Genomic DNA, 131,365 nt, shown 5'->3' with positions numbered 1-131,365 from the left:
ACCCCGCCCGGCGCCGAGCTCAGCTTTTCATTCCTCCCCTAAAAAAGTCGGATTCAGTCCCCTTAGCTGAGCCGAGAGCCGCTCTCTAGGAGGACGACCGGCACCAGGAGGGAGGTCCCCATGCTGGGGGTGGCCACCAGCCACCCCTCAGCCAGACAATAGAGCAGGCAGGTGCCGCTGCACAGCGTCCGGGGGCTTGGGCGGGGGGTGAACCCAAGACATTTTTCCTTTGCTTTGCAGCAATCGGTCTTTAAACTAGCAGCACTTTGTGGCTTTCTTGCGGATTTACACCCGCTGAGGGATGAAAAAGGAAAAACGGGGGGGAGGAAGGTTGATGTGCACCCCGGGAATGCTCTCCCCAGTGTATTTCCAGCAGTCCGGTATGGTACCGCGGGCATGACAAGGGCAGGGCATATGCCCACTGAGGAGGAGCACGTTGAGAGGAGGAAGAGCCCTCCGATGCGGTCAGCTTGGCGTGTTGGCTCCTCCTCGGTATCGTCTGTTCCACATCGGGATTTATGTGAGCCTGTGTCGCGATGGGAGGGTGCGGCTGTCCCGGGAGAGTGCCCAGAAAGCCGGCAAGGGCAGGCACCCACCCAACCCGATCATTGACTCTCTGAATGAATACTACAGCGATTCTGGAAGGGCAGACTCGAGTCCATCAGTTTCCAACCCACATTTCTTCAATATATTCTTTCCTTCGTTCTATTCATGTGCTGAACCCCCTCATCTGTCTAAGCTGGTTTCTGCCACGCTGCCTGTGGAACACCCCAGGTACGGTTTTACGTCCTTCCAAAGCAGTCTGCAGGACAACTCGGCTTCCTCTGATTGACATGCTGAAGCATCCACACCTTTCTTTTGTTCTCTTTACAGGGAGAAGGCATCCTAGTTCCAAAAAGGGGAGGTGGAAAATGCACTCCCAGGTTTGTCTCTTCAGTAGTGATTTTGGTTTAAACAAATACAATCACTCCTCCTCCCCCCCCCCCCCCCCCCCCCCCCCCCCGAGATGTTAGTCCTGGTGTAAAGCCAGGAGCGATTTAATTATTTGGTTGACTACGCTTGGCGAACAATGAGGAGCTTTAATTCCGAATGAACAATTTCGGTGGCATGCTAACTGCATAATCAACACCCACATCTAGAATGGCTCCGTTAAAAATAACTTGCAGATTAGCAGCTCCAGCAGACCACTGACTGCTTCAGGTAATTGTTCAGAGCAATTCCAGCCTTCCCATGGCTGCGGTGGGTGTGATCCTGGAGCAGCAAGGCTCAGTTACAGTCGGGCTGGTGCGAAATGCAGGTAATGGGACAGCTCATTACTATGATTCCCAAGTATTCTGTGTATCATAATCAGTTATTTACTAGAAGGACTGTTGACATTTCAGCCTGAAAGATGGTTTTACGCATCCTCCACACCTATGCTAAGCTCTTTCCTGACAGCTTGAGGCTTCAAAGGAAGCCATTTTAAAATCCAATTCAGGGAAAAGAAATTATTAGCACTGGAGGAAAGAAACCCACCCCAAAGGCTTGATCTTAAAGAAACTCACCCCAACTGCTTGATCTTAGCATAAATTAATTCACATTTTTAATGGTGGGGGAGAATTCAAGTAGATCTTCTGTGTAGAACTTGTTGAGGCTGGAAGAGAAAAACAACATGAAATGGTTATTTTTGGAATAAACAGCTGCATTTCAGAGGGATGAGGGAGGAAACCCACGTCTGGATTTTCTGCAGCCCCTAGGCAAGAGGCAAAGAGCAGACCTCAGACATGATCCAGCTTAATTTGAAGGTGAATATTTGCCACAGAGGGTTTCCCAAAGGTTCAGCATAGCTTGTTGGGAATTACTTGCAGGGAAATGAGCTTCTCAGCTGCTGGTGCCCCTCTCTCCCCTCTCTGTATTTGCCTCACATCGGTGCGTCTGTCAGCTCAGCCCCTGCTCCAGCCCCAGGGCTGGCCCTGGCTGGATTCCTCCATCCCCAGTCTCCCCGGCAACCACCCTCCCACCCCAGCAGAAAGGAGCTGCACAAAAAAGAATGGAACAAAAACAACAACAAAAAAGTCTACAACATTTTCCCTCGCCGGGCTCATTTCCCAGGGAGGAAAAGCAGCAGGGCGGGTGACATTCTGCCTCACAAGGTTGTTTCTCAGCCATCCTCACTGGACGTGACAGACAAATAGCATGACCTCAGTTAAGAGTTTGTTTAATGAAGCTCAGAGGATCAACCCAGTTTTATCCAATGTATCCTCTCTGCAACCCTGGATTTCATGGTTCCCATCCTACCAGCAGCAGGGTTGGGTGTGATCACTGTCAGAGCCTCCGTCTTAAGCCACTGAAGGGGTCACCAGTGAAGTCCCCATTCCCTTGCAGGGTGCAGGAGGTAGTAAAAGACAGCTATATAAAGCCCAAGGAGGTGACTCAATCATTTAATTTCATGATAGGAAATATGTGTGTTTGTCTAATGTCCTGCAGCACAATTTGTAGGTCATGAAGAGTTTTTTCCCTGAAGAAAAACTCACTTTTCCTGTCACAGATTGCACTGGGTTGGAAGGGACCCTCAAAGGTCATCTTGTCATCAGGGACACCTCCATCTAGATCAGGCTGTCCAGGACCACATCGAGTCTGACTTTTAATGTGTCCAGAGTTGGGGTGTCCACCACATCCTTGGATAACCTGTTCCAGTGTCTCACCACCCTCATCGTGAAGAACTTCCTTCTGATGTCCCACCCAAATCTCCCCTGCCCCAGTTTCAAACCATTGCCCCTCATCCTATCACTACAAGCCTTTGGAAACAGTCCCTCCCCAGCTCTCCTATAGGTCCCCTTGAAACACTGAAAAGTGGTTATAAGGAATTTGCACTTCCACACAATTTATCAAATCCAGACCTATCAGCAGCTCTAACACATGCAGCCATCCCATGGCTCACCATCACATTGTATGGGTCATGTCCTCAGCTGTGGCTCCTCTCCTAAGGATGTGAATGACTTAAAGATCTCGAAGCCATACTTGAACATCCAAAAGTGGCACTGAAGCTTGCCATATCTTAACGATTGGGATGCTGTATTGTACCAAAATGAGGAAGGAGTTTGGACTCTTGAAACCACAGGGAGGTGGTTGAACCCCCACCCCTGGAGGTGTTGAAAAGACACAGAGATGTGATGCCAAGAGATGTGGTTTAGCACCCAGCTTGGTAGACTTAGATAATGGTTGGACTTGATGATCTTAAAGGCCTTTTCCAGCTGAAGCAATTCTAGATTCTTTTCTAAGTTGCAGTCCTACACCACAGCCCAGTCTAGACAGCAGATGACCTGCATCTAGGACATCATTAGGTCATGTAGGGCAAACCTCCTCTGCATGTGTCATTATAACTTGGAGGAGGGGCAGGCTGGGAGGACCCTGGGTACATTGGAGAGGCATTCAGCATGTTGCTTATGGAGAGGGAACATTTTGTATCTGTTCAAATACATTTTTTGTTTGGGATCTTGCCTTATTGTTTTTATTACAGGCTACACCAGTGACTGGACCCACCTGGGCTAGCTGGTGGGAAAGGATAAAAGGCAGGACAAAGCTGGTAGCACCCGTAGCTGTGTGCTAAGCATGACCTTTGCTATTCTTGCCCCCATCAAAAGCACTGGCTATAAGATGGCCTGGCTGCACAGCCTTGGTCCAGGCTCTCCAATGAGTTGAGCTATGGGCAAGCCATCAGTGCAGCACCATGCCTGAGGAGAAAATGTGTAGACACAGGTGGAGGTAGGATGATAGGAATACAATCATTAGTAGGTCAAGGACTGAGGAGAATCAACACCAGCATGGAAAGCTGTGAGCCTCTCATTACAGGGAGGACATTGAGGTGCTGTAGCAGGTCCAGGGAAGGACAACAAAGCTGTTGAAAGTTCTAGAGCACAAGTTTTGTGAAGAGTGGCTGAGGGACCTGGGATTGTTTCATCTGGAAAAAAAGGAAGGCTGAGGGGAGAAATTCTTGCCCTCTACAACTCCCTTAAAGGACATAGTGGCTCTGTGGGGGTCATTCTCTTCTCCCAGATAACAAGTGATAGGAGGAGAGCCCTCAAGTTGTGCCAGGAGAGGTTTAGGTTGGACATGAGGAATAATTTCTTTCCCCAAAAGATTGTCAGGTCCTGCAACAGGCTGCCCAGGGTAATGGTAGACTCACTGTCCCTGGAGGGATTAAAAACCCATGTAGATGAGGGGCTAAGGGATGCGGTTTAGTGGTGACCTAGCACCTGGTTTCTTCCACCCAATTCAATTCTGTTAAATCCTAAAAGAAAATGGGAAAGTGACAGAAAACTGCAGCACATCAACACAGAGGCCATGCTCATAGGAGCAGCAAAGGCCAACTCTCCTCCCTTCACCCATACCTGTCCATCCAGTACACCAGTAGCTGCCTCTGGTACTGCCCATTTTGGGATGTCCCTGGCCCTAGGAAGGATGAAACTGGGGGCTGCTACACACCCCACTCACAACCAGATCATGGGATTATTGTATTCTTTTTTACTGCTGCTTCAAGCTACTCTTTCTCTCAAATAGGTAAACATTCTTTTCAGGCAACCACCTTTCTGCTCACCAGTAACTCCTCATTAGCCAAGATAAGGATTGATCCCACAAAACAAAAGCTGGAGGAAGGCTATGGGCCAGAATCCTGCTCAGCATGCTCTGAAAAGAAAACTCCCAGTCTCAGATTAAGGACCCGAGCTGTGGCACCTTGTCAGCAAAAGTTAAGCAGGAAGAAGCCCCAGAGCAGGCTCTAAGGATCACACCAGCCACCTTTCATGTGCATAGTGCTATATGCTGTGAACTCAGCACATGCTGGATCTGCCACAATGCTGTTTCTTCTTTCATCCCATTCATACTGAGGCTTACAGGTATGCCCTTGTGTAAGAAGCAAACAACTCAAGCATCTAATAACACCTCCAGCCGCATAGGCTAGACAAGAAGACAAACCACAGAAGTGTAAGAAGACAGATGAAAGGTGGTCCCCCTGATTAGAAAATCATTGAATGAGGAGAAGCAAAGAGCAGGCAGGAGGCAAAGGGCAGTTCTCCTGCAGTGGGGTGAGAGTGCTGATGAGAAATTGATCCTCTCTCTAATCAATCTGCTTGCTTGACTACCAAACACGGCAAGGTGCTGCATGGATGCCGGCATCCCCGAACCGACGTTGGGAAGGCATTTTGATTCCTCTGTGCTCAGCTTTCCAGGCATAAATATTAATAAGGTTCCAGCCCCAGTGCTGGTGCTGATGCAGCTGTTTCTACATTCATGTGGAACAAATTCAGTGAATGCAAAAGAGCGAGGCATGAAAGAAAAGAGCCACTTGCTTGTCCCAGTTACTCTTGAAATCTGCTCTTGGCCCTTTCTTTCCTAAGCAGGATTTTTTATGTGTGTGTGTGTGCCATTGTGTGTCTGGGCTGAACTGAGACCGGGCTAATTTGCATCACTTGAGGATCTGGTTGCAAATGACAGTGTCAGAGAGTAAAACCACTGTTGGACCCTTGTGTTTCCTGCTATCAGATCAGGAGCTGGAAGTGCCGCAACACAGAAGCCACATGCGCAGCAAACGTTCCTTCTTTCTTTCATCCTTGAGCATTATTGCTCTCCGCCCTAAAGACTCACTCCTGAAACCCCGACAGCAACATGCTGCCCTGCATCCTTACCAAGCTGAGTTTCTACCAAACCCACTGCTAGGATTTGTTCTGTTAAGGAAGCAGGAGTCTTTGTGAGCTGCTTGAACAAAGCATTCATCTTTTTTTCCCCAAGGTCTTCTGCCACCATCCTGCTCACTCCTCCCTGTAGTAATATTGCGGCTGGCAGCACTGTTTGCCGTAACACAGAGTCTGCTGTCAACTTGTTAACACTTTCTGGTTTCCCCCTGCAAAAGGTGTGGTTGTGCAAAAGAATGTTAAAGATCATATTAAGCTGCTCTCGGGTGCCTCTGAAATGTATCTTTCAGAAGCCTGCAAAGAGAATAAATATCATTCTGAAGACTTAAAGATCAATCAATCAATCAATCAATCAATCAAATAAAAGGCCTCCCCCCAGATCACTCATATGTGTAATAAATCTCAGGCTTAGTGGAAAAGAATATTACTGTTTGGAAAGATTTCTTTCTTCCCAGAATCAGTTGTCCTCCCTTTTGGAGCTGGAGGGAGATGGGCTGGGTACCGTGAGCCTGCAGAACAAAAAAGCAGCATTTAGGGCAGCGGAGGGGAAGTGTAGGGCTTCGGTGTGCTGCCAGTGCAGCAGTACAGCCTCTCTGCTGATGGCAGAAGACAAAGGCTTTGATCATCTGCTGTATTAAAGTTGGGAGCGTCCTTGCCAAGCTGGAATCTGCGGCAGAGATGAAAACAGCTTCCAGCCCTTCCTTCTTCTGGTCCTTGAAGGAATTTCTGCCACTGGGATTGCAGCAATGTGGGAAAGGGGGCAAAATTGTGATGTGGTGGCACAGGGCTGCTGTGACAGCGCTGATACACAGGGTAAGCAGGGGAAGGAGTTGACCTGTGCCTATGGAGCTGCAGGGGTTTTACAGGCTGAAGGCTTTTCTTTGCAGGGGTAGGGACGCAAGTATGTGACCATGCTATCCAGCGGCAAAGAAAGCTAAACTTTTGCATTTTGGACAGCTGCTTAGCAAAGTTCATTGTTACAAGGTTTCTCTCTCACCACTAGAAAGACATTGCTCAAATAGGTTCCAGAAAAGGGCAATGAAGCTGGTGAACGGTCTGCAGAACAGGTGGTGTGAGAAGCAGATCAGGGAACTGGGGTTGTTCAGCCTGGAGGAAAGGAGGCTGAGTCAAGACCTTCTCCCTCTCTACAACTACCTGAAAAGAGGTTGGAGCAGCGTGGGGGTTGGTCTCCCAACGAACAAGCAACAGGACTAGATGAAATAGCCTCAAGTTGCATCAGGGGAGGTTTAGATTGGATATTAGAAGAAAGGTCTTCACTGAAAGGGTTGTCAAGCCCTGGAACAGGCTTCCTAAGGAGGTGGTTGAATCCCCATCCCTGGAGGGCTTTTTAAACTGTGTAGATGTGATGTTGAGGGACATGGTTTAGCAGCAGACTTAGTAGCATTGGGTTCCTGGTTGGACTCTCTAATCTTAAAGGTCTATTCCAGCTTAAACAATTCTATGACTTTTCCTGCTCGCTGAAAGGAAAGGATGCTTCTGAATATGAAAATGTGTTCTCCTCTGCAGAAAGACTGAAAGAACTGGGTCTGTTTATTCTTGAGAAGAGAAGGCTGAGAGGGGATCTAACTGACATCTATGAATATCTGAGGGGCATATGTCAAGATGAAGGTGCCAGGCTCTTTTAGGTGGTGCCCAGTGATAGGACAAGGAACAATAGGTACAAGCTAGAACACAGGAGGTTCCACCTCACACAAGGAGACATTTCTGTATGGTAAGAGTGATGCAGCACTGGAACAAGCTGCCTGGAGAGGTTGTGGAGGCTTTCAAAACCAGTCTGGATGTATTCCTGTGTGGTCTGCTCTGGGTGATACTGCTTTGGCAGGGGAGTTGGATTTGATGATCTCTGGAGGTCCCTTCCAACCCCTAACTTTCTGTGGTTGTGTGATTTCTCATGCTTTCTGAGAAAAAAAGGATATTTCTGAGCAGGGAAGAATATTTTTCAGTTGCTGTTCAAGGGCAGGACACAGACATTGAAGATGCAGCTCCAGCCTGTTGGGATCCTATCTGTCCTTGAAAATACAGCAAAGGAACTCTGATAACATTTTCCTGTGTTCTGACAACATGACTGCTCTCTTAGGCAAACAGGCAACACTCCCATCTTTGGATACTAGTGCAAAGCATAATGTTTTGTTTGTTTGTTTGAATTCCTGGAACTGGAGATAGGTCAATGAAGCCATTATTTGTGAACGTTATATTCTATGCAACCATCAATAGCTTCAGATACACTGATTAGGAGACAGCTGTAGCTGTTTGATGTATTCCTGCTAGGAAATCACATACATCCATGATCTAAATGATGTTGTTCAAGAGCTGTACTATAAACTGTGTCCAGTTCTGGGCCCCTCAGTTTAGGAAGGAGGTTGGCTTGCTGGAACGAGTCCAGAGAAGGGCAACAAAGTTGGTGAGGGGTTTGGAGCACAAGCCCTATGAGGAGAGGCTGAGGGAGCTGGGGTTGCTTAGCCTGGAGAGGAGGAGACTAGGGGTGACCTTATTGCTCTCTACAACTACCTGAAGGGAGGTTGTAGACAGGCAGAGGTTGGTCTCTTCTCCCAGGCAGCCAGCACCAGAACAAAAGGACACAGTCTCAGGCTGCACCAGGGGAGGTTCAGGCTGGAGGTCAGGAGGAAGTTTTACACAGAGAGTGATTGCCCATTGGAATGGGCTACCTGAGGAGGTGGTGGAGTCACCATCACTGGTTCAGGAGGAGACTTGACAGGGTGCTTGGTTGCATGGGTTAGTTGATTAGGTGGTGTTGGATGATAGGTTGGACGCAATGATCTTGAAGGTCTCTTCCAACCTGGTTTATTCTATTCTATTCTAAACTTGGAAAACCTGAGCTGAACAGCCCTATCCTTAATGGATCAGACAACATCAGGCTACTCTCCAGCAATGTACAGGTATTAAGCTACTGCTTTGGATATGCACTCATCCTGCTAAACCACTGTATTTGACAAAGCAGAAATGAAAAAAAGAAGAGAAAAGACTGGTTTGAGTGAAGCTACCTGTGAGGGAACACTTGAGGGCTGCTAAGGGACAATGCCAGGCCTTTTATGCTCTGCTCCTTTTTCTGGGAGGAGGAAGCAGAATAATCAAAGATGATTTTGTCCAGGTAGTTTTGCTTGCAAAATGCAAAATTAAAAAGCCATGGCATTACTTTAAAAAGTAATGAAAGAACATGGCTCCCTGGAGAACCAGACTGAGAGGCAGACACTTGCTGACATGCTTGAGGAAGGGAGAAGCTGTGTGCAGGCATGTTCTGTGGGCTAAGGCATGCAGTGACACAGTCTGTTAAGTCCAAGGCCCAGTTTAAGAAGGAAGAGATTCACAGAAATTCTGGCAGCAGCAAAGGGAACGTGCCCAGAGGGATGGGGAAGAGACCAGAAGTGCAAGTCTCATAACCATGACAACAGCAAATTACATTTAGGAAGAGTAAGTTTCATTCAGCTTCCAAAGCAGCCTGAATCTTGGTCAGTCCTGGTTTGAGACTCAAACCTTTATGTGGCTGCCAGCACTGCATGTTGGACCAGTGATTTCCATGGCTAAGGACACAACTCTTTGGGACCTAAGCAGATGAGTCAGGCCTTAAGTCAGTAGCAGCTCAGCATTCCCTCTGTTTCAAGCATACTTTGTGTGCCTCAGCCTTGCATCCCACAAGGTGGCTCAAGGACAGAAGAACAGCAGGAGCCATAAGGTGTGTTGTGTGAGATATAGGCAGTGAACTGAACAATACAAGGGAAAATATTCAATATAATATCATAATTTTTTTCCTTCCATTCTATGTTTAGCCTATCCTGGGGCTAAATTACTGCAGTTGCTCTATCACCCAATGACTCCTACCCATCAGAGAAGGAGGCTCATAAAAAAGGAGAGAAGACCTGTGGGGTATGTTGAAAACAGATTGCCATTATAAAGCATAAAAAGTTATTCCCAGCCCAGAGAATGTCCCAGGATTACAATAAATGGGAAAGCATCCTCAGGAGAAGAATGGTGAGCAAGACCCTTCAGGGATGTGGAGAAGCAGGAGGAGAAGGAAGAGGAGGAACAGAATCAGGAAACCCCCCCCCACCCTCAGCAAACTTCCCCCTTTGTACTCAGTGTATTTTTACTGCTCTGGAACACACTTGTGGGCAACTCAGGTCAGCTGCTCTGGCTGAATCCAAGCTGCTAACAGCCTGCAGCTTGTGGCTGGCCCAGGATTCCATCACAGGACACCATCTCAGCCTTTCAAAAGCTCAGTTCCATCAGACCTTCATGCCTTTCACCTCTTCCCTATCAGGTCACAGGTATATAACAGCCCAATTCACCTGAAAGTCTCATTACACCTGCTGGCTTCTACACACTGGAGCTGGTGTTTGGGAGATGCTTTGGGATGCTCCTCTGCAAAGTGGTCTATTTGCATGTAAAATGTGATTCCTAGTCAAATGTGTAAACCTCTTCTTGTCCCTGGGGGGAACAATGAGTCTCTCTATGTTAGTGCCTCCCATTCAGCAACTATGGACCCACATGTCTCAAATGCTCTGATGGATCTAAGACAAGTTCCTCCTATGACTCATATAATAAGAGAAGGAAAATGTCTCATCAGATAACAGTAGACATTTAGTCTGGGCACAGAAAGGTCTTTACAAGTTGTGTGTTACACAGACTTACTCAGGTGCAAGGAGATAGGCAGCAGACATTGTACTCCTCCAGTCTGCAGAGGGGTGCAATGAAGAGTTCCACAAGGCCACTATGCCAGTGGGGCACAGATCCTAAGAGCCCCGGTTTCTAGTATCAGGTCCAGTTTTGGAGCCTTCACTACAAGAAGGACATTGAAGTGCTGGAGCAGGTCCAGAGAAGGGCACTGAAGCTGGTGAAGGGTATGGAGAACAAGACTTGTGAGGAGCAGTTAAGGGAACTAGGGTTGTTCAGCCTGGAGGAAATGAGGCTGAGGCAAGACCTTCTTACACTCTACAACTACCTGAGACCAACAAGGGGGCTGGTCTCTTCTCCCAAGGAACAAGTGATAGGATAGTGCATGAGGACTGGAAGAGGGCCAGTGTCACTCCAGTATCCAAAAAGGGCAAGAAGGAAGACCTGGGCAACTACACACCAGTCAGCCTTACCTCCATCCCTGGAAAGGTGTTAGAGCAGCTCATTTTGGAGGCCATCTCTAACCACATGAAAGAAAAGGCTATCAGCAGTAGCCAACATGGATTTACTAAGGGGAAATTGGGCTTGATTAGTCTGATAGCCTTCTATGAAGACATGACCAAATGGACGGATGAAGGGAGAGCAGCAGATATCATCTATCTTGACTTCCCCCAAAACATCCTCACAGGTGAACTCAAGAAAAGTGGGTTAGATGATTGGACCATGAGTGGGTTGGTAACTGAGTTCAGAGCATACAGAGAGTTCTGATCAGCCGTGCTGTGTTCAGGGGGAGGCCTGTGGCCAGTGTGATCCCTGGGGATAGGTACTAGGTCCAGTTTTGTTCAATACCTTCATCAATGACTGGGATGAGGGGATTGAGTGTACCATCACCAAGTTCACTGATGATACAAAACTGGAAGGGGTGGCTGACACATAGTCAGGCTGTGCTGCCATCCAACGAGATCTGGTCAGGCTGGAGAGTTGGACAAAGGTGAACCTCATGGTGTTCAATAAGGATTAGTGCTGGAGGAGGTCTTCTGGGGAGAAATAACACAAGGCACCAGTACAGACTAGTGGTCGTCCTGCTGGAAAGCAGCTCCATGGAGAAAGACCTTGGACTCCTGGTGGACAGCAAGTTATCCACGGAACAGCAATGTGCCCTTGTGGCCAAGAGAGCCAATGGCATCCTGGGCTGCATCAGGAAAAATGTGTCCAGCAGGTCTAGGGAGGTTCTTCTCCCTCTCTACTCTGCCCAGGTGAGACCACACCTGGAATACTGAGTCCAGTTTTGGGGGCCCTGGTTCAAGAGAGACAGGGATCTGCTGGAGAGAGTCCAATGGAGAGCTACAAGGATGACTGCAGGACTTGCACATCTCTCCTATGAAGAGAGACTGAGAGACCTGGGGCTGTTTAGTCTTGAGAAGAGAAGCTGAAAGGGGATCTTATCAGTGTTTATAAATAGCTGAGGGATGGGTGTTAAGATGAAGGTAATGGTCTCTTTTGGGTAGTGCCTAGTGATAGGACAAAGAACAATAGGCACAAGCTGGAACACAAGGGGTTCCACCTCAACATAAGGAGACACTTTGCAGTGAGGGTGATGGAGCATTGGAACAGGCTGGCTGGAGAGGTTGTAGAGTCTCTTTCTCTGGAGGGTTTCAAAACCAGCCTGGATGTATTCCTGTGCTGTCTGTCCCAGCTGATCCTGCTTTGGCAAGGATGCTGGACTAGATCTCTAGAGGTGCCTTCCAACCCCCAATATTCGATGATTCTGTCCAGAGGCAATAGCCTCAAGTGGTACTCTGAAGAACAGCTCATATGTACTGGTCTCTAAAAATGCCTGCTTCTCTCTGCTGATGAAATGAGCTTGAGGCAAATCTCCTCCATTACCTCTCCTGAATCATCTGCAGATGTCACCAGGATCTCACTATCACTATCACTGCCACCATGGTCACAGCAGATCTTTTATATCCCAAATGAAAAGCCAGGGTTTTTTATTTCTGCAGTGCTTGTGCCCTGTGGTTGTTTCCCCTGGTTTAGCTGGTGATCTTTGCTCCTTGCTGAGGTCTGAGTGAGCAAGCAGAGAGATGAACGCATTGCAGAGGGAAGCATTTGGTGCATGCAGCCAGCACTTGCTCCCTTACAAGGGGAATTTTTTCACCGATTTATCTGTCTGATGTCACAGGGTAAATGTCATTTAGCAACAAGCTGTAGGGATAGAGAAAGGCTGCTTTTCAAGCCCCAGTCTCTGCATATACCTTGGAGCAGGTGACACAGGGACATGTGAGAGATCTGAAGACCAGCACAAGCCTGCTGCAGCCCCAGCAGTGAGGTGGGGAAAGGCATAGCTGGAATCTGCCATCATCCATACCATAATGCTTTGTGGGAGCAGCAAGTGACAAATGTAGGGCAGAGGATGTAGCCTGCAACACCCACACCTCCCCCCCCTTTCCCTCCAAGTTGATCCTGTGCCATGGGATGCTGGGCTATGGCAGCTGAGCTGGGCTGAGCTGCCTCCCGGGATTTAGCATGGATGCGGCAGCACAGGCAGAAATGAGCAGAGCTGAGGAGTGTGTCTTCTGGCAGATGTCAGAGGAACCAGAGCAGCTTAGGGAGGAGCAGTGAGGGACAGAAGCTCCCTTTCTTTCACCATTTCTTCAATATGAAAGCGATGTTTCAGGATTTGAAAGTGGAAATCTTGATTTCCAGACACAGGTACAAAATGGGAAGTGGAGGGAATGCTGATAAAAAAGGCACACCTTGAGTGCTGGATTCAGTTTTGGAGCCCTTAGTACAAAAAGGCTTTGAGGTACTTGTATGAGTACAGAGAAGGGCAATGACACTGGTGAAGGGTTTGTAAACAGGTCTCGAGTGGACCAGCTGAGGAAACCGAGCTTGTTCAGCTTGGAGAAGAGGAGGTTGATGCAAGACGTTCACACTCTCTACTACTACCTGAAAAGATGTTGGAGCAATGTGGGGGTTGGTCTCTTCTCCCAAGGAACAAGCGAGAGGACTAGAGGAAATAGTCTCAAGTTGCATCAGGAGAGGTTTAGGTTGGGTGTTAGAAGAAAGGTCTTCCCTGAAGAGGTTGTCAAACACCAGACCAGGCTTCCTAGGGAGGTGGTTGAAGCCCCATCCCTGGAGGTGTTTAAGAGGCATAGAGATGGTGTTACAGGACATGGGTTAGCACCAGACTTTGTAGAGTTAGGTCATGGTTTGACTTCATGATCCTGAAGGTCTTTTTCCAACCAAAATGATTCTATGATTCACCTGTTTTTCTTTGAGGAATCACCCTGCCTGCAGTGTGAAGATGGTTCCGACCGTGCAGGGCTCCTAACTGTCACTGTGCCATCTGTATTTGCATCAGCAAGAGGCAGTACAGTTAAGGGAAATCCTTTTCAGTGATCTCAGCATGGTGGGGGTTCAAAGGAACCTCTGGAGATTATATAGCATAAAGCAGGGTCACTGAGAGCAGGCTACCCAGAATCACAACGTCCAGACAGATTTACAGTCTCTCCAAAGGTGACACCACAACCTCTCTAGGCAGCCTGCTCCAGCTCTCTGACACCCTCACGGCAAAGAATGTGTGATGGGCACATCCATACCCAAATTAGGGCCTTTCATCTCTCTTGGTCCCATATTCTCCTGAGCTCAGCCAATCTGAGTCGGTGGCTTTGTAGGATCCCTAAAGCCCTCAAGAGCCGAATAAAGCCAAGGCTGCTAAGATCTTCCTCTTTCTCCTCTTCCCCCGGAAGGCTGTGCAGCGTCACTGCAGACCCTGAAACCCCCGAGGATCCTGCCGGGTGGCGCCCGGCAGCCGCTGGCACGCTTTTTCCGGCGGTGCGTCCGCAGCCAGCGCTTCCCCTGCCATCTAGTGGGGTTTCTGCAGCCCTGCAGCCCTACCAATCTGTGCTGCTGTGGAGCCCACACCGGGCGGGGCGCGGACATGGACCAGGAGGAGTATGCATCGCCCAGGGCGGGGCGGAGCCCCGTGGAAGCGGCAGTGTGCAACGGGAAGAGGCTGAAGGCTGGGGTCGGGGGAAGACCACAGCGGGGGCGTGCACCGGGATTGTGCACACACGGAGTGTTGTGCACCGGCGAGACGGTGTAGGCGCCGGGGAGAGGCTGCGTCGTCCAGGGAGAGGGCGATGTAAGGTGTGTGCACCGATCAGGGGTAGTGTACCAGTGTACCCTTCGGTGGGTAGTATTACGGCCGGGGAGGTCTGTGCGCGGAGGGGTGCCCCGGGAGCGAGCCGTGGGCGGTGCGGGCGGCCGCGGCGCGGGGGGGGGGGGGGGGGGAGGCATTCACCGGGGGAAGAACAGACTGAGGGAAACCCGCCCTGGGAAACACGCTCCCATCCCACCACCCGGTAACTACCGGACGTGGCGTGACCGGGGCGGGCACAGCGGGGCGGAGCGGAGCGGAGATCCGCCTCCCCGGGCAGCGGGCAGAGCGGGCTGCCCGGTCGGGCCTTGCTTGCCGCGGGCCTGGCCGCAGCGGGAAGAGAGGCCGATGGAGGAGACGGCGGCGGGCGACGGGGCAGCGGCGGGGTCGGGGGCAGCGGCGGGCGGCATCGCCCTGCACGACTTCAGCGGGTGGCTAGGCGAGCAGCGGGTGCATTTCCACGCCATGAGGCTGCAGGATTCGCTCTTTCTCTGGGTGGGAGCCGCGCCCGCCCTCGCCAGTCTGGCCGTCGCCATGTGCAGTCCCCGGGTGAGTGTCCCCGCAGCATCTCCCGGGATGCTACCGGGGTGCGGTGCAGGGATGGAGGGTGGCCGGCGGGGTCCCCCGCGCAGCTCCTGGCCGTGGACCGATCCGTGCTCTCCTCTGTGCTCCTTTCGCAGGACAGCATCCCGGTGGCTGCCTCGCTGCTGGGGGACCCGTCCGATACCACCTCCGCCTGCCTCGCCCGACGCTTGGGTAGGTGCTGGGGTGGCGGCTGGGCGCTCCCATGGTGTGCGGGGAGCGGAGCCCGCCCGCGCCGAGGCGGGGGGACAGGTCATAGAGCCAGAGAATCGTTTTTGTTGGAAGAGTCCTTTCAGATCATCAAGTCCATCAAGACCACTAAACCGTGTCCCTCAGCACCACAGCTAGATGGCTTTTAAATCTCTTCAGGCATGGGGACTCCCCCACTTCCTTCGGCAGCCTGTTCCAGGGCTTGACAACCCTTTTGGTGAAGAAATTGTTCATGTCCAACCTAAATGATTCCTGGCACGACGTGAAGCCGTTTCCTCTCTTCCTGTCACTTGTTCTTTGGGAGAAGAGACTAGCCCCTACCTTGCTCCAACCTCCGTTCAGTTAGTTGTAGAGGGTGAGGCGGTCTCCCTTGAACCTCCTTTTCTCCAGACTAAACAACCCCAGCTCCTTCAGCCACCTCTCACAAGACATTCTCCAGACCCTTCATCAGGTTTTTTGCCCTTCTCTGGACCCACTCCAGTACCTCAATGTCTTTCTAATAGTGAGGGCCAGAAAACCTAACCCAGTATTCGAGGTGCAGCCTCACCAGTGCCCAGTGTAGAGGGATGATCCGTGCTCTGGTCCTGCCACCCACACCACTGCATATAGAGCATGTAGGCTGGGCCTGGGCAGAACCATTTGTGGTGGCTTCTGGCCCATTCACGCTGGCGTGGATTTCACTTTGAAACTTAGTTCAGAAGCATCCAAAATCCACCAGAAGCACTGACATGCTTTCCAGTGGCTAATGGCATTTTGCATCAGGCCAAAACTGACAGTCACCAGGCTTGTACTGCTGATTTCAGTAAGGTAGAGAGTTTTGCTTAATGCACCAGTACTCAGGTCCTTGTTCTCCTCTTCCTTTATGGCTGCATCCAGCACAGCAGGAGTGGAGAACATTGTGTTGGAAATCTGCATGGTACAGGTTTTTAAAAGCTTGCTTGATCACCATCATCATCACCTTTATATAACAGCAAACTGGAGCTGAAAACTCTGTTCTGTGTTTCAGCCAGCAAGACCAAAAAACAGATCTTCGTCAGCTACAATCTTCAGAACACTGACAGCAATTTCACCTTGCTCATAGAAAACAGGATCAAAGAAGAGATGATGGCATTCCCAGAGAAGTTTTGACTTTGCACTGCTGTGAAACAACCTCAGGTTTTTGTTTTAGAAAAACTGGTTGCAAGTTCCAGGCTGCTGTCGAGTTGGTGTATTTGGGTTGTACTATTTTAACTGAATTTGCAATTATTAAATACAGGTAGATGTAAATAGAGCTGGACCTGCAATTGGTTATTCCTCCCCCCACTCTGCCGTGCCAGTTTGCTGCCCTGTGAGTGAGCAGAGTAGAAAATAGGCTGCAGTGTGTGAACATCATTATAGAAGTGCCTGGCTTCCGTTCAGTATTGGGATCTGGTGGAAAATCATTCCAAATTCTATCTGTACAACTGATCTGCCATAGACTAGGATTGAACATAGTATATCAGCTTTTAGTGGTCTGGTAAAAAATCCTCACACTTCCATGCTGTAAAGCTGTGTCATACAACAAATGTTACTTTGCTCCTTTCAGCCCTGCCGCCGCCATCACAAAGCATCCTGCTGCTCTCTGGACCTGCTTTGAGGTAGAATGGGTTTCTGTTCAAAAGCAGATCCATGGGCTCTTGTATCCAATGAGAAGTGTAGCTACAAGGTAACTCTTACAACCCTCAAATCAGCTGTGGAGACAACAGCATGGCGAGCATTGGCAGATGTCAATGCATGCTGTGGCGCACCGTGGCAATTTGGAGGAACCTGATGAGTTGCAGGTTCTCTCTTTTTCATTGCCAGTTGAGCCCTGACTCGGCCATGAACTTCTGACACAAAACTGGTGCTGCTGTTCCGAAGAAACACAATGAACTTACCCTGCTGTGGTGCCAAAATGGGCAACCAAAAACTGTTAACTGAGGCTGCTGATGTAGAAGGTACAGCCCCTAGATGAGTCTCATCCGAAGGGGCCTGAACACCCAGAAGGCTTCGAAATTGCAGGTTTGAATGTGGGTGTAGAGGGTCCTTCATTCCCTGGTGAGATCAGGTCCTTGGCTGCAATTCAACATCAGAACAGCAGAAGCAACTGCTGGAGATTATTTTTAATTTACACCACCCAGGAAACAGTCAACTGTTCTGTGATTGACTGTAAAGGATAATTAGTTGCAAATCGCCGTGCTGATTTAATTTGCCTGATTTACAGTCAGCTCACGCTGTTTGGAAAGGAAGGTAGGACTGTTTGATGAGGCATCACCAACCCGTGACAATTAGTTAGCTGCTGCTGGGCTGTTCCAGAAGTGACTGTAAGGGAGCCAGACCATGGAGAGCAAACTGATGGGACGACGTCATTTTATTCTGTACATTTACATACAAAGTTCTTCTCAGTAGGTACAACGGATGTAACATCATGCAGACATTTAGCTTGTAAGACTTTGTTTTCAGTACTTGATTTAAGCTTGTGCTATGAGGAAGCACCACCAGACTAATTCATGGTCAGAAACATACAGTAACACGATTCTTTAGAACTTCATCAGAAACTGAAATGGGGAGGGAGGTCTCGCCCCGCTGGACAGAACACACCGCACTCCTTTCCCGAGACGCTTTACACAACACATTTAAAATGAGGTTTGTCATTTTTCTTAAAAGAACAACAAAAAAAGGCAAGAACCAACAAAACAGAAGGGGAAAAAAAAAAATAGAGTGAGAGGGGAGATCATCCACCCCCCCCCTCCACTTCATAGTGTTGTTGTCTTATGTGCTGGCTATAGGCGCAACTCGACTTGACATTCACAGAGTTCAGTTAATGGCACTTCTGCTTCCAATTTGGTGACCTTTACTGTTTAGCTCCAGGAAGTGACAACAGCTGAGTAAAAAAAAAATATATATATATATTTTCATTAAAAATAAAAAAGGAGAGAAACAAACAAATGTCTGCTGAAGGAAAGCTAAAAAGTAAATCACAGAACTGCCTCTTCTGAGTGGCCACACACCACCCGCAAACAGGCTGACTGTTGTTAGCTATTTGCAGCATCTGGCCACTGAAAAAAAAACCTTAAAAAGGGGACAACCGCCCCAGGATCAAGCATAGTGTCACATTCACATTTTTGTTTAAGCTCACAAAGATAGGAAAAAGCCCTTAAATGGTAAACCCAAAGAAAAATGCGCTGATGGGCTGAGAGATTACTGAAGGTTCACAAGGCCAAAATGGACAGGACCGCTTTGACTTTGTGGTGGCCAGAAAGAGCCACCGGAGAAAAGCCTTTTCCTGGTGCTGGCTGTGGAGGAGATGCAGCTGAGGAGCCAATTGTGGAGCAGACTGGGACTCCAGCAGAGCCCTGTCCTGCCATGGGACCGGGCAGAGCAGCGTAAGCATCTCCTTTGTGCCCTGCTGCATCCATCACCTGGTACCCAGCTCCTCCGCACAAGACACGCTTAAGCCAAAGCTTTCCAACCCTGTGAGTGTGTGTGGAAAAAAGAATATGATCACAGAAATGTTCATCTTTCCAGGAAAAGGAGCAAAACTGGAGCTGCCAAGACAGGAAATTAGTTTGTGGTTTGTTGTCATGACAGAGGCAGAGGGCCAGACGAACTTGAGAAGCTGGGGCTCCCCACGCTGCAGAAGATCAGTACCAACTACCTGTTTTCAGCCCCAAAACCCCCCACCCCAAAAAGCAGCAAATCAAGTCAATTTCATAAAGATTTTACACAAAAAAAAAAACCTATATAATTGCTGCATGTTCCTGTCACCTTGCTTGTTTACTGTATAAACGTTGGTATGTTTAAACAGCCATTCTCTTCCCTGGGCCTGTCTGCCATCAGAGAGCAACTACTGGAATGGGAAATGATAAAGTGCTGTGGCCAACAGCAGGCAGCACACCAGGACCACCGACCATGCCAGCAGCAGCTTTGGGGATGGTCTACAAGAGCTGAACTGCAGTTTGAGCACCTGGATGCAGAGCCAATGGAGGAGGGAACCGCTGGCCCTGCAGCAGGGTGGATGGCAGGATGCTGCTCTCTGCACTGCTACCTTTGCCACTTTCAGGCCCTTTTTCTCCTTTCTTGTTTTGCTTCTTGAGTTTTGGTTGTTGGGTTTTTTTTGTGGTGAGCCCCCTTTCCCCTCACCTCACTCCACGTTCTCCAGTGTGTGGGGCTTGCTACAAGCATCTTGCGTCAAAGGCAAAAAGTATTGCACAAATTTGGCACATGAATACTGCACAGAGGAGTAAGGGCTGGGATTTCTCCTGTATGTGAATACAGACTGCAGAGGTCTCAGCACAGAATGAAGAGAGAGAAGCAGCCGTGCCCACACTCAACAATAACACTGGAGCGTAAGGAAGGTCAGGCTCTTGGTGTCCCAGCAAGTCTAGCGAAGGTGAAAAAAATCCCAGCAGGGTAACTTTGGGCAAAAGTACCATCAACTGGTCCAGTGTTTCTTACCAGGCTCAAGAAGAACCTGAATGTCCACATCTGTAGAAAAATTAGCAGCTTTAGGACAACATTGTTACTCTGAAGGCAACAATCTCTGCTGCTTCTGCAGGTTTACCTGTCTCCTTGCCCTTGTCAGCAACTGAGGCTGCTACTCTCCAATTTACTGGGGATTTAAGAGGGCAGCCTAATGGAGGATGGAAACTGTTAAGTACAGTAGTTAATCAACAATATACACAGCAAAGGAGAAAAGGGGGAGGGGAGGGAGAGGAGGAAAGTGCAACCGGGTGCTTTCCATGCGTCGGAGCATGAGATGTACACCAAACCAAGTGGCAATCGTATGGACACTCAACACAACATCAACATCCCGCTGCTCTGCTTAGCTCAGTGTCTGTGCTAGTGAGCAATCACAAATGGATGGCCTGCGTGGGAGAGGAGGGGAGGGAGAGCAAGGAGGGTGACTGCAATGCAAGAAGCTCTTTGTATAGAAAGTCCTTGCATTGAATGGGATCCTCACCATATTCACGCAGGGTATAGGGGCTAGAGAAGTCAGGTGGCCACTATCAGAGTGCCACCTACACAGTAGGAGACAAATTGGATGCTCACTTTGTTCATCCCATAGTAGGATCAGGGAAATTTGAGTTGAGTGATGTTGTGGGGTTTTGGGGTTTTGTTCTGAATGAAAATTCTACAGGAGCAGTTGGGGACTGGGGGGAAATCGGAGTAAGTTCACTGGACATTGAGTAAGAACAAGAAAACATCTCCCATGACAGCCAATAGCAGGCTGTAAATCATTATTCACAGGCTATCAATTCATTCCTTTCCAGTGGTCATTTTGTCCACCTACATTGTAGTCAAAGTCAGGCTTCATGCGGCTCTGAGCAACCTGCTCTAATTAAAGACGTCCCTGCTCACCGCAGGGGCATTGGACTAGCTGACCTTTAAAGGTCTCTTCCAACCCAATGCATTCTATTACTCTACGGCTGAAAATTCAAACCTTGGTTCTAAATCCAGGTAAGGCAATGCCAGCACACTTATTTCTCAGGAGCAGGAATCCCACCTCTGCTGCCTTTTGGAATAAAAGTGCAGGTTGTAGCCCGTGCTCCTTTCTTTTTATCCTTGCTGGTCCATTCTCTTCTCCTGGAGCAGTTATCTGAGGGTTTGGGCCTCCCAGTAACTAAAGCCATTCTGGGCAACCCAAATCTTTACCTCATTGGTCAGATCATTTACATAATCCACACTTACAAGCAAGAACTGTTTAAAATCGATTAATGGACACTAAAAATGCAGAAGGTTGGTTCTGACTGAAAAACCAGCATGTTTGGGCAGGGTCTTCTTCACTGCATTCACTGGAAAGAAAACCCCAACTGATTTAGAAAGTAACTTTTAAGTGCACATGGGCTAGGAAAACAAAGAGAAGCTGCCTAAAATGCAGTCAGAGTTTGAGTCACAACAGGTTTTGCTTATTGGTTGTTTGTGGGTTTTGTTTGTTGGGTTTTATTTCTTCTTCCTCTTTCGGGTGTCGTTTGGTTTGGGGTTTTTTTTTTGGTGTATACAAACACAGCAGGCAACCTGGGCGCTTGGACTTCCTAGACAGGCAGAAGAATGTCACACAGGTCTGAATTTCAGTCAGTTCAACTTTGCAGTGGATCCCTCTTTTCCTTTAAAGAAACACAAAAAAACAAAACAGAAAACAATCCCCTCCCCCTGTGGTTTCTCTCTTGGAATGGCTGCACCAATCGTAACAAGATGGCTTCACTTTTGTTATCTATGACAGGCAAAGGAAATAAAGTGCTTCTTGAGAATAAATCAAAATAAATATACTTATTTAATGGGAGGGGGGGGAAAAAAGAAAGAGTTCTGAAGGGCTACCTCCAGCCAAGTCTTTTCTCAGGTGAGTCTTTTTCCCCATCATGCTTTGTTTTTTCTCCAAGAGTAATCTGCACAACAGTTGAAGATGCCAAATGTTGCTTTAGCAGCAGAGTTGAATTCCCCCAAGTCTGTGTCTGCTCTGTCACTGGTCTGTAAATTTTGTGCAAAACACCTTTGCCCAAAGTGCTGCTCCTCCTGCACAACAGCATCAAACAAAATACAAAAGAAAGAGGAGATGGGGCGGGGGGGGGGAACCCCCAAAACCACAAGGAAACAAACTAAAACCAACCCAGCTGAAAACAAAACAGAACAAAAAACCCAACCCAACCCCCAAAAAGAAACCTAAGGAGGGAAAAGAAAGCATCCACCCGGTTACATGGACTTCATTCCGTTGGCAGTGGTGTTCTCCGAGATGCCGTCGCTGACGGCTACCGAGTCGTGGAGGCCGGAGTAATCCTTGAGTTCAGAGTTTGTCAGGAGCAGGGGCTGCTCGCCCTTCTTGTGCGGCAGCAGGGGCTGCCGGGTGTAATGTTCCCCGTCCGGGATGTTCTCGGGGAGGTTCTGGTTCTTGCTCTCCGGCAGCAGCAGGATGCAGATGATGCAGATGAGCGTACAGCAGGCAAAGATGACGTGGTGGAGGAAGTAGCCTTTCTGGTTGTGCAGCTCCATGATGGGGGCGGTCAAGCGTCCAAAGCCCGCGCTGGCCAGGACCAGCCCCAGGCCACCTCCTCTGCAATGACAGCAAAGATGAGAGCCTGGCCCTGCGACCGGCTCCTGCCAACACAGCCCCAATAGTACTGCAGCCTTAATGCGTCCCTGAGGTTAATCAACCCCCTGTCTGCCATCACTCCAGCATCCCACATCTCTCTCTGGATTACTCACACTGCAGTTACTCCAGTCAGGAGTTGCTTTGCTGCAGCAGATTGCTGTTGCCTAATTGCCTCAGTGTGAGGAAACAGAATCCCAGAATCCCAGCCTGGTGGAATTCTGAAGAACCTCTGGAGACATTCCAGACCTGCCTTGGACAACCTGCTTTGGGTGACCCTGCTTTAGCAGGACAGTCGGACTAGATGGTCTCCAAAGGTGCCTTCCAACCCCCATCATGCTGGGATTCTGTAATGCCATCTATTCACCCACTCACTGCTGATCAGATGGGCTCAGGTGCTTCGGTCCCTGGCCCAAAAGCAGAGACAAAATTATTAGCAGTAACTGGACCTTACAGAAGACAAATGAATGGCTTTACATCAACTACTTGGAAAAAACCATCTCACCAGCTATCAAGTGTACCAGAAATCACAGCACTATAAACCTGCAAATGCCAAATTCACTCAGCCAAGAACAGTATTAAGGCTGATCCTCACCAAATCCTTTCCAAAATCTACTGCTGCTCACTTGACAGCTACAGGGCAACAAGCATAGGACTCAGTGAGGGTGGTGAGACCTTGGCACAGGTTGCCCAGAGAGGTGCATCCCTGGAAACATTCCAGGTTGCATTGTTTGGGGCTCTGAGCAACCTGCTGTCATTGAAGGTGCTCCTGCTCACTGCAAGGGGGTGGGGGGCTGGACTAGATAACTTGAAAGGGTCCCTTTCAACCCAAAGCAGGATTCTTGGGACACTAATTGGATCAAAACTTCATGTATGGACCTTCTGATTCTCCAGCCTAAGCAGAGCATCTTTCACAGCTACCAGCCCTTTTCCCAAAGGCTGCTAAGGCCCCTATGAAACACTTGCCAGCTTCCTGATGGAAATTTGGAAGGCCAGCTGAATGCAGCCATTGTGCTGCTGGCTTCCCTACAGCTTCATTAATACACTCACACGAGTAATCGACACAACCAGCTTGGAACGCATGGAAAATCACCCTTCAAGCTGGCTCTGGAGCAACAAAAGCCCAGCTCATTTACATCAGGGCTTGCTATGGCTAAATTGTATCTCAACCCCTGAGAAGGACCTGAGGTGAGTTTTAAAAGCTGCTGAAGGAGGACATCAAGCAAGCTGAAAGGAAACGGGAAAAGGCAACAACAAAGATGTCTCTGTCAGTACAGGTCAAGTGGCTTCAGATTTGGAGGAGGGAAAAGGAAGAAGAAAAAACTTTTTTCCATATGATGTCAGTAATTAGAGCAAGCATTAATTTGTCCAGTGCCATCAAAACCTGGAAGAAGGTGGCTTGAAAATATTTCAGGGTCTGTGTCCCAGAAGAGTTTTTTTTTAATGTGTGATTCTGCTGCAAACACAAAAATGGGAGGAAAAAAAAAACCAACCAACCAAACCAAAAGTGGAAATACTGCCAGGGGAGCAGAGAGATGTTAATCCTGCCTTCAGATGACTATTTGTCTGTCCTGAGCAAATGGGCTGACATGGCATGGCTCAGAGTACAGAAGAAAAAGAACGCTGCTCGAGCTGGAAAAGACTCTGTGAGTACCTACTGCAGCTGCCTGCACAAAGCAGGGCTGATGCTGAATTCAGACCTGAACTGGGACATGAACCAGCACTGGCTTTCAAAGGTGTTCTGCTGTTACTGTGATCCTCTCTGATGAGGAAAGGCTGTTTAACCTGGAAAAGAGCAGGCTGAGACAGGATCTTCTCAATGCTGATCAACAGCTGAAGGGTGGGGGGCAAGAAGTTCCACCTGAACTTCTTTGCTGTGAGGGTTCTGGAGCCCTGGAGTAGGCTGCCCGGAAAGGTTGTGGAGTCTCTTTGTCTGTAGAGATTCCAAAACTGCCTGGGCACTGCAATCCTGAGCAATCTGCTCTGATTAACCCTGCTTTAACAGGGGGTTGAACTAGATGATCACCAGAGGCTCCTTCTAACCCTCACCAGTCTGGGATTCGGTGAAACTGTCCTGGTTTTATCTCGCCCAGCAGCTGAGCTCTAACAGTCCGCTCAGTTTCCCAGTTAGGGAACCAAACCCTTGTCTGTATAGCAGGCAAGCATTCCACCACTGAACCACTACTGCAATGCTCTAGGTGGGCAAGGAGAAAAAGGACCTGGGAGGCAGAGTTGAGATAAGGGAGAGTTACTGGTACCAGGCAATACAAAGGAAAATGCTGGTGTATGTAGCAGCAGGGGAACACTTCTTTTTGTTGAGTTGGGAGATTGTAGTCTTGATCACCTTAATCTGTGTATCCAGTGCATGTCCAACAGGGGTGTGTCTAGTGATGGGGCCTGATTTGCATGAGCAGCCCCATCCAGGGAAAGCAGAGGCAATGTGGGTTTAGGTCACTTGAAGCGCTGTGATAGGCTGCGTGGCTTGTCCTGATGGGTAAGCTAATGCCAAGGGGATAATACACTTGTCTGAAGTTTGAATCCTGGATCTGAAGTGGGCAGTGAGACTATCTGAACTCTTTGAATGATTTGCCTGCAGCCCCTTGGTGGGGGAATAAGAGATGCCCTCTGCTATCAGAGATGTGCAAATAGCATGTGCTTGTGAATGTCAGGTCTGCCACCCCAGAATGTGAAAGGTGACAGAAGCAAAGGGTGTGGCCTGAAATTGTGCCGGGGAGGTTAGATTGGATATTAGGACAAATTTCCTTCCTGAAAGAGTGGTCAGGCATTGGAACAGGCTGCCCAGGGAAGTGGGGGAGTCACCATCCCTGAAGATGTTCAAAGAACATGTGGACAAGGCACTTTGAGACATGGTTTAGTGCCATAGTGGTGTTATGTTGATGTCTGGACTTATGATCTTGGAAGTCTTTTCCAACTAAAACAATTCTATGTTTCTACTACTGACCAGGATGAAAGTGCTGCTCTTCACAAGAACACTGAGCCTCTGCTAAGACAGATCTGATGACTTGATCTGCAATAAAGGCAGACTTGCAGAGCACTTATGTGCACCAAAAGCATTTAACGCTTGACATTGCAACACCTCCTTTCTACTGCAGCACGCCAGACCTGGCCTGATTAACCTGCCTGATGATTACATGCACCTACTTGTCCCCCTGTACTCAGCACTGTTGAAACCATACCTTGAATACTGGGTTCAGTTTTGGACTTCTCACTACAAGAAGGCCATTGAGGTGCTAAGAAAAGGTCTGGAGAACAGTTCTTGTGAGGATTGGCTGAGGAAACTGGGGTTGTTCAGCCTGGAGAAAAGGAGGCTGAGGGCAGACCACCTTGCTCTCTGCAACAGCCTGAAAGGAGGTTGGAGTGAGGTGGGGGGTCAGTCTCTTTTCCCAAGAAGCAAGTGATAGGACAAGAAGAAACAACCTCAAGATGCATTGGGGTGGTTTAGGTTGGACATGAGAAACAATTTCTTCATCAAAAGGTTGTCAAGCCCTGGAACAGGCTGCTCAAGGCAGAGGTGGAGTCCCCATCCCTAGAGGGCTTGAAAAGCCATGTAGATGTGGTGCTGAGGGATGCGGTTTAGTGGTGATCGGGCTGCACTGGGTTGACAGCTGGATCTGATGATCTGTAAGGTCTCTTCCAACCAAAATGATTCTGTGATTCTGGGAATCTATGATTCTGTGATGTGACACAAGGTGGAGCCCTTGGAAACAAAGCCTCTATCTCTGGATGGGCATTTACTTAAGGAGACCAACTGCGAGGCATTACAGAGTGACCCAAAAATTGCTGTGAGGTCTCCAATGACGAGGGATTTCCCCTCCCGTGCAAGGCATTAAGTGACACAGCCCGTTACCAATTAGATGAGGATAATTTCATCCCCATCCTTTGAGGAGGAGAGGTCCAATGTCTCACCTGATGACCGTGGGTGTGATTTCAGCACAGAAGAACACGCTGAGGCTTCCGACGGCATGCGATGAAAACATCCCCACGATGGAAAAGGCGGTGGAGAATTTGTCTTTGACGCTGTCACTCATACCTGCCAAGACAAGGGTGCTCATGAGAAGCCAAAAGGAGGCCAAGCCTCCCAAAAAAGAAAACAAGAAAATAGGTTTAATGTTACTCACTCTCCCTAGACAAGTACCTGAGTCATTTGCACTACTAATTTAAAACTGGCATTTATAATACCCATTCCTCAAGCACCCAGGACAGAAGCATGCAGGAACAAAATTGTAATAGGCCCAAAATGGTAGCTGTCTCAGAATGATTTATGCCCAGCCACCACAAAAATACACCTTTGGGCAGTCTTCTAGGCACCAGCCACTTCCCTCCCACATCTGACAGACAAGTGAAGGCAGACAGCATTTATTAAGCTGCCCAGCATCTGGCACAGCTTGGTGGTGGTTTAGGCACTGGAGAGGATAGAGAGCCAAGAGGGGAAAGGAATAAAATCATTGCCAACTCCAGGGTGAGCCTCTGCACCTGATCTGTCTGCAAAGCCTGCTGTAAACTCCAGCATGGCAGCTCTAGGTAATGTCAGGAACAGTGAACCACTCCCCTAAGTCACCTCCTTTCATAGTTTCATAGTTTCATTCAGGGTTGGAAGGGACCACAAGGATCATCTAGTTCCAACCCCCCTGCCATGGGCAGGGACACCCCACACTAGATCAGGCTGGACAGAGCCTCATCCAGCCTGCTCTTAAACACCCCCAGGGACGGGGCCTCGACCACCTCCCTGGACAACCCATTCCAGGGTCTCACCACTCTCATGGGGAAGAACCTCCTCCTCACATCTAGCCTGAATCTCCCCACCTCCAGCTTCATTCCATTCCCCCTAGTTCTATCACTACCTGAGATCCTGAGATCCTGAGATCATTCAGTCTATCACTACCTGAGATCCTTTGCCCAATCATCCCATGACTGGATGGCAGCAAGGTTTATGGGAGCAAACAGAGCAGGGAGGCACCCCAGTAAAACTAAATAAAATTGTCTCCTGGCCATGATGACAACACACCCCTCACTTGATACCCACATGCCCATTCTGTGAGCAGGCCCAACAGTTAACCCAGCACTGCCAGGGCACCACTAGACCACATCCCTCAGCACCACATCTACAGGGCTTTAAAATCCCTCCAGGGACAGGGACTCCACACTGCACTTGGCAGCCTGTTTCAAAGCTTGACAACTCTTTAGGGAAGAAATTGTTCCTGGTGTCCAATCTAAACCTCTCCTGGCACAACTATCTCCTCTTGGATGTCTGATCCAGGGTTGTACAAACCCATGTAGTCCATCCTTGCTAGTGAAGAGGCCACATCGTTTACAGAAACTATGAGGAGAACATGTCATGACTAATGGAACCACTGGGGAAAGGGCCTGGAGGTTTGCAGCTAACACCTCCCACCTTCCTCCAGCCAAGGCCTAAGACCTGCCTAGAGAAAGGGCTGCTCATTCAGTCCCAAGCAGGTGCACTCTCTGGATTGGATCCAACACAAAGTAATGCTAGTTTTTCTTCCTACTGAAGATGAGAGCTCTCAGGGGACAAAAAGGAATTCAGCTTAGGTTACAGCTTCCAAAGTGTGCTACAGGCTGCTTAGGCCAGATACTGCCAGCAGATAAGGACACAAGCCATGCTTACAAACTATGAGCTCTGAGTCTCTCAGCTGCACCTCTGACTCCACAGAGTGTTGTGACTGCTTGGCAGAAGAGACCTTGGAAGAGCTGGGCAAGGATAGGTCTGTTAAATCCAACGCAGAAGGGCTCTCTGCCAGCTTTTGTTCCCCTGCAGCCTGTCACTGGATTGCTGTTATAGAACTTCAGGCTGGGATAAGGTGTCCAGGGAAGTATTTCTTAAGGTGCCCAAGTCCCCTTATCAGAAAGGATTTCAACATCTTAGATCTTTCTGGAGAAGACCACACTGGGAATGTTGCTTCTGAAATGGGGTCTTTCTGAAAAATTCTTGCCCCATATCTAAAACTAAACCTGGGGGGACTCCTGTACCCTGCTCCTGACATGCAGGAGCAAGTCAAGACTACGTGGAAGGGATGCTACAGTGAGAGATATCACCTAACCAAACAGGTCTGGCTATGAGTGTGGTCCCAAGGCACTGTATAGGACTGACCTTTCACCATGCACCCCCCTGAACCAGCAACCCTGCTCTGGGGGGCTTTGGCTCCCAGGGAAGTGCTTCCTGCATGATGCAGACTTGTCCATAAACCACCATACCTGAGTCTGGAAGTTGACTGTATTTTCCAATCACTGGATCCAAAGCCACAGAAGTTTGGGTAAGATAAAAATCAGAGAGGAAGGGAGAGAAAAGAAGAGCATATTGTTACATACTTATTTATTTAAAGGAAAAGAAACCAAACCCAGTAAATCCCATGTGCCACCCTCACCCCTCACACAGTTCTCCTTCCCCATGCCATGACTGAGCCATCTTCCCATGGCCACCAGATAGGACACACCATTATTTGCAAGCCCCTTTCAGCTGGAGGACAGCATGCTAATGAGACAGTGATAACAAATGCAGCAGCACAGTGTTTTTAAGAGCCCCAGAGTTACCACTGGGACTAACACAAAGGCCTCTTTGTCCTTAACGAAGGGGGAGAAGAGAAACTGCCTTCATGCTGAAGCTCTGAGGAAAAGGCCAACAGAGGCTGTAGTTAGAGATCAGAAGTTCAGCCACCAACAATGTCCTCCCCAAAAGCTTGGGCTGGTGGTCCATGTGTCATGCCAACCACCAGCTATCATGTGTACAGGGATTTAGCAAGGGGAAGGGCAGCTGGGCACAGCTCTGCTGGTCACCTCCCAGGTGACATCTCATAGTCCAGAAGAAAGGCCAAAAAGAGCAAGCCTCAAGGTCTGCTGTGGATTTGCTGCTGATGGAGAACACCCCTCTCCCTCCTTTCACTTTCCTTCTCAAATCCTGGTTCTGTTTGCCAAATATACCCCAATGATTCTAAGCTAAAACACACAGGAGGCTGCAACAGATTTCATGGTCAGCAGGATCATTTCTTCTCTCCAAACACTGTCCACCTCTTCTGAAGAAGAAAGGGAGCATGGTTTAAAGATGGAGAAGACAAACTGCTCCCAATGTCAAGGCTGCCTTTTCCTCCTCTTCTCATAAAGGGAGTAGTGAAGGCAGAGTGGGAAAGGCTGAGGCGCACACAATGTTGAGAGAAGTCAAGGTGCCAACTCAGCAGCAAGCACCTAGAGTCCAGGCCTTTAGGATTTTGGAGTGCCCTCCACATGATGAAAGAGGTTCCCTGTCTCTCTCCTACACTCCCACAAAATGTGTTCACCGGAGGTTAACTTGGTAAACACTTTCAGGAGACATGGTCTGTAAATCTAGACAACTCTTGCTGGCTTGGGGCTACCATCAGCATGTGGAAATGTGGAATCCTTCCAGCCTCAACACAAAAAGCTCTCTCATTAAAGCCCTTAATTATTTCTAAATTTAGAAATGGAAACCAGCAACAAGCAGTGTTCTGGTGTGCATCTCACAGCCAGTTTGTCCAAAGCACATCTCAACCCTCGGCCTCCTTCCTTGGGGTGAGTTTTCTTGAGACAGAGGTCTAATGATTGGCAACTGTAAGAGCGGCCAACCACCCCTCACCTTCTGTCTGCTTCAACACCTCTCTGAGCCACCACACTCAGCTTCCTCAACCAACAGAAAATAAAGACAAGGGAATAATATTTTTTTTTTTCAGAAATGAAAATTTATGTACTGGTGTTAAATTTAAGCAGCTCAAACGGGCCAGAGACAGGTCACCACCTGCAAAGGATGAGGTGAGACACTCTTTGCTTCTGGCAGAAACAACACGTTTGAAAAGCTGTGTTACCTCATGAAGTTGTGTGCACACATTTACATAGACTATACCCCCCCACACACACATACATTAAAAGCAGAGCCTCTCAGTTGCATATTTCCATGCTAGCTCTATATTACTCATATGTACAAGATGCTCTGAGCAGGTGGAGAACATCCACCTATTAACTTCTGCTTGTTTAGAGGCTACTCAAGAAGCAGACTCAAATGGGGAAGTTTTCCCTTCCCAACCCCTAGCAGCTCCTCTCCCAGAGGGTGTGTCACTGAAATAGATTAAAAGTGTTTTTTTGTTTATGTGACAGACCCAAAGCTCAACAAGCTTCACCACTGGGGCTCACCCAGAACAGAATGCCTTTTGATAATGAGCCCAAGACAAGGAGCGCTTGAGGAATCCTTCCAATGAATACAGCTTCTTAAATTAAGCAGGTATAGGGCAAGCCACAAACCTGAGCAAGGCAAAGGAAATGCTCACATTTCTGGGTTCCTTATTTGCATGCCAAATTTGTGGCTCTGTAAAATCTCATCTCCAACTTACAGTTGAGAAGGCCCAGCTGCAGAAGCGATGCCAGGGCTGTGAGGATCATGAAAAGCAGGAGTCCTCCTCTTCTTCCTAGAAAGCCAACCACTGGGCACATGGCCAGGCAGGAGGCCAGCGCAATCCCAGCCATGGTGTAGTAGTCGGCATAGAAGTTGTGGGTAATTGCCATCTTCGCCTCGTGCCCCATCATGCTCTTTGCAAAGCAGTGGTGTATGCCATAACCAGTCAGCCTGGGAGAAAGAGGAGAGGGCAAGAGGAAAGAATTGATGGTCACACACTGCAGCATAATTCAATGTAGGAACACATCAATGCAGGAAGAATGCAGGCTGTAGAATGTCCTTTCCCAAAGAGATTCTAAACCTGCCTGGACACAACACTGGGCAACCCACTGTGGGTGACTCTGAGTTAGCAGGGGGACTTGGAGTAGATCATAGAATCAACCAGGGTGAAAGAGACCTCCTAGATCATCAAGTCCAACTGATTGCTCATCCCTATCTAATCAACCAGACCATGGCACCAAGTGCCTCATCCAGTCTCTTCTTAAATACCTCTATGGACATTGATCCCATCACCTGCCTGGGCAGCCCATTCTAGTGGCAAATCACTATTTCTGTGAAGAACTTCTAACATCCAGCCTAAACCTCCCCTGGTGCAGCTTGAGACTGTGTCCTCTTGTTCTGCTGCTGGCTGCCCGGGAAAAGAGACCAACCCCCACCTGGCTACAGCCTCCTTTCAGGTAGTTGTAGATGGCAATAAGGTCTCCCCTGAGCCTCCTCCTCTCCAGGCTAAGCAACCCCAAGCTCCCTCAGCCTCTTCTCATAGGGCTTCTCCTCCAGACCCCTCACCAGCTTTGCTGCCTTTCCCTGAACACGTTCCAGCAACTCAACATCCTTCTTGAACTGAGGGGCCCAGAACTGGACTCAGTACTCAAGGTGTGGCTAGAGTACTATCTCCAGAGGGCCATTCCAACCCCCTCCATACTGTGACTCTGTGAATACAAAACCTAGTGCAAAAAGACTCATCTCAGACTACCAGGTGCTACTGTAAAAATAAGCAGTGACCAGATGCCACCTAGCCAGGTCGGCTGTTACTCAAGGGAGCAGGCTGTCTTTATTGATGTCTTGGTTTCAGAGACAGAGCTCTTGAACCCTTCTCAAAGGAATTAAAGAAAACACTCCACACAGGATTGGAAAGAACTGGAAGTTTAAAATGAAAGCATTGTTCATAACTACCTACTACAATACAAAGCATATAAAATACACAAAGCTTCATAGTCCACCTTGGCCATGGTTCTCCAAAAAAACCCACAACCTTAGGCCAAAGCTTCCCACCACCTTCCTCCAAACCTGGCCAAACACCTATCCCTCTCTGCCCCCCCAGCTACAAATTCAGCTTTTCAACTCCAGGGTGAGCCAGGTCACTCCAGGTCCCGGCTGGCAGCATTGCCAAGGCTGAGCCAGGCCTCACTCCCTCGCACCAAACCCCCAGTAAAGCTCTGCATGTATGTCCTCCTGAGAGCAGAGAGGGAAGAAAAAGGGGAGAAACTGACTCTGCACCCAGTTTATATAGACAGTGCAGAATATGATAACAAGTTACAATTTCCTGGGTCCATCTAGTCCCTCTGGAGGACCTTAAGGAACTCTACAGTTCCTAAAAGGCATCCAGTCTCAACCTGTAACAACTGACAGGCAGCACCTTCTTCTGACACACATCCAAATCAGATTTAAATGCCTCAAACTTGTGCTCCTGTGGCATTAATTATTCCAAAGTTCCCACCCAGGGTGCCAGCAGCAGATATCTGCATGCACATGGCCACGTGAGACCACTGGTGATGGTGATGCACTTGCAGCATGACATTGGAGAAGACACACAATGCTGCGACCTGAAACAGCCAAGTTCCTTCATGTTTGCTATGGCAAAAATCACTGCCTGCAGCAACAGCTGGTGTTTTTCCTGGATAATTGTCAGCACTAGTGAAAGGTTCCACACACAGAAACAGAGGAGCTCCCCCACCACTTCCTACAACTGCTTCCGGATAACCATTCAACCACTCAAGTATTCCAGCAGAAGGAGATGGGACTTACGAGTTCACACACAGCACGACGATGTTTTTCCACAGGTTCCTGGTTCCCACCACCTTGACAATGCAGACTTTCTTCGGTCTCCTTGCGATCTCCTTTTCCAGCTCTGAAAGAAACCAACAGCAAACAAACAACCCCAAACCACAGTTATCCTTTCACTGGGGAGAAAGAGGTGGAGAGGCTTTGCTTGTGAACTACTGATATTCTGAAGGATGTTCTAGGGAGCACAGCACCATCAATAAAACCACTAAACAACCTGCCTAAAGTCCACCTTACATTCCTCTTAACTTTCTGGGGCTGGAGAATTGCCCAAGAACTCCTTCACACCCCAAACTTTCTCCCAGTTTAAAACATGGGGGCAGCATGGAGCTTGATTCCAGCAAGCATGGTACAAAATTATCTGAGAGAACTTCAGGATTCTTTTAACTCTGTGCTTAGGCATTGCAAGACCTGCTGCCTTTCTGCAGTGCACATCTGAAATGTCATGGAAGGGACTGGAGCTCAAAGTCCTTTTTTGTGGGAATCTCTTCCGGTTTGATCTAAGCCAGGTTTAGTAAGTGGCCAGGAAAATAGTATTCAGTTCTTCCTCCTCCCCTTCCATTTCAAATATTTAAAATTGTTCAAAGATATGTCCTAAACAGAAAACATTTCCTGAAAGGAAATGGTGTAGTAAGAAATGTGTGACCAGCAGGTCAAGGGAGGTTGTCCTCTCTCTCTCCTCTGCCCTAGTGAGGCCACATCTGGATTATTGTGTCCAGTTCTCAGCATTCCAGTTCAAGAGAGACTGGGAAGTACTGGAGAGAGTTCAATGGATGCTACAAAGATGCTGAGGGAATTGGAGTGTCTCTTCAAGGAGAAAAGGCTGAGAAACCTGGGGCTGTTTAGCCTGGAGAAGAGCAGACCGAGAGGAGATCCACTCAATGCTGATCAATAGCTAAAGGAGAGAGGCCAAGAGGATTAGGCCAGACCATTTTCAGAGGTGCCCAACAACAGGACAAGGATCAACAGGTACAAACTAGAACCCAGGAGGTTCCATCTGAACAGAAGCTTTTTGCTGTGGAGCCTGAAGCAGGCTGCCCAGAGAGGTTGTGGAATCTCCTTCTCTGGACAGATTCCAAACCCACCTGGACACTGAGGTCCTGGGCAACCTGTTCTGGGTGACCCTGCTTTAGCAGCAGGGTTGGACTAGATGATCTCCAGAAGGCCCTTCCCACCTCCACCACTCTGAGATTCTGTAAAGGAAAAACCCTTGGGCTGCTCAGATGTCTTTGTGCTTCAGAACTCATCTCACCATATCCTTAAAGCCCTGGGCTGCTAGAATGTCGCTTTTCTTTGCAATTCTCTAGCAAAACCTTACAGGTATTGCACTCTGTATCATTGCTCCCTGTGAACAAAACCAAACAGTGCTTCTTGCTTCCCAAAGACTATCAGGTCAGAGTTTGAAGAATGCCAACAAAACCAGTTTCCAAAACGCTGGATCAGTGAGACAGCTGAAAGGACATAGTCTGGGAAAAATGGAAGAAGGTATAGCTCTACAGAGTTATCACAATGATAATGATGATGATGATGATGATGATAATAATAATAATAATAATAATAATAATAATAATAATAATAATAATGATAATAGTAAACCAGGTTGGAAGAGACCTTCAAGATCATCGTGTCCAACCCATCAACCAATCCAACCCACCTAAACAACTAACCCATGGCACCAAGCACCCCATCAAGTCTCCTCCTGAACACCTCCAATGATGGTGACTCCACCACCTCCTCGGGCAGCCCATTCCAATGGGCAATCACTCTCTCTGTATAGAATTTCTTCCTAACATTCAACCTAAACCTCCCCTGGCACAGCCTGAGACTGTGTCCTCTTGTTCTGGTACTGGCTGCCAGGGAGAAGAGACCAACATCCGCCTGTCTACAACTTCCCTTCAGGTAATTGTAGAGATGCACTCCAGGAGTTCAGACTGGGACAGATTTTTAGGATAAAAACTTGTGTCTCTGCTTTTGAGGCTGGCTGGGCTGGAAAGCAGCAGCATGGTCCCACTGCAAGCCATGCCTGTGCTCCCTTCCTGCATACACAATCAGCCTGGGTGTCCTCAGCTGTCCGTGCTGGCCTGCCCTGACCCCTGCTTCCCTCCACTGAAAAACAACCTCTTTAAGACATGCAAGACAGGGAAAAATAAAAGCATGTTCCAACAGGCTGGGGGGGGGGGGGGGGGGGGGGGTAGGTGTTGTGTGAGGGGGGAATGAAATAAATCACCTGCACTTACAAACAAAGCAAAAGACATATTTGTCTGCTGTTGTTTGACAATTGTATCACAAAAATAATAAATCAAGGGAACACTATTTATATGCAAATAGTTGAGCTATTCACTGATCACAGGTTACTCCTGGTCTTCTACCTAGAGTAACAGCAGGGAATGCTTCTGAGAAAAGCAGCAAAGCATATTTTACATCAGTGATCACACTGGAGCAGAATGTTGCTGTGCAATTTTCTTTAATCCCTGATAATACCAATTTCTGCATGGCATGAAGCTCATGGAAGCATAAAACCAGAGGTGGAGCAAAAGAGGAAATTGATCATGTTACTGTTTGTGCTCCAGGAGCACTCAGCAGGCTCAGCAGCAGACTGGGGCTCTAGCAAAAAAAAAATCATCATGAAAGGAGGTGGTCCCTTATCTCAAAGAGCAAGGTCAGAAAGATTTTGGAAGGGAGGAAATGGGCATAAAATAATTCAGGAACAACCAAAGCAGTTTGATAATACAGATTTATAAAGCCTGTAATTCTGGGGTTGTTCAGTCTGGAGGAGACTCAAGGGAGACCACCTTGCTCTCTACAACTCCCTGAAAGGAGGTTGGAGCCAGGTGGGGATCAGTCTCTTCTGCCTAGTAACAAGCAATAGGATGAGACAAAATGGCACTCTGGGACATGGTTTAGTGGGCATGGCAGTGTCAGGTTGATGGTTAGACTTTATGATGTCAAAAGTCTTTTCCAAACTTAAATGATTCTATGATAAGTGACCCCAAGCCAAACCTTCTAAAGTGAGGCATTCAAAGTGAGCACCAGAAGCAGCACATGGGTTTGAAAAGCTGTTGATGACTCTTTGCTACTTCATCTGAAGGGCAACACTGACAATCACCACCCAACCAACACATGCTGCACAGACTTCATGTGGGCACAAGGGTTCGCATCAAAAGGCAATCTTCTTAGTGCTCATCATTACCTAAAGGGCGGAGGGCAAGAGGATGGGCAAGACAGCGGTGCCCAGTGACAGGACAAGGGGCAACAGGGACAATGTGTAAGCCAAGAAGTTCCACCTGAACAGGAGGGAAAATGTCTTTGCTGTGAGGGTGCAGAAGCCCTGAATCAGGCTGCTCAGAGAGGTTATGCAGTCTCCTCTGGAGAGATTCCAAACCTACCTGGACATTGTGATCCTGGGCAACTCGCTGTGTGTGACCCTGTTTTAGCAGGGGGATTGGATTAGATGATCCTCAGAGGTCCCTTCCAACCCCCACCATGCTGGCATTCTGCAATTTATTCTTAGACTGTTCAATAATGACCAGAACAATCCTTACAAAATAATTCTGCTTAGTGCTTTTCACTGTTCTGTCTTCAAGTCCTTACATGGTCAGTAGGATATATATGGATGATGTCTTCTCTGCCTCAGCTGCAGTAAAGAGCACATATAAGGGGGATCTCACTCCTCCTCTGCCCTGCCTCATGCAGCAGTGTCCATTCAGTGGACTATTGTTTCTGCCCTGATGGGAATATGCTCCATGCACACAGAGCATTGTTATAGGAAAACTGCCCCAAAAGGATTCCAGAATTAGCTGCATTCAAGTAAGAAAAGAAGAGAGAGTGGGACAGGAAGAGGGAGAGTGGGAAAGAAAAGAGAAGGGAAAGAGAACAAATCAAAACCAAATAACAACCAAAAAAAAAAAACCCAAACCCCAAACAGAAAACACACACACACATATTCCCCCCCCAGAAAAAAAAAGGAGAGAGAGAGAAGAGAGAAAAGGAAAGTAAAAAGAGAGGGTGAAAAGAAGATAATCTGGCTTCAAACCTCACACCAAAGAATACAAACAGCACCCAAGTCTTTACTGAAATCCTTTTGCCTCTACCAACTCTTTACTTCTCCATCTTTTTATGATGTGCTCTCAGCCTAAGTCACTTCCATCAGATAATGACTCCTCCAAGTTCCCAACACCATCAATCTCTCTGACACCTTTCTCCCTGCTTTGTTTCTATATATAACAATAAGATATTCCCCCCCAAATCCCATCCTACTGCAAAATCAATCACAATAATGAAAATCTCATTCAGATAGCAAGAAGTAAGATGTGACTTGCAAGACATCATCAGCCTGTCTCTCATGTAAGTGGCTTGCTCTCTTGGGAGGTAACCTACTCTGTGACAGGTGTCAGGAGAGTGGCAGCTCTTGGGCTCTCTGGATTTCATAGGTCAAACTTAAGCTCTTCAAAGAGAAGTCAAACCAATGCCTATTTAAACCCCATAGAAGCAAAGTGCTGCTCTCTCAGTTACTGGAACAATGCCAGGAAAACTCCCCCTTCCCCCAGCTTACTCTTTGATTTTGCACTGAAGTCATCAGTTCAGAAGGAATTAGCATGAAACATTTCAGTTCTGACTGATTTACCAGAAGGGTGAATGTGGTGAATAAAACCCCACAGTTTTACCCATTTACTCAGAGACCCATTGTGAGTTTTCCCATACTCTGGAGCCCACACACGCTCCAGGGATTTGGTAGGAAGTCAATAAGTGAACTCTTTATATCTCAGGGGAGATTAAAACTATTCATTGGGAGACATTCACCGCCTCACAGGGAGGGGAACCCCACCAGCTTCCAGCTCGCAACACTGAGGAATTCTCATGGGATCCTCTGTGTTCCAGGAGCAGAGTTTTCAAAAGCAGAACATGTCTTTCAAGCCTTCACATGAAGCCACCCCACTCTGCACTGCTTGGCAAAGACTTAATAGACAAAACTCCAAGCCAGCCGCCGAGAAAGGATGTCCAAAATGACAAGCATCCCTGTGGTGATGGGCTTGTGCTGGAGTTTTCTGGCTGCTAAATGATACTGCCAGCTGCTCTTGGAACAGGAAAAGAGCAACGGAAGCCCAACACAAAGGGTCAATCAATCCCCAGAGCATGACAGCTCTGTGGCAGGAGGTTGATCTGTCCAGAACGAAGAGCTGCATCAACCTGCACTCAGACATACTGAGCTCCTGATAGGTGGGGTTTATTCCTACCCTCCAGAATCTGTCTCATGAACAACATTTGTGCTTCTTTATTTAAATCATGGATGCCCAGCAACCTGAAGGCTATCAAGTCACATACTCTGGCCAGTCTGATCTAGTGTGAGGTGTCCCTGCCCACAGCAGGGGCGTTGGAACTGGATGATCCTTGTGGTCCCTTCCAACCCTGACTGATTCTATGATACAGAAACTACGAGGTGGATAAAGAGCTGTCTGACTGGCAGACAGCAATCAGGCACAGAAAAGTCAAGATGATGTCAAGAGGTTAGTGCTGGGTATCTCAGCTTACTATTAAACAAAAAAAAACTAAGAAAAGAATCTTGTTTAATAACTTCACCAGGGAGCTAGCACAAGCCTTAGGAAAGTGCCAACAAAGCTTGCTGGTGACAAAGTGAAGCACTGTCACTGAAACGGGGCACCGGAGGGAATTGGCTGAGCTTGAGATCCACTTTGTCTGGCAAAAGCAAGTGAAAAATGCAAACTATAAGCTATGATACTAAGGACTAATAGGAAATGCTTCTGCTAGGAGATGAGCTTTAAGCAAATAACCTAGTTGCACACTACTTGAACAAAAGTGACTATAAAGCATCAGCTTATTGTCACTTACTGTGTCCATGAGATATTTGCAATCCAGACAATGAAATAATGGTGCTCCTTCAGAGTTGTGATCATCAATATTTGAGAAATTAAAGCTCTGACAAGCCAATTGATAAAAGGAGAGGAGCTAAAGGAAAGCTTCACCTCAGCAAAGGACTAGGGCTGCTGCCTGCTCACATAACACGAGCAAAGTGAAAGATACTTAATACATAGTCACAGACAGGAGCAAATGGGAAGGGAAAAAAGACAAAGGCCTATATTTGGATTGAATGCTAAAACACATTCCAGTACAACCGCAATTTGGAGCCTGGAATGGCCTCCAACCAATGCAGGGGACATAAATACTAACAGAATGTAATGTGAAGTTCAATCCATTAGAGCAACTGCATAACCTGCTGACTCTAATGGCAAAGGACTGATAGCAACAATTTGGTTCAATCCTGTATTTGCAGGTACATCAGAAAAAACAAGAGAGGAAAAGCCAGGCATAAGGTTGCCATCCCAATCTTCAATTGCTCCTAGGCATTACGATACAGCACTTCATTAGATGATCACACAGGTGATTCCCCTGCTGCTGCAACTACCACTGCAGCCAGCAAATGGGCAGCCATTAGCTATGCCTCTGCCTTTCTGATTCAATAGCTGCCCCTCAACCTTATCACTCAACCTTTCAGTGAGTACCTAATCACAGGTTTCCTCAAAGACATGCCTACAGTGGTGTCATGAAATTCATGTGCTTCATTCGTACCAATGAAATTATCTTCACCACCTTCTTGTAAGAGTAATGACAAAGATTATTCCTGTTTTGCAGGCAGGGTGATAAAATACAGAGGAATTGTGTCCAGAATGAGGAATATCCTGCAGCAACATTCCTTGTAGGTGCTAATATAAATGGTCTCAGGTCTCTACAAATCAAGCTCCAGCATTACATGCTAGAGGCAGACTCTGAAGAAACCGTGATTAGCCACAGCACTGAAAGAGCCTGATTCCAGGGGAATTTCCATCACTGTATAAGAGCATCCCTGCCAGACACAGGCATTCAGCTTCATTTCTACAGGACTGTCCTCTTTCCTTCTCCAACCCTCTGCCTCATTCACTACACACCTTCCAAATTCTGCAACAAATGAGGAACAGACAACAGCTTCATTCCCACAGCATCGTCCATCCTATGCACTGATTCGTCCATCCTATGCCCTGTGGAAAAAATAGGTCATAATCATGTTATTAAAGGCTATATCATCATGCCTTCATGCCAGGAGGCCAAGCAAGGGTTGCCCAGGCAACCTGACTTCTTTCAATTCCGGAGCGTGACTTGTCAACGTTTGCATTCCTCTAACATGAAAAAACCCAACACAAAGAACACCTCCAATGTCATTGTGTGGAGCTGTATCTGGGCCATCAGAAGGTCTCAGATACTTGCACATGCATTGCTGCTATTTACTGCTAAAGCTTTGGAAGAAACCTTGGAGGCAGAGCTGGTGAGTTGGGCAGCACAGAGGGGTGAAGGACACATTCGAGGAGGGGATTTCACAACAGAAAGAGTGCTAAGACAGACTGTCCTTGGGCTCATCAACTTGTTCTGGAAGAAGGGGGAAGCAAATAATCTGAGGGTGGAATACCTCTGCTGTAAGAACAGGCTGAGAGAGTTGGGGTTGTTCAGCCTGGAGAAGGCTCCAGGAAGACCTTCTTGTGGTCTTTCAGTACTTAAAGGGGCTGGTAAGAAAGATAGGGACAGACTTTTTAGGAGGGCTTGTTGTGACAGGACAAGAGGTGATGGTTTTAAATGAAAAGAAGAAAATTTAGACTAGATGAAATAAATGTTTTACTCTGAGGGTGGTGAGACCTTGGCCTTGGTTGCCCAGAGAGATGCCCCATCACCAGAGACATTTCAGGTCAGGTTCTCTGGGGCCCTGAGCAACTTGCTCTAGTTGAAGATGTCCCAGCTCACTGTGGCAGGGTTGGACTAGATGATCTTCAAAGGTCCCTTCTAAGCTACACCATTCTATGATTCTATGAAATGATGGCAGCCCCTTTAGTCTCCATACTCCAGGTGTGGTTTTCCTCTCCAGCTGTTAATTCTCTCCAGTCCCTTGTCACTTTCCCCCCTTTATGACCTCTCCAACTATCTTCATTCTTTGTTTCAATAACTTTTTTCACTCTCTTGCTTCCTCTCTTCTCTGTCCACTGGTTCCCTCTTACTGCTCTCCACTTTCACTTGGCTCTCAAAGTCTCTTGTCCCACCCCTCATGTCCACACCCAGACTAACCCACCCTCTTCTCTCTCAGTGCCCGTGGACTAGGGGACCATGGCAGTGCCAGGGCTTGCTGCCAGCCCTTCTCTCGCCATTCCTGCTGGGCAAAGCTGGCTGGGAGGAAAGGTCACACTGTGGATAAATGGCCACTGTGTGAGCTGGGCACAAAGCAACTGCAACAGCTGAGGTATGGCCAGCCAGAGTCTGTGGAGGACTCAATGACTGAGAAAGAGTCACTCAAGCTTAAGTAGAGGATGACACCCTTTTCAATATTCTAAGGCATTTAGCTTTTCCCAGTGGCATCAAAAGGCACAGTAGTGCTTCCCTTCTCCCCTCTCCAAACTCTGCTGCTGTCAGAGGTTGTTACCACCCTCCCCAGGGACACATTCAGGGCAGGTGCAGTCTCTCTTCTTCCATTCCTGTAGACCTAGCCAGCAGAAGAGGACTCACACTGATCAACTTTATACTTGTGACTTACTATTTATCATATACTGCATGTTACAGAATCACAGCCTGGTTTGGGGGGAAAGGGACCTTAAAAGGTCATCTAGTCCAACCCACCTGCAGTCAGCAGAGACACCTTCAACTTGTATCAGCCCCAAACAGCCTCGGGCATCTACTTACCTCTCTGGGCCACCTGGGCCAGTGTCTCACCACCCTCAAAGCAAAACATTTCTTCCTTGTATCCAAGTCTAAATCTCCCTATTTTAGTTTAAAACCATCACCCCTCACCCTGTCACAACAGGCCCTGCTAGAAAGTGTCCCTATCTTTCTTATCAGCCCCTTTAAGTACTGAAAGGCTGCAATAAGGTCTCCCTGGACCCTTCCCTTCTCTGGGCTGAACAACCCCAACTCTCTCAGCCCTGAAAGAGTTGCATCAGTTTCTGCTCCTGGAGAACAGCAGACCACCAGGAGAAATGCAGCCCTTCACAAAAGCTGATTTAGCATACAGGAGTGCAACAGAAACCACTAGCTTGTTTTGTGTGAGATGGAAATCTCTGTGACAAACAGTCTCAAAGCACTACTCCTTTGTAAGACTTGGAGGCTGCCTTCAAGTAGCACCTTGAACTCTTCTAATTTCTCACCTTTACCTGACTTCCCCCTGGGACTTGCATGGGATATGTAAGTCTGGCATCATTAAACAACCAAGAAACAGGATCTAGTAAAGGAACACACTTGTTTTGTATGTGGTAGCTCAAAAAAACCCAACAACAAAAAACCACAACGAAAAAGCATGCAGGCACATAGATCCAAGCCTCAGGCTTAGGAAAAATAAACAATACAGCAATGTGAAACTAGCTTATGGGCAAAAGAAAAGTTATGGCAGCATGTTGCTTGGTAGCAAGAAAGGTGAATGGTAGTGGTTTGCTGTTTGGTGGGGCTTTTTTTTGTTTCATTAAAAGGGAAGCCCCTGAACTCCACAGCTTCCCTAAGTGCAATCCACACACCTCTGCACACACACAGTTTGTCATCACTGGAGACCTCCTTCTTCACAACACATCCTTCACATTCAAGATTTTGAATCTATTTGGATGCTTGATTTTTGCTGGCCACTTCTGTCATAAACATCAATATTGTTTTCCTGAGCTTAGAAAGGAACAGCTATAACAGAATCATGCCATAGTTCTGAGTTGAAGAGACCTTCAAAATAACTGAGTTAAACTGTTAACCCAGCACTACCAGGTCATCACTAAACAATGTCCCTCAGCACCACATCTACATTGCTTTTCAATTCCTCCATGGATGGGACTCCATCACTGCCTTGGGCAGCCTGTTCTAGGGCTTGACAACCCTTTTCGGGAAGAAACTGTTCTTAATGTTCAACCTAAACCTTCCCTGGTGCAACTTGAAGCTGTGTTCTCTTGTCCTATCTCTTGTTACTTGGAAGAAGAGATTGGCTCCAAACTCCTTTCAGAGAGTTGTAGAGAGCAAGGTCTCCCCTGAGCCTCCTTTTCTCCAAGTTAAACAACCCCAGTTCCCTCAGTTGCTCCTCAGAAGATATCAAAGTATCATCAAGGTTGGAAGAGACCTCAAAGATCATCAAGTCCAACCTGTCACCACAGACCTCATGACTAGACCATGGCACCAAGTGCCACGTCCAATCCCCTCTTGAACACCTCCAAGGATGGTGACTCCACCACTGCCCTGGGCAGCACATCCCAATGACGAACGACTCACTCGGTGAAGAACTTTCTCCTCACCTCGAGCCTAAACTTCCCCCGGTGCAGCTTGAGACTGTGTCCCCTTGTTCTGGTGCTGGTTGCCTGGGAGAAGAAACCAACCCCCTCCTGACTACAACCATCTTTCAGGTAGTTGTAGAGAGCAATGAGGTCTCCCCTGAGCCTCCTCTTCTCCAGGCTAAACAACCCCAGCTCCCTCAGCCTCTCCTCACAGGGCTGTGCTCAAGGCCTCTCCCCAGCCTTGTTGCCCTTCTCTGGACACGTTCAAGTGTCTCAATGTCCTTCTTAAACTGAGGGGCCCAGAACTGGACACAGTACTCAAGGTGTGGCCTAACCAGTGCAGAGTACAGGGGCACAATGACCTCCCTGCTCCTGCTGGCCACACTATTCCTAATGCAGGCCAGGATGCAGTTGGCCTTCTTGGCCACTTGGGCACACTGCTGGCTCATGTTTAGGCAGGTGTCAATCAGCAAGATGCTACCAAAATATGTTGCCAAGATGATTGTCCTACAGATGCACTGAAATGTGTTTGTTTTCTGTTCCACACAGAAGAGATGGAAAAGTTCTTGGAGGAACTAGCAGTGAAAAACCTGTAGTGAATTAATATTATGAAAATATTTCATTTGCTTCTGATTGAAGTGGACTTTTTTTGGATAATGTTTTGAAATATTTGTCAACCAAACTCATCAAGCCTGCTTTACAAATGCCATTTCAAGATTCAGCTGAATAAAAATCATGCCCTTGATGCAAAGATGAAGTGAAGCTTTTATTTCTAGAAGAGGCCAAAGTGTTGAGCCACCTGGTACCATTTTGAGACTCAAGCATTAAGATGATTTAACCAGGTCTAATTAGCACACTTAGATTTCTTAAGCATTAAAGAAGAAAATACCACCACATAAGCCCAAAATTCTCTTGATGAAGGCTTATTATTCCTGCCAAAAATCACAAGGAGCACCAATCACTCAAAAATAAGCCACTTGGAGCTGTTGAGGGGCAGCTGTCTTCTGCTTTTGCAACTAGCAGCAGAGACTGTGTGACACTTCTGGGACACGCTACTTGAGGAGATCAGGCCAACATTAATTTACAGCACTCTGGACTCCCACCAACATCCCTTGCCTCACTTTGTTTGCCATGTCTCATCTTTCTGGGTGAACATTTCCAGCCAGCTACCTGTTCCAGTTTTCTCCAGATGTGGGTTATCACCGTGCTACTGGACCTCTCTGCTGCTGTTCTCTTCAGAGACATCTCCCAGAAAGAGCACTGGCAAAACACTCCCACCCTATGGACTGATTCATAACCAGCAGATAAATCTTGCTTCCTCTGATTTTGACATCCCTGTGGAGCAAACAGGCCCTGCAAAAGGTTAGCAGCACTTTCCACTATGGGCAGCATAGCCAAAATAACCAATGGAAGCTTTCAGCTTTTCAGGAACGGTGTGGTGCTTCAGGAAGGAAAAGAAGCCTGTTAGCTGCTTTGGATAGCATCTTATTCCACCCCAGAAACACTTCACCCACCTGAAAGCTACTTCTTTTTTTTATGGGACCGGTATGAGCTGCCAAAATGGGTACCTACGAAACTGCTGTAGCTCCTGTAACAAATCTGTTATGTAGGACACACTAATTTGACTGGTACATATGAGTAAAATTACAGTGGGGTTTCCAGCTGGAAGAGACAGCAAGTGAGCAGTTTATCATTGAATTGTACCGGGAGTAATCGAATCACAGGAGGCTGTTAGGACAATGCAGGGAGGAATAATAAACAGCAACACAAAGGCCCCTAACTAGACCAAAGCAGTTTCCAGCCCTTTCAGGTGGAAAACAAAGAATAAAACACATCTCAAACAAAAACCTCCACATAGGTAGAAGGCTCAACAACAGGGTTAGGGGGAAAGAGGGGATCTCTCCATCAGGCTCCATGGCAGGCTTCCTCCCAGCTTTTTGATCATTCTCTGCTCCAGCAGCTCTGAGGGCATGAGTAGAACAACAAAAAAACAGGAAAATGCTTTCTCCTGTTTACTGACCCACATGGCCTGTGGTTTGTTAACACTCTTCATTTGGGATTTCTACTCTTCTCCTATCCTCACTCAGACCATCAACCCAGAATGAGTAAGAAGGTCCTTCCAATGTTTTGAGTTCAGTTCACTTTGTCCTTTTGATACTGCTCCTCTTTTAATCTCCCTACAGAAATGTAGTATCCCTCCAGAGCTGGATCAGGATGGCCTTAATGTGTGGGGCTACAGAAAGAGTTTAAAGAGAAAAGGTGGGGGGAGAAATAATAAAAGCCCCTACAATATCCCCAAGAATTGGCAAGAAGGCAGTGCTGTACCTAAATCTATTGGCAGCAGAGAATTCATGGCATCAGAATAGGTAATAACTCTCTGTTTTCCAAATAAAAGGAAGTCTCTTCTCAAACAGGACTATCACTCTACCAAGACACTGATGGAAAAAGTAGTCAGTCATGAATAATAGACATAGCACCATTTTGGTACTCAGCATCCCTTCTTGGTTAAATAAATCCCCCCAGCACACAGCTGCATCTTCATCATTGTCCTTAAAGGAAACTCAGGTAATTGATTTCTTTTCCTTTCTCCTGAAACAGATTTTACTTAATCTTCAAATTGAGAAAGCTGAGAAAGGCCAAATTTAGAGTTGGTTCAGAAACTGCAAGTTCAATTGTGAAATATTTTATGGCCACAGAAATAACTTTCCTCCAAGATCCATCATTTAGTCTGGGGAAGAAGCGCAAAAAGGCATTGAGGAGGGTGGGCATCACCACACGCTCCTGCCTGCTCACACACTCCTGAGCTTTTCAGAACTTTACTGGAAAAAATGGTGTTTACGAAGCAAAGCCACATTGTGTGCAATGCAGATCCAGGAACTGTAACCCCAGACAACCAGTTCATGTGGAAACAAGGTAATCATCACCAATCAGCACAAGAAATCACGGCAGTGACCTCGGTGTAAACACCGCGGACCCAAATGTTTCCATCCCTTGCTGATGAAGACTTGCTTCTTTCCTCAGGCACTGATGTTAACAGGGATATATTTTCTGCCTGGGCTATCTATTCCAGGGCTGCCTGACGCCTTCAGCACTGACTGAGCTAACATTACCCCAGAGACCTTCAGCCAAGCACAGGATGCATCACCCCAACCCACAGGCAGAGCTCCTGGGGTCAGAGCAGACGAGGAAAAAATGTGGAAACCTCTCCCCACGTCAAACCCATGTCCTGTTTTAGTGGGTGGGCTGGTACAGATCGTGAGTGACAGCATAAACCAGGTGGTTATGGGCATGGTTACACCTGTGAGAAGGAGAATGGGAGCCTGAACCCTATCTGACAGGTACATTGTTCAGATGGAGATCCAGAAACTTTTCACCATCGTAATCAGAGCCACACACAAACACATTTCCTTCTGCAAAGCACCCTGTGAGATGGGAGTATGGCTATCTCAGGGACCATCCTGGTGACAAGGAGTCAGCTCTATCTGAAAGCATGAACAGACTAAGGAACTTGTAATTTAGACCCTTGTCCAAAAACTGCACCCTACAACTTGAACCCCCCACCCCCCCATCCCCAGAGCAGTGTCACTCAGACGATGCAGGAAAGGAAAGCAAAATGTCTCTTGGAGCAAAGCTTTCAAGAGAAACCATGATGTGGTCTGAGTCTGCCATGGGGCTAGCACTTCAGAAGCTGGTCTTCCAAGTACTCCATGCTTCCTCAAACCAACAAAATAAACATTGTGTGCTGGGCTGGATCTTGGCCAGCAGCTTCCCTCAAACACAGTGTCAAGAGGCACGCAGGACAGAAGGTGCACTCTGTATCCATGGTAAAATCACACAGAATGCCAGCATGTCATGGGTTGGAAGATCATCTCTGGAAATTACCTAGTCAAACCTCCCTGCTACAGCAGACTCACTGAGAGCAGGCTGCCCAGGATCTCAATGTCCAGGCAGTTTTTGAATCTCCCCAGAGAAGGAGACTTCACAAACTCTCTGAGCAGCACACTTCAGGGCTTCAGCACCCTCACGGCAAAGAAGCTTTTCCTCTTGTTCAGAAGGAACCTCCAGCATTCCAGTTTGTGTCTGTTGCTCCTTGTCCTATTGCTGGGCACCACTGGAAAGAGATTAGTCCACCTTCTTGACTCTCATCCTCTAGATGTTGCTAAGCATTGGGAAGACCCCTGTCAGTCTTCTCCACACTAAGCAGCCCTAGGCCTTTCCTCCTCAGAAAGATGCTCCAGTCCCCTCAGCATCTTTGTAGTCTCCACTGGGCTCTCCCCAGTAGTTTCTTGTCTCTCTCGAACTGGGGAGCACAGAACTGGACCTAGTACTCCAGATGCAACCTCACTAGGGCAGAGTACAGGGGAAGAACCTTCAGAAGATGTCTTTGAAGAAACACAGCATGGCAAGATGAGACTATAGTTAGTATGACAGTTCATCTGGCCAAGCAATTTGAAACACAGCACTGGAGTTTGGAATGGCTCTTCAAGAAAAGCAAGATGAATGAATGAAGGGATGAATGGTGGGATGGTTTTACAGGCAGTAAATAGCTTTTTTAGCTCTGGGCAGCAATGCCACATGCAACCTTCAGAGAAGAGCATGAGGTTGTCAGTCTGTCTGTCCTACTCACCGGGCACCACTCCTTTAATGTCGCTCTCTGTGCTCATCTTGTTCTTGTGTGTAAACTGAAGGATCAGCTCCTTGGATGCCTCAAACTGTTGCGTAGCCATCAGCCACCGGAGGGACTCTGGGAAAACACTTTGAAGATGGAAAATAAGTTAGGGTCACTTCCAAGTTTCCATCAGAGGAAGAATGGTGTTTAGCTGCTCGTTTAACCATTCATGAGCCATGTGATTAGCTTCAGAAAGCAGAAGAATCATGAAACAAGTAAGAAGGAAAAACAGATTCAGAATGTGCACAGAATGACTCTTTTTTTTTCCCCCCCACACTGAGTCCCAAACAATACAGAACCTATCCCACCACGCAGAAGCAGGACATATTCAAAGTTTATAAGCTATTAGAGGCATTCTATTCATTGATTCAACTCTGGTAGAGCTGCTAGACATTTGCAGCCTGAAGGGAATGAATGAGATGTGCAGTTAACACGGGGTAACTGAGAACAAAGGAGAAAAACAGCTGACAGAAGTGGTTTGGATTCCCTTGTAAAGAGAATAATTACTTTTTAGGACTATAATGGAACAGAGAATTTTTTTGACCCAACAGAAGAACAAGATACTTACACCCAGTAAAACAGCATCAGCAGGAAAGGACAGATGATGACTGCCTGGAGGACCTGCCAGTCCCTGCAGAGTGCTGCCAGCCCTGGCATGAGGAACTGCCCCGCCATCTCGATAAAGCTTGCCACCATGGTGATCATGAACCGGTGGCTAGGAGGACAGAGCTCTATCCCTGCAACACAGAGCACATGTAAAGATGTTAGCCTCCCTCCAGAAAAGTCATCCACAAAGCAGGGCATCTTCTCAGTGCTGATCAGTATGTAAAGGGTGGGGGTCAAGAGGACGGGGCCAGATGATTTTCAGTGGTGCCCAGGGGGCAAGAGGCACAAACTGGAACCCAGGAGGTCACACCTCAACATGAGGTAAAACCTCTTTGCTGTGAAGGAGCCGGAGCACAAGACCAGCCTGTCCAGAAAGGTTGTGGAGTCTCCTTCTCTGGAGAGATTCCAAACCTGCCTTGATATTGTGATCCTGGGCAATCTGCTGTGCGTGACCCTGCTTTCACAGAGGGGTCCCCACCTAGGTGATCTCCAGAGGTCCCTTCCAACCTCTGCCATGTTGGAAGGTTCTGTGATTTCTTTATATAACTTTCAGGGAGTTAATGTCCATTGGGGAGTTAATGTCCATCAAGACCTTTGGACAAAGTCACTCTCAATCACATATATCTTTGTTTCCTCCTGTATTTCAGGTTTGCACACCCTCAAATCTACAGAGAAACCAGTTAACAGCTGGCTCTAGTGCAAACATCACTGTTTTCATGCACCTACCCTGTCTCCTGCAGACCTGCTGCATCCTAATCACCAGCCTTCCTGCAGTCTCTGCCTGTTTAAGCTAGATGTTAGGAAGAAATTCTTCACAGAAAGAGTGATTGGCCATTGGAATGGGCTGCCCAGGGAGGTGGTGGAGTCACCATCACTGGAGGTGTTTAGGAAGAGACTGGATGGGGCACTTAATGCCATGGTTTAGTTGACTAGATGGTGTTGGGTGATAGGTTGGACTGGATGATCTCGAAGGTCTTTTCCAACCTGGTTAATTCTATTCTATTGAAGCATTTTACCTCATTCCATGGCATTTGGTTTTAAAGGGAATGTAGGGTAAACAATACCAAGATTTTGGGTCAAGGTTTTTCACACCCCTCTGAGACACCACATGCCTTTCCCATTCATTTACTGGGAGGCAGTAAAGCACAGCTCCCAGCACGGATGCAGCTCCCAGCTCCTTTGGGATGCCACCTGCACACAGCTTAATATGCCATGACTCAGACAATTTCAAGCTGCATTTTGCTGAGTGGTTTGTTTCTGGGTTTGCTCTTTGTTTTCGCAATAGCTTGTCTAGATCAACTTTCAAACGAGCCAGCTTTCCATCTGTCCTTTCCCGTCCTCCAGCCTTCCTTTTGCACTGGGAGATTTACTGCCATCTCTGGTTGTCTCAGCTGCCTTGTGAAAAGAGAGTCCAGCAGACAGAAAGTCTCTTTAAACCCTGAATTCTGGCATTTTTTGATTCAGTCCTCGGAAATCAGGGCCATGAAGGTGATCTGAGGGCTGAAGCACCTCTGCTATAGCAGCAGGCTGAGAGAGTTGGGGTTGTTCAGCCTGGAGAAGAGACAGCATGTAGATGTGGCACTCTGGGACATGGTTTAATGGCCATGGTGGTGTTAGATCAATGCTTGGACTCAATGATCTTAGAGGTCTTTTCCAACTGAAACAACTCTGATTCTATGGTAAGGCTCCAAAGAGACCTTAGAGCAGCCTTCCAGTGTTTGAAAGGAGGCTACAGGACAGCTGGAGAGAGACTTTTCACAAGGTATGTAGTGACAGGACAAGGGGTAATGGCTTTGAAGTATAAGAAGCTCAGTTTAGATTAGACATTAGGAAGAAATTCTTTCCCATGAGGGTAGTGAAGCACTGGAACAGGTTGCCCAGAGAAGTTGTGGAGGCTCCAACCCTGGAAATGTTCAAAGCCAGGTTGAAGAAGGCCTTGAGCAACCTGGTCTAGTAGGAAGTGTCCCTGCCTACAGCAGTGGGGGTTGGAACTAGATGATCTTTAAGGTCCTTTCCAACCCAAACCATTCCCTGATTCTATGAGATGATATGGAACCTTCTGGCTTCCACTTTGTGTCTGTTGCCCCTTGTTCTGTTATTGGGCACCACTGAAGAGTCTGACCACATTCTCTTTACCCCCACCCTTTAAATGTTGATCAGCAACATCTAAGTCTGCTTTTCTCCAGACTAAACATCCCCAGGTCCCTCAGCCTTTCCTCCTCAGAGTGATGCTCCCATCTCCTCAGCATCTTGACTAGATTCCATTGGCCTCTCTCCAGTAGCTGCCTGTCTGTCTTGAACTGGGGAACACAGCAGCTTTGAAAGAGAAAGCAGAGGAAGTAAATGCCTCAAAGACTTTTGCTTGCTATAAAAGGCTTTTACATTTTAATTAGGAAAACAAGATTAAACTGCAGAGCTCCTTATGACATTAATATGGTTTCATTCTTACTAATGAAGTACCCCAAGCCTGGGAGATTTTCCTTGTTCTTGTTCTTTTCCTTGTTTCCTTGCAAAGAGGTCACTTCTGATTTATTTCTCTAATCTTCAAACACAAAGCAGCTCTGTCTGATTTTCTAAATGAACAGTGTATCTGTGACTTTAAGTACAAGGATGGAGTTTTGTTGCTGCAGGAACGAGGAGGTTGCATTGGATAGGCGATGCTTTGGCATGCCAATTGCATTGCTTAGGGTTGTATCCAATAAAAACAACCAACCAAATAACCAAAGAATAACTTTTATATGAAGTCAGAAAGAGGTGTACAAATAATGAATATTAAGTCACTGGCACATAGTCCTTAACTCCATATAAAATCATTGAATTGTTTTGGTTATAAAAGACCTTCAAGATCAGAGTCCAACCACCATCTAATTCTACCAAATTTGATGCTAGACCACGTCCCTCAGTACCACATTTACGCCTCTTCTAAACACTTTGAGCGATGGGGACTCAATCACCTCCCTGAGAAGCCTATTCCAGTGTTTGAGAACCCTTCCAATGAAGAAATTTCTTCTAATGTCCCACCTAAACCTCCCCTGTTGCAACGTGAAGCCATTTCCTCTCGTCCTATCGCTTGTACCACAATGAAAGATGCAGCCATTATTCATAGCATGGGAAGGAAATAGCTTCAGAGATTGATTAGCATCTGTTTTCTGGTTTATCACATGCTTATGACCAATTTTTGCCCTTTCCTGTTAAAAAAATAAAAAGAATCAAGAAGACCAGAAAATGATCCCTGCTGCAGCTGCATGAGATTGACTTCCAAGTGACATCCACATATATGAAATATCACATCTCTGCTGAAACATTCAGCATGTGACAACAGCCTCCAGACTTTCCAACAGCTCCAGCATCAGTTTTAGAAGACAGAAGATTCAGCATTTAGCAGTCAGCCTTTCCCCATATCTGCCCAAGCACCAGAAGCTGCACCCTGATGATGCTTACACTCTTGCCATGATCCAATTCAGCAAGAAAGCTCCAGCTCCTCCACTCAGCAAGAAGCTTTCCACCTCAACTTGGCATGAAGCAGGAAGAGTCAAATAAGCTCTGATCATATATACAAATCCTGGCTTGTATCAGCAGGATCATGCCCATGTTCTCAGCACTAGTAAGGCTGTTACCTTGAATACTGGGTTCAGTTCTGGACCCATCACAACAAGAACATTTAGGTGCTGGAGTAGAGTTCAGAAATGGATAATGACGGAGAGGGTTGGTCTCTTCTCCCAAGTAACGAGTGACAGGAGAAGAGAAAATGGCCTTGAGTTGCACCCATGGAGGTTTAAATTTGATACTAGCAACAATTTATTTCCTAAAAGTGTTGTCATGCCCTGGAACAGGCAGTCCAGGGCTGCGGTGAAGTCCCCATCCCTGGAGGGATTTAAAAGCTGCGTAGATGTGGTGCTGAGCTTTAGTGGTGACCTGGGAGTGCTGGGTTAATGGTTGGACTTGATTATCTTAAAGGTCTCTTTCAACCTAAGCAATTCTATGATTCTGACATGGGGTTAACATCAGCTCACAATGCCAGAGAGCACGGCCCTGCACAGCCCACCTCCTCCAAAGCCCACCATGTGAGCCGGCACTGCCATAAAGGGACCGAGGGTCACGTCCCGTCCTTTCTCACTTGGCCTTACACTTGTGCACTAACGACAAAGAACTTGCTTCAGATCTCAGAATCCCACTTGTTTGTCTTCAGAGGCTGACATTTATCCTCACAGGCTATTTGCACAAGGATAATAGGAAATACCTCCATTTAAAAGAGTTTAAAAAAAAGGGGGGGAGGGGAGGAAAGTTGTAAGTGATTTGCAAATAATATATCAGGAGGAGAAAGAGGTTAATCACACTGCCTGAACAACTCTCCCATCTCTCACTTGCCTATCTCCAGTCACAAATCACAGCACTGTTCCTGCACTGCAGCCCAAGTGCTAGCTCCATCACAAACCACAAGGCAACTGCTTTTTTTGCTTGCACTTTTCTCTCTGTGCCCAGTTTCCGTCTGTGAGCCACCAAGACTGTAATTAGACAGGAGTATCCCTTGGAGAAAATATCCAGGACAATCACCTGGTGTCTGGGCAACAGCATTCCCACTGAAAAAAAAAATAAATCTGAGGAGACAGTCTGATTCTAGACTCCCTGTCACAGCTTCACACTGTAGTACCAAAAAGCCTCAAACCAGGATTTTTTTCTTGTTTTCTCCAAATCACTATACACCCAGAACTCTTAATTCCGTCCTTCCAAGGACAGCTCAAGATGTGCCCCTACCCCAAAAGGGAGAAAGCCAATCAGATTTGGATGAACAGGACCCATGCTATCAGCTAAGCAGAAAAAAAATCCCAGGCAACACATTTTTAGGTATAAAAAGTGGGGCATCAGAACTTCCCAGGGGTGGTAGCAGCAGCCTAAAGCACGAGGGCTGTGTGTGCTCCTCAGCCTCTGTTAGAATAAACCTTTATTAGAATAAACCAGGTTGGAAGAGACCTTCAAGATCATCATGTCCAACCCATCAACCAATCCAACCCACCCAAACAGCTAACCCATGGCACCAAGCACCCCATCAAGTCTCCTCCTGAACACCTTCAATGACGACGACTCCACCACCTCCCCGGGCAGCCCATTCCAATGGGCAATCACTCTCTCTGTATAGAACTTCTTCCTAACATCCAACCTGAACCTCCCCTGGCGCAGCCTGAGACTGTGTCCTCTTGTTCTGGTACTGGCTGCCCAAGCAGCTGTTCACCTCAAGTAAGAGTTGGGCTGTGGCCAGAAAACAGGATTTTGTATTTGGATTCTGCTTTTCAAGAGAGCACAAAAGGAAAGAAAAACACCTCAGGGCACTTAGTTTTCCAAGCTGTTCAGTACTTTCAGCATATTCCATCACTGCTGTGCTCCCCAGGATGACCCTTTGGCACAACAAGCTCCATCACAGCAATACTGAGGACTGTTGAGAGGTGACCCCATCCTTGCTGCTGTCCTAGTTCTCAGTTCCCACCAAGGAATAAAACCTCAGGGACCTCTTCTTCCTCCAACACTCTCCGTGGGATTTGCTCTCTGCTGTAAACAGATTCCTAGGATAACACAGCCCCCATGCTTGCTTGTGGCTATCCAACCAGATAAAACTGCAGCAAAAACCTATTAATAACTTCTAGATGAGCCTTTAAGTTTGCAGATGGCTGCTGGAGGGAGAAGTAGATAAATGAAATCCAGCACATCTGCTTAGATACCCAAATTTCCAGGTGGTTACTAGACACAAACATCTGAGAACTGCAAGTCCTACCCATGGACTACCTATGCTTCTCATGTCTGCTATCATAGAATCACAGCCTTCTCTGGGTTGGAAGAAACCCTAAGGGTCATTTAGTACAACCCACCTGCACTAAGCAGGGACATCTTCAACTAGACCAGGTTGTTAAGAGCCCCAAACAACTTGACCTGGAATGGCTCCAGGGATGGGGCATCTCCCTCCTCTCTGGGCAATGTGGGTCAGTGCCTCACCACCCTCTGTGTAAAACGTTTCTTCCCTCTATCTAGTCTGAATCTCCCTCTTTCAGTTCAAAGCCATCACCCCTTGTTCAATCACCACAGGCCCTGCTAGAAAGCCTACCTCCAGCTTTCTTATTGACCCCTTTACTGAAAGGTCACAAGAAGGTCTCCCTGGAGCCTTTTCCAGGCGGAAGAACCCCAACTCTCTCAGCCTGTCCTCACAGCAGAGGGGTTCCAACTTTCAGATCATTGTTGTGGCCTCCTCTGGAACCCCTTCAACAGGTCCATATCTCTCCTGTGCTGAGGGCTCCAGAGCAGGGCTAGGCTCTGCAGGTAGAGTCTCAGCAGAGGGGCAAAATCCCTTCCCTCAATATGCTGCCCACTGTGGGGGGGATGCGGCCCAGGATGATGCTCGCTTCTGGACTGTGAATGCACATTGCTGACTCAAGTTCAGCTTTGAACCCATTAGTGCCCTCAAGTCTTTCTCTGCAGGGCTGCTCTCCACACTGTCACCCTGCAGCTTGGATTGATACCCATGATTGTCCCAACCCGTGTGCAGAAGCTTGCACTCGGCCTTGTTGAACCTCTTGAGGTTCAGATGTGCCACTCCTCCAGATTGTTCAGGTGCCTCTGGATGGATCCTATCCCCCAGGCACATCAACTGCACCACTCAGCTTGGTGTTGTCTGCAGACTTGCTGAGGAAGCTCTTGATCCCACTGCCTGTGTCACTGATGCAGGTATTAAACAGCACTTCAGTGCCAGCTGAAATGGCCCAGGATAAGCCTGCACTTGCCCCTGGCTGAGTTTAGACTCAGAGCACATTTTCTTGCTTGTCTCTGTTGTCACCAGAATGAGGGAGGAAGCACCAGGTGTAAATACAGTTTATTAGAGAAGACCAAATGAAGCAGCATGTGGAAGAAAAGGTTATCACACACACCAGTGCACAGCCAACTGATGTAAACACAGGGCAGAAGCAGAACAGAAGGAAAAAAAGAATTCATTTCTTCTCTGGAAAAATCTCATCCACCACCAAGCAAAGGCAGCCATAATAGACTGAACCTCCAATGGCTGAGGAAGAAAATGGGATTATTTCCCCCCAGCAGTACAGCAGGACAAAAATTACTCCAAAATACATTTATGAAGTGACATAAATGCTCCTTCAATGTTACTTATCTCCACATCACAGCTTTGTTGAGGGGTTCTTTTAAACACACACCAGCCCACCATTTATAGCCAATGAACACTTCTAATCTGTGTCAAATCAGCCAGCCATGCACTGACAGAACTTGAGCTGATGGAGTAGTCAGGCAGCTAGCAGGACACATCACCAGATGTGCCATGGCAGTCTGAAGTTCTGACCTGGACAGAAATTCCATGTCTGCTGGTTAGAGCCAGATAGTGCTAAAACTGATGCTGGGCAAAACATGCTGTGAGCACTACAAGGTGGCAGAGAGGCACAGCATATGAAGACTAAACACAGCCAACCCTCTCATCCAAAATTCAACCAAAACACAAGGTACAAAAGCATGCAATGACAGGACATGGGGTAATGGCCTTAAAGTACAAGAAGCTTCATTTAGATTAGACATTAGAAGTTCTTTCCCATGAGGGTGGTGAAGCACTGGAACAGGTTGCCCAGAAAAGCTGTGGAAGCTCCAACCCTGGAAATGTTCCAAGCCAGGCTGGATGAGGCTTTGAGCAACCTGGTTCTAGTAGGAAGTGTCCCTGCCTACAGCAGTGGGGGTTGGAACCAGATGATCTTTAAGGTTCTTTCCAACCCAATGTATGCTATAATTCAATGATTCTATTTACTTTTCACCCTTTCTCCTGAAAGGCACAACTGAGTAATATGTCAACCCAATTTTCAGGCCTGGTATTGCTCAACCAACAACAGACAGAGCCATAGACTAGATGTAAGGAAGAAATTTTTCACACTGAGGGTGAAAACACTGGCCCAGGTTGCCCAGAGAGATGATAGATATCCCATCCCTGGAACCATTCCAGGTCAGGGCTCTGAGCAACCTGCTGCAGTTTATGTCCCTGCTGACTACAGCAGGGTTGGACTAGCTGGCCTTTAAAGGTTCCTTCCAACTCAAAGTCTGAGTCAGTGTTAGGCTATTCCAGGAGGAGCTCTCCTCCCAGCTGCAGCCAGTCTGTAGCTACTCACAGCTTTGGTTTAATGCAGTTGCAGGAACTTTAGACCAGCCAGGCATGACGCTTATGCAGCTGAGCCCCTTTCCAGGGCCAGGTTTGCCCACAGCTTGGAGCTGGGCAGGACACAAGGGCCAGCTCATCTCCTCCAGGCACAGGAGTCCCTGGGCAGAGGCTGTCCAACTACTGTGTGGGATGCAGCGATGCTTGTGGTAATGCTCTGAAACCAAGCTGACTCCTAAGGAGGATCAGCAGAGAAAGGAGGATGCGTTGTTCCTTTGTTCATCCCACATTACCTGTGTTTTCTGAGTTTTACATCACACCAGGCAAACAACATCTCACACAACAGACGTCTGAAACCATTACCACACCCTGCTGCCTGCCACTCACAAAGCAATAAACCCAAAGAGATGTTAAATCACATCTGTGGCACTGCAGTTGCCATCTATCCTGCTTCCAGAGGAAAGCAGCAGCATCTCCGTGCAGCAGCTCCCAGCCAACACTGATTTTTCTTGACAGCTCCTGTCTGTGAACAGTGGTATTATGAAACAAAACCAGGACGGTGCCCCCAGAAACCTGAAGAGCAGTGACAAAGTGTGAGAAACTGGTAGACACAGGACATACTCATTTCAGAGTAAAATGACTTAGTTTAAATGCAATTAAAAAGTTCTTAAAAAGCTTTGCCATGACATACATCCTCATACACGTTAACTGTTATCCATAAAACATTTTCTCTTCCCCCTCCAGTCTATAACTTCTTCACCCCCAGTAAAAGACTCTCCAAGTCCAATATTTGCACACAACCAAGACTGCACTGAAATACAACAGATTCTGCCTTGCACCTAGTGGCTTGCTCTAAAGGAGATACACAGTCAACCCCAGGAATATTTTGCACATCCTGTCACAGCAGCTGTCTCTGTGTCTCTTGGCAGGATCTAAACCACAGCTGGCATCTTTCTGACATGCGTGAATGAGAGCACCTGAGACAACCCTGGCATGAGAGGTGTCAGAGGAACTTGTTGCCTTTGATGCTTTGGATGAAAGGGTTCTGCATCTGTATGTGTCAGCAAAATTGTCAGAATGTTGTAACCACTCAAAGTAAGAACAGAGAAGAAATTCAGCCACTGCAAATCTCCACCACGGTGTCTTAATTAAGCAGGTGGCAAACAGTATTCCAACAGTAGCTGTTTCTAAACATCTGGATAGATGATGGTCCTCAAAAAAGGCTAGGACAGTGAAGTAGTGAAGTAACAGCCTAGCACCTTGTCTAAGGCTTAAGAAATATTTCTCTCAGTTCACTGAGGCAGCAAGGGACAGTCCCACTGGCGCCACATGACATGTTCCTCCAAGCAGGAGCTTTTCACCAATGCCACCACGTTGTTGGCTGAGTGAATTTGACCACATTCCCAGCAGAGCTGCACATTGGTAACAGGAATTTGCCACAGGAACCTCGAGCTGTGTGCAGCCCAGCTTAGCCACCAGAGGCAAGCATGGATGAAACCTTTAAAAAGAGATTCAAGAAAGGTAATGAATGGTGCTTCTCAGGTCCTAAGAAATCAATGCCTGACCTGGGCCCCTCACTACAAGGGTATTGAGGTGCTGGAGTGTGTCCAGAGATGGGTGAAAGGTTTAGAGCACGAGTCTTGTGAGGAGCAGCAAGAGGGAACTGGGGTTGTTTAGCTTGGAGAAAAGGAGGCCAAAGAGAGACCTCCTTGCTCTCTACAACTGCCTGGAAAGAGGTTGAGTGAGGAGAGGGTTGTTCTCTTCTCTCAAGTAACAAGCAATAGAACAAGGGAAAATGGCCTCAAGTCGCACCAGGGAAGGTTTAGGCTGGATATTAGCAACAATTTATTTCACAAGAGGGTCATAAAGCCCTGAAACAGGCTGCCCAGGGCAGTGGGGGAGTCCTCATCCCTGGAGGTTTAAAAAGATTTGTAGAAGTGGTGCTGAGGGACATGGTTTAGTGGTGGATTTGGCAGCAGGGAAAGAGCATTCGTTCCCTCTCCAACCGTCTTCAAGCACATCTCTACCTCAAGCCAAGGGTAACTCAGGAGAGCAGCACCTGTAGTTGTGCACACAGAAGTGAGTGCAGCGTAACACCCCTCACATGCTGCTGTGACATAGGTAATTAAAATTATCTCACAACTGCCAAAGTTTAAACATTCTTTAAACTGATTCCTTGCTATCTTTACCAATGCCACCTGTGAAAAGTTTTTCCCCTGAAGAACCATAATTCCTTGAACTGGTAAAACCTGTCCTGAGGATGAAGAGCAATAAAAGGACAACCGGAACTATGATGTCTCCAGAACCACCTAATTCCATGCACATTGCAAAGGATCTTCATGAAATTCCAAACCAGACCAAACAAAAATAACCACTGGGATGCAAAGGTTTCCCAGACCTGATAAATGGGTGAGTTTGCTCAAGACTGTCTCACAGCCAAGAAGAACATGCAGCTTTACAAGGGTGAAATACTAATATATCATGATAAAATGTTGGCAGGAGTTAAAAATTCTGCTGAACGGATAGAAAACCTCCCAGTTCTTTGCAACAGCCTTGAAAAGTGGTTTCAATACCCTCCCTTCCATGGAAGCTGGGAATTCACCAAACTCCTCGAGCAGAAGCTTTCCTCCTGCAGAGGACACTTGCTATTCTCCCATGAAAGACCTCTTTCAGGACAGCTCTTGCCACTCACAGAAGAGTTCAAAGATGACAATACTCACAGACTTGTTCCAAATAAAAACTGGAACAAATTGCTGAGCTAATTAATAACACAGCATCAAAAGGAAACCCAGCTCCTTGGATGGAATCCAGCTGCAGTCCGTGGTAGGAGATTTCACTTGTTCTGATTCCAACACTTGATAAAGTTTGTACACATCACAGCTAAAATCATGAAGATACATGCTCCTGCCCACCCCATGGGAAGTGAATGACTGTTAACCTTTTCTTACTTAATCTAAAGTGTTTCTCTGTGTTTCAAATGGCAGCTCCTACCAAGTGGTCCCTGTGATGCGATGGTGCAAAGTCAAGATCTGTGGGTAGAGAAGCCCAGCTCACCTTGCCTAGGTGTGGCCATGCCATGCTCTTAAGATCAGAGAAGTTTTCAGAGGTTCTCTCTCCCTCCAGTAAGTTCTGCTAGTTACTTTAAAGGCAAATTGGACAACAAACAGTTTCTTCATTATGAGAGTCTTGTGTTTGTGCAGCACCACTTGCATTGCTTCTAGGACATCAATAACAGCATGACCTCTATGTGCTGCTTCCTACACATGCAATGTCAAAGGTGCACAGCATATGCTGTTACATTTCCCCTGCTCAGGGAGCAATTTCAGGTGCATCAGAAAAAAACTCCAATATTTTCCACTCTTTTTATAGCAAGAGATAAATCTGTAGGGGGTGAGAGAGGGAAGAGGAGTGGCAGAAAGGAGATGGTGTCCACAAAGTGAGGAATAAACTATAGACTGATTGTCCCAAGCTCATCATAACAAACTGCAAGTATGTTCCTGAGAACTGCTGAGCTAGTTAGTGTCAGCCTGTACTGGTAGCACAGTGAGAGAGTATGCTTTGGGCTGGATGGGACCTTAAAGATCATCTAGTCCAACCCCTTGCCCTGGGCACCAGCAATATTTCTGCATAATCACATAAACAAAGTTCAGACAAAAAAAATTACCTTTTTTTTTTAATGTCTGGGTTTGATAAAACCATAGAAAGTTAATAATAATACAATAGGAAATAAACACCCAGGGACAAGCCTAACCATGTTAACACATCCACATCTGACTGACAGAAACCTATTCTATTCTATTCTATTCTATTCTATTCTATTCTATTCTATTCTATTCTATTCTATTCTATTCTATTCCATTCCATTCCATTCCATTCCATTCCATTCCATTCCATTCCATTCCACTCTACTCTATTCTATTCTACTCTATTCAGCATTATGCAAACTCCAAAAAGGGCAAGACTAACACAGGTAGCACAGAAGGGGAACAAGGCAAACCATCAGCCCCTGGGGCAGGCAGCACAATGCACTAGCAGACTAGCAAAGAGATGGCCAAATTGCACAGTCACCTTTGCTTTCAGGGAACTCCATTTACAGCAAAGTTCTGAACTCCAGATAGGAGAAACTGGAAACACTGATACAGATGGAGCACAGCTTGGTTTTAATATCAACCCAGCCAAGTAGTGGAGAATTATCTCAAATAGCAAAGAAGATTAAAATCAGAAGTGTGGTCCCAACTTCATCACCAAATACTTAGTCAGAACAGGAAAATGCCCCCGGAAGTTCACTGCACAGAGGGGAGCTGCCAGAAAAAGTTTTATGCAGTGAAGGAAAAGTGTAGATGTGTGAGACTTGCACCCATTTATTACTGGCTTATTGGTAGCTAACATAGAACCAGCTATAAAAGCAACAACTGTAAAATATTCTCCATTTTAGCAATCCCTGCACACTCTTCCTGCCTCAATACACATATTCAAAGTTGGTTTTTCCAATTTGAACAAATGCCTGCACTTGCACAACATAAACCAAACCAAACCAAAGAGTGAAGGGGGAAAAAATTCAAAACACCACCTGATTTTTGGTATCCTCTCTGTTGTAAGTAAAGGGAAATCAGGAGTTAGTTGATATAACCATAAAGTCCTCCAGAGGCTAGAGAGTCCCAGGGGGGATGAGCAGCTTGTCCCAGGATATTGTAATCTGTTGTTCTACTCTATTTTCCTGTATATCTCTGTTTAAGGGAGTGTACAGCCAAAGCTCTCTCTCTTCTCTCCATTGGGACATGTGTGTGGTTATCTTATGGTTTGTGGGGGAAAGGCTTTCTCTGGGCTTTGGCTGGCAGTGAATTTCCAGCTATGCACTGGGCACATTGAAGCCTGCGGTGGTCATGGGTCTAGTGGGAGGGCAGTTTGACTGCTCCTGGGCCAGCTGAGGCTGAGTGGGGTGGAGGGTTTTGGAAGGCTCTGAAAGGTTTTGGCCTGGTGAGCCCAGGCGAAGAACTGAGCCTAGTTTGTGAATGTATTCCTTTTACCTGAATACCTTTTGTATATACTTGTAAATAGACTTTCCATTTAAATTTCCAATCCAGCATGGAGCAATTTTATTTCACTCCTTGGGAAAGGGGTAAAATATCTTTTCTGTCCTCTTCCCCTGGGCAGCTCACGGCTCAAACCTAGGACACACTTCCTTACCTAAACACAGATAACTTAACAAGAGTCCCTGCATTCAAGTCCTAAATATATAAACTCTAAGCTTCATTGTTTGGAAACTGAAGCAAAGTTCTGTGGAGATACATGTGAAATAAATAACAATGTCTGGAACTGATCATAGACTCATTAAGGTTGGAAAAGACCTCTAAGATTGTCAAGTCCAACAGTCAATCCAATACCACCATGGCCATTAAACCACATCCAGAAGTGACATGTCTACACATTTTTGAACACCTTCAGGGATGGTGAACACCTTCCTGGGTAGCCTTTCCAATGTCTGACCACCCTTTCAATAATTTTTCCTGATGTCTAATCTATCCAACCATCTGTCTGATGATAACAAGGACATTCTCATGTCTAAACACTGTGTATCTACACCAACCTATTTATACCACACTGAAAGCTTGAGACCTAACTCTTAATTTTCACACGTCACACCAGATTCAACTGCTTATTAAAGGATCTTCCATTTTTCTCAGTAGTCAATTATTCATTAACATCCTAGAAACATTCATAGAAAGCACAATTTATTTCAGGAAAGAATAGGAAATTGCCATTATAAAGACATCTGGCTTTAATATTTCTTTATGACAGAAAGAAGACAATAGGCAATGGGACAGTTAGCTGACTAACATCAGAACAAACTTCAAAAGAGCTGCCTTGGACACTATTTTGATATTGAAAGATTCAGCATTTGTAAACCAACATTTGCAGCCAAAAGATAGACTAGACTAGAATAGAACAGAACAGAATTTACTAGAATTGAATTAACCAGGTTGGAAGAGACCTCTGAGATCATCACGTCCAACTCATCATCCAACACTATCTAATCAACTAAACCACAGCACCAAGCACTCCATGCAGTCTCCTCCTAAACACCTCCAGGGATGATGATTCCACCACTTCCCCGGGCAGCCTATTCCAATGGCCAATTGCTCTTTCTATGAAGAAACATCCTAACAACCACCTAACATCCTAACATCTAAACTAAACCTCCCTGGTGCAGCTTGAGACTGTGTCCTCTTGTTCTGGTACTGGTTGCCTGGGAGAAGAGACCAGCCCCCACCTGGCTACAACCTCCCTTCAGGTAGTTGTAGATGGCAATAAGGTCTCCTCTGAGCCTCCCCTTCTCCAGGCTAAGCAACCCCAGCTCCCTCAGCCTCTCCTCATAGGGCTTGTGCTCCAACCCTTCTCTGGACACGTTCCAGCAAGTTAAAGCCACTCCTACAACCCAGGAAACACCACCTCAGTTAAGCTTCCACTTAGCAATCAACCACACTTCAACAAAACATGTTTAGCGTTAACGGAGCCAGCAGACCACTGCAAGCATCACCGTATCTAACAGCAAGGCTTCATTAAAACAAGAGTATAAGAATGTGATTCTCTTGATCATGTCTCACACCAACAGGTATTTCATAACAAATGGTGGAAGGTCTCTCTGGTCCAGACCTTATTGCCATCTACAACTACTACATGAAGGGAAGTTGTAGCCAGGTGGGGGTTGGTCTCTTCTCCTGGGCAACCAGCACCAGAACAAGAGGACACAGTCTCAAGCTGCACCAGGGAAGGTCTAGGCTGGATGTTGGGAAGAAAGAATGAGAAAGAAAGAGTGAGTGGCTATTGGAACAGGCTGCCCAGGGAGGTGGTGGAGTCACCATCACTGGAGGTGTTTAAGAAGAGACTGGATGGGGTGCTTGGTGCCATGGTTTAGTTGATTAGATGGTGTTGGATGATAGGTTGGACTCAATCTCAAAGGTCTTTTCCAACCTATTCTATTCTATGAGAAAACTGTATGTGCTTCAGCACTCACTATCATACCACAGCTGACATCCATTGCAGCCACTCTCCCCAGACCAGGTTACTTACAAATACCCAGTTTCTGAAGGATCCACAACAGCTGAAGCAAGTTTGCTCAAGTTTGGATGGTTAAAAGTCAGCAACAACAAGGAATATTGGAGTCATGATTTCATACTGAATTTGACAGAACTAAAATACATTGTGTAAAAATGTGCCCTGTTCCACTGGTGCAGTCCTGCTGATATCCAAAACCAGGTGGTGTGTCAGGTCTCTGCACTGAGCTGAGCCACCCTCACTCAGAGATTGCAATCTTCCTTTCCCAAGCAGTCTGTCACTTGTTTCCTTCCCCCAGCTGGCCCTCAGCCACCCCAGCCATTTTTTGCCCCTGTTACACTGAAATGGAGTGGTGCTCCACACAGACTTACCTACTAACCTTCTTTGGCATTTTTATAGCTATAGCTAGGCTGTTTCCAGAACCTGAGGACACTTGGGTCTCCACTATAACTGCAATTTCATTCAGACATCACCAAAACCTAAGAAAATCAAGTAGCTGTTAAAGAAGAAATGGGAACAGCACTTAAGACTGAAATCACTTGGGTTTCCCACCCCAAGAGAAACTAAACTCATTAAAAGTGTCAGAAAATCCATATCCACTCTTCCTAAACCAGTGTTTCTCCTCCCATGGGGCACGCATCCACCCACCCAGACACACATTGACCTTTCCAGTTCCAGTCTGCCCCGACACAAGAACGAATACACGCCACAGGAGTCAGAGATGGAGCAAAGATAAATTCAGAAAGCCAAATGCATTAAAAAATGTTTTTGTTGCTGCTTGCCCTCATCCCAGATCGATCCAGGCATTCCCAATAGGAGGTGAGAGATGCTCCTTCTCAAACAACTGGCAGCTCCTGAAAGGCTTCACTTTTAAACTGCTGACAGATTAAGTGCATTTTAAGACAGCAGAGTACCCAAGAAAACCTGGCCTCGCTTTGGACATAACCCCTGTGACTTGGTTTTACCTCTAGTACTGCACTGCAACGTGTAGGATCAGCCTCCCCTTCCAGAACATCTATTTATGTGTTGTCTTAGGGGGGCATTAAAAAGAATGTGGCCAGGGGGTCAAGGGAGGTTCCTTCCCTCCTTCTGCCCCAATGAGGCCACATCTGGAGTAATGACTCCAGAATGGGTCTCCCTGACGTTTAAGAGGGACAGAGAGAGAGACCAGCAGAGGCTGTACAAAGATGTTGAGGGGACTGGAACATCTCTCCAAGGAGGAAAGGCTGAGAGACCTGGGGCTCTTTATCCTGGAGAAGACAGACTTAGAGGGAATATTCTCAATGCTCATCAATAGCTAAAGGCTGGTGGGCAAGCAGATGGGGCCAGGCTCTTCACAGTGGTGCCCGAGTGACAGGACATGGGACAGCAGGCACAAAATGAAACCCAAAGGTTCCATCTGAACAGGAGGAAAATCTTTGCCATGAGGGTGCTGGAGCCCTGGAGCAGGCTGCTCAGAGAGGTTGTGGAGTCTCCTCTGGAGAGATTCCAAACCTGCCTGGACATTGTGACCCTGGCCAATTTGCTGTGGGTGACCCTGCTTTAGCAAGGGGTTGGACTAGATGATCTGCAAAGGTTTCCTTCCAGTTCCCACTACACTAGGAATCTCTGTGTTGCTTCTCACCTGAGGACAGTTCAGGTAGAACAGTTACCCTATGTTTAAGACATATTTAAGAGCAAAAGCAAGAGCTGCTGAGTGGGTGGTGATTTGCAGAGCAAGGAGGAACCCTTCAAATCCCACACATACTTCTCTGCACGTCTACAGCTGGAATCAAATCAAACCTATTTGAATCTCTTAATCCAATCTTTTTAATTCTGCATTTGAAATCACAGTATATTTACTGTAAATTAAATTAATTGAAAAGCAAAACAAAGCTAAATTAATTCAAGACATTCAAGCAAACAATGATTTGCTGTCAAACCTCTAAAGAAAGTCAGGCACTGAGTGTGCAGAAACCATTGACCAAGAGTTTGCAGAGGTCTAATGCAGCTTTTGACAATGACACTTTTCCCCGAACGGGGAGGGGAAAATCCTGTGTACTTAAGTTACCCTGTTACTATGGTAACAGAGAAGTTTCTGAAAGGTGAGAATATCAAATCCATAGCCAAATCCCTGATGTTCTCCACATCAAATATCTTGTCTACTTTAAGACATGATCCAAAATGGGCAGTCAGGAGTGAGCAGTGGGAACCATCTCGTGCAGGTCTACCACAATTCTGTGTACTACCTGAAGCGGTACCGTTCAGTTCTCTACTTCCCCACCAATTGCTTCTTGTCCTTCTGGCTGATGGGCAAAGTGTTCCAGGCTTTTGCATGAGGATGCCAGAGCCCTGGACCAGGCTGCCCAGAGAAGTTGTGGAGTCCCTTTCTCTGGAGAGGCTCCAAATCCACCTGGACATTGCTATCATGGGTGACTTTATCTGGGGGCGAGGGGAGGGAGGGTGGGACTAGGTAATTGCCAGAGCTGATCTTCCAATCCCCAGCCTGCTGGGATTCTATCATACTGTCCAAGGCAGGACAACAATACCTGACTGGCATGGTTACTGTGGCAGATGGACAAAATTTCACAGAATCATGGAACACCAGATTGGAAGGGACATCAAGAAATCGTATGGTCCAACCTTTCTTGGCAGAAGCCCAGCCTGAACAAGATGGCCCACCTCCTGTCTAGCTGAATCTTAAAGGTGTTCAATGTTGGGCACCCCACTACTTCCCTTGGGAGATTATTGCTGATCGTTCTGGTTAGAATAAACCTTTATTAGAATAGTAATTGTTGTTGTGAAGCATTTTCCTTTTACCTCATGAGGTTCAACAAGACCAAGCACAGGGTCTTGCATCTGGGTCAGGGCAATCCCAGGCACAAATACAGGCTGGGCAGTGACTGGCTGGAAAGCAGCCCTGAGGAGAGAGACTTGGGGGTGCTGGTGGACGAGAAGCTCAACATGAGCCAGCAGTGTGCACTTGCATCCCAGAAAGCAAATCAGATCCTGGGCTGCATCAAGAGAAGTGTGGCCAACAGGTCAAGGGAGGTGATCCTCCCCCTCTACTCAGCTCTGGTGAGGCCCAACCTGGAGTACTGTGTCCAGTTCTGGAGCCCCTATTACAGAAAGGATCTAGAGGTGCTGGAACGTGTCCAGAGAAAGGCCACAAGGATGATCAGAGGGCTGGAGCACCTCTCCTATGAGGACAGACTGAGGGAGTTGGGGCTGTTCCATCTAGAGAAAACAAGGCTCTGAGATGACCTTATTGTGGCCTTCCACTATCTGAAAGGGGCTACCAGAAAGCTGGTGAAGGACTTTTTGGGATGTTAGGTAGTGAGAGGACTAGGGGGAATGGAAAAAAAATTAGAAATGGGTAGATTCAGATTGGATGTTAGGAAGAAGTTCTTCACTATGAGGGTGGTGAGACACTGGAACAGGCTGGATGTGGCTCTGGGCAACCTGATCGCGTGTGAGGTGTCCCTGCCCATGGCAGAGGAGTTGGAACTACATGATCCTTGAGGTGCCTTCCAACCCTAACAATTCCATGCTTCTATGATTCCTTTAGTGTGCACTCAGAATCTTCCCAAGAGTAACCTGTTCCCATCACCCCTTGTCATTTCCATGGGACTCCTTCTGAAAATGGAGGCTCCAAAAATTGATCAAGACCTGCTGAGAAGAGCATGAAATACTAATTAAAAATACAAAATAAACAAAGCTTTCCTATGTTCTTGTGCATGCAAAGAGGAATTGTCAGAGTGAGACTACACTGAATAAACCTATCAACAGCCCACATGGCTGCAAAGTGCCTCTGATCCCACAAAAGCCAGCTGAAGCCCAGATTTACTGATTCATAAAACCACAACCTTAACATTCTGGCACACTGTAACTGTATTTTGCTGAGGCAATTTTTTGTTGAGGCAAAGAGGGGTCAGACTACTGCTAGGACTTCCCAGTTTTTTTAACATGAAGAAACCTCTTCCTCAATTAATTTGGGGCATGTGGGAGGCTGGTTGCTTTGCTGATTTGACATTTAATGTTTGGAGGTGTAAGGAAGATAATGTGCAGAAACAACAACTCTGCACACAGCTCTTACACTGCATTACAGAAAGAAAAAGGCACTCACATCTCAGAAGCAAAAAACGGACACCACACAGAACCCAGCCAAAGGGCAAAATGCCTTTACTAAGCAAATGCTACTTTTTTTCAGGAAGATTAGGAAAGTGTATTTAGATTCACTAAATTTAAATTCACTTGTGTGTGGCTTCACTACAGGGCTTTAAATATACCTTTAAGCAGATTCATCCCATTGCCTAGCACAGAGTTTTATTACCGGGCACGTGAATTCAGCTCTGACTGACGGTCACAACACATTCTTCTCCTCAAGTTTTAGGGGGAAGTCCAAAGATAAGCAAGAAATTGCACATCCTCACAAACAGTCTCTTTCCAGCCTATTCCAGAGACTACATAAAAGGGAACCAATGTGTTTGCAATCATCTGGGTTTGGTTTTGACCTTCAGACATGTGACAGCTTCAGACACGTGAACAAGCCAGACGCACATGGGTAAAAATCTGAAATTCAGAGATTTCTATAAACAATTCAGTTTCCTTTCCAGAAGCAGAACCAGAGTTCTCAGCAATCTTAAGAACATCAATGGAAGGCTCAAGGATCTTGTTCTGCTAGTTTGTGTGTTGCACTTTCCGAAAAACTCTTCCATCTTGGCCTCAGTCAGCACGGCAGAAAAGCAATAGCCCAAAGCTCCCCGGGGACCGCCGGTCTGGATTTCTCCACTACAGTGCAGCATAACATCTTTGTGCACACATGAAGTCCATCACTCTTTTCCATTTTTTAAGTTTTTTTCTGTTCCACAAAACCTCCGAGAACTGAAACAAGTCCAAGAAATTCTGGTCCTCCCACACACTATGACCAGTAATGACCTGTATGGAAGATAAGATGTTTTTCTCTGTGTCCCCATCCCTCCTCCCTGCTTGTCTCTCCTTACCCCTGGAAGCATGTCCTCCTCAGTGCCATCTATTTCCAACACAGACATAAAACACATCAGTTTGAAGACACTATAAAGACCTTGGCTACAAAATGCAGAGATTTTTGGTCACTTCTGCAGCTGGATGTAATCTGATGGCCAGGGTGTTGGTGTCTGTGGATACACCAACCACCAGCAGACCTCAAATGCGCCGAGCACCTCAAGCCCTGCCTCTACTGATCCAAACCATGAGGCTTCATCGCTACTTATTCAGCCTAAAAGAAGAGGTCATTTCCTTTCTTCTCCAGGATGTGCTGCTACTCCTTTTATTCATCTGCCTTTAGTGGACTCCTCCACTCCAGGGACGGGAAATATTTCACATCACAGCAGTTTGTCCAGGAAGCTTTGAGACACGCAAGCATTTCCTAGCCCTGTCAGCCATATAATGAGGCTTGAAAGCTAGAGCTCAGTTTGCACAGTCATTAGATCAGTCATTACCATGGCTGCATGCAGGCGTGCACAGGGTTTTAAGCGAAACCTCTCTGGACACCTACACAGGAGGAAGGTTTGGGCTGAGATCTTGTTTAAGGGGGCACTCAACGTTACAAACACGTGGAAACTTGGTGATGGCTGGCAAACCTTGGATGCCATCCAAGCTTCTACCTGTTTTGCTAGCTCTTCCCTTGAACCTGTGCAAACCTCCCCTCCTGCCCTTCAAGCTGAAGCTGAGCACCCTCTGAAGGTGCAGAATGCCAAGCATGTTGGAGCTGCTGGGATGGTTCTGCTTGGAAACAACACACAAAACCACTTAAACATGCCCTTGCAAGCCTCCTGACCTCTCCAATTCCAGACACACCCCCTCTTTGATTACTCTTTCTGACTTCCCAACTTTCAATATCTGGCTTCTGAGAGAAGGTCAAGGCAATAATGAGGAGCCATATGCCAGGTTTGTGGTCTATTGCTGGCAGAGTGCCTTGAATCACAGAATTGCCTAGACTGGAAAAGACCTTCAAGATCATTAGCTGAACATTGACAAGTCCTTGACTAAACCATATCCCTGAGCGCTAAGTCTATACAGCTCTTAAAATACCTCCAAGGATGGGGATTCCACCACTGCCCCAGGCAAGCTGTTCCAATGTCTGATGACCTTTTCAGTAAAGGAATTCTTCCTAATTTCTTTTCTAATGTGTCTCTAATTTCTTGCAAACAAGTGAGCCTGAGTCAAATCTCCTGAAGGGATCCATGATTCAGCATGTGTGCACATGGTTCTTGGGCAACCCCACAATCCCTTGTCTGCAACCTCAGTCATCACTCCAAGTTATAAGCTAGAGGAAGGAAGGTGTCTTCTTGGTCTGTGGTGGTCCTCAAGTCTGCCTATTCTCAGAATGGCTCCTGGCAGAGCGAACAAAGTCACTACTAAAGCCTGAACCGTGACGGGTCCTTCTTTTACCTTGAGGATTCTGGCTTGCCTTTGTGTGACTGAAACTGGCCAACAGGCTCAAAAGTGACAGGGGCAGAGGGAAAAGGAGAAAGCAGTGGGGTAAGGAGAACTGAATGAGCAACATCAGTTGATTTTCTTGAGAAAGCAAGCTTACAAAACAATCAGTTTCATGGAATGGCAAGCATCTTGGCCTGAAGACAAGACTTAAGACAAAGCCAGGAAATTCAGAGTGCTGTTTGACTGTGGCCTGTGCTAGAAACATGCAGCGAGACTTCATTTGGGGTATTTTCTCCACAAGGCAAGTCTCCACCTGACTCAACTGCAGGGGACAAGCTACAGAGCTATATTTAAACTACAAAGCCAGAGAAAGGATAATCCTAAAGGAAATGCTTGTTGCTCTCATGGGAGCTATCACACCTACCATGACTGAGTGCTTTGGCCTTCTTGGCACACCAAGAAGGTCTGCCATCATGACTTGGTTCCGACTAATGTTAATTCACGCTGGCACAAATTTAAATAAGCCACAAAGCTTGCCTGGAAAACCATATCCAAAAAGTTCAGCTTAAATCTGCATCCCCAAACTAGCTACCTAGCCCTTAAAAATACCCACAACTTAGCCTTGGTGCAGCAGGGATGCATATCCACCCAGTCCTAACAATTACTGTAAGCAGCTCATTACTCTTCCCTTCTATCTCCAAGACAGCTACTTGTTTTCTAGTATCAGATTTGGTTCTAGGAGTAGAGAATGAGATGCTATGGGAAATTCATAGAAAGCTTTGACAAAGTTATTTTTCCTTCAGATCAAGTTGGCTTGGTGATTCCAGAAAGAAAAAGTCTGCTGTTGGTGTGTATGAGATAAAAAGTACTACAAAGAGGGCAGAATGTGTTGGCAGCACAGAGAATGAACTGACATGAGCAATTTGGCTGCCAGGGAAAAGACTGCTTGGATAAAAAAATAAACAACCTCAGAAGTGTTAAATGTTTGCTTGTGCCAAGAAAGCTTGACCCCTGCTTCTGAGAAGGATATATAAATTGATTCAACAATTTAACCAAGTTTCAATGATGCAGTACTTAGTGCTTGGGGGGGAAAAAAGAGACTTTATACTTACTGCTTGTCAACTTGACTGAATCCCTGTGAATGTATTTGCTCAGCACTCTCAGCACTGCAGACACAATACTAAGGAGAATTCTTTCCCCTCCACTTCTGCAGGGTTTTGCTCAGTGCTGTCACACACCATCGTTCGGGCCACCACAGGGCCAAACGAAAGCTCACCAAAATATTCTCCAAGTTCTTTCTACATTTAATGGTACAGATAAACTGAATTTAACTTCAGCACCTGAGAACAAGCTTAAACCCTGTAAGGTAACCCCCTTAGGCAGCACTGCTCTTATGCAACAACATTCGTGGGCAGTAGTGTCCTCCCTACTCTAGTCATGAGGTCTGTGGTGACAGGTTGGACTCGATGATCTTTGAGGTCTCTTCCAACCTTAGTGATACTGAATACTGAATATTTCTGTGTGAGGATGTGAAGGGTCTGGAGTCTTATGAGGGGCAGCTGGCACAACTGGGATTGTTTAGTCTGGAGAAAAGGAGGCTGAGGTGAGATGACCTTGCTCTCTGCAACTCCCTGAAAGGACGTTTGAGAGAGGTGGGTATTAGTCTCTCCTCCCATGTAACAAGTAATAGGATGAGAGGAAATGGCCTCAAGTTGCACCAGAGGAGGTTTAGGATAGAGATTAGAATCATAGAATGAGAAAATTTCTTTACTGAAAGAGTGATCAGGAATTGGAAGAAGCCCAGGGAGGCAGTGGTGCCACCATCCCTGGAGGAGTTACAAAACCAAACATGTAGACATGGCAATTCTGGACATGGTTTAGCAGGCATGTTGGTGTTGGGTCAGTGGTTGGACTTGAGGATCTAAAAAGAATTTTGCAACCAAAATGATTCTATCTTTCTACATCCAGAAGAGCACAGAAAACACGTGGCACAAAGCAAAGCCCATCTGATACCTCCATTTCTGCAGCCATCCTGTAAGTCCCAGTCCTTCTGTTTATACATGTTTCAGATGACACTCTTTCCTCAGCAGCCCTTCTCAGTTTTAATGAAGGGAGAGTGGATCAATCCCAAAGAGCAGGTGAAAAATTAAGTGGTCAACATCCCACTGATTCTCACCTTTGCAGCATCAGTCACATTTTTTTAAAATCAAGAACATTATTGTCTTACAACAAGAGGAGGACATGAACAATTTTGATCCTCTTCAGAACCATTGTGCCACAGCCCTATATGCACAGAGGGCTCTGGCCCCTCTGGATTGAGCTCCTGGTGCTGAGATTCAGATGCTTCTTCCATCTGTTCTTTTGGGCCACACAAGCAGTGATGGACCTCTGGGAAGAGCTTGAAGTGACATAAAACCTGAACACTAACTGAGAGCAAGAAGCCTGAAATATGTCAGACAAGGAAGTGCCTAAGCTCAGAAGACAACAAAGAGAACTAAATGTAGGCTCCTGCAGTTTGAAAGGCTACAAGCAATGGACCAGGCTGGATCAACCAACTACAGCCTTGTCCCAGGACACAGGCAATGGACCAGGCTGGATCAACCAACTACAGCCTTGTCCCAGGACACAGGCAATGGACCAGGCTGGATCAACCAACTACAGCCTTGTCCCAGGACACAGGCTTATTCCAAAATGCAAGATGTATCAACGCCACACACAGAAAGCCATCCAACCCAAACCAGAACATTCCAGAGCTACAGCAACAGGGGATTACAATAACCATTGAATTTGTTATGAAGTCAGACACACAGGACTAAATCTTCTCCCACGTGAACTAGGTAGGGACACCTCCACTACCAGTCATTTTGGTGAGAGAAATACGTGCTGACTTTCCCAGCTTCACATCAGGGTCCTGCAATGTCTCCTATAATAATAATGAGAAAGAGCTGTGGCTTCCTCTGTATGCTCTGCATGATAGTCTTCCTCTTTGCAGCAAACCACTCACATTTGGTTTGCATATCTGTCTCCACTGGTACTGCTCAGGCTGATAAACTCTGAAGATGCTGCCAGGAAGCATGACTGAATATAAACGAATTCATCAGACATGAAGAACTTCTAAAATGCTACCACAACCTGGATGTTCTAAACAAATTTTCCTTATCCCTGAATCAGCACATTTTGTAGCTTTCCAGACAGCTTTCTCTTCCTGTGATTGCTTCAGATGAGCTCTGCCCCATGTGAGATATCAGCACCATGCGCACACAGAACAACTTCTCCGGAAGAAATTTCTCCTACATTTCCTGAGCCTATCTAATAGAAATTCCTACTCAAATCTTTCATCTTTTCACTTAAGACTGGAAATCATTTTGATTCTTCAATGGAAAGTTTTCTCCCTTTTAAAAAAGTTGCTGTTAAAGACTCTTTGAACATTAAAAACAGATCAAGCAACTTCTAAATTTAGAGGTTTTGCTCAGATGATCTTCCAAAAATATTCCCACACATTTTTCTATTCACACCTCCATCAAAGCTACTTGGAAAATAATTAGCAGTATCTTCTTTGTTGTGGCTGTCTAGGAGCTATATATACATGCAGAACAGGAGAAGTTTCCCAGGTCATTTCTAGTTCATCCCATTTCTGGCTCTACAAATCCCCACCCACACAATCATAATTACTAATTAATATATGAGGGGGACAGAAGCAGGGAGGGGAAGAGAGAGAAATGCACAGAAAAGCATCTTCATCCCAGAAAACACTTCAGTCCCCTCATACACTTCCCCTCACAATGTTGAGGGCATTGACAACTGTCCTGAATGCAGACCAGCCTCTGTTCAAGCCCCAGAACTTCTCAGTTAAAGTGTACTGCTCTAACATCTGAGTTTGTCATTGAGACTAAGACCAGACCTTCAAGTCCATGAAGAGACAGATACTGTCTGAAGCACTATCAGTGACAGAGAACACAAACTTAACAGCATTAAAAAAAGCTCTGCAAGACCTGGTTCTCCAAACCAGACTTTCACCTCAGCATTGAGAGACCAATAGAAAGAGGAAGAAAACCTCTTCATCACTCACCTATTCTAAAGCTCTCAGGACATTGTTCACCTTTGCTCTGAAATGCAGAGAAGATGCAAGAGGAGACCATGCTCTAGCAAGAGAAGCAGGATTCCCACCTCCTTTAAAACCCAGCCAGAAACAGACTGTTAAACCTGAGGCAGTTGAATAAAAAAAAAATATAATAATCTGTGAGCTAAAGGAGGAAGCCACAAATTTTAACATGCTGACTGAGACAGAGCCAAGCATGTATGAACCCAACAGCAGAAAACAGAACTGCTACAAGGAGTGGACACAGAGAAAGCTGACACCTCAAAGCAAGCTGCAAGCATTTACAGGACAAACAGTGAGGAGAAAAGCAAATGAGAAAGCCCAGGAGAGTTACAGTAGGAGCAAAGAAGTTCCAATTGCTGTTACTCATTCACCAGATTTACAGCACTCTATTAATGGTCACTGCTGTGACCTGTGGCTAACACAGATGAAATCCTGTTTTATTTAAGCTGCTGAAAAATGGGTACAAAGGGGATGATAGCCTGGCACAGTCCTTGTGCTGAAGGCGCCGACACAAACTCAGGCAGCTGATGATGCTGAGTTAATGGAGACTCTAGAGTCTTTCCCCAAGACTCTGCCTGGACTGTTACAGCCTGTAGCAGGCTGTGCTAGGCTCACATCTCTCCATATTCTTTCTTTTAATACTTCTGTGAATAATTTAGTTCGGAAGATAAAACCTTTTGCGTACTTCAGGCATTTTCTCCTCAAGACAGTCGATATGGTCCCAAAGTATTGAATTGGAAGGCACTTAAGTGGGGCTCTCAACCACTCCTCCCTCCTCTGCACATATTTTGCCTGTTTCATAAGAGTGCAGAGCATAGGTCAGCCCATGACCTCCAGTGAGATGCATTATCCAAAAGAAAACTGGAACATTGCACCACATTGATTTAATTCAGGGTCAAGCTGAAGTGCTTTCGCCTCACTAAAAAGCATGCTTGTGTTGTTCAGACCAGAAGCCAACTGCCTCCTGGCTCCATCCCCACCAGTGTGGACTGTGGGTTGCAGGAGAGGGTTCTGCCGCTCTGCTCTGCTGAGACCCCATCTGCAGTGCTGGGTCCAGCTCCAGAGACCTCAGCACAGGAGGGACATGAACCTATTGGAGCAGAGCCAGAGGAGACTACAAAAACGATTGGAGGGCTAGAGCATCTCTGCTGTGAGAACAGAATGAGAGAGTTAGGGTTGTTCAGCCAGGAGAGTAGAAGGCTCCAGGGAGACTTCCTTGTGGCCTTTCAGTAATTAAAGAGGCCAATAAGAAAAATGGGGACAGATGACCTTTGAAGATCCCTTCTGATCCAAACCATTCTGTGATTCTATGGTATAATAAACAACCTTCCTTCTCCAGTTCTGACAGAAACAGTTTTCTCCCCAAAAAATGCATGGAAAATAAGCTCAGGAATATCCACTTTGCAATCTCTGGTACTCAGAACGTTCCCTCTTTGCTTTATCCGTCACCCTGACCCCCAGAAAGTTCTGCACCATGGCTGCTGAAGTCCTTCACAGGCGCTCCCTGCAACGTGAAAACTACACCGCACTTCCAAATAGCATCACAGGTTGTTTACGGAGACAAGCTGACTAAAGATATTTTTACCCTCATCTCCCCACTTATAATTAGCACAGCCTCTGAACGAGATGCACTGGCAGCACAGCATCAACATGATGACTCAAAAATAGGGCTTCGTGTAGTGCCAGCAGCCTCCCCAGGACAGCACTTCTAAATGACTCTTGGTGTAATAGTCTCAACAACCGCTGGGCCACAGTCGTAGAGTCATGGGCAGGCTGTAGGGCACCGCATGGGCCAGGAGCTGTGCAGTGAAGGAAAGGACCTCGTAGGTGGAGCTGTGAAGTCCCCCATGAAGAGGTATTCCCTCTTCAAGTGGACAATGTAGCCACCACTGCAGCTCTCCGGCTTCTGTACCACTAACCTGATGTCAAAAAGGTTTCTCTTTGACAGATATAGAATCATAGAATCATCTTGGTTGGAAAAGACATTTAATATCATCAAATCCAGCTGAGAACCCAGCACTGCAAGGTCACCACTAAACCATGTCCTTCAGCACCACATCTACACAGCTTTTAAAATTAAGGTGACCCCTTCAAGTCTTGTTTGTGGAATGATGCAATTATAACCCTCTGTTTGCCCAGAACCATTGATTGCCAAGGCAGCAATTTACCAAACCTCACAGCATTCACAGAAGCAGGGAGTCGAGACTGCAGTAACATCCACCCTGAGTTCTTTTCTTCTAAAAAAAGAAAGTCTGTGGGCTCAAATGTGAGCAGAAATATTTATGACAATCTAAGCAGCCCTCCTAAACATAATTAGCAGTCTCATTTTATTCCATTCTGAGGTCACCAAGCCTCTTTTGCATACTCTGCCAGCCATCGCTATGGAAATAAAAAGCACCAGAAACCTCAGAGATGAAACCCACACTCAACAAATTGGCTTCCTGGCTCCTTTGGCCTCAAAAAAAGGTAAAACAAGTAAAACCATTACCTCAGGAGAGACAACGCTTGCCACCTGCACACACAGCAATCTAGGGCAGGTTTAATCCAAGTGAGAAAGTTAACTGAAGTAACCACTGCAGTGAGCAGAGAAACACTGTCCATCAGGACTTGCTTAATTAGATTTGGCTGTGCTGTCACCAACAGAATGTTGTCCCATGTCCATAAATTTGTCATTTTCAGATTCTTGAGGGTCATTCATAGGACTAGGAGGAATGGAATGAAGCTGGAGGTGGGGAGATTCAGGCTAGATGTGAGGAGGAGGTTCTTCACCATGAGAGTGGTGAAGCCCTGGAATGGATTGTCCAGGGAGGTGGTCGAGGCCCCGTCCCTGGAGGTGTTTAAGGCCAGGCTGGACGAGGCTCTGGCCAGCCTGATCTAGTGTGGGGTGTCCCTGCCCATGGCAGGGGGGGTTGGAACTAGATGATCCTTGTGGTCCCTTCCAACCCTGACTGACACTATGATTCTCCTCCTCTGCTAGTAGTTTTGCCCTTCCACCTGACAAAGACTCACTCTGTTCTGCTTGTTGTTAACCAAAAAGCAGGAAGATCATTTCCTGCAGCACACACTGTTATCACAACACGCTGCTGGTCTCCACAAGCAAAAATCCTTACAGTGAGGCACTACAGAGCACTGAACTAAGCTGTCCAGAGATGTTGTGGAGTCTCCTTTCTCTAGAGAGATTCTAAACTCGCCTGGACACTGTGATCCTACCTGCTGTGGGTAGCCCTGCTTTAGCAGGGAGATTGGACTAGATGATCTCCAGAGGTCCCTTCCAACCCCTGGCATGCTGGGATTCTAAGATTAAGTGCATATAAGCCAAAGACAGCATGTACTATCTCCCATCCATTGATTGGTGCACATTTCTGGGCTGCAAATCAAGGTCTCAGAGTTGCAATTTGCCTTTGGTGTCCCAAAACAAACAGTTGCATCATTTTGCCTAAACTGTCATGACTTAGAACAACTTTAACAGAGACAAAATAATCCCACAGAACACACTAGCTTGTGTATAGCTGTTTATCCATGGGATAAACAGCTATAAGCTGAGAGCAGCTCAAACATTAATTATAGACAATAGTTTTGGGTGGTACATGTGGAGTAGCCAGGGAGAATGGATAAACTTGTGTCCAGTTCTGGGCCCCTCAATTTAAGAAGGGCATTGAGACACTTGAACATGTCCAGAGAAGGGCAACAAGGCTGGGGAGAGGTCTTGAGCATAAGCCATATGAGGAGAGGCTGAGGGAGCTGGAGTTGTTTAGCCTGGAGAAGAGAAGGCTCAGGGGAGACCTTAGTGCTTTCTACAACTACCTGAAGGGAGATTGTAGACAGGTGGGGGTTGGTCTCTTCTCTCAGGCAACCTGCACCAGAACAATAGGACACAGTCTCACGCTGCACCAGGGGAAGTTTAAGCTCAAGGTGAGGAGAAAGATCTTCACAGAAAGAGTAATTGGCCATTGGAATGTGCTGCCCAGGGAGGTGGTGGAGTCACCGTCGCTGGAGGTGTTTGAAGCCATGGTTTAGTCAGTCATGAGGTGTTAGGTAATAGGTTGGACTTGATAATCTCTGAGGTATTTTCCAACCTTACTGATTCTATGATTCTATGAAACTGGATCTCTCTAATGGGAAGCAAGAGAGGCAGTTTATTAGCCTTTCCATGCAGATGGACAGTAGGCTTCAGAGAGCAAACTATTTACTACATTAACTCTCATAGCTAATGTGGAAGAAATCAGCAGAACAGAACTGTGGATGTTATGCCTGAACCTGTCAGGGAGGGATTAAAAAAGCTTTTTATGAAGACATACTGTCAAAGATGGAACATGTTCCCTGTAGCAGATTCTGGAGATACCATTTTACTTTCAGGACAAGGTGGTAGGCACAAGGATGTTAAGAGAACATTAATCCTTGACAAAGAGCCTGCAGCTTCCAAAGGCTGGATTAATTATTAAAGCAGCAGCAATAAAAATATTCAGTAGTTGAGAATCACATATTGATATTATAAGCAGATAAGTGCTCCAATAACCTTGTACTTCAATTTGGAGATCCCTCCTCCATCCCTGCAGGCAGCAACACATTTAAACTCCACCATTTTCATCAATTTCCCTTGGTAAGAATGAACTAGAAAATCTAGCTAACCAGCACCACGTATACAGAAGCAGCAGTTTCCTCTAGCTTTCTTTTCACTTCCTGGAGGTGTTTAGGAAGAGACTTGATGGGGTGCTTGGTACCATTGTTTAGTTGATTAGATAGTGTTGGATGATAAATTGGACTCAATGATCTCAAAGGTCCCTTCCAACCAGGTTAATTCTATTATTTTCATTCTATTCTATTCCATTCCATTCTATTCTATTCTCTTCTATTCTCTCTTTTTAGTCCCTGTAAGACTAGAAACATGTTTGCTTCACCAGCCAACAAACCAAAGGAGGGATCATGGCAATGATTAAGAGCTGCCAGATACATCTACTGTTCCTTTTAACTAATCAGGAGATTGCTTTAAATAAAATTCCATCTCCCATTATTTTAAACAGAAAATAATGGAAGATTAAAGATAAGAACTGTCTGAGTTTGAACAGGCACTCCTTAACACCCCTCAGTCACTAAAATGCCCCAAATTTGGATATTCACAACTGTGATGGGCACATGTGCCCTCAGGACATCATGTCTTCTTGGGGGGGAAAAGTCCACACAGGCAGAGATCAGCCAGTTTTGTGAGCAAGAGCTGAGCACATTCTGTGTCTGAATGAAGAATGGTTGTTATCAACTGGCAGGAATTAAGTTTCACCTCACCCACCTGAACTCCCAACCAGCCATTTCTAGATACTAAACCCAACAAAGCAAGCTGAGTGATGTTGTTTATACACCAGAGGGATGGGATGTCCTCCAGAAGGATCTAGACAAGCTGGAGAAGTGGTGCCCAGACGAACTTCATGTTCAACAAGAGCAAGTACAGGGTTCTGCACCTGGGCCAGAACAATCCTTGCTATCAATACAGTCTGGGGGATAAGGTGATAGAAAGTGTTCATGCAGAAAAGGACTTGGGGTATTGGTGGATGAGAAGCTGGACTTGAGCAGGCAGTGTGAGCTTGCAGCCCAGAAGGCAAATCACATCCTGGGCTGCATCAAAAGATGCATTGCCAGCAGATCCAGAGAGGTGATTCTGCCACTTTGCTCTGCTCTGGTCAGACCTTACCTGGAGTATTTTGTCCAGGTCTGAAGCCTTCAATGTGAGAAGGACATGGAGCTGATGGAGCAAGTCCAGAGGAGGGCCACAAGAATGATCAGGGGGTTAGAGCACTTTTGCTACAAGGACAGGCTGAGGGAGCTGGGGTTGTTCAGCAGAAGAGAAGAAGAGGCTCTGAAGAGACCTATTAGCAGCCTTCCAGTACCTAAAGAGGGCCTACAAGGATGGAGAGAAACTGTTTGCAAAGACCTGTAGTGATGGACAAGGGGCAATACCTTCAAACTGGAGAAGATCAGATTTAGAATGGATGTTAGGAACAGGTTCTTTACCATAAGGGTGGTGGAACACTGGACCAGGTTGCCCATGGAGGTGGTTGGGGCCCTGTCCCTGGAGATATTCAAAGTGAGGCTGGACAAGGCTCTGGGCAGCCTGATCTAGCTGAGGCTGCCCCTGCTTACTGCAGAGGGTGTTGGACTAGATGTCCTTCAGAGGTCCCTTCCAGCCCAGACCATTCTATGATTCTATGAAAGCTGAAGTCTTCCAGTGCTGGCAGGGAGTCATTGAACTGAGCAATTCCAGCTAGCAGTATTTAACTTGGTTAGATGAAAAAGTTGGTGGGGAATCTCAGCAGTTTCTCACCAGATTAATTCACGGTATTGTCTCTGGAGGGGAGAATTTTGAAGTCTCTGATGTTTGTATCACTGTGAGTATTAAACAGGAGATGACAAACAACTGCCAGGCTGGCTGTCCTCCAGTTAATCAGCCTGCTTTGACTCCTCTGTGAACTGCTGTTGAAAACCAATTGCTTAGTTAATGGGGCAGAAAGATGAAATCAGTTTCAATATGCATCTCCAAAGTGTCCCTCTTACGTAAAAGTGCTGCCTGAGGGAGCGTGGGGGACACATTTCCTCCTGCTTGTGCCAGTTTCACTTCCAATTTGCTGTCCCTACAGGTACCAAATTATTAAATGAGGCAAAGGAAGAAGCCAGACCTGCATGTCAACGAGATCTCTTTGTCCCAACATTCTCAAGCCAGGCACAGAGCTTCTCCCTCATCTCCAGGAAGGTGACAGCCACGCACCCAAGCAAGATTAGTTAACGCTGACTCATTAAGCAGCTCTGTCAACAACGAACCCAAACGATGAGCAATGTGGATGCCAGCTGCTGCCACCAACTCCCTGCGTGTTCCGGGAGATGTGGTGGCTACTGGGGTGGAGGACGATTCGTGGGAAGGTTACTCTGGTGGGGGTGGGGAATTCAGCCCAGGCCTGTCTCCAAACAGGAAAAAAAACCCAGTGAGTGCCAGTGTCAGGAAATCAGGGTCAATTAAAAGGTTTGAGAGACCTGGGGCTGGTTAGCCTGGAGAAGAGCAGACTGAGAGGGGATCTTCTCAATGCTGGTCAATAGCTAAAGGGCTGTGGCCAGACTCTCTTCAGTGATACCCAGTGACAGGACATGGGGCAATGGGCACAAACTAGAACCCAGAAAGTTCTATTGGAACAGGAGGAAAAACTTTTCTGTGAGGGTGCTCAAGCCCTGGAGCAAGCTACCCAGAGAGTTTGTGGAGTCTCCTTCTCTGGAGAGATTTCAAACCCACCTGGATATTGTGATCCTGGGCAACCTGCTCTGGGTGGCCCTGCTTTAGCAGAGGGGTTGGACTAAGTGATATCCAGAGTTTCCTTTCAAGCTCCACCATGCTGGCATTCCCTAAGGCTCACAAACAGATTATACTTGAGGAATTCAGTTTTCCTTGCAGGATTATGCTTCCGCTTCTTCCCCTTTCACCTTACTCCATCTGAAGCACACTCTGCACTACAAGAGAAACTCACTTACACATGGTCCATCCCAAATGCACGCAGCCAAAGTGGTGTGAGAAAGAGCGAGCATGTTATGGTTCACTCAAAGAATGATAGGGGTTGGAAGAGACCTTCCAAACCCCCTACCCTGGGCAGGTTCACCTAGAGCAAGCTGTGCAGGACAGCATCCAGGTGGGCTTTGAATCACTCCAGAGGTGATGATTCCACCAGCTATATCTGGCAGCCTGGTCCAGTGCTTCACCACCCTCAACAAGTCCCTCCTCATGTTTACATAGAGCTTCCTCTGTTCAGGTTTGTGCCTGTTACCTCATTGAGCACCACTGAAAGAAGACTGGCCTCATCTTCCTGACACACATCCTTCAGATAATTTTAAGCATTGGTAAGATCCCCCCCTCAGCCTTCTCTTCTCTAAGCTAAAAAGCCCCAGGTCCCTCAAACTTTCTTCATAAGAAAGATGTTCTAGTCCCCTAATCACCTTCATAGCTTCATCTGCACCAATTCTACTGCTGATGAAATCACACAACAATCCTAACATAGATCAGATAAAAAAGGAGCAGAGCAGCTGGCAGTGGTAGGAGGGAGTAGTATTTCAAGAGGTACTTCTGAATTTTTCTGTTCAGCCACCATCACCTTGCACAGTTGGTCTGGAGCAAGGTTACAAAACTAGCTCAATCAGCAAAACTGAGGTATCAGAACATGTGGCAGAAACTTCTGGAAGCGGCTGTACAGCTACAATGCAGATGCACACTTTGCTCTGTTTTCAGATTTAAGTTTCACACAACAGGGATGGTGGGGATGCAGTTTGCCACTCCATCAGCAAAGTCCACCTGCCTGCATTCTCCCCTGACATTTACCTCTGACATTTGCATGTTTGCTCCCTAATTGGGTATTTTGACAGAAGAGCAGAAAAATCTGCTCAGCAAAGAAAAGGCAATTTCTGTTTGCTTGTTGACTGGATTAAGTGGCTGAAGAGGGCAAGACAAATGCCAAAACCAGCAGAAAGAGAGTGGCTGCTGAGAGGGATGCAGATGAGCTGGGAATCCTCCCCCCATACCCTATTCCTGTCCTGATCCTTCAGAACAAAAAGAAAATGAGATTTTCACCAGTGTGGGTGTTTAAGTTTCTCAAATGTGTCTTAATTTTACTCCTGCCTTTTAAGTGAAATCAAATCTAAGGCATTTTATACTAAGCACCTGTCGTGAAATTGTCTCCAGGTTTACACCCCAACAGCACCATTTCACACCAGTGACACACTGCACAAGTAGAGCTGCAAGGCAGCATGAAAAATTAGATACTGTTTGGTTTGACATTTAACCATGTCATAGGAGTGTCTTACATCTACATCACTAACATTATACTATTTAACATCAAAACTCTGCACAGCGTTTTGCAGACCAATATTCCCAATTCAGAATCATCAGGACAAAGTTGTTTTCATGCAAAGCTTACAAATCTCTCTTGATATATTACAGCAAACATTGCAACCTATCTTCCTCACAGATGTCTTATCCAAAGAGTAAGCACTGCTCCCTTCCAGTGCTAACAAAGTGGAACTCACCCTTTCCACTACTATTCTTTGTAACAAAATAAAAGAGAGAAAGCTGAAGCCAAAATTCATAAGCCCACATAAATCCAGAAATGTCCCTTTGTATTTTCCTGTTCTACACACTATAACATTTTAAAATAGAAAAGGATGTGCTGTAATCAGACACTCTCAGGCAGCCCCCTAAGTAGCAATCAAAAACTAATTAAGTAAGCAGAAATAACAAAAGAAGCAAACAACAAAACCCCAACACCCAAACCAAAACAAACAACAAAACCCCCAACCAACCAACAACAACAGCAACAAAAGTTAAAAGAGCATTCTGACAATCCCAAAGGCTTGGCAAATGCTCTGAGTTTTAGGCTGGAGGTTAGGAAGAAGTTCTACACAGAGAGAGTGATTGCCCATTGGAATGGGCTGCCCGGGGCGGTGGTGGAGTCACCATCCCTGGAGGTGTTCAGGAGGAGACTTGACAGGGTGCTTGGTTGCATTGCTCAGTTGATTATGTGGTGTTGGATAATAGGTTGGATGCGATGATCTTGAAGGTCTCTTCCAATCTGGTCTGGTCTATTCTATTCTATTGCAGGTGGTGCAAAGCCAGTGCTGAGGTCACTCCTGGTTTGGTGTTCGCTGGCGGATACAATTTGTTACTGCAACCACCCTGCAAGCTCCTGTCGTGCTGCTGCCCGCACAGCTCATTCCCAGGAACAGCAGTGCTCACTGATCACAGCTACATGCCCAGTATGATCTAGTGGCCACCTGGGATACAGGGCTTCTCATCAGCAAGGATTGTTCTCCCAGCCAGCTTGCCCAGACATTGGGGGTTCCTTCTTCCATACTAACAGGCAGGCTCGTAGCTGTGCAGGCACAGCTCTTCTGTTTTGCTTACTCAATCATCCAAGGAACCTTTCAAACTTTCTAATGAGCTGAAGATCAAGGTCATATGAGCTGGTCAGCATATTCAGTGCAGAAAGTATCTTTCAGCCTCATTATCTGAGACAAAACCATCTTCATCATCTCTGCCCTGCAGTTCAAGCTCTAACCTTTCTAATCCTAAAGCCAAAATTAAAAGCCAGTCATCTTAAAGGGTAAAATTTACTGAAGCAAAACTGACAGTGCAGCAACAAAACGAGCTTTTCTAAGAAACTGGGTCTTTCCTATACTGCAATAGCAGCCTGAGGGTCTGCATTTCTGCTCCTGACTGCCAAGTCCACAATCAAGATATTTTACTCTGAATCACAGATTTTTCTGTTGTTACCATCAGGCTGGAGGCTTCTCTTTACTCACTAATTTGGATGTTCCTGAGAAATGCCAGCCAGAAAAGTGGAAACCTCGTAACCAAGACCTGATCATATTTGGTTCTCCAACAGAGCTTCAGAAGGTTTAAATGAATCCAAAGCTGGCATCCACACTGCAAAAGCTGAAGTAAATAAATTCAAAGCCACGCAGATCTCTATAAACCCTTTTTATGAATCCTTTCCTCTACGGCCAGTTCATCCACTCTTCTCTGAGACAAGTTAGGCAGTGCCTAGAAGCAGTGGAAGAACTTCCATCTGCTACTACTTCAAAGAGCTATCCTGGGAGAAAATATCAATCTATGACATACATTTCTAGCCATATCAGACCTGCTGTCTCTTACAAGATGCAGCAGTTAAACACTGACTAATCTTTAAAAAGACTGCAAGAAAGTTTTCATTCCCATGTCCAAGATGATCCAGAGTAACTTGTCTGTGTTTTCACCAGGAGAATCTCCTGACCTGGGATTGCTGCAATAAGCTTGCAAGAACTGATTTATCTGCACTACAAACAAGTTTGTAGACCTCTTAAACTACATCTACAGCAAGCTGAATGTGTATCATGGCTCCTGCTGTCCTTCCTCCCTCCTTGATTATCCGGACACCTACTCCTGTTCTCCTCCTTTGCCTGCCCATGTTGTTCACCCAACCCTGTAGTGAGCTTTTGGAGGAAGAAAGATCAGGGGGAAATCGACTTAAAATGAAGCCACATAACAAAAACCAATAGTTTTCTGCTAGTTTACATCTCCCTGAATCAGGTTATGGTAGGGTCAGCAATAGAAGAGAGCACCAGTCAGGGAAGGATGGGCACAGCTGGGACATCTTAGGCTCCAGCCAGGTCCGACACTGTCATTTTGAGATGTTAACTACTCCCAATAGTCAGGGCAGGAAGGCTCTTTTTTCCATACACACTCATTTAGAAAAAGAGGTCTTTTGCCTTTTGGACAGGCAGGTGGGTTCTTTCTGCTGCTCTAGAGACATCCCAAACCTGCCAGGACACTGTGATCCTGGGCAACCTGCTCTGGGTGACCCTGCTTTAGCAAGGGCATTAGACAAGATGATCCCCAGAGATCCCTTCCAACCCCTACCATACTGGAATTCTAAGTAAGTGTTTCCTAATCAGATATCACATGCAAAACTGCCCTGGCAGGGAGAAGCACCAGTATCTGCAGTGCATGTCCCACCAGGCACTGAAAACTCCCAGCCAAGATGCCAGCAAAGTACAGCATGGAGGTGGCTGCACTAGACGGTGTGAAGCCGTGTGGAAGGACACACTGCCAACTTTGTTTGGCTGTGGATTTGTTTCCAAAACAACCAGGATATAAAATCTTTCATTGCTGCTAATATTCTTCATTGGATAGCAGCAGATTTCCTATTTCAGAACAAGATCTGTCACCTTCTCTTTCAGCAGCAGCAAGAGAGAAGAGGCAGCTGCAGTACATATTGTATATTCTTATTTTATTGTGTTTTCCCTCTTTGGGCCATGCATCAGTTATTGTTTTCCTCTGCTTTGCCACACCTTGCTGACCACAGACCCACATAAATTGCCTACCCTCAGACAAAGACCGCCATTAAAATTCAGGAAGAAAGGCAAGGCACCTGCATGAATATTTATGCAGCATTCAGTCAAAAAAGGGTGAAGTTTTTCTCCTGGAAAAGCCAGATCCATGAGGTTAAAATTTTACAAGACACAGATACTGAATTGAAAATAAGATGCAGACACTATAGGAATAAAATAAGCAGGATGGGACAACACTTCAGGCTGATTCATAACTCTAAACTCACACATGACACCCGAGAAGACTCATATGGATCGAGTCAAGGTTGATGTAAATCAAAGCTTTTCCTGCCCAAATTCCAAAGCACCAGAGAGCAGTAATTGAGTTTCCATACTGTACACATAAAAGAGAAGCCATTTTTTTCTCAACAGCTAACACTGCCAGCTCAATTTATTTGTTTTACTTCCAAAGCAGTCATTTTTAATGGCTCTATAATTCAAAAAGCTCTTCAATTAATTTTCCTCAAGCTTCCTTGCAACAGATTTTGTTTCCTGCCTTAAAAAATAAGTCTGTCCATTTCTAGGCAAAAGCTATAAATAAATAAATGCAACAAAATGGGACCTTATTAGAAATGTTGGTTGCAGCTTCACCACATAAGGTAATTCTACCATTACACAAGCTTTCTGCATTGCTCCTGATTTTCCTCCCTGCTTTCAATCTATTTTTATTTGCTGCAATAAAAAAAAAAAGAGATATTTCTTTATATTGGTTTTTGCCTCACCACATTATTGATTCTGCTTCCTGCATGCATTTTGTTCCTTCCCTTGCTTCTGACATCTCTTATCAAGCTGTAAGCTGAGTGCACTATATCCAGGAGACAGCTCTACTGCCTACCAGTACAGGGCTGCAACCAGGGTTAAAGCAGTCTTGGAAATGGGGAAGACCCTTAAAGGGCTGTCACAGTGGCACTTTGTTCCTTCTGATCCACTGTTCCACATCAAGCAGAAAAATCCAGGGATTCCTTTATTTATTTTAGGCAACAATCCCTGGTCCATTTGCTTAAATCTCTACTGAACTGAATAGTTCATGGAGACAACATTTTCCTCATCTCTCCATGGAATTAGTCTCAGTTGTTTGGATAACAGATGGTACATAAAATAACCTCAGTACTGGGGCACACCAGCCTTCCGCTCTGATTTTAACAGAATCATTAATTACAGCACACAGAGCTCCAGCAGGGCTGGTCCCATCCCACTGCACTGAGATACTCAGAATTTTGGTTGAAAAGAGGCCTTTAAGATCAACAAGTCCAACTGCTGCCCTAGCACTGCCAGGTCACCACTAAATCATGTCACTCAGCACCACATCTACATGGGTTTTCAATTCCTCTAGGACTGGTGACTCTATCACTTTCCTGGACAGCCTACTCCCAGGCTTGACAACCCTTTTGGGGAAGACATTGTTCCTAATGTCCAACCTAAACCTCTCTTGGTACAACATGAAGCCATTTCCTTTTGTGCTGTCACTTGTTCCTTGGAAGAAGAGACCAATCCCCATCTTGCTCCAGCCTCCTTCAAGAGAGTTGTAGAAAGCAATAAGGTCTTCCCTGAGCCTCCTCCTCTCTGCTGAACAATTCCAGTTCCCTCAGCTGCTCCTTGTAAGACTGGTGCTCTCTGCACCTGCTCCAGCACCTCAATGTTCCCCTTGTAATGAGGAGACCAAAACTGAACCCGATATTCAAAGTGCAGCCTCACCAGTGCTGAGGACCTCTTATGTCCTGGGCTGGCTAAGGTATGCACAGACATCACACTGCTGCTGCCAAGGATTATTCTCCTCAGAGCATAAACAGCATCAGAATGAGATGCGTGTCCTTAACATGCATACAGTGGAAATGTGAGGTAAGCCACTGATGGAGAGGTATTTGCATTCAAATGCCTAACGGTGTGGGAGAGGAGTGAGGCATCAGTGTATGAGCTGCTAGTTTGCTCTGCAAGAAGCTTATGTCTGCCATGGGAATAGGACAGAAATTGGGAAGGAGATGCCCCCAAAATAGTTATTCTGTCTTTAATTCCTCTAAACACAAGCCAGTGAGAGAGATGCTGGGGCATCCTGGAGTGAGAAAATCACCCAGGGAGTTACAGGAATGTGGATCCAGAATTGCTGATGCACATCCTGAACCATGCTCCCTCCCACTGTTCAGCACAGACACTGCTCATCAGGGGACAGCTGCATTTCATAAAATCACAGAATGGTTTGGGTTGCAAAGGACCTTTAAAGGCCACCTAGTCCAACCCTCTTGCAGTCAGCAGGGACATCTTCAACTAGCGCAGGTTGCTCAGAGTCACATCCAACCTGATCTGGAATGTTTTTAGGGATGGGCATCTACCACCTCTCCAGGAAACCTGGGCCAGTGCTTCACCACTCTCAGTCTAAAAATATGCCTTTCTTCTATCTACTCTAAGCTGCTCTCTCTAAGTTTAAAACCATCACCTCTTCTCCTGTTGTACTTAGAAATTTTTCCACAGATCTTGAACAGAAAGTGGTAGAATGTAAAAAGGATGCAAAAAGGAAAATAATGATAAGGTATGATTAATCCCATTGGACAGATATCTACCATAGTTTTGTAAACTAACTTGCTCTCTTTTCGGCTTCCTTGCTCTGGCAGACACTGACTCGTGCTTCTGCTGGCTTTGCTGACCTTGAATGTGTTCTTGCTGTGGTTAAGTAACTAACAGCAACTCTCTGCTTTGTCATCCCATGTACAGAGGGATAGGGAAGGGGAAGCTATTAGTAGCCCCCCTGGTTTGTCCAGGGGGGTTCTTGTGCTGTTTATAAATTGTAAATACCTGTAAATATTGTATATTTTGTACACATTCATTGCATTCTGCATTTTAGATTGTAGTTTTGCTTGTAAACACTGCTTCATTTGCTTTCAGCTGAGCTGGTCTGGCAATTTCATGTTGGGGGAATTTTCAACCCACCACACACACCTGTCAAAAGAGGACAATGCATGAAGGCTTCTTCCAACATCCTTTTTATCTAAGGTATTACCAGGTTTCTTTCCAAGCCTAAATTCAATACTATCTGTAGCTGAAAGACTCATTACTGAATGCATGGATAACAAAAGCAGACATACAGCTCCTAGACACAAAACCAGCTGAGTGCTTGCAAAGATTTTATAATAATAATAAACCAGGTTGGAAGAGACCTTCAAGATCATCACATCCAACCCATCAACCAATCCAATCCACCTAAACAACTAAACCATGGCACCAAGCATCCCATCAAGTCTCCTCCTGAACACCTCCAATGATGGTGACTCCACCACCTCCTCGGGCAGCCCATTCCAAAGGGCAATCAATCACTCTCTCTGTATAGAACTTCTTCCTAACATCCAACCTAAACCTCCCCTGGTGCAGCCTGAGACTGTGTCCTCTTGTTCTGGTACTGGCTGCCTGGGAGAAGAGACCAACATCCGCCTGTCTACAACTTCCTTTCCACATCAGACTTCAGTAAACTGATTCCTTTTCCCTTAATCCACACCACAACCTGAATTCAAAGAATGTGAGCAAGCAAGTTTTCAAGAGACTATAACAAACACTTATGCCTCAACCTCCTTCTAAAAGCTACATAGTGCGTATGTACAACTCATTCAAGAAGGGACCAGATGTTCTCCAAAGACAAGAACATGCTTTTAGGTCCACTAGTAAAGGCAGCATGTGACTATAAACAAATTCACCCACAGTGCAACATCCAGCAGTTCTCTTTCAAAAAGCAAAGTGAGTGATAGGAGCACAGGGCCAGCACGTACAAGTCAGTTCTGCACACTGGCAACAAATAAAACGAGGAACTGAACTGCGAGCTAACTTTTTACTGCGTCTGACTAAATGACATGCATTTGCAGAAACCCTGCAATGACTGCTGCCTGCAAGTTTCGTGCTTTGAATGAAATGTAATTAACTTGAACTAGTGAAAATCCCACAGGGTTATGTTATTTGTGAGTGAGAAAACAGGAGTCACGCCTGTGTGACTAGGGATGGAAATTTGGCTAGCGTTGTTCAATTAGGGTTCCTCTTCAAAGGCACATAAATATTTATGTGAAACTGCGTGCTAACGTTTGCTGCTGAACTTGAATATTCCAGTGACTACAGATAAACTTCTAAATCCACCTCCCCCACACACAGGGTTTTTCCTCTTTGCACATCCTGCTGCCAGGAACATTTGGATTGTGCTTTCCTGACAAGCTAACCTGCAGGGACAGCAGGAAAGGGAAGTAAAGCACTATTCATCCATCGGTGATTTATGAACCCACATGTGCTTCCTTCCACAGCACACCAGAGATAGGAACTTGACTCTGCCTCACTGGAAGAAGCAGCTGAGGAAAAAAAATATCCAAGCCTGTCTGTTGACTACCTTATAATCACAGAATCATTTTGGCTGGAAGGGACCTTTAAGACCAACAAGTCCAGCCATTAACCCAGCATTGCCAGGTCACCACTAAACCATAGCCCTCAGCAACAAATCTACACAGCTTTTCAATCCCTCTGGAACTGGTGACTTCTTTGTTGCCCTGGGCAGCCTGTTACAGGGCTTGACAACCTTTCTGGGGAAGAAATTGCTCCTAATGTCCAACCTAAACCTCCCCTGGTGCAACTTGAGGCCATTTCTTCTTGTCCTGTCACTTGTTACTTGGAAGAAAAGACTGACCTCGAGAAGGTCTCCTCTCAGCCTCCTTTTCCCCAGGCTGAACAACCCCAGTTCTCCCTCATAAGACTTGGCCTCTAATTTTGCTGCTAAAGAAAAAAGGAAATATTAAAAGTAACAGCTTTTCTGTGAGCCCCCTTTAAGCACTGCAAGGCCACAAGATTTCCCTGGAGCCTTCTCTTCTCCAGGCTGAACAACCCCAAATCTCTCAGCCTATCCTGACAGCAGAGGGATTCCAGCCCTCACATGGGCCACTGGACCTGCTCCAAAAGGTCCATGTCTCTCATGTGCTGAGGACTCCACAGATGGGTCCAGCATTGCAGGTGGGGTCTCACCAGAGGAGGGGAGCACAATCTCTTTCCTCAACATGCTGCCCACATTGCTGAGGATGCAGCCCAGGAGACAGGTGGCTTCTGGGCTATGAGTACATGTTACCAGCTCATGTCCAGCTTCTCACCCACCAGCCTCCCAAATCCTTCCCCTCAGGACTGCTATCCATCCCTTCATTCTCCAGCCTGTAAATGGTAAATTCAAACTGCATTTTGGACCGGGGAAAATTTCAAGTGTCCTCTCATTTGTTCTGATTGTCATCATCACAAGGATAACAACTGCAGTGTTGCATCTTAATTGTTATCCCAATTGACCAGTCATACAAGAAAGTACCTCAAATAAAATTAATTCCTTAGGCTTTTTGTGATGTTGACAACACACAAGATTTTCAGCAACTGACAATAGAAAACCTAACTAAAATTCAATCTTGCTGCACTTCCTGCATTAACCAAGTACCTTCGAACCTCACAGGGAGCTTTAGAAAGACCTTCCTTTTATTGGCAAACTTTAAGACTTTCTATAAACTCATTTCAAACTGTACAGTTTTTCCAGGACTTGAGACAATGTTAGCAATGCTGTAAGGGCACCCTGCTCCAGAATACCATCTGTAGGGGTTAAAATAAAGGGGGCACTCCATGCCCTAAAGGTGTGTCCCTAGAAGAGCCCACACCCCCTTTTGACATCAGGAAAGGGAAGGAAATTCTGAGGAAGAACTGAGGAGAAAGAAGCCAACAGATTATATGAGGAGTCATAATTTGATTGCACCTGGAGCAAGATTTATACTTAGGAGGAGTGTACTGCAATTCCAATAACCTTTTCCACTCTGGCATAAATTGAGCCCCCAGGCATGTGATATAAGGCAGGCACTGGCCTTTTTTTTTCTGAGCAGCTGGAGTGTTCCTACTACATAATACTTTAACAGTTCTCACACAAAGCTATTAAAAAAACACTGGGGTGCCAGTTCCAGAAACTCACATCCCAGCTCAATATTAGAAGAGCCTGTGGCTGCTCATAAAAAAAGTCCTTCTATAGCATTTAACAATTAATGGTCACTCGAGGGTGATCAAGTCAGATTTCCTTTGTGCTCCAGATCCCTCTGTGATCACTGGGTTAGGTCTGCATCAAGTGGCTCAGAGCAAACTAAGACCGGTTACAAACACTGGCTAAATATAAGTGTGACCGGAAGGTTGAAGGAGGTTCTCACCCCTCTGCTCTGTCATACTGAGGCCACATGCAGAGTACTGGGTCCAGTTCTGGGCTCCCCATTCAAAAGAGACTGGAAACTACTGGAGAGAGGCCAGCTGAGGCTATAAAAAGATGCTCAAGGGTCGGGATCATCTCTCTGAGGAGGAAATGCTGAGGGACCTGGGGCTGTTTAGCCTGGAGAAGAGCAGACCGAGAGGAGATCTTCTTAATGCTGATCAATGGCTAAAGAACAGGAGGCGAGGCAGGGGGGATGACACTATTCATAGCTGCTTTGTGACAGGGCAAGGGTCAACAGGCACAAACTGGAAGCCAGGAGGTTCCATCTAAACAAAAGGAAAAAATTCTTTGCTGTGAGGGTGCATAATAGCACTGGAGCAGGCTGCCCAGAGAGGCTGTGGAGTCTCCTTCTCTGAAGAGGATTGCAAACCTGCCTGGACACTCCAATCCCGAGACCTGCTCCAGGTGACCCTACTTCAGCAGAGGGGTTGGACTAGATGGTCCCCTGAGATCCCTTCCAACTCTCACTGTGTTGGGATTCTGTGACAAACAGAAGGTAGGAGGCTTAACAACCTTGATCTATCACAGACCTGTCAGTGGAAAGAACTGCACGTTACCACAGAGCTAGCACACATGTCATTGCACTGGAAAGGAGTCAGATGTTTCCCACATCCTCTGATTTGGGAATGCTCTGCAGTTATTTATTGAGCTGGATCAGATTACCCAGAGTAACTTCAGAGCCTCCAGTTTGCAGTGCTTCACCTGCTTTGCCTAGCCAAGGCCGTGCTGCTACTGAGGTGTCAGTAGAGGAAAGCAGAGAGTAAAATCAAGCACCTATATTGTTAGAATAGAATAGACCAGACCAGACCGGACCTTCAAGATCATCGCGTCCAACCTATCATCCGACACCACCTAATCAACTAAACCATGGCACCAAGCACCCTCCTGAACACCTCCAATGATGGTGACTCTACCACCTCCCCAGGTAGCCCATTCCAATGGGCAATCACTCTCTCTGTGTAGAATTTCTTCCTAACCTCCAGCCTAAACTTCCCCTGGCACAGCCTGAGACTGTGTCCTCTTATTCTGGTGCTGGTTGCCTGGGAGAAGAGACCAACCCCCACCTGGCTACAATCACCCTTCAGGTAGTTGTAGAGAGCAATAAGGTCTCCCCTGAGCCTCCTCTTCTCCAGGCTAAGCAACCCCAGCTCCCTCAGTCTCCAACTCTAAAAGCGGTGGGAGCGGTGGAGCGGAATGGCTCCAGGATCTCAGGGCCTATATGCTTCTGGGATGGAGGGTAAGGGGGGGGGAAGAGAAAAGGGAAAAACACAAACAAGCAGATGAACAAAAAATCAATATATCTATATACCAAACCTCATCCTTTGATGGGAAGCAAAATTGTTCATTGTTTTACAGGTCTGACACTGCTATAGCCCAAGGCCTGGAGACCTCCCACGTCTGCTTTGGCACTTGCTCGCTCCTCAGCCTGGAGCACGCTTCCTAGCACATTGCTTTCCAGGATATACATTTAAAAAAATAAATAAATAAAATCCCTTAAAGTCTCTCTAGCCTCTCTCAGGTCTGTGCCTGTGTAATTTACAGGAGTAATAGGTTAGATTGACCTAGTTATAACTGAAAAAGATACATCACAGCTGGACATCTTAACCAGCCTGTAAGCCTTTGCCAAGCTTCCGTGGGCTTTTGAAACACACCCTACGATTTTCAACAGCGTTTCTACCTTTGTTCCCCTGCCACTTAAAGGGAGAATGTGCCTACTCATCCTGCTACTATGCATAAGAGGGACAGCCATGCTACCTCATTCCAACCTGACATTTTGTCTCCCTTTCACAAAGCTATTTCCAGCCTCTATTTACTGGTTCATTCAAGTCTAGACTCCCTAATTTTGCTGCTTAATCTGTAGTTCAGTCATCCATGAAACTGCTGAACGGGCAGCAATTGTGTGCACCTACATGCCACAAACCTGAGCTCAGGTTAGCAATGGCACACAACACTTCAACGAGAGGCTCCTTGTTCAGCCTGCCAGAAGCATTTGCAGGAAATATATATATATCTTCCTCTCCTCCCCCTTAAATAGTTTAACACCAGCATCCTAGCTTGTAGTCCAGAAAGTGACAAAACAAGGACCAGGTACAGCATAGGAAGGGATCAGCTGGAAGCTGGGTTCCTCACTGCAAGGACACTGAGATGCTGGAGAAGGTCCAGAGAAGGGCAATGATGCTGGTGAAGAGTCTAGAGTACAAATATTGTGAGCCATATCTGGAGTGCAGCCCTTCTCCTGCTCTATCCCTCAGGCAGTAGACCTCCTCCCAAAGGAAGAGGAGACGAGATCAGAGGGCACATCTCGCTGACAAAAGCACATTTGGTTTTCCTCAGATGGAAAGCAGGTGGCTGCCTTTGCAGAGGGCTCAGGCACAGCTTGGGCAGCAATATGCGAGAGAGGGGGAGAAGAGAGTGAGGAAACTCCTCTCAACCATGAGAGCTCTTGCATCAGCCCAGGAAAGCAAGTCCTAAGGAAGGGACCCATGCTGAGTCAGCCACAGCACCTGACCTTCTGCATAAGCACACAGGAAAAGGCTGCCCCGTGGTCATAGCCAAGAATGCCCCAGTGAAACTGAAGTGACCCTGAAGCAACACCCTCCACACCCATGAGATAACCAGATCTGCTTTCTCCCATGACTTCCGCATTTGCCTAGTGTACTTTGTCCCATGATTTGCAACCAGCAAACAAAGCTATTTGCAGTATGAGTGACATACCTTGCCTGCTGTATGACTCCACAGACATGTCCCTGCTCAGGGCTCCCCCTCCTCTTTCCCTCCCTCTCAACCTGTTAAAAGAAAACTCCTCACAGGACCAGCTTAGGACTTTCCAACCCAGCAGGCACACTCAAACCTCCTCCTCTTCATCTGGGCAGTAGGCTTTGGTGCTGTGCATCCAACCATGCCAAGATAGCAGGGGCAGGATGCCCGTCCTTCCTCCCTGGACAAGCACACAGCAACAAATACTAGAATAAAAGGCATCTTCAGAACAAAAAATAACTTTCCCACTGCTTTCTCTTAAACAACTTGTCATACTCCAGCCCCCCGACTCTACACTCTTGCCTACATTTAACTGCTGGCCATACGGAAGCGCAGATTCCCAGCATGGGAAGGACCTCGGGAGATCATCCAGTCCCACCCCCCCTGCTAAGGCAGGTTCACCTAGATCAGGTTGCACTGGAACACAATGTCTGGGCAGGCTTTGAAAGTCTCCAGAGTAGGAGACTCCACAGCCTCCCTGGTCCTACATCTCCTTCCAACCACTCCAGCCAGAATGTTCCTTAGCACTCCTCCACCATTTCCCTCTCCAGGGCAGAGAGATAGGAAAACAGTTTTGGGCTGTGTGGTTTGAGTGGTGAGGGCACCTAAACCTGAGTTTTAAAACTCTTCCCACTCCCAAAGCATCCAGGATTTATTTACAATTCCCATTAGGAATGCTGTGAACCCAGGCACAACTAGCAAGATCACCACAGCGTAAAAGGATCTCTGTGGCAGGCTAATCACCTCTGCAGGCTCAGCAAGCCTGTACAGTTTCACAGAAACACAGACTGGTCTGACTTGAAAGGGAACTTCAGAGGATGTTTAGTCTAACCCCCTGTAGTCAGCAGGGATATATGCAACTAGATCAGGTTGCTCAGAGCCCTAAATAACCTAACCTGGACTGTTTCCAGGGATGAGGTATCTGCCACCTCTCTGAGCAACCTGGGCCAGTGTTTCACCACTCTCACTGTGAAAAAACTCTATCTAGCCTAACTCTTCCTTCTTTTAATTTGCAACCATCACCCCTTGTCCCATCACAATAGGCCCTGCTTTCCTACTGGCCCCAATCCCTTGGGATTGGACATGGCACTTGGTGCCATGGTCTAGTAGTCATGAGGTCTTGGGTGACAGGTTGGACTTGATCTTTGAGGTCTCTTCCAACATTATTGATTCTATGATTCAAGTACTGAAAGGTCACAAGATGGGATCCCTGATACCTTCTCCTCTTTAGGCTGAATAACCCCAACTCTCTCAGACTGCCTTGACAAGCAGAGCAGTTCTAGCCCTCATTGTTGTGGCCTCATCTGGACCTGCTCCACGGGTCCATGTCTCTCCAGCGCTGAGGACTCCAGAGCTGGACACAGAACACACAGTACTGCAGTCTCCTTCTGCACAGTAGCTTGGAAACTGGATAATGACCCTGCCTAGCAGATCCAACTTTCCACTCTCTATTGTTCTGCTCAGGGCAGGCAGCTGGGAAATCAGGTGGAACAAACCTCCAGGGGAAGAAATCAAAGCCATTAAGAGAAAGGCAAGAGAGACCATGGAACAGATGACTCCACAGAGGAGTGCAACTGCATGCTGCAGGCTCCAGCAGAAAGAGAGATAGTAAATTAAATGGAAAGGAAGCCTAACAGATTATGAATACTAAAGTCAAACCCAAGAACAATAACAAAACAAAAACCCCTGTTACTCCTATTCTTGTGAGGCTTCAGGGATTAATCCTCTCCCACTACACCAAAGTGACAACTTTTTCTTGTTGTTTAAATGAAAAATAGTACTGTAAACCCCAATCCCCCCTCCTCCCCAGCCAGGAGGTCAGATGCTGCATCTTTCTTCTTGTTTTTTTTTTTTCACTTTGGCAGTAGTACTCTGGTATTCAGGCTGCAGCTAATTTCAAGTAGATACCTACCAGCTCTCTGATACATTGGCTATACTGACAGCAGTGGCTACTGCAAACACTTTAATCAGGGCAGGTTCAGAAAATCAGATTCAAATAATTTTGCTCTAGATCAAGCAGAGCATGAACTGACCAGTTTTGTCCACTTGCTGAATGAAGCCCTGATGGGCAAACTGTTGTGACACATCTAATCTCTTGCTCTGATCTCTAAAGGTCCATAATAGCACTGGAACAGGCTGCCCAGAGAGGTGGTGGAGTCTCCTTCTCTGGAGAGACTCCAAACCCACCTGGACATTGTGATCCTGGGCCGCCTGCTCTAGGTTGACCCTGCTTAAGTATGGGGGTGGACTAGATGATCTCCAGAGGTCCCTTCTAACACTTACCAGTCTGTGATTTCCCTGTGAAAATATTCAGTTGCAATGACTCTCTTAAAAGGTAAAAAAAAAACAAACCATCACAAACCAAGAAAAAATAACATGCTGCACTGGGCTGTGAAAAATCCCAACAAGCCTCATTTCCAGCTGAAGTTCACACTGGTAAGGGCTGAAGCCTCCTCCTATGGGAACCACACAGGTTAAAACATTTCCCCTTACAAAAACATCTTCAGTGGTAGCTCTGGGAGATTTTTTTGGTGAGAAATCCTCACTAGAGATTAAATGAACAAAAATAAGAGAGAAAAAAAAAAAACAACTATCTTGGGTACCCTATCAACTGTAAGAACAACCCCTTGCAGATTCTAGTTGAGCTTATTTTCCCTTGGTGCTGACTTGAAACGAAAATACAATTGTCTCCATTAAATGTTCCATGCAAAGCATACTGTGCTCAATCTTGATGGGTTAGAAACAGACTAGGATAGGAAGGAAATAAAAATGTATGAAAATCTGCACAGCAGTTTCCAGGATACAGCTGGATCAAACTTCTCAAGAGCCGTAATAAAGAGGGGAAAATGTGTTTTCCTCAGCTGATGCGGTGGTGTTAATTGCAAAGAGCCAAGGAAGGAGCAGCAAACTGAGCCCTCTGGGGCATATCCAAGCGACAGAGATTAGGATGGTGGCATCTCCAAAGGCAAGGACTCCAAAAGCAGTTTTCCAGTGTTGTGGCTACAAATTTACCAGTCACTCCAGATAGGAGCACATTGCTTACAAGCTTTCCCTCAAGTTTTTTTCAGTTATTTTTTCCCTCTAACAGACAAAACCACCACCAACAACAACAACTCTTGACAAAAGGACTTCAGGTTCTTCTTCTCATATATTTTTGCTGTAGTTAACAATCCTGAGTCAGGGATATAGGATCTCTTGCTGCAAGTAACAGAGGAATTTCTAAAGAAGTGCCAAAATACATACACTTAAAGACAGCAACAGTATCTCCTCCCGAGCTCAACATCTGAAGTCAAATCCACTCCCGTCACACATCAGGGCTGTGGCACAGAGGAGCTTCTGTGCAAGCAAACCCAAAACACCTTATCTCTTGAAATGAGCTCTAAAAACAGCTTCATGAATGGCTCTGTAGCAACCTGAAACTGCACCAAAAGTCAGGCTAAAGCTTTTTCAGCTCACAGAATTGTGGTTTGATCTGTTTGGAGGAAGGCAGAGAAAAGGCAAACCACGTACTCAATAAAGACACGTTTGGAAGGAGGATGAAGGCATACTCACGCAGCGCATACAGGGAGAGGACAATTCCAGCCAGGCAAAACCCCTCAAAAAACCTGAGTGTGCTGAACATTGTCACATTGACTGAGAGTGCCACAGTCAGTCCAAATATCAAAATGAATATGACAGAGAAGAGCAGGACAGGCCGTCGACCAACCCTAAAAACAAGGAAGGATGGAGAAACAGTGTTAAAAGCCAGGATGGACACAACGCTAGGTCATCACAACAGGCAAAGGGGGAAACACATCATGCAATCCCTTCCAAATATTGCCACCCACTTTTAGTGCTTGTTCCATTCCTTCCATGATTTCTTCTGCTTACTAAAGCTGAGATTCCTCAGCCAGCTTTGAGATTAAGCAGGGACAGCACATTGCAGCACTGCTCAATTTGACCCTCGTTTTCAAAACACCCAAGATGAATAAGGAAATATCTGATCACTAGTGCATGGCCATAAACAAGTCCCTTGGAGATTCAGAGCAACTTCGTGGAGCTTCCCATGGTAGCACAGCAGAGTCTATGATATTATAGCATGGTATGTTATTATTTCTCTATAGTCTACAGAGTAGATGTCTCCTCTTCTCAGCAGATATTTGCTTTTCAGCCTCACCTGAAAGAGAACCTGGCTCAAAAACCTACTTTTCTCAGATTCCTAGTTGAGAGAAAGCCTAATAAACAGACAAAACACAAAACAAGGCTCATGCTGCTTCACAGGAAAGCTGTGAGCTCCAAGGCCTTCCACCCTACAGCAGCTGCAAACTGCAGTTGCACATGTTGGTGCAGAGCTGAGGAGGAGGAAGAGAGATGCTGCCACTTGCTGAAGACCTTGGCTCTTATGTCAAAGGAACATGAGATTTTTTGCATCTTACTCATATGCTTTGTGTTTACAATTCCTTTTTTCCTCCCTCCCTCTGTGCAAGGAGAATGAATCAAAGCAGCAGAGCACACAGCTATTTTTAAGCAAGAACTGCATCATTATGTGGAGATATCCAAAATTTTTCAACTTGTCAACTCCCACAAGTTTTCCAGCAGAGCTGAGGATCCCTTTTAGTCAACTCCATATGCCATTGCCACAAAGAATATAGGAACCTGCTTGTCGTAGGCAGCTTTTAGAGCCATTCAAAGCAGTCTGTCTGCTGCGAGCCAGCCACCAGGTTGAATGCCAGCACAATAAAGAGCATTTAAAACTCACAACTTGGTTCGGTTTCACATGCTGAAGGGTTTCTGTTCAGTTCTTTCAGCAGATTGTTACCAGCAGCTCTAAAGTACATGATATACATGCATTCACAATGAGAACTTAGGATTTTACTTTACTGAACATTAAATGAGAACAATAAATTACAGGGTGAAGGGCTCAAAAGGAGACATCACAGTAATATTCTACATTTTGGGGAACTGGAAGAGTGCACCAGTACATGTGTCCTTGTTGTAGGGACTCTACTCCTCATCATATACAGTTTCTAGTTTGATAAATAGACTGTTGCAGGAAATGGAATGGAATAAAGGGGTGGAATGCTGTAGGTTAAGGTACAACTGCTAAACTCAGAGATGAACTCCACCCAGAGGGAGGCACTGGATAATGTAATGTACTATTCCCTTCCTTTTCCTGCATATTCACTACTTAAGAGGCAGAACTTTCTGGTCAGCTTTCTCTTGGCTCCTGCTTTCACTTTTGTCAGTTGGGGGGAGGCTTCTTGCTGGCTGGGAGTTGTGGGCTGCATGGTGGGGCCTGGTCCATCAGGTCTAATCCATTGCCAATCCTGGTTTTGTATATATTCCTTTTCTCTTAATACCTTTTGTAAATATTACTGTTATTAACTTCCAATTCTGTGCAACTGTTTTTTTACTCCTTTCGGGTAAATCTACATCTAAATCTGAGTCTCCTTCTCTGGAGACTTTCAAAACCTGCCTGGATGTGTTCCTGTGTAGCCTGCCCTAGGGTAATCCTGCTTTGGCAGAGCGGTTGGACTCGATGATCTCTAGAGGGGGGACCCAACACCTAACATTCTGTGATACATTCTGTCCAAAGCTGGAAGCTCAAACTAGGACAGTTATCACTCATACTCTTTCAGTCACACCTAAGAAGGTGATACCATGGCTCCTTGTGTGAGGACATGTTATTTTTTCAGCTGTAGCATCCCTTGTGTGACACCTCTAAGACGTAACTTGTAGGCATTAGCCACTCAATGCTTTTAAAACAGAATGTGCAAACTGAAGAGAGCAAGGTCAAAGCAGAATGCTCTCAAGTAGTGCACAAATCACCAGAAGATGAGCTGCTGTTGAGCTGCAGGTGGGAACCCATCATCATTGCCTGGTGATGTGCAATGTGCTGGGAACATGCTGGACACTGGGGCAGCAACTGCTCTGTGTGCGCTTCAGATTTAGTATTATTTATAGAACACAGAGCACTTGGGCAGGGAGGGGAAGTACCTCATAAGAAACCTTGAATACAGTAGAAAAACCCTCAATGGACTTTGTTATCAGTGATCCTCACAGGCTTTTGCAGCCCTGTTTTCCTAATCACCGAGCTGCAATTCACACTAATTAGTATTTGTGGAAATGGTTTGCAGATGAAAAGCATTACGCAAACACTCAGAATTAGGAACTTAATTCTCATCACAAGCTTGACCATTAAGAAAAGACCTCAATGCTTAGCATACTTCCCTTCTTCCCCTCCTCTCACCCTCTGTACTTGAGGTTATCCATCATTAGGATGTGGAATTTCCTCCACTGGTACACAAGTTGTGCAAAGAAATGGTTGCTGCTAATGAAGACTCAGGAACCCCAAGTCTCTCCTGAGCCTATGAAAGCCATCTGAGGCCAGGTGACCCCTCTAGTAAGAGGCACCATCACCAGCATCTCCTCCCAAACAAAAGTAGTCTCCTTCCTCACCAAGGCATACAGCTCATTCCTCAAAAAGCAAAGCTCCAGGGCAGCCATCAGCCACATTTTGGTGATCCAGCAGTATTTTGACAGGAAGGTGTCTCCAAGCATTAAAAAAGCCTTTTATGTGTAGACAGATTTAGATAAGAGTACATGGAAATGCTTGTGAAAAATTAAGCCATACAAAATCTCCCTGGTGTAACAACCCTGGGATGCTATCTGCTGCCATCCAGACTATTCCAGAGGGAGATTTCTGTGCCACAAAAGTCTCAGCCTACACTGCATGCTAATATATAGATCAAATGCTAAATGCTGCCTGCACAGGTAAATAATGAGGGATACAAGCAACCCCAGGCTTCTGAAGAATCTGCAATCCACACAGCATGAACCACAGATGCATCAAAATGATTCCTGATGTCCTCAGAACTGCATCATAGGGAAAGTGAGTGATTTGAGGAGAAGACCAGCTCTTGCTATGCTCCTACGCATGTACCTTGCCACCCTGAGAAGACTAAGCTCATTAAATTGCTCTTCCCACATCATTCTTTGCAGATTTTCTCTCAGGTTTGGGGCTTAAATTAGCACAAAGGTATTAAAAAGCACCAAATTAGACACTGGAATACCCAAGGAGGTTGAGGAGTCACCATCCCTGGAGGTGTTTATGGAAAGACTGGATGTGGCACTTAGTGACATGGTCTAGCTAATGTGGTGGTGTTAGGTCATAGGCTGGACTTGATGATCTAAGAGGTCTATTCCAGCCTCAGTCATTCCCTGTGATTCTCTGTGAAAGCAGGGGCAGTGCTGGGCAATGAGAAGCAGAGACCTGCTGACTTGATGCTACACGAACACCAAGCCTACCTGCTCCAGCAGGAAACCTTCCACAGAGACCTCAACAGCAGCCTCAACAGCCTCTGTCCAGAGCAGGAAAATTCAACAGCAGCCCTCTACCTGTTGAACAAAAAACTCATGCACTAGACACAGGCAGTCTCCTCACACAGCCCAGCATGATTATGAACCTTCTTCCTATAGATTTTCCACACAGAGCTATCCCAGCCTGCACACCTCCTATGCTTTGAAAATAGACCACTCTATTTACTGAGCAAATGACCTTAATAACCTCTACACCTTTGCTAAGTACTGCTCTAAAAGCCTTCTTTCAAAAAGGAAAAGCAAAGCCCCAAATGTTAATGGTGCAAAACCTGCAAAGATCTTCTAATTATATATGAACTGGAGAGTGGCAAATAGGTTATATGAAAACAGATTTTCAAAGTTTGCAACACTTTAATGCATGCCTCTATTTAATCTCCTCTGCTCTTTCTCAAGGGTGACATCCTTTTAAAATGATTTTTCCTCTTTTTACAGGTACAATGAATGCCCTTTGTATTCATCCCTCCACACTCTGCCTTAAAGGAAACTCCAGTTGTGACTAAACAGCAAAAGAAGTCCCATCTAGGTCTTCTTTTACCAGCTCCAAATGCTAAATGACCAGAAAATTATCTAGTGCAGGACCAGTTACATCAGATGGCAAGGATGGGAATGGAAGATGAGCACAATGACCAGCTTTGGTGGCAGCAAACCATGTTCTTTCTGCTCACCCACAAAAGGGCAAGGGGGTCACTGCTCCCTCCAGCCACCAAGTTCCTCTTTTTTCCACAAGTGGAAACCAACTTTTCACTGAGCTCTCCTAAACTCACTAGACAAAAAAGAGATTAATGCCTCATTTTCCTAACAGGGTAATTTTATGCTGCATTAGCTCAGCTAAGCAACTTGCAGAGGGGGCCAACAAGCACCTGTGACAGCAAAAAGCACACCAGGGACCAAAGTGTGTGATGGAAGAGCAAGATGCTCCTTTTCAGTGGCAGAGAGCTATTAAATCTACTTTCTGTGTTCCTCTCTTGAAGTCAGCACCTTAGGCAACAAGTTGTTCGCTTACTTGTGCTTATTTGTCAATTATAGCAGCACTTTCCTAACTTGGGAATAAATCTGCTTTCTCCATGCCAGTTCCTTTTTTAGGAGAGCTGAGCAAGATCCCTCATTCAGCTCCCCACTATACTTCCAACATGTTGCTAGAGCCTTTTTTCACTTTGGGATTTTAATCAAACTGAACTGGTTTACAGCACACATGTTGCCTACTTCACTGAATAGCCATGATGCCTCACTTGCCTCAAAACTCTTACTGACTACCTAATAATTAAGACAATTTTCTATGAAGGCTTGAAACAAATTGCTGTGTAGTTCAGGGAGCCTCTTCTCTCCCAAACATGCATCTGAGGCTTTTTAAGATTTCCCTAATAGGCAGCTCTTCAGTTTCCTTTCCTCTTTTAATGAGAGACAAAAGAGTTAACTTGGGACCATTGAAAGCGCCAACTTTGGCAACTGTGCTGAAGACACTGGGACAGCATTGCATAGCTATTGTTTGTGATGCTGCAAGTTTCCACTGAAATCAGTTGAGTCATGCCTTGAATTATTCCCCCTCCTCCCCTCCCCTTTTGCACTACAAGATCCTTTAAGCAAAAACCGAACTCTCAGCACAACCAAGTTACCCACTAATATTTTGACTACTGCCAAGAATTTCACTCTTCTGCTTTCAAATTGAATACCCCAATATTAACAGCACACGTCAGTGATCCCTTAACTCTACAAAATGTTTGTTTAACAAGGGCTTTAAAAATAGAACAGTAGGAAGGTCTGCAAAAAAACAGCCTTCTACCCACCAAAATACACTGTGTAAACAGAAGGCTGCTGTTACGCTGCTCTTATATCCAGGGAAATCAATGATGCTTCCGATTTCTTCTGGCTTTATCTCTTGGTTAAAAAAACAAAACAAAACAAAAGCACCCCAAACTAAAGGCTTCACTTAGATAATTAGAAAACACTGAACTCTGCAGCAGTGTTACAGCTGTAATAAATTGTGTCAGCAAGAACTAAGCCTGCTATCAAGTAGTTTATTTATGTTATTTACCTTGGTATAAATTACCCAGTTCAAGCAATTAGCACCGAGTTTTTAAACTGTTTATTCATCATGTTTCTTTCAGGACCTGAGAAATCATTATGCAAAGGTTCTTCATGAATATAAAGTAGAAGAAAGTCAAGACTGTATTTAATATCGTTATTTATTTATAGCTACATTGCATTAAAAGGGTTTTTCACTTACCAGTCAGCTATACATCCTGTTATTAAGTGGCCGAAGATTAATCCTACCAGCAGGGAGAACTTAGCAATGTGGACTTTCCAGGCAGAATCACAAACAAGATCCCACTGGAATTAAAAAAAAAATACAAAACAAGCAAAAAAACAACTGAAATAAATTAGTTTCTCAGAGGTGTTTAAGCATACTAATGATGGTGCAGAGCTTCATCCACATTTCAGTCCTAGCGTGAGTACATCAAAATGGCAGAGGAAAGCTTGACCTCTCCAGTCAAACTCCAGATCTCAAGAAGTAAATTAAAGGCTCATTTACTTCAGTGAGTTTCATCAGACTTAATATAATGACCATATCCAACATTTAAGTCTCACCCTCTGCAGGCCATGAGTTTAGACCAAGGGACATATCTCCATCAGACACTGGAAACCTAGAATCATTCTGGTTGGAAGAGACATTTCAGATCATAAAGTCCAACCATTAACCCAACACTGCCAGGTCACCAGTAAACCATGTCCCACAGCACCACATCTACACAGCTTTTGATCCCTCCACGGATGGCAACGCCATCACTGCCCTAGGTAGCCTGTTCCAGGACTTGGCAAGCCTTTCAGGAAAGAAATTGTTCCTCATGTCCAGCCTAAACCTCCCCTAGTGCAAATTGAGGCCACTTCCTCTTCTTGTATCACTTTTTACTTAGGAGAAGAGACGAACCCATACCTGCATTTGTATAGCTACAGCATCTCACCATCAATAAGCTCTCCAATTTAAGAGCAAGTTCAGCAGCATCCCAGTTCCCCAGGTGGTGGCTAATGGCATGACTCATCAGGACAAATCATAGAATTACAGAATGGCAGGGGTTGGAAGGGACCACTGGAGATCAAATCCAAGCCCCCTACCAAAGCAAGATCACCTAGGGCAGGCCACAGGGGATTGCAATGTCCAGGCAGGTTTTGAGACTCTCTAGAGAAGGAGACTCCACAAGCAGACTGGGCCGCCTGTGCCAGTGCTCTGTCCCACCCACAGTAATGAAGTTTTCCCTCATGTTGAAGTGGAATTTCCTGTGTTCCAGTTTATGTCTGATGCCCTTCATCCTATCACACAGCACCACTGAAAACAGACCAGCACCTTCTTGACAGCCACCCTTCAGATATTTGTAAACATTAATGAGATCCCCATCTTCTCCAGACTTAACAGCCCCAGGTCTTTCAGCCTTTCTTTACAAGACAGATGTTACAGTACCTTAATCAACCCCATAGCCCTCCAGACACTCACTGCTACTTCCCCTGTCCCTCTTCCCAGAATCACAGAATGCTAGGGGCTGGAAGGGACCTTGAAAGATCATCTAGTCCAACCCCCAGCCAGAGCAGGATCACCTATACCAGAACACACAGGAACACTTCCAGGTGGGTTTTGAATATCTTCAGAGAGGGAGACTCCACAACACCCCTGGGCAGCCTGTTCTAGTGCTCCATCACCCCCACAGCAAAAAGTTTTTTCCTCATGTTTCCATGGAACTTCCTGTGCCTCAACTTCCACCCATTGGCCCTTGTCCTGTCACTGGGTATTGAATTGGAGAGCCCAGAATTGGACACAATACTACAGATGTGGTCTCACCAGGGGAGAGTACAGAGGAAGGAGAACCTCTCTCAACCTTCTGGACACTGAAATCACCCTTTCTGTCCAAAGGGAGAGAACATTGACTGTTTCAGGCCCTGTCATTAGGACGCAATGTCATTCTCATGAGAAAGAGGAACAACAAAGTTTCTAGAGAGCCTTCCCTAAGCTCCAGGATGCTTTCCCTCTGAGGCATTTGAGCCTCAGGAGAACCAGGCTGCATTCCTGGCTTTAGCACAACATCCTCATTGCCCTCAGACAAGTAACTCAATCTCTTCCACGTAAAGCATGCACAGTACCTTTATGCCCTTGAATAAACCTAGGAAGAGACGTCTGCTCGTGGTTTGTGAAGTGCTCAAATATTGATGGTAATGGGAGCCAGATGCACGGCAGGAAAAAAGAAGGCTCACTTTGGAGAGTCAGATCCTCCAGAACTGAAATTCTACAGAAGAAATGGCTGCTTGGGGGTAACACAATAACAGCAGCTCTTCTGTCACCAGTAACGGAAGTTTCGTGGCCAAAACCCATGAAGCTGTGCATTTTTTTAATTCAGATGAAACTTCCAAAGAAAGCCTCTGCCCAAAGAGCTCAATGAGATGAGTCCTTCCACAAACAAGGCTAGCTCTGATTCAGCCTGCTGGTTCAACATCACAGGGGCGTCCTCCCTACAAGACACCCTCTCACCAGGAAATACAACACTTCCGTGGCCAACAAACCCTCACCAGTGCTCAGGCTTCCTTGCTTCAGTTGCATGTATTTTTGAGCCCCTCGCTGCACTGACTTGCATAAGATAGGACATGTGTATCTGAACCTCCAACCTACACGCTGAAAACACTAAGGAACCAAAAGCAAGCATTTTTTTTCCCACCAAATGACTTGAAGTTCCTTGTGGCAAACAGCACAGCAAGAACTGCTCTCCAAAGACAGTGACTTTTTAAAAGTATTTAGCAAATGGGAAAAATGCAACTCCAAATATTTGTAATTACAGAACCAACCTCCAGTTAGCAGAGAGCAACACCTGCCCAGAGAAGCCACAAACAAAACAAAGTTTGGGAGATACATCTGAGCTCCAGGCAGGCTTTGAAATCACAGAATCACAGAATCACCAAGGTTGGAAGAGACCTCAAAGATCATCAAGTCCAACCTGTCACCACAGACCTCATGACTAGACCATGGCACCAAGTGCCACGTCCAATCCCCTCTTGAACACCTCCAGGGATGGCGACTCCACCACCTCCCTGGGCAGCACATTCCAATGACGAACGACTCGCTCGGTGAAGAACTTTCTCCTCACCTCGAGTCTAAACTTCCCCTGGCACAGCTTGAGACTGTGCCCTCTTGTTCTGGTGCTGGTTGCTTGAGAGAGGAGACCAACCCCCTCCTGGCTACAATCGCCTTTCAGGTAGTTGTAGACAGCAATGAGGTCTCCCCTGAGCCTCCTCTTCTCCAGGCTAAACAATCCCAGCTCCCTCAGCCTCTCCTCATAGGGCTTGTGCTCAAGGCCTCTCCCCAGCCTTGTTGCCCTGGACACCTTCAAGTGTTTCAATGTCCTTCTTAAACTGAGGGGCCCAGAACTGGACACAGTACTCAAGGTGTGGCCTAACCAGTGCAGAGTACAGGGGCACAATGACTGCTGGCCACACTCTTCCTAATGCAGGCCAGGATGCCATTGGCCTTCATGGCCACCTGGGCACACTGCTGGCTCATGTTTAGGTGGCTGTCAATGCCCTAGGCTAATTCTCACAGTCCAGAAGGGGTATATGCTGCTTAAAGAGGATAAATCACTTTTGTTTGAGAGAACACATTGAGTTGTTTAACAACAGTTGTATTTATACCAGAACTTCTTTTTTTTTTTTAAGCTAGCTCTACATGTTGTTAATTTCTAATTTTATTGTGGTCAGAGGAATGGCACTGTCATCCAACTGCAAAAAAAGAAACAGCAGATATCCTGCTGCAGGTGGTCTCCTGGGATGCATGAAGAAGAGTGTGACCAGGTCAGTGGAGCTTCTCCTCCTCTTCTACTCTGACCTAGTGAGGCTACATTTAGAGCACTGGGTCCAGTTCTTGTCTCCCCAGTTCAGCAAAGACAGCTAACTACTGGAAAGAGTGGATGCTACAAAGAATATTAGGGAAGTGGAGCATCTCTCTGAGGAAAGGCTGATACCTGGGGCTGTTCAGCCTGGAGAAGAGCAGACTAAGAGGGGGTCTTCTCAGTGCTTATCAACAGCTAAAGGGTGGAAGGCAAGAGGATAGGGCCAGACTCTTCACAGTGGTGACAGGACAAGGAGCAGCATAGAGAAACTGGAACCCAGGAGGTTCCATCTTAACAGGAAGAAAAAATTCTTTCCTGTGAGGTTGCCAGACTGTTGCCTGGTTGGACCAGGCTTCCCAGAGATGTGGAGTTTCATCTGGAAAGTTTCCCAACCCACCTGGACACTGTGATCCTGGGAAACCTGCTCTGGGTCACACTGTTTTAGCATGGGGATTGAATTAGGTAATCTCCAGAAGTCCCTTCCGACTCCTACCATGATGAGTTTCTGTGGTACCTTTTCATTTTCACGGCTTACTATTGTTAGTCAAAGAGAGCTAGCTCTGATCCAAGCCCTAGGTGGGGTATGTGCTGTCCCTGATTACATGGAGGCAAAGGTTCATGGTTGGAAAGAGACAAAATCTCATGAAGGACTGTTGTGAAACTTCAGGCCAGGACAACAGATGTCAAAGCACGCTGGGCACACTAGCACCAGAGCAACAGTTTAAATGCTTGAGCAACATCAATCCAGCAGCATGTCCTTCAGTGGTGCCTAAAACACTCCCACTCTTCTTGATAACTTATCTGCAAGTCTTTATTTGTTTGTTTATTTTTAAGGCTGTTGCCCAATTCCCCAGTTGCTCTGAGAATAAAAACATGTTTTTCCTTCCAAACCTTGTGCCTGGCCCCTTCCTGCCCTAGACTGAGCCTTCACTCTGCAGCCAACATAAATCACAGCTGAGCCCCAAACCCCTAGACAGACACAGGCAGCCCTTGACCTTCCCCAAACCTCTTGCTCTCCAAACCCCTCAGCACTTGTAAATAGGGAAATGGTGAAATATTTCATCAGTTGTTTCAGTGCAAACTCCCAGAGAATCTGCCACATCCCTAAATAACTTGATCAACACTAAGAGGCTGCCATAAACCAGAGAGAAGTCACCCACCATATCAAGCAGTTATCCAAAATAAATCTGGCAGGACAGCAGTGGGTGCCACGGGAGCATGAGACTCACAGACAGAAGAATAAGAAGAGGGCATAAAGGAAAGCTGGACACTGCAGTCAAAAGCAGCCTCAGGTGAAGATGACTTATAGGACAGAATACATATTTAATAGGTAGTGTATCATCCCACCCATCTTCACACAGCAGCAGAATGAGCCAGCAAAGCTTCCTCAGGCTGGAAGTGCAGGAGTTCTGACAGAAAGCTGTGCTTGTCCTTCTATTCACCATGGAACAGGAAGAGCCAGTCTGCACAGGAAGAGTCCTCATGGAAGAGGACTACAGCCTCAGCTTTGAAGAGCTAGAAATGAAGCAGGAACCATCCATCATACAGCACCAGTGCTGCCTCCCTCTGTATGCACACCCAGGCTAGGCAGAACAGAGGGTATTTCACAGTGCTCACACAAAGCAGACACAGTAGAAGCTACAGCAAGTCCTGCTGACAGTGCCAGGAGTTTCATCCCTCAAACACAACACTAGGATTTGCTCCATGGAGAAAGGAGTGACAGGTTTCCATGTCCCTGCAGAACAAAATGCTGGGCTGGGCAGCACTGATGACGGCTCTAGTGCAACTCCATGTAAATCTGAGCTGGGAGATTGCTTTGGCTGGAAACTAGACACTAATCCTCTACCACCTCTTACAAAAGGTAGATTAACCTGTTACAAGCAGGGGGGAGACCATTAAATCCTCTAACTGCTCTGGCTGAATCCCCTAAGGTCTCACTTCCACTAAAAGAAGGATGCTGCTAAATTTACAGTGCTCCCTGGGATTTCTCTTTGTGTCCCTTGGTTTTGTCTGTCTTTCTGTCCTCCATCCATCTTCTTTCTGACTTGCTAAACCAACAGAACTGTATTGTTATGTTAAAACACAAATAATTGTTTGCAAAACACACTGGTGGAAAGGGAGCATGTAAAAATCAAGTGTTTTTATTTCCTAGCAGTGAAGCAACGCAGAGAATTTGCCACCTATGCAGGGGTGCAATATACTGCATAGGGTTTTTTTCATGTTGTGACAGCAGGTTTTTTCCCCCCAAAGCTTAAGGAGTCACACCTTCAGGATCCTAATGCTTAATTGATACTGGTGAGTCACCACCTGTGCTGTGAGTCACTGTACTCTTCACATCAAGATGGAGGACTATTTGAAACAGGAGATGCTTGGGAAGACATCTGGCAGAAGGTAATGCACCAACCAAGTAACCTTCCTCTAAGTCCTTTACAAGGGGTAGAAACCTGGACAGGGCTCATGCAGTGAGTCAGTATTTGCACTGAAGTTAAGTTGTAAAAGTCACAAGTGTAAAGTCTGCTGCATGTTTGTTACTACAAATGTGAACTGTCTCCATTAAGGGCTCTTGCCTGGAAAGCACCTGTCCTCCAGGGGCCATAATGCTGCCTGTGGCATCTAAGCACACTGAATACCAAAAAGCTCATAATGAAGATGCCTACCAAGGATTTGGGTTGTTCTACCTTCACCTTAATCACATGGAAAAGTGCAAAGCAGATCCTTCTGCCCCTAAAAAGAGCAAAGAATCATAGAATGGTGAGGGTTGGAAGGGACCTTCGGAGATCATCTAGTCCAACACCCCTGCTAACTCAGGTTACACCTAGATCAGGATGCACAGGAACACAAAGTCCACATGGGTTTTGAAAGTTTCCAGAGAATCTACAACCTCTCTGGGCAGCCTGCTCCAGGGCTCCATCATCCTCAAAGTAAAGATCTTTCTCCTTCAGCTCAAGTGAAAACTCCTGTGTTCTAGTTTGTACCTGTCACCCTTTGTCCTGTTATTGGGCACCAATGGAAAGAGCCCAGCCCCATCCTCATGACTTCCAACCTTTAGACATTTATAAGCATTGAGAAGAACCCCTTTCAATCTTCTCTTTGCCAGCTTTAAGAGCCCCAGGTCTGTCAGACTCTCCTCTTAAGAAAGATGGTCCAGTCCCCTCATCATCCTCAGGGCCTTCCATTTGACACACTCTCCAGTAGTTCCCTGTCCCTCTGGACCTGTGAACCCAGAACATAATACTCCAGACATAATACTCCAGATGTGGCCTCATTAGGGCAGAGAAGAGGGAGATAAAACTTCCTTGGCCTGTTGACCACATTCTTCTTTATGCCATTGGCTTTCTTGGTCATGAGTGCATATTGCTGGTTCATGGTGAACTTTTTGTCCCTCAGCACTCCCAGGGCCTTCTCTGCAGAGCTCCTTTCCAGCAGGAAGATCCAAAAAGGCAGGAAGAAAGATGCTCTGGTCTGACATTTTCCCAGAGCATGGCAACAAAGAACCCGTGATGGGAGAGCTGGATACGAACACACTCTCTACACTGTGGCTTCTCAGGCCACTTCCAACAGCCAATGCCCAGATCATTGCTGAAATAAAGCAGACCCTTCCCCAGACAGCCTGCTGGTGGATCAGCGTGGCTCTGACTGCTCTCTGCACTGGTTTCAGCACAAGACCAGAGAGTAACACAAGCAGCTGCCTTAGAAGACCCTAAGGCAAAAATGAAGGGGCACCCTTTGTCCTTCCCTAGCAAGGCAGCACCCAGTTGCTGTGATAGCCCTGGCAGACTCTGTTCTGAGGCACATGATATGCCCCACACACTGCATGAAGAGAGTGGAGAAAAGGTCTCACCTTGGGAGCTCTACCACATGTGCCACAGCTCACCACAGCAGCCCCAGATCCCTCCTGGGGAAAAGCCACAAGCTCACCTGCATGAGATGACAACTTGAAGACCAGTAAATTAAAATAAGAATGTGCCATGTCTCATTATGGTCCATGTGTGTCAGATATTGTCTTCCTTTGTTCCTCTACTTCCTGCTTCAGCTTTTGGTAATCAAGCCCTGTTAGTTTTCCCTGCACAGCGCTAGAATTCAGGCTAGATGTGAGGAGGAGGTTCTTCACCATGAGAGTGGTGAAACCCTGGAATGGGTTGTCCAGGGAGGTGGTCGAGGCCCCATCCCTGGAGGTGTTTAAGACCAGGCTGGATGAGGCTCTGGCCAGCCTGATCTAGTGTGGGGTGTCCCTGCCCATGGCAGGGGGGTTGGAACTAGATGATCCTTGTGGTCCCTTCCAACCCTGAATGATACTATGATACTAGAATCCATTCTTTATATAAACACCTCATTCAGTAAAGAGTTTAAATTCATGAAGCCTTCATCTACTCTTAGAGCATTTTCCCCCCAAAAGTACAAAACACAAAGTTTGTTTGTTTGTTTTCCTGTGATGGTTGGGGTTTTTTGGTGGTGGTGGTTTTAGTTGGGGTTTTTTTTTTTTATTGTGTGTGGAGTGGGTTCTTTTGTCTTGTTTTTAATATAAAAATAACAACACCCCCCTAAAGGTATGCTTTTCACATGATGCATGCAACAAAACACACAACCCCCCCCCCAAGAAACAACCAAACCAGCCTCCAGGTACTTATTCCTGGGGGGAAAAGCTCTGAGTCAGCAGATAAAGTACTGAAAAATAACAAAATAGGAAAGCAACAAAAAAGCCAGTACTTCTACAACAATATACCCACCACTAAAGCCTTTTCCCAGGACTAAACTGAGTAATACTCAAAGTTACAGCCACTGGAGACCACTGCACCAAAACTTCCCTCTAGACTGCTACGAGGACAATACATCTCTACTTCCCTTCTCACCTCCTGAACAAAGGTGATGCTTTGGCTCCATTTTTAAGGTTAAAGAAAGTTTACAACATGGTGTGATGCTCAACTCATTTTTATGTTCAGTAAAATATAACTGTGCAGTTGAAACTACACCAAAGAGGTCACAGGAGGAACCTCCCAGAGGGATGTGCCAGCCCACCTCCACACTTAAAGTTGGGGTGGTCCTACTGCCACAGTTATCTCTGCATCTCCCTCTCAGCCTTGGCATCAACAGGCCATTAAAATTTAACCATCAAGGTTCAGAGTGAGGATGTCTCCCCTTTGGGATCCCAACAGCCAGACAAAGCACTCTCTGATCTAGTAGTTTAAAAGTCAATAAAATGTTCCAGAGAACATACAAGGAGCTGAGTGAAAGTATCGAGAAGGTCACATTTCAAAATGGTAACATTAAGAAGAGTAAAAAAATAATCAATCAATCAAATAATCCCAGGAGACTTGAGAAGAAGGCATAAAAATAAGCGATGACTTCTTTCTTTGACCAGTCACATTCAGAACCAAACGTCCCCAGACTCGATTTTTCCTTGTGTTTTTATCGGACACTTCTGTTACTCAGGTAAGAGCAGCTGACTCAAAAAACCCCACCAAAACAAAACACAAGAACAACAACAAACCAGTTACTGAGAGGTCACTTTGTTTGTTTTCTTTGAACAGCCACTCCAAGTAGTCTACACCACCCACGCTGGAATGCCTCAAACCACGACACGGTCAACACCTGACTTTTAAGCCGCTTCCTCTCTGCACAATGCTAGACCTCCAAGTGCCGAGTACATGATAATGCTGAAGAAAGTTAGATAAGCAGATGCTTTGGCTGAAAATCTTCCACCAAGCGCTCAAGTGTTTAGGACCTCTTAAAGATAAATCCTTCCAAAGCACATTTCTACTGAGTAAGTATACCAAGCTTCAGGTTGGACTTGATGATCTTTGAGGTCTCTTCCAACCTTGGTGATTCTGTGTGTGTGTGGTGATTTGGAGATGGTTGTAACCATCCAAGTTTGCCTTTTACTGAGGTAAAAGGAAACACTGTGAGTACCAGAGTATCAGCCTGTGCTCAACTTCTGCCTCCTTCCCATTCCCTACACATCTGGAGTCCTGATTTCCATACACTGGAGCCTGCTGACTCAGATGTGAGGGTTTGTTTTGCTCAGCTTCTTACCCAATTTATTTTCCTATGGCAGTAACAACATTTTCTGCACTTTTCATTCTCAGAAACCAGTAAACCCCTCTTGAGTATGGCAGGCACCTGTCAGGGAAAGCTGCAGCCCAGCAAAATCACTCATGCACGGCAAGCACAAGGTCACCTACACAGAAAGCATCAGGTTGCTTTAATCAGACATGAGAAACGGCCTGGGCAACATACCAGCTAACAAATAAAACAAAGAAACCTCTTTTGGCTACTACCACAAAGCCAAAGGTTTCAGGGACATGGGGAGGGAGAAGAGTGGCAGAGAGAAAGCGGAGAGGGCGCGTGAGCCAGAGGACACATGCTTTGCAGTCTTCCAAGAAAGATATAATTAGATCGTGCAGCATTGTATGAAAGCAGCCTCATGTACCTATGAAAACAGTTTCCAGCCCTGCAAACAGCCCAAGACTGCAGAACCATGGACTTCACAAATTTCCCTAATGGTTAACATGGTTAAAGTTGCTGAAAGACATCCTTCAAAAGACTTCCCCCCCACACCCTAAAAACCCACACTATTTTTTTTATATGCATGACTTAGCTGCGAAACCTCCACATTAATTTGTTAAGTGTACATTTTAAAAGCCTGGTATTTCAGCCTCGGATAAAGCACATAGGCTCGGGGCCATGCTGCCACGCATCGCTGTGTTAAACACTGGTACATAAACTGGCATTTCCTGGTTTACAAACTCCTCCCCAGGATGGGGCACTTAAAGCACATGTCACCTTAACCTGCTTGCCATCAGAGAAGCAGAGATACTTTCCCTCCAGTATTAACTACCTCAGGGTAATCTTGTGCCATATCTAACACCTTTCAATCACAGCTCGCCTCTAAGAGCCTTCTCCCCTACACGGCAAGATGGCTCAAGACACACTGCAATCACAAAACAAGCCCAAAATTTGCCAAAGGCCACAAATTGACTCTGTTTCAGTAAAGCTAGGAAAGACTAAATCAAGTGCTCTGCACAAAATTACTCCTTAGTCTGTGCCATAAGCAAGAAAGACCTCCGAGTTTATCCACCAAGCAGAGTCCCAAGATAACGAGATGCCACCTGAACCACTGCAGAACTGGAGAAGTTTCATCTACCCTTCAACTTCACACTTTAATCAGGAGCAATTAGCTCTTCTGTTCCCAACCTTGCTCTCATCACAGGTCTGTTTCTTTTCCCTAAAGGGAGAGGGAAGAAGGAATTTTGCTAAGTAAATAACCATCGCTAATACGCTAACAATTAAATCCTGATTTGTTAATCATATGACAGTCTTATGAATACTCAACCTGATTAAATCAATTTTAGTAGCATCCATACACCACCCACTTGTGTCACTACTCTCCATTTCAGTAGCAGGAGTTCCCTTTATTCTGAGACACTCTGATCTTCTCCAGCCTTCACCCTCCCCAGATTAGTCAACTAACTGGTTTCTCAGCTGATGCAATCTGCTTTGCTTTTTCCAACTCAGTAATGACATCTAACATCAAAAGAGTTGGGAGATACAAGATCTTGCTTGTAGCTTTCATGAATATTATATTCATCATTTTCCAGAGCTGAGCAGGATGAGGATTATTTCCACCTCTCTTTTGCATCTCTGTGCTACAGTTAAGTAGCTTCTCGACACATATTCTGGCATCATTAGGAGCCACTGTCACAAAACTGATTTTAATTTTACATCTATTCTTTGCTATAAGACCTTTAGCTGTTTGCCTTCCTCCAGCTACATGAAAAGACCAGGAGCAACAACACCCATCACTAGGACTCACCCATCACTAGGACTCAGATACACACAGAACAATGATTTTTCAAGTGCCATCCTCAGTTTTTGCCTGAAAACCTTTACTCTGAGCAAAGTATGTGCCGCTGGGACTGACTTCATCAACCAAACAAAGAGTTAAACTGCTTTTCAGGTTGGTATTTAGAGCAGGTCTGAGCACTGTAAATAGAAGCCATATGTAAAAAACGAAAGGAAAAAAAAATAAAAACAAACCACCACCCAGCAATGTTTTAGTTAAATATTAACAGTTGCTATCATCTGGTTATCAAAGCCAAGTTAACACTCTGAGGACTGATATTTTTCAGGCTGCCAAAACTGCACATGCATAAACCACAGATTTTGGTGAGATGGCAAAACCTAATTTACTGTCTTATAGGGGCTTCTAAAAAAATCAGTGAGAGAAGCTTGAAGATATCAAGCACAGCGTAAAACTCCGACATGGAAAAAGGGGGAAGGAGGAGACAAGAGGAGGAAGCTGTTCCTCATGAGAAACACTTGCTCAAAGTCACTGTAGAGTAAAAGATCAGCCACCTTCATTCTGCCATGCAATTATGGCTGTTGTGACCCTGCCCTCTTATCATTCAAGGTCTACAGTCATCATCATTCAGGCAAGAAGAAGAGGGAAAGGGGAAAAAACAACGTCTAGTATTGATTCAGACTTAAATATTAAGGGGAAGGAAGAAAGGAGGAAAAAATGTTCCACTTGTTTTACAAATCAAAATATGAAGTCTGTCAGGCTTGTCTTCTCCAAGCAGACAATGTTTTCCACAACCCTGGGAGACAGAGCAGGGGGAGAAGTCGTATAATTTAATTTATACTTCTTGTCCCTACTAATATTTGTTGGGTGGATATTGCAACAATGTATGCACAGCCATGGACTTTGCTCTGGAGGCCAGGAGGTGAGCAGGCAGCCCCAGAGCACGGCAAAGAAACAGGGAGACACTTCTTGAGCTGGAATTAATTCCACCACAACTGTCTGGAGCTGAAAAACCTCTTCCAGGGAACCAGACCACCCTGCTGAAAACCGCACACAAGGGTAACCATAAATCGCATTCTGCTGGACTAGGCGAATGTACTGCTTCCCTACAGCTCACAAGCATTCCCCATCCTCCTGGCTTTACTACCTGTGGATCTCAGTGGGCACCCCAGAAATTAGCACCAGGATATATTCGCTACTTTAGTCTTTTGTTCCGGTATTTTGGTAGAACGACCAGCATTTCAGAGCAGCGTGGAATGTTCTCTCCCAACTGACTGCAAATTAGTTGCTATCTGAAGTGCCCATTCCTCCCCTTTGACAAACCCTTTCAGAAAAACATGAGGTCATCGTTCATAATCATACCCTTGTAGCCCAAGTAAGAAGAGCTGGAACTGTTAGTACACTTCGGAAATTTGGGATTAGCCTGCCTAAGCAGCTGGTAAACACATCACAGCCTGCAACTTCTGCCACAGGACCGGCAGGGTATGTCTGTTTGAACTGAATGACCGAGATACAGGATGTATCAGGGAGTGGAAACAAAACCAAACAAACAGTTGTTTGACATACACCCGGAAAGTGAGGAATAGGAAAAGCTCAGCAGCAAGCCTTGGAAAAGCTGGGAGTTACTTCAAGATATTTCAATATGAAACGACCTTTCAGAAGGATTGTAACTTCCACCAGTGCTACATATTATTTTTGCTGGGCTGAAGTTAGATTCCTGTTACATGAGATGCTTAGTCTTAAGAATGATAGTAAGAACTACCTCTATGTACATTCCCTCTAATGAAATAAAAATTCATAGCAGATATAAAACCTAAGACCACCTGGGTTCTGATGTCAGAACTGATCTTAACCAAGTCTCTGTTCTCTAGGTCAGGTTTTTTTCAACATTTTTTTGGCCTGTACACAACAAATAAGAACTATGACCAGGCTCACTAAATAAGTATTTATAGTCTGGTGACATCATACTTTTTAATCTCAAAGAGGAGGTAAATTTACTGTTTCCAGGCAGGCAGAGGATAGTCCTTTACACCTGGAAACCACCGGTACTGTTCCCAAACAGCCATCCCCTTCCTTTCCATCAACCAAACAGAAACCTGCCCATTGGTTTGGAGTATTGCTCATAAGGACCCTGATAACCAGAAGACTACACCACCACGGTCAGGGTGCCCAAGCAGGTCATCAGCTCTCCTCAGTCCATCCCCAACAAGCACATTTCTTGCCCCTGCAAGTGCTCAGACCAGTAACCACTAACTTTTTATCAGCTAACTTGCTGAGGGAAGGGGAAAAAAACCTCTATTATCTCTCCCATTGCTAAGGAAGCCATGAAAAAAAAACCCAAAAAGGGCAGAAGTTTGCTCTGGTCTGGCAGTGCTTCTGGATTCCTCTGACCATAGGGACTTGTTGACCCCTTCAGCGCCTGTTAGAATCACTGACTAGAAGGAACGTTTAAAAGTCCAACCACCCTGCAGAGAGAGCAGGGACATCTAGAACATGGGGGAGGTGGTGGAGTCACCATCATTGGAGGTGTTTAGGAGGAGACTTGATAGGGTGCTTGGTTGCATGGTTTAGTTGATTAGGTGGTGTTGGATGATAGGTTGGACGCAATGATCTCGAACGTCTCTTCCAACCTGGTCTATTCCAACCTGGTCTATTCTATTCTATTCTAACTACAGCAGGTTACTTAGAGCCCCAAACAACCTTACCTGGAACATTTCAAGGGGTGGGGCATCTACCACTTCTCTGGGCAATCTGGGCCAATGTCTCACCACTGTCAGGATGAAACATTCTTTCCTTGTACCTAGTCTAAAACTCCTGTGGCAATGCCAGATTGCTCACACTGCTCGTCACTGGCATTGCCACAAACTCCCCTCTTTTATTTTAAAACTGTCACCTCTTCTCCGCTAAAATGTCTGTGCCCCACATTTTATCAGCCCCTTTCAGTACTGAAAGATCACCATAAGGTCTACTCAGAGCCTTCTCTTCCCCAGGCTGAACAACCCCAACTGTCCCAGCCTGTCCTCACAGTAGAAGGTTTAGGAGCAGAGAGACATTTCAAAGCCTTGTCTGAAAGACATTTAGAACAGTTTTTCTGTCTATTGCTTGTCTCTGCTTGCAGGTCCCTACACTACTTCAATCTATACAAGTGAAGTAAGGGTATGGATGAACTACTAGCTTCAGTCTTGCCACTTCTAATGCAGCTACTGCACTAGGTATCATAACTTGAGGTTTTCATTGACCCAGGACTATGTGGAAGCCAGTCAGCCAGGTACCAGCACTGACAAGACACATCCCAGCTGGGGAAAAAGAAAAAGAGAAGAATCAGCATTTCTGAAGTTGATTTGCAGAGACCAGTCACCTGGAGGACGCAGAGAAACAAGGGAGACTTTGAGCACAAAGGGGAGGAAGCAAGGGTAGCACAGCTCTTGCTTTGGGAAGGATGGTGGTCCCTTAAAATTAATTAACAACTATACACTGAAAGTCCACTTGAAATGGACACCTATCCCCTACTCCAAAAGCATCACCTCACAGGCAGTGCCATATTAATCATCACTGTAATTACACACAGACTTTGTTGTACCATGTCTGGCTACTTGCAGATATGGAGAATAGTCCCATGAGACAACACCACAGTCTAGGGCATATCTCACTGCACAGAGCCATTTCACTTCATTAATCCAGCAGAAAACCCAGGGAAAAAAAAAAAGATAGTCAGGAAACAAATGTAATTACAGAGAGGTTTTTTATCAGGTTTGCAAGCTGAATCAGTTGAAGGTGTGTCCAGAAAAAGTGTCAAAACCACCATAACAGCAATGAAATAAAGGCTGGTAGGAAACAGGCATCTTTCCTTGTAGGAACAAAGAGCATCACATCACAGCCTGATGCAGTTCAAGTTCACACCAAGACAGCACTGCCCCTGGAATACTTTGTTGTCTTGAACTAAGATCTGCTTTTTTGGAGGGGACAGTCTGCTAGAGGCTCAGCCAAACTGGCATGAGAGCAATCGAACCAGCGGCAAATAGGTAAAACAATGGCATGTTACTTGGGAAAGAAGATGACTCAACCCAAATGAAGTGGGAAGCAGGGAGCCAAGAGAACGGCATTGCAGCAAAACGAGGCATCTGGAGCTGAAAAGCAGCCACAACAGGAATTCCCTTGTGACTAGACATGAAATATTATTACATAATTGCTCTGGGTGATTAAAACACAGCCTTCAACTAACCACTTCCCTCTATGCCATTCCCAAGAGGTGGAAAGATCTGGAGGGCTGCGGGCACGCGCAGTGGGATGCTGTGCCATCAACCACTGCAATTTAATCAAGCCTCACCTCTGGCCCTTCATCAGCTTTTGGTGGCCATTATACAAACAAACATTCAGAATAACAACCAACCCCACCACATAACACAATTGGACATGGGGGACAGATCATCCTGGTAACAGGGGGGAGGAAACCAACAACCATCAATCCTGTAGCTAAGAGTCTCTGTGAAAACTGTGCTTCGAGACTACAGATGGTCAGAAGATTCAGATGCTAGAGAATCACAGAATGATTTGGGTTGGGAAAGACCTTAAAGATCATCTAGTTCCAACTCCCCTACAGGGGACAGGGACACCTCCTACTACATCAGGTTCTTCAAGGCCCCATTCAGCCTGGCTTTGAACACTTGCCAGGGTTGGAGCCTCCACAACTGTTCTGGGCAACCCGTTCCAGTGCCTCACCACCCTCTTAATGAAGAAATTTTTCCTAATAGCTAATCTAAACCAAGCTTCTTCCAGTTTGAAGCTGTTACCCCACATCCTATCACTACATGTCTGCGTAAAAAGTTAATGAGAAGTTAGTGAGAGTACAAAGTCCCTACTAAGAACACACTCCGGTTTTCTTTTAGGCTTCCTGGATGCATGTGTTTAATTGTCATGTTGCTAATAAATTACCTGAAGCATCACTTCAGATGGGTAAAACAAGACCTCAGGTTTCTCCACGGTAATAAAGGAGAGCATATCTCAGCATCCTGAGGTGGACCATTTCAATTTAATTTAACTAGCCAGCACACATCTCTCACAAACAATATGCATGCACCCCTTTCACAGCAGTGTGGTAACACTGATGTTGTGATAAAAAGCAGATGAAAATCCTCAAAGAAGCTTTTAGTGCTGAAAAAGCCTCCAAGTAAACTATCCTAAAAGGAAGATATTTAGATACAAACCAAGCAAAAGTCCAAGATTTATGTCCCAAGTCAAGACATTAGCTCCGATGGGTGATTTAATATGGCCACTGGAATCCCTGTGGTTAAATTATGCATCTGACCTCTTCCCTACATGTATTTCAACAGTGTTAAATAATAAGCAGCACATCCTTTATTACCATTTCCAGTTTCAAAGACTGGCAGCACTATAAAAAGCACTGTTCCTAGTGACTCAGTCAAGGAGGTCAGGACAATGGCAGGACCCACCATGGAAATACCACTCTCCAAGGAAGGTGCAAGACTCCAACAAAGACTCAGAGAGAAATGAGGCTCAACAATACAGGTCAGAAACAGCAAGATCTCCATTCCATCAGTCCCAAGCAGAACACATGTAGGGAGAAAATGGGCACTGGGGAAAGGAGTATTGAGAAAGCCTAGACAGAGAGGCAACGTCTGGTGAGGGTCCCATTAGAAGACTGTGAAGCTTAACACAGTGTAAGGACAGCAATCTGCTCCCAAGGAAGGGAGGATGGTTGTCTCTCACATGCACGTAGATCAACAAAACACAGAGCTTCGTGCTACATCACCACAATTGTTTCATCATTTCTGAAGATAAAACAATGATTGAGCACCCAGCCACCAAGGATGAGAACAAGGGGATTTACTGGCCAAACAAAAGTGCATTTATTTTTTATTAATATACTTTTGGCTCTTTCTATGATATTTCAATATAACCCCTGGCTACCATGCAGCCAAGTGTATATTAGACTAAGATTTAATAAAACTCTATTTAGAAAGATGAGAACATTGCATAATACATTACAGAAATAAATGTATTTTTGAAGGAAGTTAAGGGAGATCTGAACATACAGTCTCCTGAATGCACCCAGGGCCACTCTTTCCCACAGAGGACAGTGGGATGCACTTAAGAGGAGCCAGCAGCACTGAGAATTACCCCTACAGTATCAGAGCTCCTGAGCGGTTATGAGAAAGGAAGTCTGAATGAAGCTACGCTGACGCTCAGCCTGGGTTTCTCCTTTTTTTTCTTCACTAGGATAGAAACAGACAGCACACCCACCCAGAAAACCCCCAAAACAAACCCAAAGCACAAAGGAAGGAGGAATCCTGACCCCAAGAAAACAGCCTAATTATAATTACAGGGGATTACAAATGAAAGCAAGAAAGCTGCCAAGTTTTTGGATGCCAGCACACAACAAAATTAAAACTCCTCGCTGGAAAAACCCATTGACTCAGAATACGATTATTATTCTTTCTAATAGAAAACAAGACAGCAGGGACCACAGATGTTTATTTACCCCTTAAAATTGATCTGCCCTTTACCACAAGTCCTTCCAAGAATATTTTTTATGTTATGTTTAAAGAAGCATGCACCGTGGCCAACTAACTCTCCCTTGACCTTCTGTGGTCAACGCGATGACGACCTTCAAAAGACTCGAATATCTCAAAAAACAGTTTGGTTGTTTACACTTCACACTAGAAACAAATATTTCAAGATCATCTTTATCACACTTAAGCATCAGTGTTACCCAAAACATACAAATACCTCAATCCCTGGTTCTAAAGGGATGACAATCTGCCTCTCAAACATCGAATTTCATTATGCACTTCTACATCACAAACTGCTCAGGTCCCCCAGGCGTTATTTTCATGGAAGGGCCATAGCTGGATCACTTTGGGGTTGTCTGGGGGTTTTTTAATTCATTCTGGGTTCAAGGTTTTGAGGGATTAGCTTTACCTGCTTACTCCCCCCTGCTGCACACGCCTGCAAGGCACACAAAGAGAAACCGAAGTGATTTTCAGTGATTGAACAGGACCGTGCGCTGGCTAACCAAAGCACAACCAAGTTGCTCATCTGATTGTTGCTGCATTTCTTTCTCCCCAACTAGATAAACACAGTTAATCCAAAACACTGCTCCCAGGCAGGAAGTCATTTTTGCTGATCTTAGGCAGGGGGTCTGGAGATTAACGGAACAACTTGCCAGGTCTAACAGTTTCATTTTACATTTCCAGGGACTACAGTTCCCTGTTAACACCAGTGAGGCCTATCCACAGCTGGCAGGGCTTTCACAGGGCTAGGACCACAAACCAGCCAAAGCTTTTGGGTGAAAGCTGATTTTTGATGGGTTTTTTTGGTTTGTTTTTTGCCTGCACCACTTAGCAAATACAAAGTGAGAGGAGAAATCAGCACAACCCCATCTAGATATTCTCCACTTTAGCCCTTGTGTTAGGAAACACAACACAGAGCAGCATGCACTTTCTGCCTTTGGAGTACAACTTGTGCGAGGCATTGCTTCTTTTATTGCTCTACCACAACAGCTATCAAGGGAATAAGCACAAAACCAGAAAAAGTCAGCAGGACTTTTTCCTCTTATTTTCCTCCTCACAGTGGCCATCTCACAAGCTCCTCCGAAAATCAACCTGGGTTTGGGGTTGCACAGCTGCTTTGGTATAGATGAGTGATATCACGACTAGAGCTTTCTCCCCAAACCCTTACTTTTCACTTCTTGGTGACACTCATCTGCAGCATCTTTCCCACTGACACTTGCATCCCAAGATGGCAGGAGGTCATCACTGGGGTCCTGAAAAGCTACTGAGAATCCTGTGCCAGGACATAACTTCGCACTTAGTGCTGCAAGCTAGCCTCAAGGTACAAACCCACAGGATGGATACCCAGCGTGGCAAGGAGGGAAAGAACAATGGGGATGCAGGATTTACTTTTGGTTGAAGGGTAACCCACAGGGCAATTGACTGACCCAGTGGCACCTGCCACCTGGACAGATGCACATCGTGTCCAGCTTCATCCTTTGTTCTGGGAAGAATGGGTGATGAGTGGGGTTGGGATCCATGAGGGCTGGCTAGGGAGGGGAGCCAAGAGAAGCCACCTATCTCACCTTGCTGACGACGTTCTGGACGAGGCCGGCTCGGATGCGGTAGTGCCATTCATGGCAGTCACACTCGGTGGCGTTGCCCCCCGCAGGGGTGGGTAACCCGGGTGAGGGGAAGATGCTGCCATTGTCGCTGCGGTTGGTGTGGCCCGGAGCCAATGACCCGCTCCAGTTACCGCTACCCTGCCCGTCAGCCTCCAGGCACCAAAAATCGGGCTGGTCCAAGAGGAAGGAGTCCGAGAACTTGCTGAAGCCGATGAAAAGGGCCGGCATCCAGGTGAGCAGCACTAGGGTCCGCTGGTACCCGCCGCCCAGACCCCCAAGGAAGGGCAGCACCGAGCCGTCGTAGTCGAGAAGCAGAGGGCTGCAGGCGGCGGGCGGCGGCGGCACCGGCTGGATCTCGGCTCCGGCGGCGTTGGCGGGGGGCGGCCCCGGGGGGGGCGCGGCGGCAGCGTTGCTCCCCCCGGCTCCCGGTACCGAGCCGTTCTCCTCCGGCAGCGGCCGGCCCCCACCGCCCGCCTCACGGCGCCGGTCTATCGCCATCCAGCCTCCCAGAGAGAGAGGGGTGGTGGGGTGAGGGGGGGGGTCACATAGATAGGGGGGGCCAGGGGCAGCCCCGACTCCTTTACGAGTCTTTCCCTTCCTCTCCTTCACGTACACACACACCTCGTAACGCAAATATATTGCACACAGGCTCCGGGCCCGAGACGGATGGGAATGGGAAGGAAGGAAGGAGAGGAGCGAAGAAAAGGGGGAGGCACCAAGCAAGCCCCTCGCTCTCTCCCTTCCTCACCCGCACCCTGCGGCCACGAACCGCTGCAGCTGCCGGCGGTGCCCCCCCTCCCCTCAGCTGTGCGTCAAGCTGCACTCATCCCCGCTCTCCCTTCCCCCCTCCCGGAGGCACCGCCGAAAAGAAAAAAGGAAAGATAAAGCCGGATCCAAGCGTGCAATGGGCCAAGAGAGAGGCGGGAGAAAGGGAAGGGGGTAGTGGGGGGTGGGGGAGGAAGAAAAGAAAATGGAAAAAAAGAAAAAACCAACCCACAATAAAAGCACTCGGGCGGGGGGGGTGGGGGGCGGGAGGGAAGGCAACCAAAAGCCACCCCGCGAACGAAACCCTGCAACAACAAACCAAGCAAAACCGGTGCAGCAAGGCTCTACGAACACGCCTCCTTCTCCTGGTTTTGGTGAGAAGGAGGAGGAGGGAGAAGAGGGAAGGCAAAGGAAGGAGGAGTAGAAAATAACAGCTCCCGACGCGGCTTCCCCACTTCCCGCACACCTAAGGGTCCGGCCGCGGCAGCAGCAGCGGCAGCCCCAGCCCCAAGCACCCCCGCGCCGGCCTCCCGCAAGCCCCAGTCCCGCACATCTGCCCCTGCAACGCGGGGCACCGCCACCGGCCCCTCCACGGCCCGAGCTGTGGGGACCGCCGTTCCCCCGCGATCCGAGCCGTACCGCCGGCCGCAACCTCCAAGGGCGGACAACCCCCGCCCCAGCTCCTCACCCTCCGCCTCCCGGCAGCCCCCACCTGCCAGCCCAGCCCCGCCGCTCAGCTCCGCCTCCCGCCGTACCGGCGACCGGACCTGCTCCCGCCGCGCCGGCACGGCCCAGCCCGGCACGGCCACCCCTGCAGCCACCCAGCCGCCGCCGGGGGCGGGCCGGTGCCGCGGGGCGGGGACAGGGAGGACGCGGGGCGGGCTTCGTGCCGGGGGCCGAGGCAGGTAGAGCGCCAGAGCGGGCACGGCCGTGGCCAGGTCGGGGGTGGCTCGGCTGTACAACGCACAGTTGGTTCCATATCAATTATTGACACAGTATATGTTTAATAATGCATTGATGCTGCAGCTAGAGGAGCTCCGCACCGGGAACCAAGGGGCCCTGGGTGGCTAGAGGGGGGAGGGGGGAGAGGAGACAGTGCTGGAAGGAAGAGCTCATAAAGTCGAAGAGGTTATTTGTGAGACCTAGAGGGGTCCTCAGACGTATCTGTGTTGCTTTAGTCAGGCTGTCAAACTAGTACAGTTAAAAAAAAAAACCCAACAATAATCACTGAATCATACACTAGAATCACAGAATTATTTTGGATGGAAGACACCTTTAAAATCACCACGTCCAGCTGTTAACCAAGCACTGCTAAATCACCACTAAACCATGTCCCTCAGCACTCTCCAGGGACAGTGACTCCACCGCTGCCCCCCGAGCAGCCTGTACCAGGGCTTGACAACCCTTTTAGGGACAGAAATTGTTCCTCATGTCCAACGTCAATCTCCTCTGGTGGAACTTGAAGCAGTTTCCTCTTGTCCTATCACTTGCTACTTGGAAGAAGAGATCACCCCTCACCTCACTCTAATTTCCTTTCAGGGAGTTGTAGAAATTGAGGTCCCCCCTCAGCCTCCTTTTCTCCATGCTGAACAACCTCAGCTCCCACCACTACTCAGAAGACCTGTTCTCCAGAACGTTCACCAGCTTTTTTACCTTTCTTTGCACCCACTCCAGCACCTCAATGTCTTTCTTGTAGTGAGGGGCCCAAAACTGCACCCAGTGTTTCAGGTATAGCCCTACCAGTGCCCATTACAGAGGGACAATCACTTCTCTAGTCCTAATCACATTATCAGCTGATATTAATTGTAACATTAATTGTAAAATGGGCAGTTCAAATTTGTGAAGGTTATTTGCCTGTTTAGCTCAATTCACTGAATCACGTAAGTGCCTCAGACTATTTTCATCTGGAGCACGGGCCGTGCATTACTGAGCTGTGCGGTTATTTTTTCCTTTGGAAGAAGGGAAAGAGAGACAACAGATCAATAGATGCTCATACACATGAACTTGGCTAGTGAGCAGAAAATACTTGTGTGCATTAGAAGACGACTGTCATCATCACCCAATGGAAATAGAACAGCAAGTTGTTGGTGGAATGGTGGAATTTCGTTTATTTTGTCTGGTGCCTGTGGTATGAGATGTAACACATCCAAGTGCCGGGTTCTGCACATTGGCTACAGCAAGCCCATGCAGTGCTACAGGCTGGGGTCAGAGTGGCTGGAGAGCGGCCAGGTAGAGAAGGACCTGGGGGTACTGGTCGATGATAGGCTGAACATGAGCCTGAAGTGTGCCCAGGCAGTCAAGAGGGCCAATGGCATCCTGGCCTGCATCAGGAACAGTGTGGCCAGCAGGAGCAGGGAGGTCATTCTGCCCCTGGACACTGCACTGGTTAGGCCACACCTCGAGTCCTGTGTCCAGTTCTGGGCCCCTCAGTTTAGGAAGGATGTTGACTTGCTGGAATATGCCCAGGGAAGGGCAACAAAGTTGGTGAGGGGTTTGCAACACAAGCCCTATGAGGAGAGGCTAAGGGAGCTGGGGTTGCTTAGCCTGGAGAAGAGGAGGCTCATGGGAGACCTTACTGCTCTCTACAACTACCTGAAGGGAGGTTGTAGACTGGCAGAGGTTGGTCTCTTCTCCCAGGCAGCCAGCACCAGAACAAGAGGACACAGTCTCAAGCTGTGCCAGGGGAGGTTTAGGCTGGAGGTTAGGAAGAAGTTCTACACAGAGAGAGTGATTGCCCATTGGAATGGGCTGCCCGGGGAGGTGGTGGAGTCACCATCATTGGAGGTGTTTAGGAGGAGACTGGATAGGGTGCTCGGTTGCATGGTTTAGTTAATTAGGTGGTGTTGGATAATAGACTTTTTATTTTCCACTGAGTTATAGTAAGGTAATTGAATATCACTGTAGCTGGGTCCTCAGCAGCCTAAGGAGGAGAAGCAGTAAAGACGGTCTCTGAGAGAAGCCATTTGCTCCCTACAGTAATGGAAACAGGCAGCCTCAGAGCTGGTACAACACGAAAATGGTGAACCTGTTGCAAAGCAAGGCTTCCATTGCAGAATGAACATCCTTTCAGAGGGTTTGAAGACAGGACCCAGAGAAACATCATATTTACAGAGGATGAAAAAAGCCATCAAGCTTCCTTTGTGTTAATATTTCCAGATCCTTGGAAAGCTGGCCGTAGTACTTTGAAGAGCTCTTGGCCTAAATTCCTGCAGAGTCTGCAACAACCTCACTCCACCTCACAACAACCTTGGCTGTATTTTATTGTTTTTATGGGCTATATGCTTGGTTGCCTTTTTTGTGATCCTGTATTGTAGAGGTGAAATTATCATAGAGCAATAAAAGCAAAGCTACTCAGTACAAAGATTAATTAAATCCCATTTTGGACTGCAGACTGTTTATGTGGTGGAGAAAAGCATGATGTATTTGTAGGACCACATGAGAATTTTAATTGAAAGGGATCAGGGCATCTCTCATCCCACCTTCTCTTGAAGCAGGATCAGTGATGAGGTCAGATCAAGGATGTGCAGGGATTAATCCAGATGCCCTAAGGGATTTTTCATCGTAGAAGGGCCTGGTGAGTGTAGCAAGAGCTGGATGTGAAGCGAGAAAGAAAGAGAGAGGGATTAGGTGAAAATGGTAAAAGGGAAACAGGGAGAGAAGCCTGTGCTTATTTCCATGTGCTCTCCTCCAATCCTGACTCAACCAAAGTCATTTGGCTTTCACCATTCTTCCAAAGTCAGCAAACATTAGTGAAACTCATTGACAAAATGTTCACTCCCTGATGCTGATTCAAACAGAAGATGACAACCTATTACTTGCATTGTTTACTCTGCTGGCAGAAGCCTGTGCCCCATATGAGGAGAGATGGAGCAGGGGAAGGATTCCCATTCCCCATCTGTCAGAACTACTGGAGAGAGTCCAGCAAAGGCTACAAAGATGTTGAAAGTCTGGAGCAACTCTCTGAGGAGGAAAGGTTGAGACACCCCGGTCTGCTTAGCCTGGAGAAGAGCAGATTGAGAGGAGACCTTCTCAATGCTGATCAGCAGCTAAAGGGCATGGGGGCAAGAGGATTCAACCTTTTCAGGTGTGTCCAGCAACTGGACAAGGGTCAAAAGACACAAACTGGTGCCCAGAATGTTTCATTTGAACAGGAGGAAAAAAATTGTTTCCTGTGAGGGGTTGCTGGAGCACTGGAGCAGGCTGCCCAGAGAGGCTGTGGTCTCCTTCTCTGGGGAGATTCCAAACCCATCTAGATATTATGATCCTGGGACAACCTGCTCTGGGTGGCCCTGTTTTAGCAGGGGGTTAGACAAGACAGTCTCCAGAGGTCCTTTATAAACCCTGTCATGCTGGGATTCTGTGACAGGGAACATGGGTGGCTTCATATATTGTCCTTAAACCAGAGAAAATTATTTGTATACTAATTACTGGAAAGGATCATAGATGTTGCCAAGTCAATCCGATGCTGGTCAATGCTGTAACTAAGATTGCTTGAGCAATTTGTGCCCCAAATCTTATGCACATGCGTTCTGATGCAGCCTTTAATTAACAGTGCATTATGTTGCAACCTACAATTACATCATTACATACAACATTTATTTCAAATGTACTGTTTTTATTCAAGTTAAAAGATGATAATTTAAGAAGCCCTGACTCTCAGCAGGATTTGGGCACTTAAAATACCTTTGAGAATCTGGGGTCTTAATGAGGAGCAACCCAATGGTTTGGTTTCTCTGTGTTCAGTGTGAAGCTCTTATTTAGTGTCTTCAAAGTCTGCACTACAGCACTAACGATTAATGCCCTCATGGGATTGTTTGGAATTCTCCCCCTACGAAGCATCTGAGTGCTTCACAAATATTAATGCATTTGTTTTCATGATGTCTCCGTACAGGGAAGGTTTATTCCCTTCTTTTCATACTTGGGAAGCTCAGAGGCAAATAGGCTAAGTTGAAAACTGTCAAGTTTGGGGTACTTGCAGCTTCCAGAAGAAAGGAAGGGAGACAAGAGGACATGGTGCAGCATTTTGGACTCCCAAAGCCCACCTCCTGAGTCTCAAGGCACACAGGCACAAAATGAGATTGAATGCAACTGGAATATCATCACACCCTGTTATGAGGAAGAGACAGACGTCTCACATCACGCCTGGGCAAAACGATGGAGCAGCTAATGCAGGATGACTTTAATAAAGGATTCAAACCAGGTAAAATCATTACAGTCAGATAAGATGGGTTGAAAGACAACAAGCTTTGTCACACTAATTTATTTATTTATTTTTAATTTAATTGCAGATATCAATTTTGTTAAGGAAGAAAATGGTGCTGATGTGACTGTACAGTAAGACAGATAAACTCAAGCCAGTTCTACCCCATCTTAGTCCAGATTGTGAAGAAAAGTTAACTTCTGGACACAGCTGTACCACCAGAAGAATTTGCCTCCACCAGCTGCTAGTGAATGTTTCCTGGCTAGAAATTCATTCCCCTTCCGATCTACCCGTGGAGCAGCTCCTGTGAATGTCCATTACTTAAAATCACAGAGTGGTTTGGGTTGGAAGGGACCTTCAAAAGTCATCTAGTCCAATCCCCTCTGCAGTCAGCAGGGACATCTTCAAGTACAGCAGGTTCCTCAGAGCCCCATCCAACCTGACCTGGAATGTTTCCAGGGATGAGAAAACTACCACCTTTCTGGGCAGCCTGGGCCAGGGTCTCACCAACCTCACTATAAACAATTTATTCCTTGTATCTAGTCTAAATCTCTGTCTTTCAGTTTCAAACCATCACCCCTTGTGCTGTCACAACAGGCCCTGCTAGAAAGTCTGTCCCCATCTTTCTTATTAGCTCCTTTAAGTACTGAAAGGCCAGAGTAAGGTCTCCTTGGAGCTTTCTCTTCTCCAGACTGCACACACACAACTTTCTCAGCCTGTCATCACAAGCAGAGGGGTTCCAGCCTTCAGATAATTGTTGTGGCCATGCCCCAGAACATCCATGCCAGTCCTCTGCTGAGGACTGAAAGAATTCAAGAAGAGAAGAGCATGCCTTGGGAGAGACCTTACAGCTGCATTTCAGTATCTGAAGGGGACCTACAAGATGGCTGGGGGAAGGACTCTTTAGAAGGGCATGTAGCAATAGGACAAGGGACAGTGGTTTTATACTGGAGCAGGGTGGATTTAGGTTAGACATCAGGAAGAAGTTCTTTAATATGAGAGTGGTCAAATACTGAAACAGGCTGCCCAGGGATGTGGTTGAGGCCCTGTCCCTGGAGACATTCAAGATCAGACTTGGTGCAGCCCTGGGCAGCCTGATCTAGTTGTAGGGTGTCACTGCAGAAGGGTTGGACAAGATGAACTTTGAGGATCCCTTCCAACCTGATGCAATCTGCGAATCTGTGACACCAGGACTGGACACAGCACTGCAGGTGGGATCTCAACAGAGCAGGGCATAATCCCCTCCCTCACTTCACACTGGGCTAAATCAGTATCCAGAAGATGAAAATT

General features: G+C 46.4%; 2 protein-coding genes across 3 annotated transcripts; one reads left to right on the top strand and one right to left on the bottom strand.

Annotated features, from left to right (window-relative positions):
* Positions 1-14,640: 14,640 nt before the first annotated feature.
* Positions 14,641-18,184, top strand: PSMG4 (proteasome assembly chaperone 4). Its single transcript, XM_068163021.1, has 3 exons — positions 14,641-15,030; positions 15,162-15,237; positions 16,280-18,184. Exons 1-3 carry the CDS (start codon positions 14,830-14,832, stop codon positions 16,399-16,401), a joined length of 399 nt encoding a protein of 132 aa, XP_068019122.1. The 5' UTR covers positions 14,641-14,829; the 3' UTR covers positions 16,402-18,184.
* On the bottom strand, positions 17,624-125,652 carry SLC22A23 (solute carrier family 22 member 23). Of its 2 annotated transcripts, XM_068163019.1 has the most exons (11): positions 124,072-125,652; positions 104,542-104,645; positions 98,511-98,665; positions 48,355-48,523; positions 47,745-47,872; positions 39,791-39,880; positions 32,814-32,916; positions 30,727-30,959; positions 28,589-28,621; positions 26,282-26,405; positions 17,624-22,318 (listed from the first exon to the last, which is right to left on the bottom strand). In XM_068163019.1, the coding sequence occupies exons 1-11, from the start codon at positions 124,606-124,608 to the stop codon at positions 21,961-21,963; spliced, it is 2,034 nt and encodes a 677-aa protein (XP_068019120.1). In that variant the 5' UTR covers positions 124,609-125,652; the 3' UTR covers positions 17,624-21,960. The 2 variants fall into 2 exon arrangements, with proteins under 2 accessions (XP_068019120.1, XP_068019121.1); XM_068163020.1 differs by lacking the exon at positions 39,791-39,880 and having other exon boundaries at positions 124,072-125,651.
* Positions 125,653-131,365: the final 5,713 nt, after the last annotated feature.

Source organism: Melanerpes formicivorus, unplaced genomic scaffold (genome assembly GCF_026170545.1).
Source record: "Melanerpes formicivorus ecotype bairdi unplaced genomic scaffold, bMelFor1.0.p_v2 SCAF_69, whole genome shotgun sequence".
Lineage (NCBI taxonomy): Eukaryota > Metazoa > Chordata > Aves > Piciformes > Picidae > Melanerpes > Melanerpes formicivorus.
Note: the sequence above shows the minus strand (reverse complement) of the source record. Positions and strands in the feature narration are given on the sequence as shown.

What these genes read in the sequence shown, in the direction of transcription:
- PSMG4 (XM_068163021.1), top strand. Translation starts at nt 14,830, where the DNA reads ATGGAGGAGACGGCGGCGGGCGACGGGGCAGCGGCGGGGTCGGGGGCA. An exon ending in TCGCCATGTGCAGTCCCCGG is followed by an intron (nt 15,031 to 15,161) that starts GTGAGTGTCCCC and finishes CTCCTTTCGCAG; the next exon opens with GACAGCATCCCGGTGGCTGC. An exon ending in CTGCCTCGCCCGACGCTTGG is followed by an intron (nt 15,238 to 16,279) that starts GTAGGTGCTGGG and finishes TCTGTGTTTCAG; the next exon opens with CCAGCAAGACCAAAAAACAG.
- SLC22A23 (XM_068163019.1), bottom strand. Translation starts at nt 124,608, where the DNA reads ATGGCGATAGACCGGCGCCGTGAGGCGGGCGGTGGGGGCCGGCCGCTG. An exon ending in ACAGGATGTATAGCTGACTG is followed by an intron (nt 98,666 to 104,541) that starts GTAAGTGAAAAA and finishes CCTTGTTTTTAG; the next exon opens with GGTTGGTCGACGGCCTGTCC. An exon ending in TTTGTTGCAGAATTTGGAAG is followed by an intron (nt 32,917 to 39,790) that starts GTGTGTAGTGAA and finishes GGTTTCTTTCAG; the next exon opens with AGCTGGAAAAGGAGATCGCA.